Source organism: Photinus pyralis, unplaced genomic scaffold (assembly GCF_008802855.1).
Source record: "Photinus pyralis isolate 1611_PpyrPB1 unplaced genomic scaffold, Ppyr1.3 Ppyr1.4_LG6, whole genome shotgun sequence".
Taxonomy (NCBI): domain Eukaryota; kingdom Metazoa; phylum Arthropoda; class Insecta; order Coleoptera; family Lampyridae; genus Photinus; species Photinus pyralis.
This window is the reverse complement of record NW_022170663.1, coordinates 44,302,440-44,423,906: the sequence shown is the minus strand read 5'-3', so window position 1 is coordinate 44,423,906 and position 121,467 is coordinate 44,302,440. Positions and strand designations below refer to the sequence as shown.

Genomic DNA, 121,467 nt, shown 5'->3' with positions numbered 1-121,467 from the left:
AACACTTTTTCTTATTAATGTTGGTGCGTAGAATCCAAAACAATTCGTACTGTTTCGATCAAACCTCTCAATCAAAAGTTATAGACTAGAAACCAATTTCGAAAGAAAATTCAAAGGGCTGTAACTTTTGAACTAGTAGCCCAATCTTGGAACTGTTTCAAATTATGGATTCTACAGGCCTCATTCTATAAGAAAATTTTTTTTCCCAGTCAATCTGAGACAATTTTTTTTTTCGGGCAACAAAAAAAGGTAGTGTATAACCTTCCTTTTTTCCAAAAATCGACTGCACCAAAATTTCTCGGGAAAACACATTTTCTTATTAATTTGGGTGCGTAGAATCCAAAACAATTCGTACTTTTTCAATCAGACTTCTCAATCAAAACTCAAAAGTTATAGACTAGAAACCAATTTCGAAAGAAAATTCAAAGGGCTGTAACTTTTGAACTAGTAGCCCAATCTTGGAACTATATGAAATTTTGGATTCTACAGGCCTCATTCTATAAGAACATTTTTTTCCGGGTCGATCTGAGACAATTTTTTCTTTGGGCCTCAAAAAAAGGCAGTGTATAACCTTCTTTTTTTACCTAAAATCGACTACACCAAAATTCTTGGAACTGTTTGAAATTATGGATTCTACAGGCCACATTCTATAAGAAAAATTTTTTCCGGGGCGCTCTGAGACAATTTTTTTTCGGACCTCAAAAAAAGGCAGTGTATAACCTTCCTTTTTTACCAAAAATCGTCTACACCAAAATTTCTCGGGAAAACACTTTTTCTTATTGGTTTTGGGGCGTAGAATCCAAAACAATTCGTACTTTTTCGATCAGACTTCTCAATCAAAAGTTATAGACTAGAAACCAATTTCGAAAGAAAATTCAAAGGGCTGTAACTTTTGAACTAGTAGCCCAATCTTGGAACTGTTTGAAATTATGGATTCTACAGGCCACATTCTATAAGAAAATGTTTTCCCGGTCGATCACAGACAATTTTTTTTCCGGCCTCAAAGGTACTTTTCATTTTCTACTCTGCGATCAAAAGAACATGGTCACTATTAATGTTTGAGATACCAGTAGGGATCTAATGAGAGGGGTGATCTCCCGTTGCTTTCCCCATCTACATGCCGTGGGTCTTGATAGACTGCTCCACCTTTGGGGGCCATTTTACATGGCTTGCAAATCCCATTAATCGCATAGTATTATGAAAAACATTAGAAATCAACCAAAAGTTAACAAAAAAGCCACAAATTTCAATTAGTATTTTAACTTCAGAATGTCTCATTTTCACCTACTTTCATTTCAATAATTTTCCAGACATGCGCAATTAGAGGGAATAAAATAAGAGAAACTAAAATTTTATGCTCTAATATAAAATAATATAATATACAAATTTCTTCAGAAAAACGACAAAACAATTTTATTTTATGGGGAAGCTCTAAATTTTTTGTCATCTCACTTGAGTTAAGGTCCAAATTAAGTTGATAAAGCAAAATCTTCATTTATTTACACAATTTTTCGGGATAAACAGCTGAAGCGGGCATGTGTCTACCACAGCTACCTATAGTACATCCCCGTAATTAAAATGCGTCATCATACCCAAGTTCTTTTAAAAGATATAAACTAATAGTTCCTTTGTTTACAGTTCTTGGCCTTTATCCCAATACTCCGAGTAGGGACCAAACACTAAGCAAGTGTCCGTTTATATTTAAACATATATAGAAAGCAAACTCCTGGGTATGGCTATAGCATGTGCAAAACCAAATTTTAAACCTGACGTTAGTTTTGCTTTTATTTAAAGTGTATATGTATGAAATTTCATTTAATTGCTTCCATAAATAAGAAAATTGACACCGCACATCATGCACAAAACCAAATTTTGAAATTGGCGTTAACTTTGCTTTTATTCCAAGTAGCTATGTATCAAATTTTATTTAAATGTCTCCGTAAATAAGAAAATTGGCACTGCGCATGCGCAAAATCAAATTTTGAAACTGGCGTCAAATTTGCTTTTATTCCAAATGGCTATGTACCATATTTCATTTAAATGCTTTCATAAATAAGACAGTTTGCAATTCGGTTTGTAAATGGTCCAGATTGCGAAAAGGGCACTGTTGATCGATTAGGCTCAACTTTTGGAAGTCCGTTTCATATGGCTAAAGCTATACGCATATTGAATTTCAAGCAATTCGGTTAGTAACTCACGGAGATGTCAAAATGGCCTTCCTTATTTTTTTGGGCTATATTGCCAATTCCCGAACTTTGATCTACAAATTTGATAAAGAATTCGCCTACAAAATTTCATCGTAATCGGTCCATTCGTTATCGAAATACTTATCGTGCTAACAGACGGACAGACACCGCAAAATTATAATGAACCAATTTCAATTAGAATGATTTACTTTCCAATGGCGCTGGCGTCGTGTTACAACAAAATTCCTTTGACACAATCGTCGTGTGGGCGCCAAATAATTTTATTGGCAAGATTAAGGCTTGACAGCTATATCTTTTTACACCAGAATTAGTTTTTTAAGTCGTGATCTAGAGAATGCGTTGCTAACCATTGCCGTTTTATACTCCGGCGGATTATAATAAAACCGAAATGTCTAACCTCATAAAATATAACTTTTATCTTCAAATTTCAGGTTCACTTCCTTTTTTTTAACACATTGACTGTTGAAAGTGGTCCGATAGAACGTTTTTATATATCCTTTAAGCTTCTTTAACGAGTAGGTATAAAATATTAATAGAAAACGAGTGCACAATATATCGACGTCTTAAAAGTGCTAGTGTTAATTTTTTTTTCACACAAATTTCATGAATCGTTATAGCACAGATGTATATTATATACCTACGTATATATCTGTGATTATAGCAAAGATCATACTACACTATGATGTTTGATTATAGTAAACTGTTATGTAGATGTACCTAGTTTTAAATGAAAAGAGATCACTACAAGAGAGTGAATTATTAATTATTTCCATTTTAACAACATTTTCCCAAATGGGAACGTGACTTTTACTAGACACCTACTTGATATTTTGGCATATGCCTGGCGTAACCGCCTTTCCCAGACTTTAGTCAACTGTCGTGGGGATGTGTTCCTGGTAGGAAGTAACAGGAGGCATCTCCACCACTGTTGTTGCCATTGCGCTGGGTCGCGACATATAGGTACCAGACAATGTGGTGGATTGGAGTGGTTGTGTTGTGGGGGAGGGGGGTTTATGTCCCCCAAGTGTTTTCCCTGATGCTCCCTTGAGCGTTTCGGCGATCCTGACTAAGATGGTCTCTCTTCCCCTTTTTTGTTCCTGATCTCCTCCTGCTCCTTTTTATACTCCTCACTTACCTTCTTCCCTGTCAGAAGTTTCACATCCCACCATTCAGTTCTCCCGCTTTGCTCTCTGTCTTTTCCTTCTACTTCGCCCCCCCCCCTTCTGACCTATACTCCTACTGTCTTCGTAATGCTTATTTTCTTTAATTTGGTCCTCACTATGCGGTCGATCTGTGATTCAGAGTTTCCTCTCCTCTATGTTGTCAGCACCGTTGTGGATTTCCTGAATGTCTTTTCCACCCTCAGTGCATGTAGATGTACCATGTTCCTAAGCTCACTGCCATTCACGTCGTCTTGCTCGTGCTTGAGCATTTTGCTTATCCTTTGTTCCTCCCCTTCCCTTCCATTTAGTCTGCCTAGTTGCGTATTGAAGTCCCCTAATATGGATGCCCGGGTATCTTCCGCTCTTTTGCTCTATTATTTCTTCCTGAGTGGTTCTCTCCTCATATCCACCAGTCGTGGTTCCTTGTCGCGGCCATTCCACTCTTTATCCAAAGAGCCCGCTTCAACTAAAATATTCGCAGCATCAATGCACGAAATTTGGAATAAGTGATAACAGGACCTGATTCGCAATTTTTTTTTTTTTTTTTGAGATTCGCGTGAGTGAGATACATATTTCACCCCACATAAGACAACTTATATAGGGTGCTCAGAAAATTATGTAATCGTTTGTAATTTTGAAAATACCAAAACTTATATATAATTAAGCGAAAAATGTACCTCTATTGCAAACAATTTGCATTTTCAGTCGACTTTGATATTTTACGGTATCATCAAGAACCAAATTGTGTTATATCAATTAAATGGAGATATTGAAAAAAGAAAACAATAAAAAAATAGTGAAATTAAAAGAAAGAAACGAATGTAGAGGTCAAGCTGGATGAAGCGAGCCGAGAACAACTGAAGGAGGAAGAAATAAAATAATAGTCGCGAAATTAACTTAAAAAATGAAGAGGGAAGTTATGACGGGGAAGTGAAATTTGAAGGAGAGCAGGATATACATAGATGAAGATTTGATTTTCGAGGAATGAGGGGTATTGAGATAATTTAAGTGAAGAAGTGGAACGAGGCGAAAGTAATTTGTAGACATAGGAATTAATGGAATGACACGAGTATAGTGGTAACGAAGAGAAAGAATTAGTGAAAGAGGACAGAAGCGTTAGGGGTGGAATTTGAAGGGAGAATGTAAGAGAAGGAGAAACGAGAAAGGAAGGAGAACAGAGGAAACCTAAATGGAAAGAAAAAGAGGAAATGAAACCGAAGAGCACATGCAAATTATATTCTGGAATGTGACAGGAGTAGCAAAAAATAAACACTTCTGGGACTTTTAAGGGAATAAGAAAGTAGTGCAAATATAAATGGAAGAGAAAAACTAGGAAAAAATATAGGATATGGGATACTGAAAGTTCTCATACAAGAACCAGTTGACTAACGAGGGATAAAAAATGGAATAGGAATGGGCTGTTTAATAAATAAGAAAAATCGAAAGAGGAGAGGGGAGGGAAAAAGTATCAAAAAAGTTAAAAAGTAATCGTAAACGATTTACATAAAATCGTAAAAATCCGGCCACAAATATGAAAGATAGCGTTGCACATGTGCAATCCATGTTTGACGTGCTACTTCAATTTCAGTTTATAAGAAGAATTTCATTTCAATGCGTTTGCGTTTCTAAATAAGAAAGTTGGAACTGCGCATGCGCAAACCTAAATTTTGAAATTAACGTTAGATTTTCCTTTGTTCCAAGCGCCTATGTATAAAATGTCATCCATAAATAAAAAAGTTGGCACTGCGCATGCGCAAAACCAAATTTTGAAACTGGCTCTTAAGATAAAGAACTAGTGGCGTCTCAACGAACGAGCGGACGGACAGATGGCCATAATAGCGCATTTTTTTGTGGAAATACGCTAAAAATGGAGATTGCGCATGCGCAAATTGAATTTTTTTATTTTTGTACGAACTACTGAAATTTTAACAGAAGCAGTTCCCTATAAAAGAAAATTGATAATATATGTCACAAAATGAATTACGCGCGCAGAGCCAAGAGCTTAGCGCATTTCCGTCTGTCCATCTGTCCGTCCCTATAGCTGTTTCGCTTTCAGTTATTAAGCGCTTTTTTTTTTGCTGTTTGGTGCATTATGGTTGCGAGATTTGCACCAAGGATGGATTTTTTTCTGTGTCTCTTACAAAAACATTTATAGCAAACAATCTATTTTTTCGCTTCTCATAATTTTACACCTTTGCCGTTTATTGTTTATTGTATGCGTTTGTTGAATTTTGATTACTCTACTCTACTCTACTTTAGCGATCGTTTGGATCATAGAAACCCAAAATTTGATTGTGGAAACGGTTAAATAGGTCGCTATTTGTAACATTCCATTAAATCTAATGGTAAACGTTTCTATTCCAAACGTAAAAAGTGAAAATACTATAATTATAAATAAAAAAATTTTCGATTGTTTTAAATTCACACGTTTTAGTTATTACGCCAGAACATCATCTGATGAAATTTCGAATATACACCTTCTATTTCGTTAAATAATATAATTAACTTTAATATTTATCGCGTATAAATTATAACGTTTTCCGAAAGAGCTACCTTGCGTGAAAGTTATTTACCTATACGCATACGCGCTCGAATCGAAATTTCTAAGTCGTAAACAACAATTTTCACGATGTAATTGTTGGTAAGGAAGGTCCTTATGACTGTTCACGGTCACGGTACTCTACCTTTCTGTTAATGAAGCGTTCCTCATGGTCATAATAATTATTAAAAAGTAGTGCGTATTCTATGGTTTATATTAATGTGAAGGACATTATGTGAAAATTGACGCCAAAATTTTACGTTGAACATTAGACAGACATGAGTAGATGACCTGCATTTCCTTTTCATTCAAGGTTTGGACTTTGACTCAGGCAAGGACTGCTAATTTCTACTGAGTCACTGTACCGGGTGATCGAAAAGTAGTGGAGGCAGTTTGAATTTCCCGCAAAACTAAACATTTATGAAGTTGGTAATATACCATATGTCATTTATGAAACAGCAATGGATCCAATTTAATCACTAATGCATAAATAAACTACCTTCTAAACATGTTTGCCAATTCCTTTAGTAAAAAACATTAAAAACTTAAAGCGCCCAATTTAAACTGTCTGCAGTTCTTTTCGATCACCCTTTTCCTTCAGATATGTGCAACGCGTTACGTACATCTATACCCCTCAACTCAAACTCAAAGCAACAAAGTGTAGAAGAAACACCAACAAATTTCACAAGTTTGGTTTTGATAGTTGCAAAGTTAACCAAACTATTGTAAGTTCCACCATGTGTAAGTTGGATCCATCACAATTGTAGGTACGATCTAAAATGTTGAGTAAGCAAGGTCTGAAAAGTCTCATAAGTGCTTCGAAAACTATTTTCTTATATTATCTGTGTGAGTACATTTTGTATATCTTCTCCAGAATTTTCTAACCCGGTTCTAGAGTCTTCCAATAATAATCTTCAATTTTTACCACAACTTTTTTTGGTTTGTTTGAGCCTGATTCGCGTTTTCTGCAACACAGCACTAGTACATTCGTGTGTATTGACTTTTGCACAAACCTAATCTCTTGAAAATTAATAGGAGTCGCAAATGTTTCATTTTTTACATCAATCCCGCTTTCGATACATCATCCCATCCCCCAGAAAGCTGCCATTTTGAGTGGAAGAAAAATGGCAACACCGTACAGGTGAAGAGACGGTAAATGGGGAATAGAGAAAATATGAAAAGAAGGGAGGTAAAAGGGAAAGGGGGCATGAAGATTATGTCATGGAACGTTGTGGGCGGGATGCTGAAGGAATAGATGGAAGGAACGTGATTTAAAAAGGGAAGGCATGTAAAGAAAAAAGATGAAGAAACAAGAAGAATATGAAGAAAAAATGTTTCAAAACCCACTCGTGGGGTTGCCGCATAACACAACGGTAAACGATGAGTAACGGGCAAATATAGACCATAGCAACAGATAAAACCTAGAAAATCAAGGCAGAGAAAGATTTTTGACAGTTAGTAAATAAAGTGGACAAAACATATAAAGGTGAAGAGAAATAAAAATAAAACATGGGTTGTCAAGGTGCTACAAATAAGAAGAGAGAAAGGAAAGTGATAGAGGAACAAAGGAGAGATGAGGAGAAGGAAGAGATGGAAAGGGAAAAGATATCAAGGAATCAGATTAAGCGCAAATTAAAAGAGCTGTAGGAAATGCGAAAGCGGTAAGGAGGGATTACGTAAGTCTTGAATATATAACTTTGTAGGTACGCTACACGTAGATAGTCCAGGCTAAATAGCTCTAAAATCATTTATTTTTCAAAAAAAAATTAGTTACCGGGCGAAACCGGGTTTTTCAGGCAGGTGAAATGAATAGAAATTGGGAAAAAATAATTAAAACAGCTGAATTTTTCCGCGGGTGAAATCCCGGGGGTTGAAAGGGGTGGAAACTGGTGTTTTGCAAATTATGGCAAAACTATTAACTTTAGACGAAAATGTTAAATATAAAAGTTATAGAGATTAAAAAAATGAGCAACTTTTGTATCTACACTATTTTCACATAAAATCCAATTTTCCTAGAAAAACCGAAAAACTGTTTTTTTCGATTTTTATTCATATTTTTGCGAAAAAATGTCGTAGGGGTTTGAAATTTGGAGGAAACATAGCTTGTTTTATAATAAAAATGAAGATAATTTTTTGGGCTTGTAAAATTGAACCGTTTCCAAGATCTCACGATTTCTGAAAAAAAAACACCTATTTTTCAAGGCGATGAAAAATCTATTTTTTTTCATCGTACAGAGGTGCGCGGGTTAGCAAAATTTTCGTAACGACATACATTTTAATAATCAAAAATAAAAAATATTATTCCAATTGAAAAATTTTAAGAAAAGTAGCAAAAACTGAGGGAACAGTTTTAAGGTATACCGTTTTTGACAGTAGGTAAATAGCTTTTTTTGCAAATAAATTAACGTATTAGATCCGCGCTAATATAAAGTTTTTGAAATCTGTCTTCTCTCCCCTCTTTAATGTTGTTAAAATATGTTCTTTTATTTCCCAGTGCCCAACTGCCTTAATTAAAACATCTTTATTATTTCTTTTTTGTGCATTTTTTCCGCAATAAAAGCAATTCGAAGTAAAATCGAATTCTTTTGCTTCCTGAACAATTTGTTTTTGTTCAATAACTCTTCTTCCTGCCTATTTTACAGCTGATGGGATTAAGCTGGCCCTGTTGATCGTTTTACAGGAATTATGAATAACATCCTCATAAAGTTTATTCCAGGTTTTACATCTCAAATTTGCTTTGGTCAATGGCCGGTAAAACTAACGTTCTTATTTCAGATTTTGCAAGTTTTCAACAGGCCCAACGCAATTGCAGCAGCTATAAAACAGGCAGGAAGAAGAGTCAGTGAACAAAAAGAAATTGTTCAGGAATCAGGAAGCAAGATAATCCGATTTTATTTCGAATTGCTTTTATTGCGGAAAAAATGCAGAAAAAAGAAATAATAAAGATGTATAATGGTCAGTATAAAACATAAACATAAGCATAAGCATAAGCATAAGATAATAAAAGAGAATATTTAAGCAAACATTAAAGAAGCAAGAAAGACAGATTTCGAAAAAATCTTTTTTATTATACCTGAATCACAATCTCCGTTTTAAACACTCAAATGCGTGCGAAAAAAGGCCTTTAAAACACACGTGCTTTAAAGTTGCTAAGTAACGATACTTCAAGTATGACTTTTGAAACTGTCATCTGGGGCTGAAATAAAAGATCCTCTTAGGTCGCTGTCTGTAAATGCAGAACATTTCTTTGGCTTGTACCTATCCTTTGGTTGAAGGTTTCACAAACGCGCGTAATTTAGGGTATGCTTCCAAATCTGTTCCACTTTTTAATCGCAGCATTGTTTGAAGTTTTGAGTTAATGCACCAAAAGATAGGAGATTTAAATACCTTTGACATTTCCTTCATATATCCCAGCATTATCGATGCATTTAAGACTTTATTCGTAAGTAACTTCCTTTTCATCCATGGAAACAACTTTTCATATTCTTTATAATAGGCTTTACTAGATTTGGATTTTACACCTACCAACGTTTGTTTAGATTTTACAACAATCGATTTAATGGACGGTGTATTATCTTTTTCAACGGAAATCGTTTAATTCACAAAGACGATAATTTTTATAAGCAAACGTCAAGTGACATTTCCATGGCAATCGTGAAATTACGAACACCCAGCCCACTTAATTAAACATGTATTCGAGTTTAACGTCAATATGATTTCATTGTATTTCCTATTTTTAAATTATACTACATGTATAATAAAAAATACTATAAGATACACGTGTATAATTGGTCTTTAAAGCACTTGCAACGTTAAAGGCACTCCGCTTTGCGTCGTGCCCTTAAACTCGTTGCGCGTGCTTTAAAGACTTGATTATACACTTGTATCTTAATATACTATATTAACATCCAATATGTTGGTTTATCATGTCAAAAATCGTGTATATCTTAAAACTGTTTTTCCAGTTTTTGGCGATTTTCTCGAATTTTTGCTATAGGAATAATATTTTTTTATTTTTGTTTATTAAAATATAAGCCTTCCCGAAAATTTTGCTACCCCGCGCACCTCTGTACGATGAAAAAAAATAGATTTTTCATCCCCTTGAAAAAGAGGTGGTTTTTTCAGAAATCGTGAGATCTTGGAAATGGTTCAACTTTATGGGCCCAAACAATTATCTTCTGTTTTATCATAAAACAGGCTATGTTACCTCCAAATTTCAAACCCCTACGACATTTTTTTCGCAAAAATAAGAATAAAAAACGAAAAAAACAGTTTTTCCGGTTTTTCTAGGAAAATTGGAGGTTATGTGAAAATAGTGTAGATACAAAAGTTGCTCATTTTTTTAATCTCTATAACTTTTACATTTAACATTTTCGTCTAAAATTAATAGTTTTGCCACAATTTGCAAAACACCACTTTCCACCCCTTTCAACCCCCGTGATTTCACCCGCGGAAAAATTCAGCTGTTTTAATTATTTTTTCCCAATTTCTATTCATGTCACCTGTCTGAAAAACCCGGTTTCGCCCGGTAACTAATTTTTTTTGTCAAAAAATATTATATAGCCTGGACTAAGATGGATCTGTGCTTTCTTGATCTTATATGTCAATATTTGAACTTTGAACCTCATCTCCGGACATACTGTGTATTGCTTTATAAATGACTATTGGACCTGAACGAAAGAACGCTAAACTACGTATGAAACAAAGAGATAACCGTGAATTAAGATACTAGTAGAAGTGAGAAAGCGAACTGATGAAGGACTGCTTGTAGACAAGGATGAACACAAAAGAAGAATGGTATGAATAACAGAAAAATTATTACGAAAGAAACGGGTGTAGATAAAAGGAGGTAAAGAGAATCTGTAAGAAGAACTAACAAGAAAAGACACAAACATATCATTGCAACAACAGGGGGAATCTGGAATTTACGCTGGAGCAAAAGGTATAGGAGTGGATTCCAAAGGATTTAATAAAAAAAGTTGAGGAACATATTATATATAATATCGAAGTTTTGATGTGAAAATTAGAGAAAGACCGAAAGAAAACGGAGAAGAAGGAAATTCTGTGGTGAGAAAGTGGAGAATATCAATCATGTGATACGGAACGATAGAGAGATTGGAATGACTAAGAAAACCAGGAAGAAATATTACTGATGAAGAGGAAAGGGGAGAGAACTGGATGAAGAACATTGTTAAAAAAAAGGAGAGGAGAAATCTAACGGAGGGAGCTGAAGACAAAGAGAACGAGTAATAATTTATAGAACCAGGAAAGAGGGAAAAGAAGAGGGGTTGAGACGAGCAAAAGAAACATTTATGTTGAAGGATGGTATTTTTGTATTTTTATATACGTATGATACGCATGAACAATGGTGTTTGTTCTTGTTGAGATCTTTCATTGGAGTAGCATAAAAGATAGAAATATGGTTACCACCCCTTCCCTACACACCATCACACCTGTCGAAAAGGTTGGTCAAGATATTTAGTTAATAGATCAATGTTTTTGTGCAATGTGCATTAAAATAGATTGATAGGTAAGATTTTTATGGGTCATTTTTTGCAGTGAATTCAATAATTAGGCTTTTTCCATTCCATGAGACTTAGTTGGAGCCGATCCGGTATTTCCAAAGTTGGCCGACACAAAGGGTAGTTTTAGTTGCTGTTGTAACGGGAGTCCCGCTTTTCATCTTTAATTTGTTTAATTTTATTTTACATATGAAGAAAATTACATGCATACTCTTTTATACGCGTAGTAAGCGCAAAGTAAGTTTGTTAACGATAATAAACGGACGCATCTAAAGCGAACCTAAAATCTTAGCGCCTTTGGAAAGCGAAAATTGCTTTAAAATAGGACGCCAAACTCCAAAGTTTCGTTGGTTCCGTTTTAGTTTAATATAAATAGCTGAGCGTGCGGTTAAGTTAAAGTTAATACCCAGCGATCGAATTACTACAGTGGGTACAACAGCCGGTAAACAATTTAATTGTCAAAGTTGTAGGTTTCTTCCTTTCTCTCAGAGACCCCGGACAGCTACTTTGTGTGTGAGCCTCACCTGCTGTAGACGTACGAAGTACGAAGTTTTTAAACTTCGGGACCCTGTTGTTACCACAGATGGTTCTCCATGATCCTCGTTTGGACCTTCGAATGCAATGAGAACGGGGGCACATTTATTTCGGGCCTTTGTAGCTCCCTGATTCTTGTGCGGCGAATAACTTTGCAATATTGGAGACATTGAAAACAATTTTTACGTAAATATCTATTTATTGCGAATATTTAAATCCCCTTATTTACATTTCCAAGGTGTTTTGGCGATCCCTCAGCCAGTCTGATATTTGGTCAATGTAATCAATCTCGTACTGCTCCAAATACTCCTTGGTAAAGAAGTTCGCCGGTACCAGCTTGGCGTTTTCCGAGTTTTGATAAAGTTCCACCTGATCGGTAAGGCGACTTGGAACTATTTGTGTAATCGTGTCTGCAGAATTAGCTTCTTCCAAGCTGAAAGCGGACTATTAACGATTTTGTGTTCTACGTTCATAAACGAACCTTGAATTTTGAGGAAGGGTTTGGGTAGTTGCATAGGTGAGTACCACTTCGCGACCCACCACGTTGTTTTCTATCATGTTAACGAGCGCTTTCGTGCGGTGAGCCGTCGTTATTGCATTGGTGTAGTCATAGATTTGGCCCAAGAAGCTACGAGGAAGCAACAATATCACCTTAAGTGCAAACAAGAAGATCCCCTACCTGTGCAACATCAGTCTGTTACGTGTGCAGGCTAGCGCCATTATGTAGATAATTTGATCATTGGGATCGGCTTTGTAATACTGCTGAAATAAAAAGTCCCATTCGTGCTGATTGGCGTTTTGCATTGCCCCACAAAGGAAATGGAACTTTAGATCTGTGGGTATATCGAGGCGACCAGTTCGTTGCCACGTCTTTATCTTGTTCAACCCGAACTGTTGGCATCTCTCATCGCCGTAGAGGCACAACCTTCGCACCACAATCACGCGGGTTAACTTGCGAATGTGAGTGTCGCGTATCACCTCTTCGGGTCCGATGTGCTCGTACGCAAAGTTCAGCAACTGGATGACGTATTGCTACAAACGATCCTTTTCATCCCTCTCTTCTCCCTTACTTGCTCACCTGAAAGATGGGATACTCGGGAGTTACGGCGACCATAAAGTCGAAACTATCGATGCGTTTAAGGAACGGTTTTAGTACTATGTAGTCGGTTTCTTGTTTGATAAACTCGCTTAAATCTAACGCAATCTTCGCATTCAGTTTAGCGTCCTCCACCAATTGGAAGGCGTCATTTACCAATTGCGCTCTGTTTAAGGGATGTATCGACTTAAATGCGTATGTCCTTAAAAACTCGATGATCCGATACCAGTTGATGGTGTCGTAATTCACTCGGAAATAACCTGAAAGTAAAATCAAATATACGTTATTAAATAAACTACAAAGTTTTCTTTATGAGGTTTGTAGCAAATATTCCAGAAATTCCCATAGACGTCGAGGCGCCACGAAAAATAAGTCATCGGCGATAAAGAACCAAGGCCTTCCGGGAAAAATGACGTGTTTCTAAGAGCATTCTAGAACAATATTGCCGTTTGCTATATATAAGTTTCGAGTCAGTTCCAACTTCGATGCGCTTGTGTTATGTTATAAATTGTAAGTGATAAAGAATGTTATTATTAATCCATTTTAAGACTGGGCAAATAGTTAGAGGTAGGTCTATGTACATTCAAATTGGTTCTTCCTCCATACAACTGTATGGGAGAAATGTACGAGGTTAAGTCGTAAGAGCACTAAGACAGAATTTCCTTCGAAGCAGAACTTCGCCTTACAAATTTTATTCTATTGAATTTTTTGAGGTTGATTACAATAAAGTTAAGTTAAATAGGGGAAGGGGGACTGATGAGAGTTCTCAACATTTTTTTAGATTGTGATTCTGTAAATCTTGATCTAAAGGGGGCGTTGGATAAAAGGTCACCACGGAGCACGTATAAACGAGACGACTTCGACATAAATCGAACACCACTTACCAGCATGCTGTTTGTTGAGTATTAACCAGCTGTCAGAACGGAAGTCCTTCAACGTCATCGTCTTCTCAGTCATCCAAAAATCGGTCATGGTTTTTGCAAAGCTCGATCCTTTTGCACCGTGCAAAACGTACGTAATCGGAATGATCCACACACTACTGTCACCAGTGGAATTATCCGCGTTGTAAGTCTCCTACTCAACGTCGTTACCAATCCTAAATCGTCATGGAGGTCACTTACCTGCGTCAAAGTTAGACTTCCTGTCCTATAATCACGCGTGGCGGTAACTACAGGGTATCCGACGTTTGTGTCCCAGGTTCCCCAAATTTTTTTCATGGGCATGCCGTCCAGGAGGTACCCGGCGTTCGCGTGGTCAACAGCAGTTTGCCACGCTCTGTAGAGGTCGCTCGGTTGGCTTGTACTGAATTTTCTATAAGAAAATGAAGTTAAAATAGGTATTCATTAGCTAAACTTACTTTCTCTGAAGGTATATTCGCAGACCCTCCCTGAAAAGTGGCGGAGTCAAGAAATGCTCGGTCATTTTGATGATCGCCGACGCTGAAAACGGAACAAATTACTTCGAAAGGATGCGGTTAGTGTTAAAACCTTTGTAATAGTACATCCAAGGGGACGGAAATGAGTTAGCGTCTTCGAACACATAGTTTAACGGATGTGCCATGGGAATTAGATCGCCGGTGAATGCCTTGTGGACTTCCTCGATAACGAACTGCTCTCTCAGTCGCCACGATGGCTCCACCTGAAATGAATGTAGCAAATTGTGTGGTTTTGCTGCAATTGCGTTACCATATCTGTGGCATGGTACTGAAAATAGGCAGCGAATCCTTCGCTTAACCAGATATAGTGCCACGATTTGGGAGTCACCAGGTTTCCAAACCATTGGTGGGCGAGCTCATGGGCCGTGTAGGTTGTACATCTTTGCAAATCTTCAGTGGTCGAAGTTGACTTGTAGTACAGCAGATGATCGTCACTTAAACATACTTTGTTTAGAAATCATAATTTATCAGTCACCAAGGTCTATAGTAACATCAACGGCTTTCCAATAAAACTCTTGATTTACATGGGGCGTTATTCATTGGTTTAAAAAAACAAAAATTGCAAAAGAGGGAAGATTAATGCCCATTAACGTTTTTACAAACATGGGAATTTGAAACCTTTTTTTCGTGGGTATTAAACGAATTTCTTTGTGCGGGGTGAATTTTACCCTCTTTCTGAATCATATTGGGAGTACCATATTTCATTGCCTGTAACAATCGTTTGCAGAAAATCACTCCTTTTCTGAAATGGCCAGCTCTTAATTATTCTTGTTCAACCGTTAAACTGTATGGAACAAATTTTGCACAGCCTTTTGTTTTGTCCAAATACTCGTGAAGAATCGTCTCTTATAACGGAAGTCCGCCAACGTGTTTAAATTTCTTTTTTATGAGAAATACAGGGTGATCTAATTAGGGTTCGGTTTCTACACAATTTTATTATTTTCAAAGTGAATGAATTTGGCGATCTACATATATTTTGTGAGTAATTGGCTACCGGATGATTGTGATAGTTACCGGTTAATTGCCTGTTAAAAGTTATCGGCGCCAGTCTGACGGGCGATAACACAATCTTAATGTCTTGCACCTGTGACCTGACCAAAACAGCTGAACTACACACACACACAACCCACAGTGATGTCATGGAACAACCGTGAGAAGGCGAACTCAACGGTCTTGAAATCTAGCGGGTTTCCATTGATGGCCGATGTAGTCTATTAACGCCATTTCGTAGGTTGGTTTTGTAAAAATGAAAAAGTCGGGTTGAAGTAGAATGCAAGTATCGGTTTTTGGGGCATTATCCGGTAATATGTCAGTGGGAAATTTACGTTTTTGGCTCTCGCTCTCGTGTAACAAAAGTTACGGCCACGCTACGTCGTCAGTGTAATAAAGGAATATAATTATTAGTATTTTAGCGCATTTTCCAAAAGGAAAATGAACGGCATCCGTATTTTGCCCGTCTGCCTGTCCGTCTGTACCACTACAAGTCCTCCAGTTTAGGCTTTTTCGTTGTGGTTTCTTTCTTATAATATACAGTGTAGCACAGCCCCGAGACCAGAACGATACAAGATTTTTTGTATTAGCACTTCCTTCCCGAGTTATTACTGATTCTGTGCGGCTAAAATTCGCATTCGTCATCGCACCACTAAACTAACTGCATTCATTTTTGTACCTAACAGTACTAAATAGTACTGTTGGTTATTTATTTGTGTAACGGGAGCCCGCTTATTTAAATGTTGTCAATTTTTTACGAAACGTTTTTAAGTTATCGTGCAAATGTGTAAAATAGCACTGCATAATTGTATTTACCCGTTCACATGAATTGTATGTACGAGCAGGGATATCAGTGAACCGTCGAGTTTCGTTGATTCCGTCTGTATAAAGCCGAATAGATAAAAATGAGGGCCTGCGATTGGTGAAAAGTGTTAGTTAGTCGCGAAAGTTGCGGCGGTTCCGGTTCTAAGAGAAACAGAGATGCAACGACAGAGTGATAGTTATAGATCGTCCGACCTAAAATTGAAAATGGGAAATAAAGCGTCTACCCCTTGAATTCGCGCGCCTTGCAGAAGGTGGGTCATTTCGTCCCTAGGTAAAAAAGCAACATTCCGGCACGTAGGAGTTATGCGCGTTTATAAGATCTTTCCGACGACGCCAGTTGGAAATGGGCCCAAAACTGTAGAAGATCGGGAAAAAAACTGAAAATGATCACCACGCTCGGTAATGGCACCCAGAGGCCCCGTCCCTAAAGTTGTTAGTTACACGGCCGGGTGTACACTTCTCGTCTTTCTACAAGCGATCCTTCATGAGTCCTCATTTGCTGCCAGCCAGCCGGCCGGCCGGCCGAAGTGAGATTAAAACCTACTTTTTTACAAATATATTTATAAAAATGCGCTAAAAACGCAAACCGTCAGTGAGTCGAAGTTCGCGAATAGTGGTAATTAAGCGAATTTCAAAGAACTCCTAAGTTATTAGTACATAAATATTACGATAGAATGAAAGTTCGTGACGCATGTTCTTAAAATAAATCGACGGTAAAAGAAAACCAGATTTAGTGGCTGTAAAAATAGAAATTGCCAAAAGGAAAACTAACGCCATAGATCGCAAACCTTAAAGTTTCGTCGACAAGTAAATTAACCAGCGTACGTGCAACTTCGTATTGAAAATTCTCGCATAAATTTATACAATTACAAGCAGGCGTTTCTGGCGAAAAATCATAAGAGTATATTTTTTGATTAATAAAAGTCTAATTCAAAGCGAAAAAATAAGCAGTGTCGTTTCGGTGCATAGTCTTGAACTCGTTTGGCCTCGTATTGCGGAAAGCTAGTTTGAATGCAGTCGATATCAATAAAAAGTTTATTGTCCGATCGTTTTCCTACATCAAAAGGTAGCTACGAATATTAAATTTGATGGAATAAATGATGAGAAAGAAATAATTTCAAAAAAGTTAAGCTGGAAGCACGGTTTTCCGGACGGAATTGGTCCGGACCGGACGACAAAGATTCCCATAATGGTTTTAAACGTAACTGCGCACACTCGTCTGGATGGAACCGGTCCGGAACGGACGGCAGATCGATACTGATGAAAAGAGCATTCATCGGCAAACATCCGTTCCGGCCCGGTTCCGTCCTGATAAGTGGGCGCATAATGGAATCGGAATTTTTGCCGGTCGGGTTCGCCGATTCCGTCCGGAAAAAATGTGCTTCAACCTTAAGTGTTTATTGTAATGCTTTTTGCATTGTTAGTTTTGTTTTTTGGCGCGTAAATGAACGTTTTCCGACACGGGAACAGGCGACATGAAATTTGCCATGTGAAAATCATGGATTTTCCTGATTGATCCCACAAACACGGACGACTGCCTTTGTGATTATGCGTGATGGTAATCCAGGCATTTCCAGCGAACTTAAAAATTCCGTTGGATAGCTCTTGTCTTGGTTAGTAACGAAATCGACTGATTTGTACGATGTATCATCGATTCGCCGTTATTTTAAATGGTGTAATTGTGGGGAAGTAACTGCGACCCTTGTTTTGTTTTAGATTTTAAACGTTTCTCAAAAGAAGGAGCAACCTGGCAAACGCGCAAAGTTTAATTCTTCGTTAAGGTTTCTGCAATTTTCATTGCGTCATTGCGGTAGAAAATTAATTTTATTTTGTACTAACGAGGGTTTTCAATCCTTGTATTGTAACATATGCCACACATCCATATCCCCCGTACGGTGTAGCACCATTTAAACTGTACCCAGTACAGGTGTTCAATCTCGTTAGGAGATTTGGGGGCAAACCGTCACTCGTGCCGATTGTAAACTGTTCCTCACACCCTCGTAAAGTAATTGAGCAAAATGGCTTTCATTCAACGTCACAAGTTTATACAGGGTGGCCATTTGAAAACTAAACAGAGCCTATTTTGGGAACCTCAAAACATTTACGAAAAAATCCTCGGACCCGTCAATTTTTGATTCAAGGGGGAACCATTTTTTTGCTAGTTTCGCTCCCCTAAGAACAAAGCCCTAGCGGGGGTGACAAGTGCTCCCAAACTTTTAAATCGAATGGGGGGTCGAGTGATACCTTATTTTGAAGGTATTTTTATGTGGATTATAACCCTTAAGTTTTAAATCGCTACTAATTTGCCTAGCCGATACAGGGGCTAATAAAAGTTAAAAACGTGTCAACATTTTCTTATGAAAAAAATGCTTGTAAATGAATTAGTTAAATAACAAAAATTAATACAACAGTAAATACAAAAAATGTTGTTCTCCTACATTCTGAACCGTACTTTTTGTTGTTGTTTTTTTTCTTTTTAATACCTGTAGGTGGCTATGCCAATTCTGGAACAGAAATCTTGGTTATTGTTGAGAGCGTTACTATAGCAACATTTTGAAGTTTAATAGTGCTTGTCAATTGTTGTTGTCAAATAATAGTGGTGACAAATACACACCTGTCGCTATTGGGCTGATTCAAATCCCAGAATATTTCGTGAGGTGCATACACAACGTCCCGAAAAATTGAATGTTTGGGCTGGCATTTTTGGTAACCATATCGTAGGCCCCTTCTTTTTACCTGGCAATCTAACAGGAGAGATGTACTTGAAGTTATTAGAAAATACGATTCATCCAGCATTAGTGGAGATACTAGAAAATACCAACGAGTACTTGGAAAATCGTATAGTATTTCAACAAGATGGTGCGCCACCCCACTATGCTGCAAGGGTTCGTCAATATTTGGACCAAACGTTTCCAGAACAATGGATTGGAAGAAGAGGAGCTATTGAATGGCCTCCTCGTTTCCCGGACTTAAGTCTGCGACAAAGAATAATTGATGAATGTCGTCAAATCACCCCAGAAGTTTTGCAAAATGTACGGGAAAGGTTTGAACAAAACCTGTATTATTGTATGGAAGTCGAAGGCCTACATTTCCAACATTTACTTGATTGATTTTAGCTTTAAGCACTTAAAATAAAACTGATTTAAATCTTAAGAGTTATAATCTACATAAAAATACCTTCAAAATAAGGTATCACTCGGCCCCCCATTCGATTTAAAATTTTGGGGGCACTTGTCACCCCCGCTATGGCTTTGTCCCCGGGGGGGCGAAACTAGCAAAAAATGGTTCCCCCTTGGATCAAAAATTGACGGGTCTGAGGATTTTTTCGTAAATGTTTTGAGGTCCCCAAAATAGGCTCTGTTTCGTTTTCAAATGGCCACCCTGTATATACAATTCGTAATATCGCCCAAAACAATCGAATAAATCATACCAAATGAAAGATCTCACAGAGTTTAGAAAAGCAACTTCGCCTTACAATGATGAGAGACGCAATTCAGAAAACTTACCCATACATTATTAAACCCCAATTTTCCATTGCTCCGTCCAAAAAGTAACTGGACGGTACCGCCAATAAATCCACTTTGCTTAACGAGTAACGAAGTCCTGTGAAATCCTCCATTGCTCTCAGCAACCTTACAGCTTCATCTAAAACATACTCGCCACCGCCATTAGCTATGGCTTCCCTTCTCGCCAACACTCGCACTCGATCTATTTCCTTCGTGTAGACAAAATCGGAAATAACAAACGCCACCAAATACGTGGGCATCTCCACAGTCTCCCTGAAGGTGTCTTGGTACCGACCATGACCTAAATATCTAAGCCAACGCTTAACAACCCTATCGTCCAGACCACTTACATCGACTTTGCCAACTTCTCATTCGACGCCGAATTGTAATTTTCATCCCTAATTATACTCACGATGAACTTCGCCCTTAACCCTGGCTCGTCAAAGCACGGAAACGCGGTCCTAGCCCCATTCGGCTCAAAATGCGTAAGCGACAGATTCCTAAAGCATGGTAAGTTAGCGGAAAATTTCAGGGATAAATTGCTCACCGCTCTTTTCCATACTCATCGTTGTACTTCGCCAGGAAAAATCCAGATTTCTCATGTTGCAAATTACCCACGAACTTCTCAATAACCAGCTTGTACCTTTCGTGCTTGACTAGGTGTCCGCGCAAGAAGAGTATACACAGGTCCCGGTCTTCGTCGAAAATATGATTCACAATGTAAATCTCTCTTCCGATGGTGTCGTACAATCTGATCGGGCCCAAAGTTAGATCTTTCGAATGGAAGGTGATATTTTTGGTCACTGCCAAAACCTTGATGTCGATACTAACGCTTCCGCTGAACGATGTGTTTTTGTGGTGCTCGATCGTCAAGTTGTACCTGAACGGTCTCACATTCTTCGGCAGGTGATAGTACTGGTCCTGCGGAAAAACACCGCGGGCTAGAAAAGAAAGCGAAATCGAAATTGTCACTATTATCGGATGCATAACACTGGATGTTAATCAGCTGAAGTTATGCATGCTACTGATACAGAATCTTTTACGCGAGCTTTAAGGTTAGTACGTAGGTTCGATTATCGGACATGTCGAGATAGCAACACTTAAATTAGCACAGTATGTCAAAGAGAGGCATGGAAGACATCTTCACATGGCCGCCTTTTTTTAACTGTAAGATAATGGCCGCCGTTTCCGGGATGCTTTCGCGACCGATGTGTGGAAGAACTGCATATTGCAAAGATTTTGCATAAAAGTGCCGACAACAGGAATTAAACTGGTTTGCATTTATCTGAGCGCGATAACTAGTGTAAAATAAAATAAACAAATATTGCGAAACTGTGCTAAAAATAGCAATTGATATGCAGAATTTGAAGGCTCTTCCGTGCAAGTTGTCCTTCCAAATTTTATCTAAATTATTCATTGGAGATGGGGAAAAGATTTCGCACTGGAACTCGCATTCCCAAAATGAAAGTGGGAGGACATTTAGTGTGCATCTTCTGACATGTCAAACCTTGGGCTATGATAATTTTCATTTAGGAAATTGGTTTACCAAAATTGTCATGAAAAGGAAAACCCATTATGTTTGCTGCGAAAAGCAAGTTACCGAGTACGTGATGTATAACTTTATGCTTAGGAGATCGCATTTTGTATCTGTGCCGAAGGTAGGAGAGGAGTACAGGGTCAGCAAAAGCGTCCATTCTTCCGTTTTGTCTCAATAACTGTGCCTTCTGGCTCAAAAGTTTTCGTTCTCTTACAATTCCAAGATATACGTGGTCGAAGATGTGAAACGTTTAAAAAACATTGTTTTACTTTTCACTTACGTACCTACTTATTTCTTTTTTATTTATTATTTATTGTCCCTCTCTTGTTCTGGGCCTCAACAGGCTTGCGCCCATTTACAGAGTCATCCCCCTAACGCCTAATGCTTTTTAGAGGTGCCTCTGCATAAGGTCTTAAGTTTTATACTACTCCGGTATTTACCTTACAAATTTGGAAAACTGCAGGAAAACCTAATTCGGAGGTAATTTCCATCTCTGCCACAGATGAAAAATTCACCTCAACCCAGGTTCGAACACCCGACCTCCGGATTTATAGCCCAACACTCTACCATTGAGTCGCAAAACTTATATCTTAGATGTTTTCTTTTTAGCTTTTTGTGCTAAACATATTCTTGATAATCCAATTTACTCAAAAAGGACTATTCATTATTATGGATCTCCAATTCAAAATAAGTAACATTTAAGCCACGTTGAGTGACTTCCAACATGGTCAAAATTTTTTTTTGTCTATTGTTATTCCAACAAATTAATATTCAAAATATTAGTTTATATGATTTTTTTTTAATTTTCGAAATAGAGTCTGAAAAGGAATCATGCGATGTTGCCAACACCTAAAAATAAAAAAAACAAAGGCAATAAAATGTTTTATTGGGACTAATATTAATTAATTAATATTAAAAAAATGCCTGAAACCATTTCAAAAGTTTGTAACATAACGAATCCATTGTGCCGCACAAAATCTGTAGTAAGACATTTCGGTTGTTCTTTCACTTCGCAATATGAAAACCGTACAAAGAATAATTTCACCCCGAAATCCAAATTTTGTAGCTTGAAGGAATCATCAGAATCATTTTAAATCGCAGTTTTAAAAGGGAATTACAGTTTGAAACCCTTAATCCTAAAATGAAATTTCAAAAAAATTAAAACCATTAACAAATTTAAGTTTCATTTTGAAACTGAAGGTTGAAAGTTTTAAGTTTAAATCTTAACGTTATAATTTTTAAATATTGAAGATTCCACCAGCCTGAAGTTACATTCGCTTTTGAGATAGTACCAACCTAAATGGGGAAACAAAAAAATAACTAGGATCGGGCTGAAGTTACATTCGTTTTTTTTACCAACGGCCTTTAAAAGTGATGACACCGGGGCCAATTTTCATCCCCTTTTTGGAAAAGAACCCTAAACCTCGACAAATTCGTCCCCGAAGTTGACAAATTGCGCAAGTGTGTGCGTGAGTGAGTTTTGCACGCGGAGGCAAAGGGCTATGTGGTGGCCCAAGGGCTCACTTAAAAACCTCTACCTATCGTTTTTCCAAAAGTGGCCCACAGTTCGAAAAATTTCCTTTTGTTTGGTCAATGGCGCGGTATACGAATAATGCAAGTTGCAATTCAAAATTAATTTTTTTTAATTGAGCGAGTACGGGGAGGATAAGGGCGCCGTGGAAACCCAAGGGCTTACCTAAAACCCCCTGTCGTTTTTCGAAAAGTGACCCACAGTTCGAAAAACTCGCTTTTTTTGCAAATTGCGATATTAACACCATAGGTTTCCTCATCACCTTAGTGTGATATTTGTTGTCAACATTCAAATGTCACACAGGAGGTACTTGGTTCGATGCGTTACTCCTATATAGGGTGTGTGGGGAGTGGGGGCGTGAGTGTGCTGTATTAGCGTTGTTTGGTAACGGAAAAATAAATAAACAATTTTGAGTTTCCTAATTGTATTGAAATTTTACAATCTTCTCCCTAATATAAAAGAAAGAATCAAACAGGGTGTACTCTTTTTGTTGTGACGTAATCGACAGCAATAGAAAACATTCAATCGATTCAAAGAGACTAAAATAAAAAACAGTGTACACCCTGTATTTAAATTGGGGGAGTTCGCCGAATACTTCGGGAGATTGTGGCTGATTTGCCCTCCTCATATTATTAAAATGTTTGTTAATGTATGCGTTATATGTATTTGTTTAATAATCTGATATGTGACATATACCAGGTGACCCAATAAGACTGTTCCTCGGCCATATCTCGGGAGCCGTTGTTGTATGACTATTAGTAAAATTATCGAATCAATTAACAAACTATTTTCCTTTTTTTCTCTTAAATTTTATTTTATGTATTAATAAATATAAGAACGTTGGTATTGCGCAGTGTGCGCATGCGTAAATTAATCGTCAAGATTTTTCTTGCCTCGGGTGCCAGAACTGCCAAATTCAAAAAGAACGAATTAAATATATTGAAAACTGTAGAAGTAGTTAAGGCCTCGGACGGACGGACAGGCGGATGGACAGAGAAAGTGACTGCAATAGTGCAAAAAATATTCAAAATACGTATTGGTAACAAATTTATATAAATAAAAATAAATGACCGAAATGTATGTACGCGCATAACTTCAAAACGATTGCACCAAATTAGATCATTCTTTTTTGTTGTATTTGTTATTATCAGGGTAGGGTTTGTATAAAAGATATTTTTCAAAAAATTGTACGGAACGACGTAAACAACACTTTTTCCCTTTTTCGTTATTTTAAATCGCAATATAGCTAATAGATGGCGCCATTACTAATAAATAAAAATAAATGTTTGTATAGGTATATGTTGCAGCAAACCTCGTAACGGAAATTGACCACGGTTAGCCAGGGGAAACAAGTATTCTGGTGAAACAACCACCAAGGTTTTGACAAAGGTCACATAATTTTGAGCACCAGGCGTGTAGAAGTCACTCAAAAAAGTAAATAAAAATATAAAATAAGAATACAAGCTTTGTGATTCCTCGGGCATGGGTGGGTATAAGCTTTATCTTGGCAATGAACCATCCAGATACACAAATATCATTTAATTGCATAAACAGTACATAAATTAGCACTTTTGGTTGCATAAAACAGTAAATAAAATGGCAGCCTGTGCAAGGTTACACTTTAAATGCAAGTTTTCCCCTCAGCTGAGTACTTAGAAGCTATCTGCAACTGAATCTAATCTCTTTCACAGACAGACAGATAAATATATTAACTAAATGAATTGCCTTACGTTAACACTAACCACAAAGGCAAAAGATAAATTAAACTGCAATTTACAGTTGATTGGGCAGTAGCATTTTCTATATTTCTTGTAACGAATTGCAGAGCAGTTCGTCACGAAAGATAAACTAACGACAACGCTCGTAACGTACAAAGAAAAATATATATGTACAAAAACTACAATGCGAAACATCAGATCTAATTCCAATTAATTCGAACTTATGTACCCCATTAATAACTGGGTTTCAGATGACGAGGTAAATATAACAGAGGACTTAAATTAACATATATGGCATAACCTAAAACGAAACGTGTTAACAAAGAGGAATTCTATGAAAATGAAAATTCTAGGAAAATACCATTACCTAAAGACGATTACAGCCCCGCCCACACGCGTAAAGACGTTTAGATAATTAGTTTAAACAATTTTAGCGTGAGGCCTCTGGAATTTTCCAATTCAAATCGACATTCTTCGCAAAGATAGTTACCACGACAAAAGTGAAAGTGAAAGTCATGTCAATGCCAATGGTACCAACTACTCCTAGCACACTCAGTTACACACACCAGAGTACATTCAACGGAACATTACAATGTATATCTCCTATGCCTGGCTAAACCGTTCGGCCGATTGCGATGAAAATTTGGAGAATGATTGGACACACCCGCGAAGGTTTCTGATATAGAAAAAACAATTAGGGAAATTCCATCTGGAACGGGAAAAATGGGATTTTACCGCGAACAGGGTACAGGAACGAGAATTGCCGGGAACGAGATTTTATCAGGAACGGAGTGCAGAGACAGGAAAAAGTCTCGAAAAAGTACGAATTGAGTTGGATTCTACGCACCCAAATTAATAAGAAAAAGTGTTTTCCCGAGAAATTTTCGTGTAGTCGACTTTTGGTAAAAAAGGAAAGTTATACACTGTCTTTTTTTGAACCCCGACAAAAAAATTGTCTCAGATCGACCCGGGAAAAAATTTTCTTATAGAATGTGGCCTGTAGAATCCATAATTTCAAACAGTTCCAAGATTGGGCTACTAGTTCAAAAGTTACAGCCTTTTGAATTTTCTTTCGAAATTGGTTTCTAGTCCATAACTTTTGATTGAGAAGTCTGATCGAAAAAGTACGAATTGTTTTGGATTCTACGCCCCAAAACCAATAAGAAAAAGTGTTTTCCCGAGAAATTTTGGTGTAGACGATTTTTGGTAAAAAAGGAAGGTTATACACTGCCTTTTTTTGAGGTCCGAAAAAAAATTGTCTCAGAGCGCCCCGGAAAAAAATTTTTCTTATAGAATGTGACTTGTAGAATCCATAATTTCAAACAGTTCCAAGATTGGGCCACTAGTTCAAAAGTTACAGCCCTTTGAATTTTTTTTCGAAATTGGGTTCTAGTTCATAACTTTTGATTGAGAAGTGTGATCGAAAAAGTACGAATTGTTTTGGATTCTACGCCCCAAAACCAATAAGAAAAAGTGTTTTCCCGAGAAATTTTGGTGTAGTCGATTTTAGGTAAAAAAAGAAGGTTATACACTGCCTTTTTTTGAGGCCCAAAGAAAAAATTGTCTCAGATCGACCCGGAAAAAAATGTTCTTATAGAATGAGGCCTGTAGAATCCAAAATTTCATATAGTTCCAAGATTGGGCTACTAGTTCAAAAGTTACAGCCCTTTGAATTTTCTTTCGAAATTGGTTTCTAGTCTATAACTTTTGAGTTTTGATTGAGAAGTCTGATTGAAAAAGTACGAATTGTTTTGGATTCTACGCACCCAAATTAATAAGAAAATGTGTTTTCCCGAGAAATTTTGGTGCAGTCGATTTTTGGAAAAAAGGAAGGTTATACACTACCTTTTTTTGTTGCCCGAAAAAAAAAATTGTCTCAGATTGACTGGGAAAAAAAATTTTCTTATAGAATGAGGCCTGTAGAATCCATAATTTGAAACAGTTCCAAGATTGGGCTACTAGTTCAAAAGTTACAGCCCTTTGAATTTTCTTTCGAAATTGGTTTCTAGTTTATAACTTTTGATTGAGAAGTCTGATCGAAAAAGTACGAATTGTTTTGGATTCTACGCACCAAAATTAATGAGAAATAGTGTTTTCCCGGAAATTTTGGAGTAGTCGATTTTTGATAAAAAAAAGGAAGGTTAAGCATTCAAATGCTATGCGAAGTATTCGAATACTAAATATTTGTGAAAGTATTTGAGTTACAAATACAAATACTGCTTCCATAAAAGTATTTAATTACAAAGTATTTGAATAGGTACTTTAAAGGATTTGAATACTAAAAAGTATTTACAAAATCGAGTACTGCCCAGCTCTAGGTGTTGGGTAAGAAGATGAGGAGGATAATGGAGGGGGCAGTGAGGGAAGATCAATTTCAATTCCGATGTGGTTGGAAACCAGGATTGGAATATCTAGAACGACGAAGAACTCTGTGAAACACGAAAAACTGTTAGAAATTTTTGGGGCAAGGGTGTGGATTGGGGAGAGAGAAGATTGATCAGCAACTTGTACGCAACGCAGGAGAGGTATAGGACTGAAGGTGGGTGATAACATGACTGAATTGTTTGAAATGGGAAGATGAGTTAGGTATGGATGTTGTCTATCACTATAACTTTATTTAATATCTATATGGAGGATATGGTGAGGAAGTGCTGGGAAAGGAATAAGAGCAGGTGGCAGAAATGTAAGATCAGCTAGATTTCCTGATCATATATGCTGAAAACACACGGGCATTAAGTTTAATATTGAAACGACTGGAAGAAATGGAAAACACGTATATGGATTGAGAATTAACCGCAAAACGTCGTAGGGAATCAAAATTGGAGCGGAGGAAGTAATGGATGTCAGAGTAAGGGGAGAGAATGGACATTAAGTAAAAGAGAATTAGAAAGATTGGAACCATTCGAGATGTGGACTTGGAGGAGGCCAACATCACTATGCATCCCACTCAAATTGGCCGTGGAAAGTAATCGATACATAATCTCAACCATTTTAGACAATGAAAGGGTAGAAAGTGAGCTTAGAATTAAACTGGTACAAAGGATCATTAGATGATACTAAGGAATCCAATACCAAAGCGACAGTTTACTTAATCATCTGAATACGCTTGGGGGTCGTTTCCTTATTAACCGCCTCTAGGCTTGATTTAGTTATCCAAGGCGGCGCAGAACCCTCGTTTATTCCGTGCGTAACGAGAAGACCGGAATCGCATTTTGGAAGAGGTAGGTAATTGCGTTCGGTGCACCTCGAGGTGAACTTGAACTCGAAAATAATTATAACCTCGAGCGCGAAATTCCATCAATCTCCCGCTTGCATAACGAAATGGGTCGATGCTGTGGCCTAGATTTGACCTGACCTAGGCTATAACGAGAGAATCTCCACATTTGCGACTTTTTCACAAATGCGATTTGGACGAAATCCAAGACGTGCGAGATTTGCGTGCGGACCGACGGCATCGACGTCGTCTACAGCATCCGAGAAGAATTACCTACGATTAAATGCCGTATCCTAGTCCGGAGATCGATACGTAAAACTGTGCCAAGGAAAAGCGCAGAGTCCGTACTGACGTGACGACGCGGTATCAGGGATTTCATTCAGGTTGGTGTTTTGGCCAGTCGGCTGTTGTAGCTGATGTCGATAGTACACCGCGAGCGCGCTCTTCGTACTTTAAACGTCGTCGTAATGTAGCAAGGATCTTCAAGTACGTGGTGGGTTATCAAATGTGCGTGCGGTGATAATTTTTTCGATAATAAGTCAATTCATTTTGAGCTTCGGTGCGTCTAATGGATATTGTTCGAATTTTGGATATTCTATCATAAGAGGTAAGTCATTTGCAAAATTTTTATATAGGCGAAACGCCGAAATTAACATGGGGGTGCTAATTACTGAGTTTTTCACAGCTTAAGTTGGCGGCCAGTTGATCGATTTAAAACGAATTTTACCAAAGGCGCATTAGGAATCATCCCTTACTGTTTTGCCTTGAATTGAGCTGTAATTTGCATTTTTCATTTTTTTAATTTTGTTTGCTCTAAGCGGTTCATTAACAATTTAACACATCGTCAGCGTGAAAATATGCGCACCTTCGTTTTTCAAACATCGTGTTTACGTAAATTAAGTTTTACGTGTTGAAGTGGACTTGCTTTTGAAAAAAAAATGACCAGTATTACTCGAACCTTTGTCAGAGTAATTTATGGTATCGAATTTGACGTGTGGGTTTCACCAAATTTGTCTTTACAATAGGACGCGATAAGAACCCAATTATCTAACTGTACCTTAATGTACCAAAATAACAACAATTTGGTAGAAACACAAAATTTAATTTAACTAACCTCCCAACTAATGATTTATTTGAGAAGGAAAATTTTAATTTGAGGTCTTCTGTGTACTTACTTATCTTAATGAGAAAAATTAAAATAATTAGCCAATTATGCGCCCTTATATATGATTCACCCACCAACTTGAGGGAATCGCGAATTTTGCCATATTAATTGTTTGTGGGTCGTTCTGCGAAGTTGTAAAGAAACTTTTCCCTGTATGAGTTCTCGATAAACCATACAAAAGTTAGACAATTACGTAATAAAAAATCAATTATGATAATATGATAGGGTTAACATATTGACCGCGTAGAATTCCACTATTTTTTTATTGCTACTATATTTAATTTTTTTAAGCTCAACAATTTTTAACGCAACAAGATATTTTAATAAAAAAAAACAAAGAAGAAAATGTTAATATTGATCTAATTTAACAAAAGCATGTTTTTCCGGAACAAAAAGTAAAAGACCAACATATTGTTGTGTATGGGGGTGTTGTTTCTCTAGGTCGAAGATGAGAGCGGGCCACTTTATAGTGCTGTTAAAGTGGTAATTGTTTAATTCACTTAATTCTATTTGTTGTATTGAGTTTGTATGATAAATGGAGGATATTTAAAAAAATGTTGACATGAGTCAAAAGTTTTATCTGGTTAAGTGTTGATAAAAAGTGGTTATTGGACAAGAATTAAATTGGTTTTTCTGAGAAAGAATGTCACGCGCGAGATAAGCAATGCAAGTGTCTTTTAAGTTCGTAGGCTTAGAGAGTGTTTAAAATTTTGTGAAGAAGTTTTTACTCGTGGAATTTCGAGGAAAAGTCTTACTATCCAAGCAGTCACATAAAAATAAGTGTTTTTGTTTCTGAGCTGAATCGGTCAGATTCGTGTTTGACGTGTGTGATTCGCGGAACATCGCGTATTTTTTATCCTGACCAGTTTATTGGATTATTATTAACATAACTACTGTGAGTACTTTTTGAAATCTCTTAAATTGTTTTTAGATCGACGGTTTGCAAACGAGGTGTATTCTATTCAAAGGCCACTGTTAGTCTTAAATTTTTGTCTTACCCGATTTTCTTTTGTTTCATTTTCTTAATGATGTGCCTTAAAATAAAATCTTGTAATTTTTCATTATGTGTCAATTTGAAATCCAGATACTGTATTATTTTTCTGTCTCTAATTTCTTTTTATCCGAATGTTATTTTCGATTTTATTCAAAAAATTTGGGTAATGATTTCGTTGGAATTTACGGAATTTGTAGAATTATTGCCATACGAAATAAATTGTATACTTCGAGGCAAAAATGCAAGATTGATTCCCAAATGAAATACTAAGTGCTTAGTATATAACTGTTTTGTAATTTTTTCCTCTATCGAATGACATACAAATCCAATATGGCGTCCATAAGCAATAAGAAAGTTGATGTGATTTACTCGAAACTCACAAGTGATAAAAAATTTATTTTAGCACCATCAGAAAGTTGAGAAAAAATTACTAAGTGTTTGTTAATAGTTATTTGTACAACTAGAGAAGAAAGTGGGGGTTTTTCAACTCGAGTTGAATACATGAGCGTAGCGAGTGTGTTAATTGAAGGAGTGTTGAAAAATACTTTCTTCTCAAGCTTTACACATGTTTTTTTCTGAAACTACAATCAAAATTAAAAATTATCGTATGCATGCAATAATAAAGTTTGACACAGAGCAATCTAGATAGAGTATGTTTCAATTTTAAATGTCAAATTAACGCAGCAATTGTTTTTCACTTTCCTCGCTAGAGAGGAAAATCAAATTTTCTTCACCCTGTTTAGAAACGAAAGTAGTTGTTTCTTAGTTTCAGAAAAAAACTATTTTTTGATATTTTTGAAAATAAATAAACGCCGGCGCATTTTCGAAAATGACATTTTTCGGTTTCGTTATCTGTATCTACAGTTACAAGAAACTTAAGAGAAACTTAATCTATATAAAATTCTGCAATTCTTTGCCCATTTAAGCGATTTAGTAGAGGGGGGATACTAATGGCGTTCAAAAATGTAAGAACACCAGTAAGAATATTTGAGTATCCTAGCAAGTTTATAATTTTGCGGTGTCCGTCTGTCCGTTCTGCACGATATCTCGACAACGAATTGACCGATTACGATGAAATTTTTCGGGTACAGTCCTTATCAAATTTGTAGATCGGAGAATTGGCAATGTAGACCACGGTAGACCATTTCCCTATTTTCGTTAGTTATGAACCGAATTGCATAAAATTCAAAATGAGCATAGTTTTAGCCATATAATACGCAATTCCAAGCTATAGCCATACCCAGGAGTTCGTTTGCTATATTTGATTAATTTTTCATTATTATTTGGCTTTCGTTTAACATAACAATCTGCTGTCAAGGAGTTTACTTCCTTCTCAAATTTGTTTCGTGTCTCTTCCGGTTTTCATTTGTCTTAATCGATTGGGCGTGATCGTGATTTTTCTAAGGAAACACAATAGTTATTATTATATATTATTATTATAGTTTGATTGACTGAAACCAAACTTATCCTCTCTTTGTATATCGATCACGATATTTGTGGACAATTCATCGAGTAGTCGTACACATTTCCTTACACCAATTCAGACAGAGAGATAACGACAGATTTTGTGCGATGATTTTTAAACGCAATGGTTAGAACTAGCGTGTAAACGTATGTCATACGCCTGTTGAGCAGTCCGTTCTATTTTTATGTAATTATGTACACAACAAACAATACTTATTTACATAAAAGTCCGGAAAATGATACATTACTGGCGAGGAAATATTGAAGTGCGAGGCCCTTTGGGGCCGAGTACTTTAATTTCCGAGTCGGGTTTACTGACGAGTTTTTGTATTAAATTTTACCCGAAATCGTATTTTAATATAAAATTTCAATTTTTATATAAAACTTTTGATTAATGTCAGTCTGTCAGTGATGACAGGAGTCATTATATAGACATTTGGAAATGTCACAAATGTGGCCGGTAAAGAGACGGTGCGGCCGGTAAAGTAACAGGTGCGGCCCGAGGTGCGGCCAGTAAAGTGACAAGCGGCAGGAAACGTAGTAGGCATGAAAATGAAGGTTTCAGGACGATTTTGGGTAAAAGTTTATCATAAACGTCTGCCATTAATACATTTGACATTTCATATTGACAAACATTTGCCAATCTTTTTGAACATTACATAATGCTACCATGCGATTAGACAACGAAAAACGTCTGTCAATGTGCTAGATTATTATTTTTTCTCCAATATTATTTTTAAATTGATAGCACACGTTTATTAATAAACTTTTATTTGTAGTGTTGCCAAAGTGGAAACATTACATAAAATTAGAACGGACTACTCAACAGACGTATTATACGTTTACACACTAGTTCTAACTAAATCATCGCACAAAATCTGTCGTTATCTCTCGGTCTATTTTCAGAAAAATGTGTAGGTTGACAGGTTAGATCCATAAATGAGCAAAAAAGTGTCCAATCCAATATAGCTAGAAGGGCTTGAGATCTACTTAAGTGATAAAAAGCGTTGAATTATTATGAAAACTTTTAGAAAACAATTGAAAGCGTCATATGACTTTTTTTGTGCTCCTAACTTTTAAGGCTTAGGAGAACACTAGAAGCTACTCGGAGGCGATATAGAGAAGAATTTCAAAAAAATTCATCAGACCTCCAAAAGACTTCCAAAACTGAAACATACCATTGAATTCTAAAAAAATTCAATCAACTTCCAAAGAAATCCATTGAATTCCAGTGACTTCCAAAAAGAATTCCAACGAATTCCAGGGAGAATTTTAAGTCGATATTAATGAGATGTTAAAAAGAATCGATATTTTGTTTATGTACCTACATATTATGATTATTTATTTGCTTTTTATAACGTTTTAAGGGGGAAAAATTTACTTTCATGATTGTGAAGATCAGTGACGCGATAATTTAGTTAATTTTGACTCATGCTCATAGAACGTGTGGTTCCAGCATGTGAATACTGCTTCTATTACCTACTTCTTTCTCTCTTACACTTCTTCCCTCCATTCTTTTTGCCGCGATTTATTATAGAAATAAGTCGAATATATAATATATAATAAATATAATATATAATAAATAATAACATATAATAAGATAACGGAAACCCTCAGCGTACCAGAATGAAATCAATCGGTTCATGCAATAGCAGAGTGCGACATCAACGCATAATAATAATACTATATTATTTTGCAGAAAAATGTTTACAATATTATATTACAACAAAGAAAAGTTAAAAAAATTCTATAATCCAATCGAGCCCAAATTGTTAAATCAATAAAAAGTAAGCCACAATCTAAACGATAGCTTGTAAATAGACTTAGAATTCGAAATGAATTCCAAAAATTTGATGAATTCTATAAGAATTCCATGAATTGCAAGACGTTGTACACCAGAATTCCACAGAGGGTTGCCCCTCGGGTTTCCAAGACTTTCTGCGTTTGTTTAGAGACTCTCCCGTCACAGCCTTCGAGACCTATCGTGTCCGGAATAATTCTTTAGGTTTTCGCTGTGCTTTTGATAGCCTTTATAGAATTTTTATAGTTTGGAACGCCATAGAATGCCCTCGAAAGGTTTTTATCCGCATTTCTGAGGGAATTTCCTGAGCTTTGGCTGTATGCTCTGTACAAGACGATATTACAGTATCCGAGAGCATTTTAAGTAGTTTCCAAAGCCTTTTTCGTGCCATTTAGACCTTTACTAGAGTAATGTTGGCACTGTCCACGACTTTTTGAACGATGCCAAAGGTTCCTAGGCTTTTTCTGAGTTTCGCGAAGGGGAGTATCTTGTGTCAAAGAGAAGTTTTTAAGCTCTTTGCAAGGATGAATTTATTTGACCTGCCAGGAGTGAAGAAAATCACGTGGAAAGGATCAAATTTGAGTTACGCCAAGTGGTAAAATTCTCTGGGATTATTGTCAAATCTGAAAATCGACGGTTAAATCCGTTGTATAATAAAATAATTGCGGTGATTATATTTTTGTTATTACAACACGTGATTAAGATTCAAATTATGGGTACTCAAGGACAATGAGGATGTTTGCATTGATGCAAATGAGCGTGTGAACTTTCCGTGAGATTTTCCTGTTTTTTGGTAGGTAAAACTTGTTGCTACTCCATAACTCAAGTTCTATCGGTGATAGCATAGGTACCTGTTTAAGAACGTATACGCCTGTATGGAAATTTGCCAAATTGTTTTACATAACACCACCACCTGTAAGTTTAAAAAAAGGTTTTCTCGTGATCATGACTTTCTCTTCAATCTCAAGTGAAACTACACTAGATCCATAGTTCATAAACATTACAAAGTTTCAGTAAACAGTCTTGTCGATAACGTTATCTTGAACTAAATTCATTTATTAATTTCTCCAAGCAAAAAAACACTGCACGCCATGACTAATGTTCAATTAATTAATTTTAATAACACTCAGGCTGATTACACGCGTAGACATGGTAGGGGTTAAAAATGTGTCATTCACTTCGGCGGGCAATTCCGATGTTAAAAATAAAGAAAAAAAATTGTGCCGAAGCAAATTATACAATTAACCCACTTACACTAATTCTCTCGGTAAATCTATTGATTCAGTAATCAAATTAAATTTGATGAGCAAGTTACCTAATTACGTTTGCAATTTGGGAACGTGACTAGTCTTTATCTACAATTAGACTTACTTTTTATCGCACGTGCTTTCAAGTACATCTTATCACTTATCAGTTGAAGAATGTGTACGTTTCTTCGTTTTGCCGTTTCGAAGATATGATTCATTTGTGAGAAAAATGCAAAGCAACTTTTTGTAAGACAATGGTAGATTTATAAAAAAAACCCAAAAAGTAATGTACGGTACTCGTATCGCATGTTTGCGACTCTCGGCCTACGGCCTCAGCACATTGATTAGTGTTTAATAGTCAACCTTTGATAAGTTATATTGCCTAATAAATGATTTAGACGGTTGTCAATTCTTTTTTTAGTGATAAATTAGGCGTTCCTATTGACGCATTATGGTTTTCAATTTTTTTAGAGTTTCGCTATCATTTAATAATTAATTTATAGCTGCTTATGAAAGAGATTACATGTTATTGCTTAACTTAACATCGTCGCTTAATAATATTATCTTTATTTAATTATTTGTAAAGTAATGAAGCAAAAAATGTGGTAAAATAGATAATTGCGTGAGAACCCATTCTGGAGCTTGCTTTGATTCGATGTTTTTTAAATTTATGTTTGTATTTCGTAGTATGTTCTTCTGACCTTTACTCGTGTAGGGGAAGAAAAGGATAACCCAACCGTAGAGGATACTGCGTGTCGTAGGAGGCGGGTTTCCATTTCTACCGATTTTACCGATTGCAGCAATTCTGTGGATTTCTTAAGTATCTATAAAATTCACCCAGGGTGATTGATTTGTTATTTGTGCACAGTCGGCCACTTCAGAAGTGCGAAGAATTACAGCATTAAATTTTTGTGTGATATATAGCCATTCTAATGATGTTTTGTGGAGAAATTTCGTGTCACATAAACGCGTAAAATTGCGAATTAAAGTTTTTGGCGACCCTCATTTTCAAGTGATAATTTACTATTATTACGTTAAATACGAACAATAGTGGAAGTTTTAGCCCGCAAAGATTAAAGTTGTGTGATATTATTGCGAATAAGCACAATAACGCAAAATTAAACGCCCGAAAGTAAATTCTATCATCGTAATATTTCAAAACATGGACTTACACAAAAATTTAATGCTGTAATTCTTCGCACTTCTGAAGTGGCCGACTGTGCACAAATAACATTGTTATATGACATTGACATTTACTGTCTAATCACCTAGTTTTTCAGTCACCGTATTTGGACTTAAAAAATCAAAGGTACCATTCATTATACGAGACTTAGGAATTTGTATCAACTGAATTGGCCGTAGGTTTAACATTTATTTTTTGCTATTATTTCAGGGATGTAGATGAAGACGGACTTTGATTTTTTCTAAAATATATGTGAATATTTTGAAATTTAGAATTTCTCTATGTTTGCGATCAAGGGATTTGAAAGTAGACGTGCGACAATTTCAATTTTATTATAAAACCTTTGAAATTAATCTTTTTAGTACGAGCGAGCATTTCAGTCCTGGTTTTGTAACTACCCGTTACACCAAAAATGTTCTCATTTATAAATGAAAGTTGTGTTACCAAGGCTAACTTAACTATGGAGAAAACGGTACAAAGCTTCAAAAAATTTATGGAAGAATTTACGTGTTACAGAAAAGGGAACTTTATTTGCTTATTTTGTGATCAGTTTATCTCATGTTGTTCTCCTTTCGTGGATAAGAGTTGCTTATCGCTATGATGTTTTGTCGCAGGTGCGCGTTTAGCTAAAAGAATTGTGCGTATTTTAACAATATAATTAAGAAGTGCAATGAAAGAGAGGGCGGTTATTGCAATGCAATACGAGTTTTCAGCTCTGGCGTAAGGAGCCGGGGAAGCCATCTACAGACAATATTTTCACGCCAAAATCTTCGTGTATAATCTTGAATATTGTACTTTTGGATCCTTCAGCGTCTTTTGCAAGCACTGAGATTTGTATCCTTCCCGATCTTGGACTGTTCTGCGTCAAATCTCGAACCGATCGAACTACCTTAACATGTGGGCACCAAATGCTAATTGAGAATCAATTATTCCATCCTGGACTGACCCCGTGATAATGATAATAGGTCATTAGTTATTATGACGCAATTTTCTTATATTTTGGAATGATGGGATTCCTTATTTCGGTAAAACAATACACCATTCAAAGGTTCTCTTAGTCACCCCGCTGGAATAAAAATACACTTTAGAAAATGGGAACGAGGCAGATGAAATGGACAAAATGAAAATCAAAATACATTCATTCTTTGATCTATTATTTAAAATACGATGCTTTTTTTTATTAGTACGAAATGGGCAAAACTGAAAAAAATAATTCAATCAAAGCTACTATAAGATCCTCCGAACCTGAATAATACAAGGAACAACAATTTCAATAATATTCATCGGATATCTTCCTCTTCAAGTATATTTAACTTGAGTTTATATTTCTTTTCCATTATGCCGCTAGTAAAGAAAATGTAAATTCAAAATCAGAATTATATTCCTTCATAAATAGCGATATGGGAACGTGAGCATTTTAAATTTCCGACCCTCTTATTGAATAGATTGTAAGCTACCTTGTGGAAAATTTGCTTCCCTACATTACAATTCTGCGGATTATATCTTGCTTCATACTCGCAGCTAACTCCATATCGAGCAGCTACCATTTAAACGGCAATACCTTTATTACATGTTTTATGTTCAAAGCTACTTGCATAATAATGCGTACAGTTAGTATTGAAAACGTTTATTATTACACAAATTAACATGGGTCGTAAAAGGTGATGGAAATACCAAATCTGGTCTAAACGATGCAATGTCAATGTTCTTTTTACCATGTAAAATTATGTTTCATCAATTTTAAGTACCTCTCCTAGTCCTAATAAAGCCAATTTTATATGTCCTATTTGTTATGGCTATAAAAGTGAATGTTATGTCCGCACGCTTTATTTGATCTTGTTAGGATTTGGAATGCAGCTGCACTGGTAATTAACGAAGCACCACTATTTCAAAAATGAATTTTTAATTATGAATTATTGTGCCAAAAGTAGGTACGTTCCTTACCTTGCCTCATACCTGCTTTCTGTTGTTGAAATACTGTCTTTATGTATTAACTTTTTCTATGTTGAATTCCTGCCCCCCTCTCTGTGAAAGTCAAATTTTGAATCCTCTCGTGTTAATGCGTAGATCATATCATGTACTTGCCCTGACACTGCTTTTAGATCACTCGCAGCTCTGTACGATGAAAAAAAATAGATTTTTCATTCCCCTGAAAAAGAGGTGATTTTTTTCGAATGGGATATGTTAGTTTTGGATTCCAGAAGGCCTTCGTTACCTTTTTACATTAGCAGATGTTTCGCAATGAAGGTGAAAAGACGCTTTTTGCTTATGAAATTCGAAAGTTTCCTTGTACTTCGGTGAAAAAAGTTCGCCTTTAAAAATTAGCCTCCAAGAAAGTTCTCATCCACCTAGGTAACTTCTCCTCTGGAACATTCGCCCTAGGAGTTTTCGTCTCCGGAAGATTTGCCTCGGATATCTGCACCCATATAATCAGTTTGACTTCTTAGTAACAAAAGATCCTTAGCTTCATTTCCGAGATAAAAACTTTAGGGGTGAATACTGTGGATGCGTATCTTCCAGGAGCGAATTTTCATCAAATCAAATGATTCGACTACCTTTCTAAAGGTATAAATAAACTTGATTATTTAGCGGAGGATATTTGGTATATTTTCAAATGTTAGATTATTTTTACTTATCCTTATATCGTAACGGATGTTAAAAATATACTTCTTCTACTCCATCCACTAAATGACTAAACTATAATTATACGCGTATAGTTCAGTGGTTCATGGTAGCCTCCGCCCTTGTATTCCCAATCATACTGGAACAACCATGGCACAGGAAATAGAAAGCCGTCCTGGATTACGGAAGAGGCTGCGTGCGTTGGGGAACGAGGCAACGCCAAACCAAACACTGGCTCACACACAAGATCTAGTTACGTCTCACCAAAGGCAAAGATGATAATCACCGAGGAAGTAAACAATGCTGGCGACAGGAGTCATCGAGACGAGCACATCAGAATGAAGTTCACTTTTAAAAAAGACTGCAACCAAAGATGATAGCTTCAGTCTGCGACACATCCAGGAAACTCTCCGGGACCACAAAGGTGTTCTTGGTGATCAACTTCAAATCCGGCTACAGTCTTTTCAACTCCCCACGGCGCGCGGCGCCTCCTACCAGTTCAAGGTGATACCCTTGGAGCTAAAAAACGCCCCGGCCACCATCCAAACGTTAATGACAGAGGTCAGGAAGTTCACATTAGTGTACCTATAGCCGATATCGTTATTCCGACAATTGGGACGACCACATCCGCCACCTGCGTCTAACAATGGAGACACCAGTCTCGGGTATCTCTGGGAAATTCGGTGGAGAGAAGGAATCAGGAAATCAAGAAAGGCCTCCGAATTCACCTTCAGGGAAAGGACCCAAAAACGTGGGACACCGTGTTGCCGATCATCTTGTACACGAACACGCAGAAACGCTGCCACAGGATAGTTTGGGAAAATCCCTTACATTTTTAAAAACTCATAAAGACTTTATACAAGCACTCTCTAGATGATCAAGGGACGCCTCGTGAGACTCATGGAAAATCTAGAATCGTTTTTAAGTCTTGGAACGACTTGTATACACTCTTGGAAGTTTTTGGAAGTCTTTAAAAACTGTTGGTGGTGGCTGTTAAAGGCTTTTAGAGCCCTTTAAAATGTGTAAATTGCCTCTTTAAGATCCGTACATTCAGATTATTCAAAGCTCTTCTCTCAAAAAATCTTAAATGCATGTTAAAGGCTGTTAGAGCCACTAAAACGTCTTCAGAATATAATGTACCTACTTCCAATGTTAAAATGTAATTTGAATAACTGGTGTGAAGCAATAACCAACCAGCATGTATATGGTTTTGTATATTTCGTTTGAAGTTTGCAAATGAATGGATAAATATATTGCGATTTATATTAAATTTACACACATCATCCCTTAAATACCTAACTTTAATTGAAACTATACGCATAATGACTTTATTTCTTTGGAAATAGCTTTCAAACTTGATGCTCTATGAACGTATAGTAGGAACTCACAAATTCAAATTACGGGTAGTTAATAGACAAAATGGAAGATAGTCCAGGCTAAATAGCTCTAAAATAATTTATTTTCAAAAAAAATTAGTTACCGAGCGAAACCGGGTTTTTCAGGCAGGTGAAATGATTAGAAATTGGGAAAAAATAATTAAAACAGCTGAATTTGTCGGCTGGTGAAATCCCGGGGGTTGAAAGGGGTGAAAAGTGGTGTTTTGCAAATTGTGGCAAAACTATTAATTTCAATATGAATATATAATACATAATAATATAATATAATACTGTTTTTTTCGTTTTTTATTCTTATTTTTACGAAAAAAAAGTCGTAGGGGTTTGAAATATGGAGGAAACATAGCTTGTTTTAGGATAAAAAAGGAGATAATTTTTTGAGCCCGTAAAGTTGAACCTTTTCCAAGATCTCACGATTTCTAAAAAAAACCACCTCTTTTTCAAAGGGATGAAAAATCTATTTTTTTTCATTGTACAGAGGTGCGCGGGGTAGAAAAATTTTCGTAAAGACTTACATTTTAATAATCAAAAATAAAAAATATTATTCCAATAGAAAAATGTTAAGAAAAGCGGCAAAAACTGGGGGAACAGTTTTAAGGTATACCGTTTTTGACAAAATTAACGTATTTGATCTGCGCTAATAAAAAGTTTTTGAAATCTGTCTTCTCTCTCCTCTTTAATGTTGCTAAAATATTTTCTTTTGTTTCCTAGTGCCCAACTGCCTTTATTAAAACATCTTTTTTATTTCTTTTTCTGCATTTTTACCGCAATAAAAGCAATTCGAAGTAAAATCGAATTCTTTTGCTTCCTCAACAATTTGTTTTTGTTCACTAACTCTTCTTCATGCCTGTTTTACAGCTGATGGGATTAAGCTGGGCCTGTTGATCGTTAATTTACAGGAATTATGAATAAAATCCTCATAAAGTTTGTTCAGTCAGTGAACAAAAACAAATTGTTCAGGAATCAGGAAGCAAGATAATTCGATTTTATTTCGGATTGCTTTTATTGCGGTAAAAATCAGAAAAAAGAAATAATAAAGATGTTTTAACTAAAACAGTTGAACATAAGTTAACAAAAGAGAATATTTAAGCAAACATTAAAGAAAAGCAAGAAGACAGATTTCGAAAAAATCTTTATTAACATCCAACTGTTTTCCAGTTTTTGGCGATTTTCTCGAATTTTTGTTACCTATAGGAATAATATTTTTTTTATTTTTGTTTATTAAAATATGTCTTCCCGAAAATTTTGCTACTCCGCGCACCATTTTTGTACGATGAAAAAAAATAGATTTTTCACCCCCTTGAAAAAGAGGTGTTTTCAGAAATCGTGAGATCTCGGAAACGGTTCAACTTTACGGGCCAAAAAAAATTGTCTCCTTTTTTATCATAAAACAAGCTATCTTTACTCCAAATTTCAAACCCCTATGACTTTTTTTCGTAAAAATAAGAATAAAAATCGAAAAAAAAGGTTTTCCGGTTTTTCTAGGAAAATTGGAGGTTATGTGCAAATAGTGCTGATACAAAAGTTGTTCATTTTTATTTTCTATAACTTTTATATTGAACATTTTCGCCTAAAATTAATAGTTTTGCCACAAATTTCAAAATACCAGTTTCCACCCCTTTCAACCCCTGGGATTTCACCCGCGGAAAAATTCAGCTGTTTTAATTATTTTTCCCCAATTTCTAATCATTTCACCAGCATGAAAAACCCGGTTTGAACCGGTAACTAATTTTTTTTGTAAAAAAATATTATATAGCCTGGATGGACTAAGAGTGAAATTTCCGATTCAAAGTGTGAAATCATTTCGAAAATTAAGGAAATTAAAGCGGCAAAGATACCTACGTAATCGTTAATTATAACCCGTAAGATATAATTAAAGGCGGAAGTGTTCACTTTCCGCATAGGACGCAAATTGCAATTTAATTACCGAATTATAAAAGATCGAAGTTTAACAGGTTCTCTTTAGCTCTTAGATCAGATCTAACGATATGCAGGGACCAGTAGCATAATCAAAGAAATTACTTTTTGAATTGAAAATTTGGGATGATCTATTGATGACTCTACCCAAAGTTTATTTACCCACCTCCCATTCTTTGAAACAATGAAACTAGAACCGCAAATTACGGCAGGCATTCTTTGTGGTACCAACATCCTGGAGCAATCAAATCGGTATGACTACGATGATTAATATTGGTGAAAAAAAACCACCACGGCATGTTTATAAATATAAAATTCTAGGGAAAGATAAAGCACGATATCGGAAGACCGTTTAGTAATTAAGCGCAAATCTATCCAATTATGTGGGATTAAAATCTCATTACTGTCTGGGCGATTAATACTCGTTCCATTTTGACAGTAGGTTAACTCATCTTTAAAACTCGTGTAAAGTTAAATAGGAGGCCCGACCCGACCTCAAAGACCTGCGGCGATCTGGGCGTGAAGATAACCCGATGGTGCAAGTTAATTTTACATGTAAACGCGCTGTAGCTGCAATTTACTACTAATTCTTATATAATGCCAAGTTGCCTTTTACTTTTCACACGTTCGCGCGAAAAAGACGAGATTCGCCTTTTTTTATTTGACGAAACAGGTACGCGCGCGTGAGGATGACCTTAATTGGGAGCTCTCAATCAGTCGATGGGTGCGTTGTTTAGACAAGTGGGTAAACGTAATGGAAACATAGCGTGTCCATTATACCAATGTCCATTTGAACTATCACGCTTTTTCTGCGCCAATACGGTTTTTGCAATCGACATTTTCTCTATTACTTTGTTAATAAAGTATAATGATGTAGGTATAGTCCAAAATTATTCCAAACGGATAGATGGACTTTCTAAAGTAATTCAAAAAAGTTTACCACTGATGACAAATTGGCATTTGTTAGTTATATTTTAGCGTTTACGGTTTAAGTGTTCCTGATTGCCTAATTATTCGAAATTCACGGTTTACCTTACCACTGTTGAGATTCTTTACCACCGAAGTTCAATATTTCAAAACTCAAAATGTACACCCACGACCTCGACCATGTGAAACAAAATGAAGTGAAGCATTTTTAGGATTTTTAGGACAAGAGTTTTTGTAACCGAGGCTACAAACTACAAATTCTTTTGACTCATTTCAAATGAGACGCGGGGCACGATATAAAATAACGTTCAGAACATATGACTGCTGGCAGAATTTAAGCTTGCTATTTTGTACGTTTAAATTAAATGCAGAATTGTCAGAAGCTTTACAATGATTTATCTGGCTAAATCACGAGTGGCGCATCTTTCACTCAATGGTTAACATATCCCTTTATCATCTTATGTAATAATAGTATATAATACAAATCCGGGCGCACAAAATACTAATTGCGAAAAGAAACAACGCACTCAACCAAAACGTAGTGGACTAAACTTCAGGCAGGTTGCAGTAACGTTAACTGAACCCAAATCTGAATTAACTGGCTGAACGCAAATACAGGTCCGAAGAATCGAATGGCTGTCCGTTTAACGTGACCGACAACTTCTGGACGAAAAGGGGACTTTAGACGGACATCACCCCGGCCTCACAATTGACCAACGGCTCCTTCGCACGGACCGTAACTCGGTCTCGAAATTGGCGAAAAGCGACTTTAGATGGTCTCCAGTATTTAAACTTCCCTCCTTAAATTAATCGAAATCTCTTATCCAATTATCGACGCCTGGCAACTCGATAAGCCAATAAAAGCTTCGCTACAGGACGCTTTCTCCAGTGACGTACGCAGACTTTACGTAGAATTATCTAATCTAAAATACATTTTCTACGAAAACAATTCTTCTTATTAGAAGGTAACCTTATCTCTAGATAACATTAGATACACTAATCTTTTATAAAAATTAACGAAAAACCCAATAAATCAAATCTGAACTGTCACAAATGAATTAACAAAACAATTTGAAAACGAAAATTGAGATAAAAAAAATTTTATCCTTAATAATTCTAGGAATTCAATCCTTTACTGCATGGTTGGGATTGAAGCAATGGACGAACAGGGAAAGATTTTTCAAATGGCTAATGGCTAATTAATTGACATGTTCAAGAAATTACCACATTTATACATTGTATGTGCTCCCTTGGATGAATAGCACTTCGGAACCCGCTTGATACTTGCTTCGTAGAGCCTATTTTTGGAATTCCCATACTCTTACTGGATTCTTCCTTCTCCTTAATCGTAATGGTTTCCAGAAAAGTGGCGTGACGCCTAAAATCTTGATCTATGTATTAAAGGCGCTGGAACGAATAAACTTTTTCCAAATAAAACAAGTCCCAAACTTCTTCTTTGTGGTAACACAGCATTAAAAATCCGTTAATATCGGCTCGCAAAACGTCAGAAAGGCAGAATCGAGGACTTTTCAAAAATCAAGAAACAAAATTATCCGAAGAGACTTATTTTAATGGAATTTAGAATAAAACCAGTAACATAAATCAACAAACTGTAAACGTTTCCATATTAGCAAATAATGGCTTTACTTCCCGTTTAACGCAATTCCAAATGTAGAGGTTCATTTTCGGATAAATTACGATCACTTTCGGCGAATCCAGTTAGAGATACCAAACTCTCCCACGTAGATTGACTAATTTTGCTAAAAGTTATCATTAAATTAATCACGAGAGACTAATTAAGTTCCATCAACTCCAGAAGAAACCGTTGGCTTCTAAAAACGGACAAACTTTCACCGCTAAAGGTCCATAATATTGTTAAGAGCTTTAGGGCGTCCCTATCTGCATTCAACAATTTAATCACAAATTAAATAATTACCGTATAGAAATCATTGTTTATAACCTTACCGTGTTTAAGAAGCATTGAATGGTGTATTTATGACCGTTTGTTTCTACTTTACGACTTGCTTAGTGCAATAATTTAGTTGACATTATTTAAAAAACGATCGTTACGACACTTTTAATTTCGCAATAATCACCTTTTCCGCTTTTTTTCTGTACAATTTGCGAGATTGCGTCGCGAGTTGAATTGAGAAAATTAGCAATTTTGAATAGCCGACGTGACATCTATCCATAGCGGCGATGAAAAGGCTGACGGATTTTTAATTAAATGGCAGTTTGATTACTGTCACAAAAGAAAGTGATGTTTTTCTCGACTGAAGCTGGAAGAAGTGATGAAAGTTGAAAAATTACTTTCTCGTGCTTATAGCGGGTATAATCGTTTGTTAAAACCGTACAAAGATTAGGTACCTATTGCATACCATGCAATGTACATTGTGTCCGAGATAAAGAGGGCCATTATGGGCATTCTAGAAAGGGCACAAGACACAAATTGGGTTGATTGGAAGAAAAGTCTAACAAAATAGAATTTAGAAATCCTGAAATTTTTGTTTGTTTTTGAGATATTTAAAAAAAATCGGATTTGAGCTGTTGTACTCTACAACTAAGTGTCGACTTAATTTGAAACAGACTGTACAGCCTGGGGTAAACTACCCTTGGCCATGGGGACTTTATTTTTGGATTGTTTCTTACACTTCCGCTGAATAGGTACAGGTCGGTATTATGTACCCCAAGATAAAGCTATTTTTACCCGTCTAAGGAATATTAAACTACGTGACTTCGCTCTCTTCAAAGCGCAATCTATAAGCTATGGAGGGAGTGCAATAAAAAGTAAATGTCCATTGCGATAGTCTGCCATAAACAAATCAGGAATCTGATTAAGCATTCCGTGCGTAAAAGTACAACGTTACGCAATTCAATTGTCAACCAATAATTGACTAAACAAATTCCAAATCGAAGCAAGAAGCGAAAGAATTAAACACTGACAGGTGCAATATTTAAGTACTGCAATTACTCAACCGGGTAGATCCTTCGGTTTTCGTTTCCTAACTAACAAACACATAACAATACAAAAGCAATCCATCACGAGATGATTTGCACTTATTTTTCTAATCTTCCGAAATGGTTTGCTGAATAAAGCAATTAGGCAAACCATTAAATTTCGTTAACCCGTATTCCGTAAATACAAATACCAGACCGACATTTCAGCGCCGCGCGTTTCTACGTTTAGAGAATAGTTGCGCAATTAAAATTGACAAAAACGGCCATAAAAATACCGTTTCGATTTCATCAATTTAACATAAATAAGATATAGAAATTCTAAGATATTTTTTTTCTTAATGAAATCCGCATAAAGACCCGTTTTCTTTTACCAACATAAAATAGCTGCGCATCGTGTATTAAAAAAAAACAGCTATTGTGCGATGCCTTTTTTCTACCAAAAAGTACTTGGTTATACGAGTTTAACCTGACAATGTACATCTTCGTACTTGTTTTACAGGTCACGACAACTTCTTTTTGCGTTACACAGTAAAAACGGATTCGATTTTCGAGCTGACGCCGTGCTCGAAATTTAACCGAAATATCGTTTGGGAGGAATTGGGACAAACGTAATTGAAACTTACCAGCCGGTTAATTAATCCTTTGTTGCCGAATTATTCGCCGTTTTGAAGTTGCGTTTGGTATTTGAAAATAATTAATTGAAATGATAATCGCATTTTTAATGCCGGCGATTATAATTTATGTAAGGCTAATTGGAATTTTTTCTTAGTTTATAATGCCAATGAACAAACAACGCGTGTTCTACACTGCATTATCCTTTTTTGCAATTGATATATGCTGAGTATTAAAGAAATATGACTTAGGAGACTTTACGAGTAGGTGGTGCTACCTACTAAATGTCATTTTCTCAATCAGCATTGCCCATAAGCTATGAAACATTTTTGCATGCTATTTAAATTAATAACGATCGTCTTTGGCTACTCAAACAGACCCTCAGGACTAGGGATGGGCGATAACTGTTTTCACCTATCGATAAGTATCGGGTACTTACCTATCGATATATTTTACTTATCGATATGTCAATAATTATCGAAATATCGATGGTTATCGATATATCGATACCTATCGATATGTCGATAGTTATCAATATATCGATAGTTATCGATATGTCGATAGTTATCGACATATCGATAGTTATCGATATATCGATAGTTATCGATATTTCGATAGTTATCGAGATTTCGATAGTTATCGATATATCGATAGTTATCGATATATCGATAGTTATCGATATATCGATAGTTATTGATATATCGATAGTTATCGATATATCGATATGTCGATAGTTATCGATATATCGATATGTCGATAGTTATCGCTAGGGATGGGCGATAACTGTTTTCACCTATCGATATAAGTATCGGGTACTTACCTATCGATATATTTTACTTATCAATATGCCGATAATTATCGAAATATCGATGGTTATCGATACACCGATAACTATCGAAAGATCGATAACTGCCGCTATATCGATAAGTATCGATATATCGATAGTTATCGATATATCAATTTTTTTAGCTCTACCTATTGTTATTCGATATATCGATAACTATCGATACCTATCGATATATCGAAAAAAATTCCCATGCCTACTCAGGACAGTATGGGTATGACACCCCTTTAACTAATTAAAGGGTCATGGGCAGCGAAATTAAAACAAGTATAAATTGTGAGATAAAGCGCATTTTTTTTAACTGAAATAGCTTTCCACCATCACCAATGAATATATTTCTTGCAGATGTCTCAATCGCCCTTTGTGAGTACTCTATTCCGACAATCCGTTCTTGAGGTATAAGGGAATATACCCGATCACGATGAGGTCGAGGAGGAGGGATATGGGTGGTAGAAATTAATTCCTTTCGTTTAGATCTTTCATTAGAGTACCATGAAGGATAAAACTAGATCCCTCCAGGACAGAAAGAAGGGTAGTAGTTGGTAGAAAACGGTTCCTTTCGTTGAGACCTTTAATTAGAATACCATGAAGGGTAGAACGTGTGTTTACCCCCACCCCCCTCCCATTTTCTAAAGTTTAACTTGGCACCACTAAAAATGCAAAATCTGAGACCAATTAGTTGTATGTAACAGTTATGCATCTTTTACTTTCAAAAACAGCATCTCAGGAAATAATTCGTGGGGGGGGCCCCCTTTTAGACAGCGAAATTTGACGGCCGTCTGGCACACCTTCAAGGTATAGCCTACCTACTGCAAAAAGTTCCAGAGCTCTAGGACCATTCCCCTAGAAGTAGTTCGAAACGGCAGAAGTGGGTCCGGACGGACGGCCAAAAACGCAAACAATAGCACATTTTTTTAAAATAATTCTTAAAAAATGCGCCAATAATGTTTGTGTCAAAAACATCACAAAAAATTTTGTAATACTTTGTATAATGACCAAGGCTGTGGATAAGTTACCTTTTATATTCGTCATTCGTAAACTTTCAACGTGACTTAATCTGCTGTCTTTTTTTCTCTTAATTTCTGAAGACTTTCTCAAGTTCCTGTCGATCGCCTCTCAAGTTGCTCTTCTGAAATTCACCTCCATGTGTTTCTGGAGTTCTCAAATTCCCTTTCTGTATCTTTCTCCTATTCTTAATATCCTTTTGCGTACCTTTCAAGTTCGTCTTTCTAGAAATTCCCCATCAAATTAAATCACCTCAAGAAACTGTTATAAAATTCTTCCCAAGGTAACGGTAGCTCTACATTTGGGTTCATCTTTTCGAATTTTCTTCATAGAGATAAGTTGAAATTTTTGAAATTTTGGGGGTTGGAGCAGTTTAAGCATTACATATCAAAAAATTTACAGGGTGTCAAAATTTAGAAGGCCGATTTTCCAATAAATTATGTGGCTAGCTGAATTTCAATAATAAATCTGTTTGGTGGAATTGAGATTGTCCTTTCCGCGTCTTTCAATTTCCGTATATAGCATTTGCTTATGACAGATGTGGTTGTAACTAGAGGTAAAGTTGGTATCTTAATTGGCCTTATTAACTCCAAACCAATCGATAAGCATGATATCATTTCATTATCGTGGAGAATGCAGAATTGGCATATATGAAAAGTACGTGGAATTTCAATTTATTACTTCTGCTTTGATTTGAGTCGTATGTAGGAATTAAGCAAACGAATAATTAAAGATGTCCGATTTTGTTAATAAGAAGCCATTTTGTAGGTTTTTAATAAATCAAGGGAGATTTTTGAATTCGTTCATTGCTGAACTGCAGGGATATTAACCGTACAATATCGAGTAAGAATTTAGTTTAGAAATTACGGGTTCCAACTCCTTTTTTCTTTACATTTTTCGTGACTTCAAATATTGATGTATGTAATTCATGCTACAAATAAAATTTTAATTCCAGTCTAATGACCACGTTTCAAATCTAATTGTTTATCGAGATTTTTTAATATTTGTAATTTATCTTGAACGTCTGATACATTTTCCTACTCAAAAGATTGACACACCTCTCGTTGCAAAAGTTAACCCACACAAAAATATTAGTAGTATCAATGAACTTAAGATTCCACTATACAAGTAATGAGAGAAATCACCAAAACATTTTGTTTGGGTTAGCTTATCATCTAAATCATCAGAAAATAAATAAATCTGTTCACAGAATAAACTTCCGTGGATCGATCTCTTCAGGAAAGTTAAAATGACTTTGAGCATAAATAGCTACCCAAAATCCACAAAAAGATCGACTGTTTTTACACAATGCAAAAGTTTCAAATAACGACAATGAGTCGAAGTTTTCCCCAAATTAAAGTCGATTTTCTCCTTTCGAAAGGTAGCAGTAATTCGAAAAATTGAACGGTGAAACGCCTTGTGCATTACAATTGAACCTTTTGTATCGCCTAGTAAATTTGATTACTCGTTGAAAGTGAATTTTTAAAAACGGTCGACAATTTGAATCAGGAACAAATTTGACTTCAGGTTTCTCGAACTTCAATAGTTGAAATTCTGGAAATCCACTGGAATAATTTACCAATATTCCGCAGTATGGAAGTGTCAATCACCTTGAATACTTAGGGCTTTAACAGCTAACAAAAGCACGAATTAATAGACTTTAAACTTTATACCGGTTGTCGTATAAATTATTAGAATCCAGGTTTCGGCAAAGCACGAATAAATTAAAGGTATTAGTATATTTCATTAGGAGCTCAGAAAACAGGATTTGTTTGTGGTGCACACTATAAATATAAGAAGGATTAAATAGGTCTGGCTAAAGATTAGTAAAAAAAAACAATTATAATAGGGGTTTACAGTATATTTGAATTCTGTAGTTCTAACTTAATACCATAAAACAATTTTTTGGAAAGAAAAAGTTTGGTTATGTTAAGTTAATGGCTGAATAATGAACATGTGCGGTTTTAAGGGTTTATTCAAAACTATATGATTGTGGCGAGCTCTGTGACGAAATAAACCCAACCAATCAGCTGCTAGAACCATTCAGATGACATCACAACTTGGCAATATTGCAGGAGAATGTTACAGGCACTTGCCACTTGTTCACTTTCGCGTGGAAACATTGTTAACTATTTTGCTAAAGAATTATTGAGTTCACTTGAAAAGTCGACATCAGTCCAGCCCTTGCTGTGATTTTCTACCTTTTACTTTTCCCAATTCCAACGTTGGCAATCTCCCTGTATAATAAACTTACCTTGGCTGCCCTACCCTGTAGATTTATTTAGATTCTGAGGTTCGTTAATCAGTTTCGGTCTGTCTAGCTTTAATAATTTTAAAAAAAGGCGCGAAAGTGTGCTTACTTTAAGTGTAATCGACCTTTCCCACAAATCCATTTGAAATTCTTTCAGTTTGCAGCGGGTATAATGAAACATCAATTGGGCACGGTATAATGTAACTTTATTTCTGAACACACAAATCATCAACTATTCCATGGCAATACCACAGGTAATACGACCTTATTTTAAATCACCACTGTATAGTTTTTCTTAACTAAATGTAAAAACGAAACGACTGATTAATGCGGCTTCACATTTTCTTTTTTCTCTCACCTTACGCATTTGAATGGCCAGAAGGTCTTTTAATCAAACAATAAATTAAATACATGCAAATCTTTCGTGAGTTCGTATAAACACATCCGAAACGCGACCGAAAATATTAAGAAGCTGTTGGACATATGGCAATTTTATACAAACATCTAGTTAACTGGACTCATTTATAGAAATATCACTAACTGGCAATACAATTTCAAAAGAAAGAAACCAAAATTACGATACAAGTTTGCTCCATTCAACGAATTTACAGAAATCGAATCCGAGTTTTTCTGTTTACTTTCAATAAAATTGAATGTAATGTATTAAAGGGAGTCTGATCGTTATTTGAATGCAAATCAAAAGAGTTACGTTATATTAATTCCACGGTTTTTTAAAATGTATGGTTTCTCTTAAAAAAATTATTCGAGATGATGGTACCTTAAGGAGAACAATATAGAATGAAACCTGGATCTCCGGAAGGAATACATTTGAAGTTTTCTGGATTTTTTTACGATTAAAAATGTTTTAATTCATCGAAACGTCACTCTCAATCCTGATTTATGTGCCGGAGAAGTCGGCGCGTATATTTTTAATAATTTTTAGATAGTTCATACGAGTTTGCACGTACACTTATTTTACGAAGACAGTTTATGACATGGAATTTTTACGCTAATCGTTTCCGAACTAGGTCACACAACATCCGGCTAATTTGCAAAAGTATGCACGAGATTACTCACTCCGTTTTTTCTCCTGGATTTATTGCATAATACGAATTGGATTATTTTCAACCCTTCAAATTTGGCCTGACTGACGATTTGACGCTAATTTTAATTACTGTTTACCAAAGCTCAAAATGCGAATTGCACCGACCTGAGCTCTATGACGGCTCAAAATGAATGAATTAATGTTTTCGCTCTTGGAACCAACTTTGCAAATGGGCAGTTTCTTTCACGCTGCGTAGCTTTTTTTATCCAAGACCGGAGATGATTTACCTCTACCGCATTTCTCACGAACCTCAACTTACCTTAGCTCTACCCTATCGCGAACATCTTTAAAGTTTTTCTATTACTGTTTAAGATAGGTATATGACGTATGTACTTACTCTTTTGCAGTTGATAAACTGGGTTTCAAAACTGCGAACTTGGCGGTTTTTACGACCGGATTACGAGCAAAACTGAACCAGCCGTTTGTTCACGTAAAAGCAATTAATTTCGCGTTATCTCGCGCCAGACGGGCGCCAACTACTTTCCCATGCAATTAATTGGTCACAACCGTATTGCCTTAGAAAACAAACAAACAACATTTTGCCGTATTATAATTAAACCACCCCGTATACTTACTTTGTAATACTTAATTTGAAGAAACCACCCTTAAAATAGTTGTAACTACCGAAATCCTATTAAAAACTCGCCTACATCCATGGGCCCTAATTACTAATCCAAAACAAATTTTAAGAAAGGTGTAATTAAATACAAAACGCTAGAGAGCTCCCGTTACATTATGCCTAGCTGGTCGGCAAATATATCATAGAATGTGCCAATTATGCGCGTTTTTAGCGTATTTTTCTCAAAGTGAAAAATCGCTCTTGGCTGCACTTTGACGTCGGTCCGTCTGTCCGTCACACGTACTTCTTCTAAACCACTGAACCGATTTTGGCGATATAGGAGTCATTTGAAAGGGCTTGGTCCAAGGATTCCGCGCATACCCATACTTTTTGGTTTTGCGCATGCGTAGTGTCAAAAATTTGTTTTAACGAATGTGCGATGCTAACTTTTTTATTTATGAAGATATTTAAATGAAACTTTATATGTAAACACTACGAATACTTATAATAAAATTAACGACATTTTCGAAAGTTGTTTTGGGCATGCGCAATGCCAACTTTCTTATTTATGAAAGCAGTTAAACGAAATATCATATGTAGGCACCTTGAATGAAACTAAAACTAATACCGGTTTCAAAATTACTGTTAACGCATGCTGTATGTTTTATTTATGAAGGTATTCAATGAAATTTCTAATGTAGACAATGCGTAATGCTATTTACGAAAGCATTTAATAAAAAGTTCCATATGTAGACACTTCGAATAAAAGTAGAACTAATGCCCATTTCAAAATGTGTATGTATTTGTATATGCTCCGCTATTTTTCATTAAACTCTATACCCTTCGAAGATAGGCAGCTCATTTGAAAGAGAATAGGGTAAGGATCGTGTGCCTATCGGTATTTTTCCTGGTCCTAGCACTAATATTATTAGGAGGAAAATACGCTCTCGTCATTGATGTTTGCATAATGACTTTTTAAACTTGTTTCTATTGGAATAGTTGCTCATACTCGGCGATTGGAAAACTGTAAAATATTTGCCATCAAACGTACTTTGCGCCATTGGAGATAGGCCAAATTATTTATTCTCTGCTAGTTTTCTGAATTGGAAAGAGTCCCTGGAGAAAGCTAATGTCAGTATATTGGCGATTTTATCCGTCACTGTTCGATATTAAGTACGGGATTAATTATGAACTGGAAGTGGAATTCAATATTCACTTAAATTGATCAAATGCTTAATTAGTACCTACGTAATTCCCCAGGAGTCTAACAATTTTGAACGGATCCCTACGGTACGTAATCCCTATTGAATTTACGGGAAAAGTATACATTCCAGTTTGTTTTGTGTGAAAATGAATGTGGTTGTCCATGCCCAACGTCCCACATTAATACAATTTCGATGACACTTTCTTTGATAGTAGCCATCAAAGCGTCCAAAGAAATACTAAATTTATTTATTGGGTAGTTTCCTCTGAATATATTGTCAAAAATGATTACATCGTATCGATTTTCTTATAAACCAAATGAAATTTACATTGGAAATAATATTTGATATGCCCTGTCGAGTACCAACAAAAGCTTTTTTTTTATTCATTGAATTCTGACAAAGAAGCATGCTACTCAATAGAGCAAAAGTCGTTATAAAATTGATGTACTATACTTCCAACATTTTCGAATGGACGAGAAGAAAAAACTTGAAGAGATTTCGAGCGCAGGTATTTGAAATAAATCCATAATTGAAGAGAACTCCCGGTGGAAATATAAAAATGCGCCGCCACCATCAGATATCGCGTTACATTAAAAAATGTACGTGGAATTTTTATGTACCGACCTCTCCGTTCCATAAACGCAACGTACATGTTTACTAATTACTTTCGTCAATGCTAATATTTCATTGCTGTAGGAATTGTTGTACACGATCGGAATAAAATATCGCAGAGACGTTCTCGTACATGGCCATGTAATATATTCTGTCTGGATTTTTTTCTAGAATCACGTAACAAAATCCAAACTTTTCAATCTTCTTAATCTTCAATTCTTTGTAGAATACGGTCCGTACCTCCCCTATAAACCCAATTGCAGTGTCTTGTTCTATTATTAATTATGTGTGGCAAAGTGAAGAAAAATTTTCGTTCATCCCTTAATTAACCATGCACGGGCCTAAAGGTGTAACTGGAGCTCTTTAACGGAGTTGATTTAGCAACATTTTTATTACATTATCCGAAACACTTTTTTTTCAGTGTACAACCTAAAAAAAATTATGAAAAAAATGTCTAAACGGCAAAACGGTTATTTTGTTTTTGTTAAAATTTTAGCAGTGTACTTCAGTCATAAAGGATGTACACTGTCAAATACCTTTTTTTAAATATCTGGTTAGAGCGAGGGAGCTGTTCTGTCAAGAATTTGGCACCTGGTTTTTGTAACGAAAAATAACCCAGCGCGTTTAATTAAACTGTCCTTGACCGAACTCAACTTCAATTTATGCGATGAAAACGCGCGTATTTCACAATGAGGTTTTAACGCCCTCTGGTTACACAATTTCCCTTTATGATTAATCCCCTTCTAGATATTATTTGATTCGACTGTAAAAATCGCGTTCAATGTAATAGCTCGTACAAATACGGTTACGGTTATGGTGCTTAACCACAAATCATTAAAATTTCCCTCAAAACTAATCCCCTCTATTCCTGATTAAAGAACTCCTGCAAAATGGCTTCTTATTAACGCAGACGGCCATCTTTAATCGTTAATTTGTTTGTTTAATTCCCGCCCTCTCGTATTTTTTATGGTAACAAAATAGTATATTAAGATACAAGAGATCAAGTCTTTAAAGTACGCGCAACGAGTTTAAGGGCACGACGCAAAGCGGAGTGCCTTTAACGTTGCAAGTGCTTTAAAGACCAATTATACACGTGTATCTTATAGTATTTTTTATTATACCTGCAGTATAATTTAAAAATAGGAAATACAATGAAGTCATATTGACGTTATACTCGAATACATGTCTAATTAAGTGGGCTGGGTGTTCGTAATTTCACGATTGCCATGGAAATGTCACTTGACGTTTGCTTATAAAAATCATCGTCTTTGTGAATTAAACGATTTCCGTTGAAAAAGATAATACACCGTCCATTAAATCGATTGTTGTAAAATCTAAACAAACGTTGGTAGGTAAAATCCAACTCCAGTAAAGCCTATTATAAAGAATATGAAAAGTTGTTTCCATGGATGAATAGGAAGTTACTTACGAATACAGTCTTAAATGCATCCATAATGCTGGCATATATGAAGGAAATGTCAAAGGTATTTAAATCTTCTATATTTTGGTGCATTCATTCAAAACTTTAAAGCAATGCTGCGATTAAAAAGTGGAACAGATTTGGAAGCATACCCTAAATTACGCGCGTTTGTGAAAGCTTCAACCAAAGGATAGGTACAAAAGCCAAAGAAATGTTCTGCATTTACAGAAAGCGACCTAAGAGGATTTTTTATTTCATCCAGATGCCAGTTTCAAAAGTCATACTTGAAGTATCGTTACTTAGCAACTTTAAAGCACGTGTGTTTTAAAGGCCCTTTTTCGCACGCATTTGAGTGTTTAAAACGGATATTGTGATTCAGGTATAATAAAAACGTAATTCCTGTTTAAATTTGATCGCTATTGTAATTTGTTCAATTTGGATAAGGTGTTGGAAGTAAGAAACATCTTGACATCTTGTCGTTTGCGATAAGAAGTTTTACTGTTAGGCGTAATTTAATTAACGCACGTGCTTTATCGCTGTTAAGAGATAAGGCGTTTCGAATAATTGCGCGTTTCATATTGAAAAGGTAGGGATTATCGAGTTATTTGAAAATTTTAAAGAAGGAATCTATGCTGTAGTGGAAACGGTGTTTCCTTAAATACTGGAGACAACAAGAAGTTTTCGCGACGGTTTAAGAGCGTAGATCTTTTACGCTAAATTGCGACCAGTCAGCATTACTTGTTTTGTTGAAAATTTATCTTTTATAATAAATCTGTTTACGGAAAAGGTTTTGTCGTTTTGAAAGGGGGGCAGTGTAGTATAGCGAGGTGTTTTGTTCAGTCAGATTTTGTCCCCAAGTTCAGTGTTATCAAGAACAAGTGAAGTTCAGAATCTGTCAGCGTTTGTGTTTGAGTTAAGTGCACCTTATATCGCAATCCTTGTACGACCAGAATATTTGGATCATTAAAAAAAAAGTTTTTTATTTGTCGGCCGCCTGCGTGCGGAGAAATATGTCGAAAGAAGGCTATTCTTTCTTTCGGAGATTTTGTTTTAATTTAATTTAAATTATAATTGCTTTCACCTACTTCAAAAAAGTTACTGTAAATGTGTCAAGTAAATTATTACTTTATCGAATATCGAATAATTAGTGATATAGCTAATTATAATTATTCAATGTCTGAATGATTCGATTATTCTTTATTAATTTAAATTGCAACCCCCCAACTGACCTAAGTACGGAAGTCGACTCTTATATGTCATCCAACTTCGAAAAATTACACGGGACAAGCATAAATTTATACATAATTACTGATTAAAGATTACATGCTGCAATGAAATATAAATGTTAAAATTCCGCATTTATAATTTTTGATAGAAAAAGTCCGTTACACGCACCATTCCGCTAGTATGCCAAAAGTAAGCTTGACAAGTAAATAATGTATGATCATATAAATAAAAATATATTTATTACTCACAAAAATATTTTAATTAAAAAGCGTGTACGAATTTTTCCACTAATTGGCGCACACTAAAGGTAATTAAAGCTCGTAGAGTGGGGAAGGTTAAAGATCGAGTCCTTATAAGACGCCATTTTCCCTCATTTGGCAAGAGACGGGAAAATTTATTTCATTCTAGAAAATCTCGAGATAAACCGAAAGTGACCGTTTAAAAGAAATTGCGTTACTTTTACTCGCGGGCATTTCATTATTAATAAGCTGGAACGATTTTTCTATGAAATCTGAATAATTTAAATAAAAAGAGAATTAAATGAAAGGAAAGTAAAACTTTTTCAGGCGAATTATTTTGATTGTTCACGTGTCCGGAAAATTGACGAATTTATGGAGCGCGCATTACAAGGCCGCCAGGCATCCTCAGTGAAAATAATGAGGGTAGCCTTTACAAAGGCGAGGATAATCAAATCATCATTACAAATTGGTTGTATCACGTAATGCGAGTCGAATAAATCGAATTGTTTTCGAATCGCAATCTTTTTTTTCTTATTAACGAACGTAACGAAGAATAAATCCTTCGTAACAGGAAACCGCAAAAAAGTGTTTAATCAGTTAGCAATTACCGGCGTTAGCAAAAGTGTGATGTACTGTAATTTCTCTTTCTCGTAGAAATTGCACAGATGCGCGCCATTAGAAAATGCGTTGTTCGTCTATTTGGGGTGGATTTTTACTTGGTGGTGGCTATCATCGATTAAACATTTTTCCGTCTGCCAAGAGTTTGGAATGATTAATCTTAGTTACATTACCAGGTGGTCTTTCATGTTTTAACACCACATCCAATGCAAAATTAATTGATGACTTCCTGATGATGGAATTGTGTTTTTGCAAAAATAAGAATAATTAACCGCCAGGTACCTACGTATATCACAACGCAAGAATTACGTACAGAAGAACCCAGTTAAATTGTGGGTTAACAACATTTTTGCATTATCAACATTTGTAATAAGTTATGCATCAGCAAGAGCTTCATGTTAAGAAAGCAAGTGAAAGACGGTACACTTTTTTTTTACTTTTAACATGTAGTAATAGCAGGAATGCGCCACAAAAAATGAAGGTAATGAAGCGACCTCGTTTGTTGACACAGAGGCAAGTATCAAACAAAAAATCAATCTAAAACAAATATAATAAAGTGATCGATGAACTATTGTCTGAGAAACTTTCGTTTGTGAAAGGCCATTCACACGAAGAGAAAGAACACGTAGGGCGAACCATCGAAAACCTTTCAATCTTTCATAATTTAAATTGAACATCTGAAAAACGTCAATTTTTGATCTCCTAATGGGGAGAGCTTAACAAATAGTCTTCACCCATTCATTTCATTGTCTACAGTTTGTGAAGTTAGTAGGATACATTGTATACTTACCCACCCCTGGTCTTTGATGTGTGAAACTTACGTTTTGAAGTGTCAGAATTAACACTTGGGAAGATGAAAACCCCCAACGCTTTAACTTCGATCTTGGTATTTGAAGATTCGCTGATGTTTGACGAATTAATCTTTAATCTTTAAATTTAATGTATAGTGCTGTTACCTTAAAGTAGAAGATTGAAGATTTGGTTAAAGTCCGAATCTTCCAGAAAAAAGGCAATAGACGGGAGAAAAAATCATTCGTGTAAAACGTCTGTGGTGAAGTAACATCCCAGTGTAACTCTCAAGCTGCATATGGCATCACCCCCTTTATTGCCATGGCTCAAATGAAAGGTCTCATTGAGTTGTATTCATTTGTACATCGAACACCCTGTAATGACACTGAAAACGTTGACTTACCCTATATTTACCGTTGGCAACTCTGGGAAAAAACTACAAGCAGAGCCACCTACCTTTCACGTCGAAACGATGGATGTTTCGCGGCTCTTTTGAATTTGGATGGCAGTCGGCTCGATATGGGTGGTACGTATGAACTCCTACATTGTATAATCGGTTCTTGTATATGTTGGGACGTGAGACATAATAGGGAAGGGAATTAAATAAAAGACAGAACTTTTGTGCGTAAGAAATGACACGAACAAATAAATATACTCGCACCCAACAAGACCATACCAGGGAAACCTTCTACGGGACAAAAACCCCGGCATAGGCCACACAAATACATGAAATAAAAATCACCCACAGCAATAAAATGCAAGAGAAAATACACATAAATAAAACATCTCAAATTGTATGATAATCAAATCAAATGCAATTAAACAAGTTCATAAGAACAAAATGCACAAGACTAGAAATAATATAAAATCATTCGTGTAAAACGTCTGTGGAGTAGGAAGCGTCACCCAATGACTACACAAAAATATCCTTAGGGTCGAGATATCGGCCTCTCGCATTACAGATCTTTTTAATTGCAGACAGCTTTAGAACCGAAGGTCACATTAGGATCAATGTATGGCGCCCGCGGCATTTTGGTTAGTGTCGAGTTGTTAGCGGAAGCTCGCACCCTTGAATATTCTAACAATGGAACATGCACGATACTCATTCAATGGTGCCAAAGCGGTAACATTACATTTGATATGAGAGGTACTAGATATACCCAGTTTGAATTTCATGCAATTCGGTTCATAAATGGCATAAAATTATCGTGTGAGATCGAAGGATAGCTGCGCAACTCTCCCTTTTTTCTTCAAATTTCTCAACCTTAATGCCTCTATGTTACCTGTTACGATTGATGTGCTTCTCATTGGTCCCATCCTTTTCCCTATCCACCAGTCGTAGTTCCTTGTTGCGGCCATCCAACTTGTTAGTTTGGTTTCCTCCTACTTCAGGACATTTTTCCCTGTTTTCTTAATTCGTCGTCAATTAGCTTCTTTTTCTTGGGTCGCTTCCCCTTGTTTTTCCACGTGGTTAGCCTCATGCTGTTCCCTTCCTCTGCATTCTGGCTGTTATCCTGGTTATTTCAGCTCCTCCTCGGCATGGCACTCCTTCCGGATAGCACCCCGGACTTTTTCTTAAGGACGGTGGCTCTCTCCTTTTCGTATTCCTAAAGTGTTTTACCCCGGAGTTCCTAGATTACCTGTTCCCCTAAGTTGGTGCACAATCGCTCCAAACAGGCGCTGAGCGTTTTATTTATCCTTGACGCACCCTAGGATGTACTCGTTTGCGCGCCTTCTTCGATGTTCCCCTTTTTTCCCTTTTATCTCGCTCAGCTTCCTCCGCCGCTTGTCCTCTTTTGTCCGAGGGGATGTGGCATTCTATAACCGTTGGTCTTCCTATGCTCGTCTTGATTTAGGCCATAGCTGATATACTCTCCCTTTTTTCTTCAAATTTCTCAACCTTAATGCCTCTATGTTACCTGATTACGATTGATGTGCTTCTGCTGGTCCTCTCCTTTTCCCTATCCACCAGTCGTAGTTCCTTGTTGCGGCCATCCAACTTGTTAGTTTGGTTTCCTGTAAGCTCACTACATCTATTCCCTGTTTTCTTAATTCGTCGTCAATTAGCTTCTTTTTCTTTGGGTCGCTTGCCCCTTGTACGTTCCACGTGGTTAGCCTCATGCTGTTCCCTTCTTCTGCATTCTGGCTGTTATCCTGGTTATTTCAGCTCCTCCTCGGCATGGCACTCCTTCCGGATAGCACTCTCGGACTATATTCGTTAAGGACGGTGGCTCCTCTCGCTTCCTCGTATTCCCCCAGCATCCTTGTTCTCCGGAGTTCCTCCTCTTCTTCTACCTCCCCTAAGTTGGTGCACAATCGCTCCAAACAGGCACTCCCCGTCCTTATTTATCCTTGACGCACTCTAGGATGTACTCGTTTGCGCGCACTTCTTCGATCATCCTGTTTGGTCGCTGTTGCTAGTCGTTTAGGTGGTATTCTGTCGTCTTAATCTTGATTGGAGGGGATGGGTGCCGTTTAAATTGGGTTATAGTTTAGAACAGTGACGTGCCCATGCATACTAACTGGACCACCCTGTATAATCTGTGGTAAAAAGCTAGCCTTGCAAAGTAAGAACGTACTGCAATCTATTTCAAAATCGAGATTTCTTGCTTACAAAAATTGGGGGAGCCAAATTCACAAAGTGTAAACTGATTACTAGAAAAATCTTACCAACAATGAAAGCAAAAGTATCCCAATAACAACCTTACTTTTAAAGAAGTAAATCGCCAACGTAGGAACAGAGCCCTGTTCCCTCACCTGTTCCTAACGCATACAGTAATTCAACCAAACACCAAAAGAAAAAAACAAGAGACAAAAACCCTGAGGTAATTCACTCAGTAATGGAAAATAACGATGGTTTGAAGAACCCAAGGCATATACTTGTATCCGGCTGCATGATCGAATACGTTAACAAGGTACCGATGCCTCTTAAGGAGAGGGCACGCCCACAGTATTAACGCGTGCAAAATTGAATCGATCAGGTATCCATAGCACTCGTTACCGACGTTCAAAATTTTAAGAAATTAACGTTGGTATCAATCCTTGAAGAGAAAATTAACCGCTACTTAAACCTGGGTCAGTTGACTACTGAAAAATGAACCCTCGACCGATTCCGTAGGTCCGAACGCTGTCTGTGGGTTCGCTTAGATAAGGTGTTAAATTTGTGCTCACGAATGCATTCCCTGAATTGATATAGCTGGACAGGTGTCAAGGTTAATTAAAAATTAGGCTTGAAAATTAGGGCTTGTGACTACAATCTGAAAATTAAAACCATGTATAGAAATCACGTGTAACTTTTTGTCGAACACAAAAAATAACATACCTCCAATTAAAAAGAGAGTTATTAGAAAATAATATTATTACGGCCACGATTGGCTTAATTGTAACTCCATCTAAAGCGAAAAGAATACACGAGATAAGAATTGATTTAGCAAATTGTGGTCAGTTACGTATTTAATAAATCCAATTTAAAGCCTCCAAAATGTGGAAAAGTGTATCACGATCCAAATCAATTTGAAAATAACACAAACAATTTATTAATTCACTCCATTTAAAAGTTGGTATCTACCAACGTGCTGGCAAAATTATAGCGGAGCTTTAAAGACCTATTATACACGTATTTCTTCTAGTATTTTTTTTATTATACCTGCAATATAATTTAAAAAGAAGGGAAAGGTTCCGAAGTTTGATCGAGTTTAGTCCCGTTTTCAAAATCAATGGCAGCATTTTAGGGGTAAACTCGTACTCCTCTTAAGAGGTAATCCGAAAATCTTGATAAAAATGGAATTTATTTGTCATTGATACAAAGTCCCATAAAGCCAAAGAAGGCCAGTAACGATAATACCAGGACACGTAGAACTTGTCTGTAAAAATGAAAGTAGCAATTTTGAAACGCCATTACCGTATTACACACCGCAATATTGATGGACATCAAGCACCGAGCGTAGTAAACTAACAACGTCTACCTTTTTACACTTTCGTTAACGACTTTTTTTTATTTAATAATTACTTAGCCTTGATTAGCCACCCCATCTCAAATGGCCAACGCAATTTATTTTAATGAGTGCACTCGCGAATGGAAAGCTCTATTATTTACAACAAAGTAGGTACATACGTAATTAATTATTTTTACGGCGTCCCATCTGGGGCAGCATCGGTTCGAACGATGCAAAAAAAATTCAATAAATATATAGTGAAGATACACCACAGCCAGACATCTATAATTATTATTGTAAAATCATTTGCGTGCTAAGGAAAGTAAACCACCTATTTATAGACTCTCACGAGTACGCGATGGAAAAAAATTGGTTACAAATAAAATGTTACATGATGACGAAGATCGATACTGTTATGTCGAAGAATATTTGTGCGTATTTGTTGCACATAATTGGTGCGTCGAATATGGTGGAATAAGTACGCGAAATGGTTCCATTCGTCCCTTTTATGGTACCACTAATCACAAGTTTAAATTCCGCTCCATAAATTTGTTCACCATACAAATCTTTTGTATTTCTAGTACTCCTAACGGGCGATCAAAAATGAGTTGCTGTCGAGTCGCCTTTGGAAGTTCAAGTTAAATACGATTTCCCATGTAAACAAAAGTTCCAAAGGTGACTCGACAGCAACTCATTTTTGATCGCACAGTACTTGCTATAACTGGCTACGTACTCGCTCATTGAAAATGATCTAGAGAACAGCGCAAAGGGTCTAATAAGTATATGGAAACCATTTAAAAGACTTGCAAGTGTCGCATTTAAGCGCCTTCCAGTTTCCTGCAAAGCGTAATTGAGAGCATGAGCGAGAGAGCTCTGGAACGCACTTTGATAAGACCTTAAGGTTTCCAGAGTCTCTTTAACCTTTTTTAAACTGCCCTTCCAGAGTGCCTTTCCCTTTAAAGATGGTGTAAAAGCAGAAACGTTACAATATAAAATGAAATAATTGCGTTTTAACCCACCCACACTCTATTAATACCTATAATACATTCCAAAAGAAAATTCATTACCTTTACGGCCCATCGGTCTTGGTTCACCACGACGTTTCATGATAAGCGAATCTGAAAAATGCTATTCAATACGATCGTACTTTACGAAAGCATAGACCGTCCCACGCATCATATATTGGTTTTTGTGAAAAATGGCACAGCTACAACAAAGGCATGCGCTGCCCTTCAAGTTTTTTTTTACCATTCATAATGGTGAATTGTGTGCCTTTATCCATCTTTGTTTTCGTTATGATGTATAATATCGAAGCGATACAGAATGTCCACAAGCGGTTCTGAAGTTTATCGCGCGGCAACAATGATCATTGGAAATGGTCCAAACGCGATCAACAATAAATCAGTCTGAAAGGCTTCGCCCACGATGTGCAACGTGTGAAAATACAACATTTCTACAACTTGTTTTATTTTATCACTGAAAGTAAGTCCGCGGAATGCTCTTTTTTATGTAACCATCACGAAGTGGGTCATACAAACCGTGAATTACGACAAAGTGCTCCACCTGTTAAAGAATTTCATTTCGCATAGGTCACTGACTTGCACCTCCAATTTGAATTCGGCAAGGTCCTTAAAGGGTTCGGTTCTCATAACCCGATTATTGAGGAAGGAATTGATGCCAGCTCAGTAAAAAGTGTGACCAATTGACCTCAACTGATTCATTGAGTTTGACCTCACTCCGCTTTAATCTTGAATGGAATTTACGATGAGACAAGCGATTTTCCCGATAGAATATGCACGGAAGTATGTCTATTTTTAATAGAATAATGGAAACTTTCTAGGCTTACATTTTCTCGAGACTGACATGGCAGGATGTTGTTAGATTATAATTTAAAGGGGTTTGAAGCAATAATCCAATGCGTCATGTAATTGGCGGTAACACTTCAAACAAATGCGCTATCGGGTACCATCTTCGGAGTAATGCTATTGTAAACTGTTGCAGCTGATGTCTAGGTGTGATAACTTAATTAGACGTTGTTGGCAAAATTTTTCTTTAATTGCAATTAGCTTTGTTGGCGATCCTAATGTTGATCGTAATACATAAGAATTATCGCACCATCGCCGTGTCCGTGTTGTTGCTGCACATCATGACGAAATTCATATACATATAATACCCTGCTGGTGCCCTGAGAAAATTTTACCTCATTGTTCGTTTCTGAAACGAGATTAATTATCCTGCACATTTAAAAGTGCCATTGCATGCCATGTATTTGTGTATTTTTGCAAATTGATCACGATATCATTAGACCCAACATCCTTTTCTTATTTAATTTGTAGTTTTAAGGCCTTCAATTTAACAGTCGTTAACGCGTACAAGCTTGTTACCTTGAACTTCCATTTTTGTAGAATGTACTTCTATTATTTACTTTTTAAGTACACATCTATAGGTAATAAGTGCAAAAACTAAGGTATCATTAAAGTACTCTTGAGTGCAACTATGGTACTTGTGCATCGCCAAAATCATGAAAATCTGTGGCTAATCGCTTACACTTTCACTTTCTGCACTTTGGATGGCAGTCGGCTCGATATGGGTGGCACGGATGAACTCCTAGGTTGTGTAATCGGTTCTTTTATGTGTTGGGACGTGAGACATAATCGGGAAGGGAATTAAATAAAAGACAGAACTTTTGTGCGTAAGAAATGACAAAAACAAATAAATATATTACGCACACAACAAGACCATACCAGGGAAACCTTCTACGGGACAAAAACCCCGGCATAACCCACACAAATACATGAAATAAAAAGCACCCACAGCAGTAAAATATAAGAGAAAATACACATAAATAAAACATCTCAAATTGTATGGTAAAAATCAGATAATCAAATCAAATGCAATTGAACAAGTTCATAAAAACAAAATACACAAGACATCATAAATCCAGTGGAAAACATGATAAAGCAATGTAGTACAAAAAAACATCAAAATACATGTACAATCAATTGAGATAACACTCGTAAAATAATAAATTGCATGTACAGGGAGTCTCATTAATAATGGTCACATGCCATATCTCTGATACCGTTAATTGCACAGCTTCGGGAAAAAAATTTTGTTAACAAAAGGGGCCAAGAGAAATCGCTGGAAATTATTTTCAAGTTTCTAGCTTCGCCACCAGAGGGCGTACGATTCATGGGTAAGTAGAAAAATGACTTTTTTTTCTAAAATATTCCCAACAAACATGCATCAAAAATACATGCATAGCAATCTTGTATCAATTTTGCATAATTTTGACGCAGCACATATTGCTCTAGCTCATAAAATATGAGGAGTAGAGGAAGGAGAACATCTATTTAAAGAATCGAATGTAACTTCGGTTTAGGTTAACCGATTTTCACATAATAGGCCTTGTTGGAAAGAGCTGTCTTTGTGGAATCAGATCAATAGTCTTTTTAGTAAATGTGATGAGTGGTAGAGGGCGCCATGTGACATTAACATACACTGCAGGTTGTTTTGCAAATTTCAAATGGAACGATATGATATTATCAAATAAGATGAAAAAGTGAAAATATCAGTGAAAACCGCATTTTGATATCTGTTTCCTAAGCAGAGATATTGCAAAAATACGAAAATTTACAAATGTTAATTGCAATATTTATGCTAATCCAAGTTGACTTTGAAACAAATGAACACATAGCAACACATAACAACACAACACAAAATAAAATCTGATCCTACGAAGACAGCTCTTTCCAACAAGACGTCCTCTGGCGGCGAAGCTAGGAACTTGAAAATAATTTCCAGCGATTTCTCTTGGCCCCTTTTGTTACCAAAATTTTTTTCGCGAAGCTGTGCAATTAACGGTTCCAGAGATATGGCCTGTGACCATTATTAATGGAACATCCTGTACATAGGAAACACGTAAATGGCGTGGCTCTACTCCAGCCTTCAGTTAACATAAATTAATTTAACACGAAAAGTACATGTGAGAATGCCAATAGCAAGTATTCATGTGAAAATCGATTATCGCTCAAGCAGAACATATTTTAAATAGAGGAAATGTTAATGAGAGGGCCCCTAAATATCGCAAATTGCTAAGATGCTAAGAACTGCAATCCGCAGACGAGTAGGCAACAGATACAGCAAAAGATCGAACTGTATTATGTACCTACTCCACGGAGAGAGGTTGAACCACTCGCACACACAAACATTGAAACATCAAATAAGAGGACCCCCCTTCGTATAGCTAACTCACAAGCACTGCAGCGCCCCACGAATAAGATACAGCGAACAATCAAACTGTATTAGGTACTTCCCTCACGGAATAGTTACGGATCAATCGAACAGAGCAACATCGCACTGATAATCAACTCCTCGTAAATACAGAAATAAATACCTAATAAAACAAAATAGTGGCATAATCACCTGCACAGTAGAACAAACACGATTCATCTAACGGTACTCAAAATAAAGGCATGGAGTACGCCATGATTCAGATATCACAGTTTATGCAAAATCAGCAAGCTAAATGTAAATAATATCAGATATCAAAATATCGCATCAAATAAAATACCGTTTTAGTGCAATAGGGGAGAGGGGCGCTTAGGGGGTGACTCGCTCTCACTTCGTAACAAAAATATAGTGGTTCTAGTTCCCCCAACCCCTATAACAGATATTCCAAACCGCGTTTGCCAAATCTTTTATTTCGCGAGATATTCGCATTGAAACTGTTAAATTGACACAATTGCATTTGTACCGCTTCATACGGATAGTAGGCACGAGTCAGTTTATTAGCTATAAAAGTGCGTATTTAGAAGACGTGGGTTACTACCGTGATATCAGCGTTGACGATGCCTCGGTCACTTCCTTTTGCCGAATCGAAAACGCAGAGTACATGAGAATCAGGGCATTCGGATTCGCTGAGGACGTTGCTCGCAAGATTTGCGTTGGGTCCGTTTCGGTTTTTTCTAATCGGTAAAATAAATAGTGAAGTAAAAACAGAAAAGGGTTGAAACAGGCAACGGTCGCAATAACGTATCAGTCTTCCGCTCGACCTGCGGTTACCAAAAGTAGATCGCGCTGTTGGTAAGTAGCGGCATCGAGCATTACTCGCTTTAACATAACGACTTTGTGGTGACTGAACAAAACGAAGCAGGGAGTTTTAAATAACAAATTCTATTGAATTTAATCTTCCTCCTACTCTTAGTAGTCCCATTGCATCTAGGAAGAGATTGCGTGTCTTGAGGTTGAGGGTTTCTTTGGTTCCTGTTAGCAGCTTGGTCCCCAGTACTGCTCCACCCGCAGTTAATTGGGTCTGTTTCAAGTTCATCGGGACCACTTTAGATTTGGCCATTAATTTGGTCCATTTCCACACAAATCGTCTTGTTCTTGTGCCTACTGGCACAATTTTTTATGAATTAGTAATTGATGATGCATTTGTCGCAGAATGGCGTAATTGGCCGAAATAAAAAGGGAAAATGATCCTTAGTATGATTCGCTACTAACGCGATTTTAGAACTGACAGGCTTAGATCATACATATTAATATACCCATTTTAAAACTTGGTATTTTTCACTAAAGAAGTATTGAAAATCGCGAAAAACCGTTTCGGGGGTATCCAGAATTAACCCCCCTTAACCCCTCCAGCCCCGCTCTTAAATGGCAACCCCATACTTGTGACACATCGTTGGAAAGCTACTTCCATGCTTTCCAGTGGTACCAATAAAATCAATATTGATTAAAGACAATTTAACAAAAATTTAATAATTAACAAAAAAAACTAAATGTTGACATTGAGGGATTTATGGCAAATTGGCCAAGAACTTCAACCTGAGCTGCTTCATTAAGCAATCTTGGTTGCTTTCTTTTTTTATTGATAACAGATCCCGTTTCTTCGAATTTAGCGACCTAATCTTGAACATAGGTATGGCTTAATTTTTAATTTTTTTGTTATTAAATTTTTGTTAAATTGTCATAATAAATATTGACTTTATTGGTACCACTGGAAAGCATTTTTCAGTAGCTTTCCAACGATGTGTCACAAGTATGGGATTGCCATTTAGGATTTTTGAAGAGAGGCGTTGGGGGGTTAAGGGGGGTGGGGGTTGTCACTCATAACGTCATTCTGGTTCTCCCTCGATACCCCCGAAACGGTTTTTCGCGATTTTCTATATCTTCTTTAATTTGGAAAATACTCCACTGCAAGTTTTATTTTACACTGTATATGATCTAAGCTGACAGAGTATGCGAATAAGAATTATTCCCCTGATTCGGTAGGAAGCGATTTAGTAAGTTTCTTATGATTGCCTCAAATCTGACCCCTCTGTTCGAAAATGTTGGCGAGGCGAAAGAAAGCCTCGCAAGGAGCTTCAAATGGTTTTGATTGAGGTCCATAGGATTAACCCTTAAGAGATTGTTGTTCTTGTTTAGTTTGGAGCTCATGTTTATAATTCTATTTTAATTGTAAGTTTATTTGACTAGAAACTGTATAACGGTAGACAGAGTTTGCGCTGCTTAGGGTCAAATCTGCCGCATAAAGAGCCAACTACCTCAGGGTTAGACAATACAATACAAGCTCTTCTTCACTTCGCTAGCACTTACCGATGGGGTTGAGCGCCACTCAATTTATATCTTAACTCTCCCCGTATAAAATTGAGAAGATATGAAGGTACAAAAGAGATACTGGTCTATTCTAAATATCAATTTATTTACCTTGTAACTCTAAAACTGAATCACATTAATTACACAAAATATTCTCATATACGAATTTCGCCAAACGTATACGTTAACCTTCAAAGAAAACTCCCTATTAATTTCACCCAAAAGAATAAAGTATATAATTAGTTGATTAATGCCTGAAGGACCTCGCTATACTCGTAATCTGCTCCCACGGTACTTAATTGGCCAACCTCTTCAAGAAGACGTGGTGGTCTCCAACAACGCGTTTCAAACTCGATCATAATTTAACCGAGATGGCAAAGATATTGATGTTCACAAATTTCTTGAATGTAATCGCATATAACTCTGAAGGGGCAATATATTTATCAACTAAGACAAACAAAATACACAAGACATCATAAATCCAGTGGAAAACATGATAAAGCAATGTAGTACAAAAAAACATCAAAATACATGTACAATCAATTGAGATAACACTCGTAAAATAATAAATTGCATGTACAGGGAGTCTCATTAATAATGGTCACATGCCATATCTCTGATACCGTTAATTGCACAGCTTCGGGAAAAAAATTTTGTTAACAAAAGGGGCCAAGAGAAATCGCTGGAAATTATTTTCAAGTTTCTAGCTTCGCCACCAGAGGGCGTACGATTCATGGGTAAGTAGAAAAATGACTTTTTTTTCTAAAATATTCCCAACAAACATGCATCAAAAATACATGCATAGCAATCTTGTATCAATTTTGCATAATTTTGACGCAGCACATATTGCTCTAGCTCATAAAATATGAGGAGTAGAGGAAGGAGAACATCTATTTAAAGAATCGAATGTAACTTCGGTTTAGGTTAACCGATTTTCACATAATAGGCCTTGTTGGAAAGAGCTGTCTTTGTGGAATCAGATCAATAGTCTTTTTAGTAAATGTGATGAGTGGTAGAGGGCGCCATGTGACATTAACATACACTGCAGGTTGTTTTGCAAATTTCAAATGGAACGATATGATATTATCAAATAAGATGAAAAAGTGAAAATATCAGTGAAAACCGCATTTTGATATCTGTTTCCTAAGCAGAGATATTGCAAAAATACGAAAATTTACAAATGTTAATTGCAATATTTATGCTAATCCAAGTTGACTTTGAAACAAATGAACACATAGCAACACATAACAACACAACACAAAATAAAATCTGATCCTACGAAGACAGCTCTTTCCAACAAGACGTCCTCTGGCGGCGAAGCTAGGAACTTGAAAATAATTTCCAGCGATTTCTCTTGGCCCCTTTTGTTACCAAAATTTTTTTCGCGAAGCTGTGCAATTAACGGTTCCAGAGATATGGCCTGTGACCATTATTAATGGAACATCCTGTACATAGGAAACACGTAAATGGCGTGGCTCTACTCCAGCCTTCAGTTAACATAAATTAATTTAACACGAAAAGTACATGTGAGAATGCCAATAGCAAGTATTCATGTGAAAATCGATTATCGCTCAAGCAGAACATATTTTAAATAGAGGAAATGTTAATGAGAGGGTCCCTAAATATCGCAAATTGCTAAGATGCTAAGAACTGCAATCCGCAGACGAGTAGGCAACAGATACAGCAAAAGATCGAACTGTATTATGTACCTACTCCACGGAGAGAGGTTGAACCACTCGCACACACAAACATTGAAACATCAAATAAGAGGACCCCCCTTCGTATAGCTAACTCACAAGCACTGCAGCGCCCCACGAATAAGATACAGCGAACAATCAAACTGTATTAGGTACTTCCCTCACGGAATAGTTACGGATCAATCGAACAGAGCAACATCGCACTGATAATCAACTCCTCGTAAATACAGAAATAAATACCTAATAAAACAAAATAGTGGCATAATCACCTGCACAGTAGAACAAACACGATTCATCTAACGGTACTCAAAATAAAGGCATGGAGTACGCCATGATTCAGATATCACAGTTTATGCAAAATCAGCAAGCTAAATGTAAATAATATCAGATATCAAAATATCGCATCAAATAAAATACCGTTTTAGTGCAATAGGGGAGAGGGGCGCTTAGGGGGTGACTCGCTCTCACTTCGTAACAAAAATATAGTGGTTCTAGTTCCCCCAACCCCTATAACAGATATTCCAAACCGCGTTTGCCAAATCTTTTATTTCGCGAGATATTCGCATTGAAACTGTTAAATTGACACAATTGCATTTGTACCGCTTCATACGGATAGTAGGCACGAGTCAGTTTATTAGCTATAAAAGTGCGTATTTAGAAGACGTGGGTTACTACCGTGATATCAGCGTTGACGATGCCTCGGTCACTTCCTTTTGCCGAATCGAAAACGCAGAGTACATGAGAATCAGGGCATTCGGATTCGCTGAGGACGTTGCTCGCAAGATTTGCGTTGGGTCCGTTTCGGTTTTTTCTAATCGGTAAAATAAATAGTGAAGTAAAAACAGAAAAGGGTTGAAACAGGCAACGGTCGCAATAACGTATCGGTCTTCCGCTCGACCTGCGGTTACCAAAAGTAGATTGCGCTGTTAGTAAGTAGCGGCATCGAGCATTACTCGCTTTAACATAATGACTTCTCATTACGGAAGAAGAAAGTAAATACAGCTTTAAAAACGTAAAAAGTTATAGTAATCACGGTGACAGATTATGTGAAGGTTAATAGTAATCGCGTAGCTGGTATGAAATTTTGTGGTGACTGAACAAAACGAAGCACGGAGTTTTAAATAACAAATTCTATTGAATTTAATCTTCCTCCTACTCTTAGTAGTCCCATTGCATCTAGGAAGAGACTCATAACGTCATTCTGGTTCCCCCTCGATACCCCCGAAACGGTTTTTCGCGATTTTCAATATCTTCTTTAATTTGGAAAATATCGCCAACTGCAAGTTTTAAAATTGACACCCTGTATATGATCTAAACTGACAGAGTATGCGAATAAGAATTATTCCCCTGATTCGGTAGGAAGCGATTTAGTAAGTTTCTTATGATTGCCTCAAATCTGACCCCTCTGTTCGAAAATGTTGGCGAGGCGAAAGAAAGCCTCGCAAGGAGCTTCAAATGGTTTTGATTGAGGTCCATAGGATTAACCCTTAGAGATTGTTGTTCTTATTTAGTTTGGAGCTCATGTTTATAATTCTATTTTAATTGTAAGTTTATTTGACTAGAAATTGTATAACGGTAGGCAGAGTTTGCGCTGCTTAGGGTCAAATCTGCCGCATAAAGAGCCAACTACCTCAGGGTTAGACAATACAATACAAGCTCTTCTTCACTTCGCTAGCACTTACCGATGGGGTTGAGCGCCACTCAATTTATATCTTAACTCTCCCCGTATAAAATTGAGAAGATATGAAGGTACAAAAGAGATACTGGTCTATTCTAAATATCAATTTATTTACCTTGTAACTCTAAAACTGAATCACACTAATTACACAAAATATTCTCATATACGAATTTCGCCAAACGTATACGTTAACCTTCAAAGAAAACTCCCTATTAATTTCACCCAAAAGAATAAAGTATATAATTAGTTGATTAATGCCTGAAGGACCTCGCTATACTCGTAATCTGCTCCCACGGTACTTAATTGGCCAACCTCTTCAAGAAGACGTGGTGGTCTCCAACAACGCGTTTCAAACTCGATCATAATTTAACCGAGATGGCAAAGATATTGATGTTCACAAATTTCTTGAATGTAATCGCATATAACTCTGAAGGGGCAATATATTTATCAACTAAGACGCTACAGAGTTACGGAAGTTGTCCTTTATGAGCATCGATCCTCGATATTAAATCTCCTTCATGACCCGGTGACCAATTCCACGCAAAATGACCGTTTGTTATCAGCACATGTGGCAGAATTGTGTGGTTAAATTCCATCAATAGGTGGGGCCATCTATCGAATCGTTTCAAAAGTTACGGGGGCTCTTCAACACTGCGTAATGGAGAAACTATACAAAATGAGCGTATATTTTGAATTCCTTCATGATTAGTTATTAAATTATTTGCACCTTTCTATGGAACTCTGTCCTAGATCTGTCTTCGCCCGGTCACGATATTCACTTGATCTAAAATTGTAGTAAACGATACTTTAACGACAAAAGATTTGCGTCCATCCATCCCTGCGTCTGTTCACTTTTTTGGAAAGTGTGATTGATCGCTAAAAATAAAATTGTACCTTGGGAAATAGGAAAATCGGAAAACAATGTCATCTTTTAGAATTGCAGATATTTCTCGATTCTATTTCTGCGGATTGAAACTTACGCAGGGAAATACCAACGAATGCCACCCGAGGCTCCGCTACTCGCCAAATTGGATCCCATATTTTTTGTTGTACGATTTGCTTTTGCGAACGAGGCAATTGCAAATTTGAACAGGCCAATTTCCTTTGTGTACGTGTTTACTTTTTAAATTGCGCGTTAAAATTCCGCACAGTTTTCGATGGCGCGGATCTTAACATATTGAAAACTACTCGATCATTCTGATTTCAAGCAGGAAAAATGATTATTAGAATAAATTAGCATTTGTCGATACTTGATGTAACAAATCGCAATTTAAAATCGTGATTTGCAATGTAAAGCGCAAGCCACGGGGAATTTGGGGTCGCGAGCGCCTCGAGGGTGCAACTCTTTTATTCGATCCGCGGCTTTGAGTGAAAGCTAAAAAATGCAATCGAGACTTCCGCCGGGAACGATCCAGTTTTTTTTAAGAAAAAGTAGTTGCAAATTGATGTCGCCTCCAAATCCCGAAATGCCTATACAGAATTTGGTTTGGTTTTTAAAGTCAGACTAGCATTGAACATTGGTACTTGGCCTCGGGGGCAAAACTTCATTTTAATATCATAATTACAGTTAGCGACATTTAATACCACTTTTGTAATTATTGTAAATACAAACAAACAAGTTTCCCTTTTTCTCTCATTTACTGTTAAAAGAAGAAAAAACACATTCTCGATAGTGTTAAATAACAGGAAAGTGAAGGACTAAAGATGACGTTAATTAAAGCCATTTCACAGTATCTGGAACAAGTTAAGTACTGACATTTAATTATAAGTTATATACTATGTACAGATTATACTTTTGAGATATTACTCGCATTCGCGTTTTAACTATGTCGATAAAAAGAAGAAGAATATTGGCACGCATGGAACTAAATAACGATTACAAATCTCGGTTACATACCTGCCTTTTTGCAAAGTGATTTTTTTACATTTTTTGCATGATGAGTAGGTTTGTGGCTACAATTTCTTAGACCATTGGTCCCAGACGTTTTGCAATTAACGTGTAACTGTTTTGTGGCTTTTCGCAGACAATATAAATTCGTTTATGTCTGCGGTATTCGTAGATGGTAACGAAATTTTCGACATTTTTTTTAATCTACCCAAATATTATCAAGAAATTTTTTCTTTTGCTTTTTGGACGGATTATCCACTACTTGAATATACAGGGCGAGTCAACGATTGCGCACAGTAACTTAATGCCTTGAAGATAAGATTTTTCGATAGAATGCTTTTGTATTATGATATGGTTGAATATTCTCCACATTTTAAAAATATTTGGAATTATACAGGGTGTGTCCACAAAGTAGGGCGCCCAAATGGTAAATTTTTTTTAATAGAACCCCCTGTATTTGAATGCATTTTTGAATTCTACGTGTAATTGTACGTCTTTTTTATTATATGGTCAATATCCGAAAAGCTAGTAGTCAAAATTATTACTTAAATTTTGATTCCAGGTTTTATATCTTTCATCCTGGGTTAAGTAAAAGTCAAATAAATACATCTATTATGAAACATTAAAAAAAAAGCTTACAGGGTGTTTTTTTTGTAGATCCAAAATCAAACTTTTTTAAAATGTAATACCCTGTATATTTTTCTGTCATCTTTTAGCTCCTCCAAAAAACTTCAACTTTTGATTGTAATGTCCTACACGTATCTCTGATAGTTTTCGAAATATCTTGGTTTTCCTGGTTTTTATATTCTAATAGTCTATAGTCTAATAGTGAGGTGGCCATGCAAAAAAAGGCATATAATCGGAATAGATCTTGTCTTTTAAAAGTAGACAGGGAAAAGCAATACACGTAAATCTATATGTCTACTTCTTAATAGATATCGCTGATGCCATGAGTACCTTTCAACTTAAATCTCGAATTTCGCACGCTTATATACGTTAAAGGCCTAATTGCAAGATACTTAAGGGCAAAGAAAAGCCGATCACTCAAAAAGCACATTAGATGCTATCAATATTTAATATTTATACCTCTTATACCTACTGAGATTCGTTACAGTAACGAGAGAGGTGTAACCAAATATCGCACTAAAAGCAAACTAATTGTTTAAAATCCTGATTGCGTTTGAACTAATGGCCCAATAAAGCTAATTACGCCTTACTTAATTGATATTTATATATTGATAATGCAACTCCTTAACCAACTTATTATTGAGCATGTTGTAATACAACGGCGGTTAATTAAAGGCATTACGGCAATAATAATACGATTAATTTCATCTTTGACATATGTAAAATGGACGATTAAATTTTAATGTGTTGTTACGCTTGAGTAGATCGCATGGTGGCGTGGTTGTACCGATTTTAATTAAAATCACGTCGCCGGATTATATTTGAATTAGGTACGAGTAAAAATTGGCTTTTTTCACGAAGGTAGTAATCTTCTGCGAAGTGGATGAGGATGAAGTACATAAATTAAGATGTTTTTAAGAGTGCAAATCATGCACGACATATGAAAACAAGCCCTAATGAGCCTAGTCATTGAACGATTTGTACCGATTAGATCACCTTAGACAAACAAACTATTTAGATTTAGCATGGGTATTTTGGTATGTAATAAAATGGTAAATCATTTTTATAGAAACATTTCCCAAAATTGTATTGCACATTCGGTTACAGAATAAAATTTTGTAAGCAAAAACCCCTAGAAGTATGGACCTTATTTTCTTTATACCTGATATATGACAAAAAACTTATGATAGCGCTGAGTTGAGTATTTACCTATACCATTTATCGGTAGTGTTTATCGGGTGAAAATTTACACACGGATTGTATAAATATCGGTGTAATTAGTGGGAGAGTGCAGTTGTGTTCGATCATACGCGGCGAACACATCAACCGTAGCAGCACCACCAACGTTGTTTCTGAGCGAAGGCGAGCTTCACGCAAGGCCAGTAAAGGGGCCCCTGTCCCACACCACGCAGCCGGGTGAAGCGGGTGAGTGAGCCAGGTCACATGGGCCACCTGCTTAGGACTAGTTCAGCTTTTTAATCTATATTATTTCTAACCCTCCCTTTTTTTTTACTAACCCAACCTTGTGAGGGTCAGGACTCCACGCTTTCCTTGTGACCATGGTAAAAAAGGCGGTTCTAAACGTTAAGTCACCCTTCTATCCCCCCCAACAAACCCTCGCCCACCACTTCGACCTTGAACACAACCACCTCCGCGCCTTCGAGCCCTTCCTTCCCGCTATTGCCACCGCCGCTCCAAGAACCACTGCCGCACCAATCGCCTCTACTCCTGTCCCATGGAGGACAGTCACCACACCACCGCCTCCGGCTCCTCTGGTTCTAATGTAAGTTCCAGTGCCTCCACCTGTCGATATTGTATCCATACCCCCCACGATCACCACACAGAAACAGTTTTATTCAACAATCGCTCCACTTACAAACCTCGAACTCAATCACAAGCATACTACCTTGAAACAAGCACCAACATAGACACCCAAGACACAGAAACCAAACTCAATACACTATCGGCACCCCTACCATTAAATGCACCTGCACCTGCATCCAAACCCCCATCACTCTCTTGCGTTCTGAAGAAATCCGAGCCGCCATTATCCACCCAAAAGTCACACGCATAGTCTTCCCAACAGTCAACCGCACAACCTCCTTTATCCACATCTTTATACCCATTCCCAATCCGCAGTCAACTCCTTCCTTTCCAACGGCGTCTTCCTACGAACCTCCACGCATTGCACCTCGCGTCAAGACATACTGTTTTACATGCACGCAGGTGAAACACATCGCGCCTCCCGCTGCAAATCGCAAGCAGTCCCCAAATCCTCCTCATCCTACTTACTACTGAATGTAAAATCCGCCGAGAGACGTGGTCCGGCTATCGAGATCCCGGTTCTATTTGCTAAGATCGAGTCTCACATGGCAATAGCATTCATAGCCACCCCCGTTTTAATCTAATTAATAGCACAGGTTAACTCTTCCCCTTTCTCTTCGTAACCTCCTCACCCTACATACAATGCAGCTCGTCACAGGAACAATGAATTAACATCCGCGGTGTCAGCCGCAAACTTCCCCTGATCAAAAACCGGCTCCTTTCCGACAACATTCATATCCTTACAATATCCGAAACCAAACTTCCCCCTCGTGATTCCTTAGTCCTTGCCAATTAGTCCGAGGAACGGACCTAGTCCACCAACATTATGCTTCAACCCCCTTCTTGCTACCACCGCATCACCATGCGTGGCCTCCACTGTTCACTTTAGATCTGAAGTTACTGTTTTTGGTTATTACAACCCCTCTTCCGGTTCACCCATCACCGCCTAACTGCTGACTTTCGTATCCACTTCGTTTACTGATCCACCACCTGATCGTATTCTACGGAAAGATTTTAAAAATTCCAATTGGAACGTGTTCGCCGAACACGTCTCCACCCACCTACCCACCCCCGACTTAAACCGCGCATTACTATTGCCACGATGCTACCCCCAACAAAATCATCCTTATTTTTATCAACCGCAAACCTCTTCCACCTTACATCGCCAGTTTAATCCGCGAAAAGGCGTTTATTTCCAATTCCTTCAAACCGGTAAGCCGTAAGACGGAGTACAACCGACTCAACGCCGTATCTGCGTCTCTCGCCCTAACGACAATCCCCTACTATCTCCTATACTACCCACTTCCATACAGAGTGCCCTTAAAAAAAGCAAGAATAGTGTCCCTGGTTCTGATGGACTCAACAGACTGATTCCTCGATACCCACCCTCCCCTTCCGACGCTCTAACCCTCATCAACTATATAATAAATGCCTTTAAGAAAACCCTCTACCACCGTTATTATAATTATAAACCGGCTTTGTGGTTCACTGGTAGAGCGTTGGGCTATAAATCCAGAAGTAGGGTGTTCGAACCTGGGTAAATATTTGTGAATTTTTCATCTGTGGCTACTCCGAATTACGTTTTCCTGCAGTGTTCCTAATCATAAGGTAAATACGATCTGAGACAATTTTTTTTTCGGGGCTCAAAAAAAGGCAGTGTATAACCTTCCTTTTTTTACCAAAAATCGACTGCACCAAAGTTTCTCGGGAAAACACTTTTTCTTATTAATTTTGGTGCGTAGAATCCAAAACAATTCGTACTTTTTCGATCAGACTTCTCAATCAAAAGTTATAGACTAGAAACCATTTTCGAAAGAAAATTCAAAGGGCTGTAACTTTTGAACTAGTAGCCCAATCTTGGAACTGTTTGAAATTATGGATTCTACAGGCCACATTCTAAGAAGATTCATAAGAACATTTTTTTCCTGGTCGATCTGAGACAATTTTTTTTCGGGGCTCAAAAAAAGGCAGTGTTTTTTACCAAAAAACGACTACACCAAAATTTCTCGGGAAAACACTTTTTGTTATTAATTTTGGTGCGTAGAATCCACAATTCGTACTTTTTCGATTAGACCTCTCAATATATAAAGTTATGGACAAAAACAAATTTTGAAAAAAAATTCAAAGGGCTGTAACTTTTGAACTAGTAGCCCAATCTTCAAACTGTTTGAAATTATGGATTCTACGGGCCAAATTCTATAAGAAAATACTTTTACGTCCAGCACAAGCGAATACTAGATACTGTAACGTGATTTATAAATTCGGGTTCGATTTATATCAATATTTATTAAACAGAACTATAACACTATAAAATCCGTACAATTTATATCGATTATTTATATCACTCACACTTCGCAATTTATATTTCCGCGCTCGATGTTTACGTACTCGTTCGGTAGTAGACTGCTGCGATGTTCGGTCCGCAACCATTTATACACGCAAGCAATGTAAGTCCCGAACATTCTCGAATACGCGTAGAAAATTCCAGAGCGCCAAAGGCGACGTCATGTCTGGAGCATTTCCGTTACACTGCCCCCTTCTTAATTCTAGACGTCTCGTTCAGAAACTGCGTTAGTATTACTTTTTAATGCCTCGTGTCGGAATCTGCAGTCAGAGCCTGCTCGACAAACACCTTTCTTGAAAAAGTAACAGTCCACAGTTTTGCGGAGGGTCGTCCTCTGTGGGTTGAAGCAGCATACTGTAATTCGAACGCTAGTGTTTCTAAAAATCACTTCGATCATGGTTCGCACTATCTTCCAGTCCAACCCATCTAAACCACATCCAATCTTCGGGATCGCCAAGCTATTTATGTCATAGTATGACATGAGTTTCTTTAAGTTTTTTAAAGCAGACCAGAGGTTTTCATAGGTGGGTTTGCCTTCTGACGTTTTCTTTGAAACCAAGTAGAACAAAGAGCGTTGACTATCTCCCAAGCGCAGTACTTTACCCACTCGTGGTCTTTGCTTTAACAACTCGTCGATTCTTCCAAATCTTTTCCGGAATACGGAAGCTATACCTCTACTCATGCGAAGGTCTTCGGCGACACAATGGGCGATGGAAACGTTAACCGGAAGCTCAAAAATATTTTGACAAATTTCCTGAGTAACGCCAAATCGAGCTTTCTTCCGCTGGGCGTAATTTGACATAAAATCGTTAAAATTTGGCTCGATCCCAAAGCTGCGTTCCTCTTCTCGAATACCTCTAACTTCTTCGTTGTTGTTGGATCCGGCATATCGTGCGAGTCGATTAATGTGGACAACTTTCGGTTTCCGGTGGTTCATTCTGATACGATATATCACGTCATTTATTTTCTTGATCCCCTCATACGGACCTTCCCATTGTCTTTGTAGCTTGGGAGAAAGACCTCTTCGCCTCTGTGGATTGTGCAGCCATACCAGATCTCCAGCTTCAAAAGTTTCATTGGCCGAGCGGAGGTTGTATTGATTCTTCATGCGATCGCTGGCAATCTGAATATGACTTCTAGCCAAGTCGTGAATGTCATTCATCTTCGCCTTTAGTTGGTCAACATAATTTTCACCTGCGACATATTCTTCATGGGTTTACGCCCAAACTCGAGGTCACATGGAAGGCGTAGTTCACGACCCAACATAAGGCAGGCAGGAGTCTGACCCGTGGTCTCGTTGACGGCTGATCGATATGCCATAAGGAACAGGAGGAGGTACTGGTCCCAATTTTTCTGATGTTCTGCCACGACTTTTGAAAGATATTTACCCATCGTTCGATTCATTCTCTCAACCATTCCATCTGACTGAGGATGCAAAGGTGTTGTTCTTGTTTTATTGCTCCTACCAATCGACAAACATCTTGGAACAAAGCCGATTCAAAGTTCCTTCCTTGGTCTGAATGGATTTCTATAGGAACACCAAAACGTGTAAAGAACTCCTTTACCAACACTTCTGCAACTGTTGCTGCCTCTTGGTTTGGAATGGCGTAAGCTTCAGTCCACTTTGTGAAATAATCCATAGCGACTAGGATATATTTATTTCCGCCATCTGTCTCGGGAAACGGTCCTGCGATATCGATAGCAACTCGTTCCATCGGACTACCAACGTTATACTGCCTCATGGGTGCCTTCTTCTTGGAAACTGGTCCGTTTCCAGTAGCACATAACTCACATTTTTGACACCATCGCCGGACATCTTCTTTACGGTTGACCCAATAGAATCGCTCACGTACCCTTTGCAACGTTTTCGTAATACCAAAGTGTCCTCCGGAAGCGCCGTCATGCAATTTTCGCAATACTTCCGTCTACTTCCGACACTTTGCTTCTAGGTACTACTAATTGCAGCGTCGATTCGGTGCCATCTTCACTTTCAAGGGTCCTATACAACAGGTTGTCTTTCAGAGTCAGGCTATTCCATTGGCCCCAATAACCCTTTACTTCAGGACTTGTGGCACTAATGTCTTGCCAGTCTGGTCTTTGTCCGTGGCGCATCCAGTTCAGAACAGTTTTTAAACTTGGGTCGTTTTCTTGGGCCGTTTTGATTTCGCTTGGTTTCCATTCCTCACTCTCTACAGTTGTTCGCCGCAGATGGCCCATCTTGTCTTCTATTTTAGAACAATGTGTGCAGTTGTCCTTGCACGGTCTTCTTGACAAAGCGTCTGCATTATTGTGAACTTTTCCAGCCCTGTGTTCAATGTCGTAGTCATATTCCTGAAGACGTTCTAACCATCTTGCCACCTGTCCTTCTGGGTTTCGGAACTGCAAGAGCCACTGTAGCGCTGCATGATCTGTCCTTATCAGGAACTTGCGGCCGTAAAGGTACTTATGGAAATGTTCGCATGCCTTTACCACACCCAGGAGCTCTCGCCTAGTCACAAAATAATTCCTCTCGGGTTTCGACAGTACTTTGCTGAAATAGGCAATGACTCTTTCCTGTCCGTCTTGCAATTGAGAGAGAACAGCTCCAATGGCGGTGTTACTGGCATCGGTATCTAGCACAAACTTTCCTTCATTTCTGGGGTAGCCAAGGATAGGTGCGCTAGTAAGAGCTTGCCGGAGATGTTCGAAAGCTCTTTGACAGTCTTCAGTCCATTCGTACTCATTGCCCTCTTCTGTCAACTTTATTAATGGTTTGGCAATGTTGGCAAATCCTTTCACGAATCGTCTATAATAGGTGCACAAACCGAGGAAACTTCCAATCTCGTGCTTGTTCTCAGGAATCGGCCACTCTTGAATCGCTATAATCTTCTCTGGGTCAGCTGTAACACCATCACGAGATACGATGTGCCCCAAATATTTAACTTCTTTTTGGAACATAAAGCATTTCTTGGGACTTAGTTTTAAATTGGCCTCTCGTAATCGTCCAAACAACCTCTCTCAGGTTCTTTAGGTGTTCTTCAAAAGTTTTTCCTACGACAATTACATCATCCAAATATACCAGACATGTCTGCCACGTTAGTCCCCTTAGAACTGCTTCCATGAGTCAAACGTCGCGGGGGCATTACACAATCCGAAAGGCATTACTGTGAATTGCCAAAGTCCAGAGCCTATAGAAAACGCGGTCTTCTCTCGGTCTGTCGATTCCATCCCCACTTGCCAATAACCACTCTTTAGGTCGACTGTGGAAAACCATTGGGCTCCAGATAGAGTGTCCAAGGTGTCGTCTATTCTCGGCAGTGGATAGCTATCTTTCTTGGTGACCGAATTTAACAGACGGTAGTCAACGCAAAATCTTGTGGAGCCATCCTTCTTCTTTACAAGCACTATCGGTGATGACCAAGGACTATTCGATGGCTCGATGACACCTTGTTTTCTCATGTCTCTAATAATCTCCTCAGCTTCGTCTCGTTTAGCCAATGGGAGTCGCCTTGGCTGTTGTCTAATCGGTTGGGAATTGCCAGTATTTATTTTATGGGTGACTATGCTTGTCTTGCCCTTGTCCTGGTCGTTTACCGCGAACACATCTCGGAATTCCACAAGCATATTTTTCACCTTTTGTCGTTGTCTATTGTCCAAATCTGGGGTGTTTTTAATGACCATATCTATCAGCTCTCTTGGATACTTTCCTTTAGATAGATTTTCCGATCTCACAGAGCGAATAGCCGAGATGGGCACACACTGTCCAACTACAGTTCGTTTGCTTAGCTTAACAGGACTATCTTTCAAATTCATAATTCGAATCGGAACGCCATTTTGAACTTTTACCAGAGCCCTAGCCACTAGAAATTCCTTTTGGTTTAGTGCTTCGACTATCCGTAGGCTTCCCTGGCGACAATATCCATCTAAAGTGGTCATTATAATTTTTTCACTAAGTCCGGGTATAATGACGTCATGAGTGGTTAACAGGCGGATGACATCTTCTTTGTCTTCATGGAAAGGGAGTTCTTCATCGCCGACCTTTAACACGCCCTTTTTCACGTCCAACACAGCTCCGAGTTTCTTAAGAAGATCCATCCCCAAGATGAATTGATCAGAAATATCAGCAATTAGCACCTGGTGTCTTCCCGATGGTGACAGACATTTGTATTTCTCCGTGCGTTTTTATTCTTTCACCAGTTGCTGTTTTTAACTGCACGGTCGAAGATGAGATCCGAGAATGATTCTTCAATAACTCTGTTCTTGCAATAGTTCTTGTTGCACCTGTGTCTACTAGCAAGGATCTGTCTTCTCCATTAACTCGGCCGTCGATGTACAAACTCAGAACTTTTCCAGACGACGAAATGTTTACAGTGAAGATCGGGGCTTTGTTTCTGCAGGTCGACGATAGGCCCTTCCTGTCGACCTTTCTTAGTTTTCCGACTGCTGCAATGGTTTTTGGCAGTTGCGGCGAACGTGTCCAATCTCGCCGTGGTTCACGTTTCTTTGCCAGTGACTGTATTGCTTTATTGACCTTTTCTTCCATTACTTTACTGACCTTTTCTTCCACTACTTTACTGACCTTTTCTTCCACTACTTTACTGACCTTTTCTTCAAAACTTTCAGAGCCACCTTCCTCTTCGATGGTTCTTACCCGGCTCTCACTGCGAGGTTCCACCATACGTACTCGCGCATTTCCATGACTAGCTTTCTTGGCGGCTTCGAATTCTAATGCATAGGCCAAAGCTTTCTCAATTTTGTCGTGCCTAGCCAGTCTCAAAGCCTGCTGGGCATCTCCATCACGAACGGCATCGATAAATGTTTGTACAGCCAGTTGATCAAGAAAGCTCTCCGGTGCCGTAGGGTATGCCAATCGAATCAGTCTAGCGATGTCCGCTTCAAGTTCCTGCAAACTTTCTCCAGGTTTCTGCATTCGGTTCTTGACTTGGGCATAGTAAACTTGCTGAAGGTGTTTATCGCCATATCGCATTTCGAGTCGCGCTACTATTTGTTGGAAGTTCTGTTGATCCTCGGGGATAGTCCGCAACACATCCAGAGCATCTCCTCTCAGAGCAAGAATCAGGGCTGTAGTTTTGTCTTGAAGAGTCCATTTATTTGCCGCAGCCGCTGCTTCAAACTGTCGAACGTACGTGGTCCAAGGAATCTTACCATCAAAAGTAGGTGGCTTTACTCGGGCTTGCTGAACGTCGCCTTCTACTCTTGTATTTGTGTCTGGGTCGACCTTCTTGTAATGAGTAGACTGCGGCACCTCAAGAAGACGGTCCATCAGTAATTCATCTGGGGCACTACTAGTACGCTCTTCCGTAGTCAGTCGCAAGAATTGCTCGCGCAGCTCTTCATACTTGTGCTTAATCTCAACGAACGTTGCTTTAAATGTTTTGGAAACTTCCGTAATTCTATCTTCAACTTTTTCTTCAACTTCTTCGATAATCTTTCTAGAATTTTCCTCCATCTTTTCGAACTTCTCTTGAATATTTCTAAAATTTTCTTCATTAATCTTTCTAGAATTTTCTTCCATTTTCTCGAACTTCTCTTCAAAATTTCTAGAATTTTCTTCCAACTTCTCTTGAATATTTCTAGAATTTTCTTGGGTGCTTTTCATTTCTTGTTGCAACACCTGTTGGCCATTTTGGATTTGCTGGAGCAAATTGAGCATCGTTTCTTCCATTTTAGCGGCAGCAGATCTTGTTACAGGCATACACAAGCACAAGCACTTAATTTAATCTTACTTTTAATTAATTTAATTAATCCCACTTCTGTCACCAATGTAACGTTATTTATAAATTCGGGTTCGATTTATATCAATATTTATTAAACAGAACTATAACACTATAAAATCCGTACAATTTATATCGATTATTATATACCACTCACACTTCGCAATTTATATTTCCGCGCTCGATGTTTACGTACTCGTTCGGTAGTAGACTGCCGCGATGTTCGGTCCGCAACCATTTATACACGCAAGCAATGTAAGTCCCGAACATTCTCGAAAACGCGTAGAAAATTCCAGAGCGCCAAAGGCGACGTCATGTCTGGAGCATTTCGGTTACAATACAGATACCTACATTGAAAAGTATTCAAATACTTTAAAAAATAAGTATTCAAATACTTTAGAATGTATTCGAATACTTTGAAAAGTATTTCATTAACTTACTTTGAAAAGTATTCGAATACAGTAAAAAGTATTCAAATACTTGTCACTCAAATACATTAAGAATTTAAAATAGTATACTAGATAAAAGGCTTAATACTACTTAAAAAATCAAGTTATACTTTGTATGGGGTTAGCTTTTTTTATATTTCTATTGTTATATACAAACTTAAGGGGAGTAAAAGCATATTGTTATTATTATGTTTTTTTCCGGTCGATCTCAGACAATTTTTTTCCGGCCTCAAAAAAAAGGCCGATACAACTGAATACCGAACGATCCTGGAGTGGAACTTTTTGACTCGATAGTCTACGTAACTTAAAAACAATAGAGACCTTTCTTATATCCTTAAGACCAATTTTCGAAGCGATCGGACGTTTCTAAACAAACTATCATGCACACGGACAAACGGATGGTCAAAAATGGATCTGTTCCAAAATCGCTAGGATTAATTTCAGAAAGGCGTACGTATCATGTGCACGACGTACGATCGCTTTGAAAACTGGTACACGTATTCTTAAGGATATAACTGGTATAAGAAAGGTCCTGGTAGTGTACCTCCTATATAAGAATATTTATTTTTCATTTGCCTATTATATGTCAATTATATCTGTCATATGTGATATATGAAGCGGTCTATTACGCCCAAGGGCATAATGGATTGTCATCTCATTATGCCCTCAAACGGCCTGTCAAATTGATTGACGGAGTTATATTATGTCATAAAAAAGATGCAACTTGATTCGTATGGAGCACTTTAATGTTGGGCAAACAATAATCATGATATTTGTATATTGGAAATGCAGTCTTTGGAACGATGAAAAATAAAATGTTGTATGCACCTCAGGCATTACTCAATATTTAACCCTCGGGCGACTTACTATCCCTCGGGCCGGAGGCCCTCGGGCTCTGTCGCCCTCGGCATAAATATCGCCTTAATGCCCTTGATGCATAAATAACTCTATTAGTGTTCAAATACCTTTCATTTGTGTAAAGTATTTACTATTTAGTATTCAGATACTTTTTGAAAGTATTCTGCCCAGCTCTGCCTACCATGCATCATGCTCACGCGATCGATGGAAATAAGTTAGTTAAATAGTTTTAATCTCTTTAAAGTGATTATTTTGCTTTATTGTAATTACAAATGTAACAGTGGCTTTTTTTGTGAATCCCCGTTAACTTTATAGAAAAGCTTCTCATATGCGATAACTGCTTGATAAACATAACATTCGCACTACTTCTCCGGCGTTTTAGAAGACTGGAATTAAAACATTCATTTTTATAACGACGTATTAAAATCGGGTAGAACACATTTAAACTTTCTTCCGTAAGAACTTTACAACTATCAAGACTCACCGTCTTTTACAACAAAAACATTCAACTAATACGCCTATCTTTCCTTCTATCATTTTCCGATGCTGTTTCTTCATTTGCCCAACAATAGAAAAACAAGTCTACTAAAAGGGACGGTCGGCTTCGCCGCTCGTATCAAATTACTGCGCGTCTTCGATAAACTAAACACCTGCTTATCTTTAAATGAATTAGACTTAGACTTAGAACTAACTCCTTATCGCAAGACTGGAGATAAATGAGAAAAAATTTTAAAAAACGCTAGGCAATTATTTTCAGATGTCACTAATATTTTTTTAACGTAATTTCACTGAACTTAAAAAAATGATATTTATATACACATGGTGACCATCATTAGACACTATTAGGTACTGTAGGTGTTGATACCAATAAAACGTCCCCATGACGTAGATTACATAACAATATATGCAAAAAAAATCAAATTGCGAATTCATATACAGGCCTTTGTTAACAATTGCAAAAAATGTGAAGTTTAAGTCGCATTTTGGCTGGCTGGCTGGCTGTCTGGCTGAGATCTCAGCAATTACAATTGCTAAACGCTTTAAATGTTCACTAAAAGCTTTCTGTTATAGTGTACATGTGCAGGCTCTAGTGTATATTGAATTAGATTACTCGTGAGACCGATAACTTTAAACTTTGCTAATGAAATACTGATATGCATTACCAAAAATGCGCTTTCATCATGCATATGCTGATTTACAACTTTTTTCCAACTAAACCTAAAATTTCTTTTAATAAACTCATTGAAAAATCATAGATGGGTTCACATAAGCCAATCTCATAGAACTTTTTCTTAATTTTCAAGTTGGTTGATGTAAATTAACGAATCTTTCTCACAATTTAAAGGATCAAAAATAAAATTTACACCTTTAAAATAATCGGTTCCATACTGTTTCAAACACAATAATTTCTTTTACAGTACTTTAAACATACTAACTCAATGTTAACAGAAAATTCCTTACTCGTGCAACCTCAGTAAACTGATTTCCGTTTTACGCGAATTATCAGTGGAAGAAACCGAATTGCGTATATTTTTGTGCGTCAATGGACGTTTATTTGGTGATTTAGATTTGTTTGTTTAGAATTACTAGTCACATATATTGTTTGCTCAAATCTGACTAGTATCCTTATCTACTTTTGAGTTTAGTTAGAGAATATAATTTTGTCTGTAGTAACTGTAATAATTTGTTCCTTGACTTATACTACTGTATAATACTATGGAAAGACGTTGAACATCCTTGGTCCTTTTAAAAGAACAGAACTGCGGCCTTTTCCATGAGGGCAGTTTTTTTTAATGGCCGATGGGTATTCACTTACGTGAGAGAAAATTGCAATTCGTTTCGGAAATTGACCTCTATTTCCTATCCACTTAGGTCTTTGAGAGTCTGAATTAGATTTCGTTTGTCAATTGCTCCACGCATTTCATATTTTGTACAAAAGCTTTCAGGTCAAATGTTAGTATCGATTCTAGAATACCTACATATTATATAATTCATGGCGATTAATATAACTAGGGCACTAACTTTTATTGACCTCATAAGTTATTTTGTTTACGAATTCTATATCATTTTCGACCCGAACGTTTTCCATTTTACGATCGAGGAAGTTTGCCATCGAAGCGCTCTCGGGAGAATCGAAAATTAGCATTTAATTTTGATTAAAACGCTCGACCGAACCTTCCAAACTCATTTCATTTCAATTTGCGTTTCATAAACGAATAATAAATACAGCCGCTGAAAATTTCCAGCGTGGGATAAAGAAAACGGCAGCGTAATTTTTTATTAAAAGTTTTCGTGCCGTATACGTATTTTGGCATATTTAGTGCGTGCCCGAAATGTGTTTTTAGGCGCACGAATTTGGATCGAGAGAATGGAGATGTAATTGACTTTCCTAAATCAGATTTTCAATTTAGTTATTCTCAAGTGAGAAAGCGTAGAATAAATTGTCCACTCAAAAGGTTAGTGCCATAGTAATTTTTTCATTAGGCGTCGTTTTGGTTGTTGCTAATCTTAGCACTTCTGTTACATTCGCAGACTAGATAGACAAAGTATGGGAAATAAGTGAACGGAAGCTACAATTCCTCTGTTCCATATTTTTCGAGCAGATTCGGCGTGAGTTCGAAACCGAAACAAGAAGTTCAATAATTCATCCGTATACTTAATCGGGAAATCGATTTTACTGTCACAACTTTGAAACGTAGCTACTTATTGGATGTGATCACGCGATAAACTTAAAAATATGATAGTCGATAAGAAACTGTCGAATTTAGAGAAAACTCCGTGTGCCGAATCGTGTAAAGGTTAGTTGCATTATAGGGGTTGAAGACCCTTATTCGTGCCAAATAATAAAGATTTGTCTATCACAATTTTTACTCACGGCTAGCTCTGTAATGAAATTTAAAACACCCCTACTTTCCAGAAGTTTGTCAATTTATCTCCTTTTTAAATCTGAAAATTAAAACACCTTGGTTTGACTGCAGACAAATAAATAGCAATTGTAAAATAAACAATTGAATATATTGACAAACTAAAGTCGATCCAGTTTCATTCTCCTTTACAGTTTTTTTGATTTAAACATTTATTAAAATACAGAAAATATAACCCTTATCGCTGGAATCGGTGATTTTCTTTAGGTTACAAATACTACGGCCCTTCTTTTTAAAAGGCTCCCTCCTAGAAAAATGTAAAACTGGATCGCTTTTGGGTGATACAGTTGAACCCTTTTGTGACATGCTTTCGTACAGTTGTCTCTCGTTGTATGGATACGTTACGGATAATGAAGCTTGTATTTCGTTCTACCACATTTAACACCTGCGTCAAATTCTCGAAGACGGAAATCGAGTTGTTGTGCACAAGATTAAAAAGCCAAATTTATTATGCCACTTTAAACACCGTTCAAGAGCCTCTGATTCGCAATTTAAAAATTGTAGCTTTCTCTCTAGGAACCAAAAGTTGTTTTCTTTCCTCGCGGCCATCTTTGTTTTGTAGGGTTCACTTGAGGAGCGACGTTGTGAATATTCTTGACTCAACAGTGTCTAAAGTGTCGTCAATTCTCGATAACCGTTAGCTGTCTTTCTTATACACGTTGTTGAGATGACGATAATGCACACAAAATCTGGTGGAGCTGTCTTTCTCCTTTTAAGGACTACCGGAGAAGCCCATTTGATTCCCCAATCACATTTTCCTCCTTCACATCTTGGACAATCTTCTTCGCTTCCACCGTCTTAGCCAACGGCAGTCTTCTAGGTGGCCGTATGAATGTTTAGCATTTCAGCAACACTCCTTATACTCAAACGATGACCACCGCAACAACCTCTCGAATTTTTGCGACAGTTTCGTCTGTGCTATTGATGGCAAATTGAAATTATTATGGCACCCTTAAAATACATAATTCACGTAATTCACGGCGATTGAGAACCATTACAGTCGCTAAATATTCTTCTGGAGTCGCGTCGATCCCATAGTCTGGTCTGGATACTGGATTCCCCTGGATCAAGGTTCGCATTCGTGGTAATATAAAGTATGGAAGAATGGATAATGGTCTCAATATACAGATGAATTTGCCTTACGGGATCTATATGGTTTAGAATTCTCAAAATGTGGAAAGGGAATATTGGTTTTCCGGCCGGAGTAAAATTAAAACTTCATTAATTAATTTCTCAGTTTCCGGTCATCATAAAAATTCATGCTAATTAAGCGCGCTCCATTTGACATCAAACACAATCTAATCAGACGAGGTTTGCTGCAGGTTTTCAGTCCAGCTTCAACTGAACTGTGCCACATGGGCTGGCTGTGCCGAGTCAAAATACCAAAATTCGGTAGACTGACTGATACCTGGAATTTCGGGTTAACCGCAAAAGGGCTGCGATAAACCGAGTAAGCTGTACGACCTTGCAGTTTTAATGCTTGTTTTCGCTTAACATTGGGAAACAAAAGCAAAAAGGGAACTCAAATCATACAATATTACTTTTCTCTCGTCCTTCAAATGACGAGAGCTTTCGGAGGCTGACAGAATAATTAAAATATTTCTCATAAAACTGAATAATTAAATACAGCATGTCAGTTTCCTTATCGGCGGCCAAAATGATGCCACAAATTAAAGCAATTGCTTTTACCTTCTATTTGCAACTCCTAGAAATGAAATAAATAGGTCCGGAAGTTACCATTTTTTGTTTGTAAAGAAGCGCTCGTTTGAGTTCGTCCATGTACCGGGTGTTCACTAAAGCTGGTAGCCTTTCAGTCATGTACCAGGTGTTCATTAATTCTGATCGAGTTACATATGCGTTATTTGCAATGTACGCGTACGATTTTTATTTTGTGTGAAATTGACTTTTCTGTTTTTAGTTGCACAATTTTAACACCAACGTTAAGTCACCGTCGCTCAATTTTGCGAAAGAAAACCAGTGGTAAACCGCTGCCTCGAAAACGCACCGACTTTCCTTGAGGGTAAAATTGCACGTTAACGAATAACTTTATTAACACGTCGCCGTCAGTACACTAACTTTGGCTTCTTCCGCGATTAACAAAAATCCCAGCGAAAGCACCGTACCCTAAAGCTAGTAATGCTGGACTCCTTTCAATCCTTCTAGTAACTTTGCGATCGAATTTTCGTAACCGCAAAGTTAGCGGACAGCCTACACGCTATGGCGACTGGTCCCCTAATATCTCTCCCCTTTCTCTTTTTACTTCGCTATTTATGTGGCCGCTTAGAGAAAACATAAGGGACCCAACGCAAATCTCGTGACCAGCGTCCCTTCTCAGCCAATTGCCAACCCGCATTAACGGCTTTACTCAGACGGAACCAACGAAGCTGAACGTTCCACTGTTTTGTAAAAGACGTTTGCTATCGCTTTTAAATCTACGCGCGCCTACTATTCGTATAAAGCGGGACATTCATGCAATGTTACACATAGCTAGAAAATATAACCGGCTTAACGGGCTCCGCGATATCGTAATAGATCAACCGCTCGCTCAAAATTCTGGAGCGCGTTATACGGTTCCGGTCACAAAACCCAGCCTACCAATGCCGAGCGAACCGAAGGCGAGATCGGCATAAATCAACCGCTCGCCCGAAATTCTGGAACGTGTTATACGGTTCCGGTTCATAAATAAAATAATCACGGATTTAAATTTACGTTCCAATATATAATATAACGGATGTTACAAATTTTCCTTTTCTCCTACTTCTTCTGGTTCATAAAATTGGGGGTGATTCTTGTGATGTAGTTATATTAATATGCCTCGGCTGCTCGTCGGTTAATAACCCTCTTCTGGCCTCAAGGATAAGGGGAAAAGATGAAATAAATCTTTAAAAAATCTTTATTCAAGGTTAACGGTTCTTATTTTCCTTGAGATATCGTAAGATAACACGTTTTATTAAATGGGGTTGAGGCGAAACGATTGCTTGAAAGGTAAACACGTTTATAAATATCTTGATTGTTCTGCACTACGAGTTCTCGATGTGCTTTTGTGGATGCTTTGATGTAAAGCCCTCTGGATCCGCCCCCAGAGTTTGGATGTAGTTAAGCGTCCACGGACCGATGGCAACCTGTAAGCTTGCGTTATCTTTGATTCGCTGCGGGAATGAAATTTGCTCCCCAGCTGTACTTTGCACGGACCGGTCACGAAATGCTCTCACTGTCCTCTGTTGTGAAAAATTTCGAATCCCTCGTTCTCAAAATGCTCTCGTTCCGACACTGCTACGGCTCTATGGAGATGGAATTTGGTTCTCTGTATACTTTTCGTTCTTCTATATATCGCCATGAAGACAATTCACTTTGGATGCGCAGATTCCGCGTTTGAGCTGCCCTTCACTCCCGAACACGAATTCACTTGTATTTATACCCTCTCTCTTAGTATCTATTGTAATTAAGTTCCACCTATCCGACTACCACGAAACGTTTATAAGGTTTGCGCAGTTATTTTACAAGCTTTTGTTACTTTGGACTTTGGATTGAATAGACGCATTTGAACAGACTCTCCTTGCGTTCATTATAGTGACTCATGCAATGACCTTGTCCTGAATATACATACGTAAAGCAGATTTTATGATCCTATTTATTTACTACCATTGCATTGCTAATTCACTTTTAACTTTCTCACGGTTAAATGATATCCCAATTCGGGTCAAAGTAAATGAAACAAATATCAACTTCCTTCAAATGCTAAAATACAAATATGCGTACGTTCCAGGTTACATGCATATACAGTGAATTTTTTTTAATGCGAACATAGGAGTTTGCATGCAATGTAATTTTCCTATGTTCGATTTTAAAAAAATACACATCAATCTATTGAGTAGTTCAAATGAGTAGTAGATACAATTGACAGCTGTCACATTTTTAAAAATACCGTCGTCCAATTTAATTACGAAATCGGTTAGGTTATTGCTTAGAATGTCAAGGAGGACACTTCGAACATTCATTGTAATTGTTTGCGTTATTTATTTTCTTATTTTCTTCATTTATGTATTGAATAGATCAAATTAGTAAAATAACAGGTGCAGATGACCTAAAAATAATTTACGGTTGGTTCACAATGAGTTGTGGTGTCAGTGCGTGGCCTGTGAGGTCAAGAGTTATCGTAAGTTTAAGAAAAATGTATCCTAAAGTTGTTATGGCCTCATTTGGCTTCTTTAAAAAAACTCTTTCCGAGTGCTCTTCATCATAAAGACTATAGAGTTGCTGTTCATAGTCACACAAGTTGCGCGATTTGGGAATGTGAACCGCGCACACCTCATAAATTGATGTGTTTTTTTTTAAATCGAACATAGGGAAATTACATTGCATGCAAACTCCTATGTTCGCATTAAAAAAAAACTCACTGTATAAACATAGCTTACGCATTTTTAACAACTTTCTGTATAGGGAAATTCCGTTACACACCTGGCATAAACAACAGTTGTAAAAAAAATCTCTTTTTAAGTGGTATCAAAAATACAAAAAAAATATAGGGTGTTCCATTAAATAATACCATGTCGACTGGTTATCAGGGTCCTAGTCCATTTTCAATAGTTTGGACGCTATCGGACTTGTACAAAAGAAGATCAATTATGGACTATTTACCAACTTTTCCTGATCGACTCTACAGGGTGTGTTTTTTAATTCAATTTTGCACTCTAAAATTCACTTCGGTATTGATCAGTGCATCAGTTCTTTATCTTCACAGATTAGCCACCGATTAGTTCTATGAGTTGTAAATTCACAGCTGAGAATTTCTTCATGAATCACTTTTTGCACTTATGTAAGAATGAAATATCACTGGTGGAGTAATTCATTTTATGTTCTTGTGAAGAAATCTTTCGCTCTGTGAAAATAAGTGTAATGCAATTTCAAGTAAGTACAAATTTTGCAGTCGTATTTCCGGATTCCCTACCATTTATTTTGCACATAAGAAAGAAAGTATGTTAAGTTATTATTACTCACATGTCACATACATTTTAAGGGAGTAGAATTGAATGTCATATAAATTGGAGTAGATTCATTTTAAACTGCAAATTAGTGAATAATTTTCAAAAATGTTGTGGTTAATTGAAAAAATTACAGCTCTTTCGATCCTCGCCACGTAACAAAGCGTGTGAAAAATTGCGTAATGGTTTACAATGCAAAAGGAAAGGTAAAACACTTGTAAAAAGCGTGTAATGTAAGATTGGTTCTTCTGGGCAAAAAAAGGGAGTAACAACGTACACGATTAATAATTATCCGCAGTGAATTCAAAACACAGTTGGCTCGGCTTTGTTTCTAATCCTTCATTAAAACTAATGCCTCGGCATTATGTTAGGGAAAAACATCTTCAAAGGAAGCCAGCATGACTAATATTAAGGTATAATTACGGACATAGTTCAATTAACGTAAACTCTTCTTCATACAATTCCGCGCGCCTTACTATATAATTACGTGAATTTGGAAACGTGTATTTTATTATATTACGTCATTTGTTATAACTATAAAAAAATGTACTCTTCTCACACAATCGGAATGGAATGTAGTCACTTTGCTAATAAAGTTAATTATATAACTAACAACACGGGCAGGTGTAAGAAAGTGAAATGGAATTCCTCTTTGAAAATGGAGCGCTCGTTTATATGGGCACTTATCGCCGGCGCATGTTTATCTACTTGTTTCGCAATCGGTTAGTTTTACAATTGTCTTAAATAAACAATTTTTGTTTACAGGACGGAATGTGCCCGGGCTGCGGGCGGGTAATTACCATTGTGCAAGTACTATGGAGTTTGATCTATGTAACTTGTGGTGCCGTTCAACTGGTGGCAGGCATCTTTTTCATCATTTCCATTCCTGAATTTTACCTTCACAGTAACATATGGACTGGAGCTTGGGTGAGTTGCAAATTAATTATTAGTTAATCACTCATCTTCACACGTTTCGATATCACAAAAACCGGGAAGAAAAACTGTCGTGTAACGTCATCACTTTTTTAAACATAAGTACGTACCCTTCAGGGCCCTGGAATACGTAAACGGGAGAAGCTTCCAACACGGTCGGCTCAGACAGTCAAAACTACAGTGACTCTATACAAGACAGTGGCGACAATAGATGTCTCATTTTTGATTGGTTGTTGAATCACGTAATACGAGGCAGCCATTTTGTGGCAAACTTTTAAATTTCTTATATCACGTCATTTAATGGCATATACAGTAACAGTTACTGTAATGTCGTGTGTTTATTTATTAGTTTTGTAATACATATGTTTATTTATTGCTCCTCTCTTGTCCTGGGCCTTCAACAGAATTGCGCCCAATTACAGAGAGACCCCCATAATGCTCCTTACCTGTTGTTCATTTGTGTGCGCAAAACACAAATTACTACTACGACACTGATAATTATAGGTATAAATTATCTGGCAATGAGGCGATTTGCGAAGGACCCAGCAAGACGAAAAGAGTGAGTAACCAGAATGAAAAGAGAACATTTCGCACTAAATTGTGTCTTTTTTCATTGTAGTATAGGACCTAGAAACAACTCTATTTTTGTTTTACGCGCCATCCCCCGAGTAAGGCTTCACAGGTTGAAAGACAATGATCTAAATGATCAAGTTCGGTCGACTTTCCCACGCGTCCGTCGATGGTTGACTGACGGGCGCGGAGCGTCGTGTCAGTCCGAAGGACTCGCAAAATCGTTCGAATGGTAATAGCAACAAGGGAGAGAGGGGGCAGGGGTACAAAAGGCATGTACGATCGCGCCGACTACGCGTGAATCGTGCCGTCGAGCTTCCACCTCCGTGCGTTCTTTCGGCTATTAAGCAAGACAGGTTTCGTGGCCCGTTTCCCGAGCAAAAAGTACAGCAACGACCAGTAACTCCTGTGGCTCCACATTTGTAACAAATCAAAAGGTTCAGGGCAGTCCAGACGGTTATGTCCTAATCGTTGACAATTGAAACAGGGCGACTCTCGTGTTTCCATCGAATGAATGGGAAAACGTGAGGTGGTAGGTCTTTGACTGGTACAGCTAAATCCTGGTTCCAGTACATGCGCAAATTGGTTTCAAAAAGTCATTTAGGTAAACTGGTTATAACTAATATTGAAAAATGTCTTTAGGAGTTCGATTGTTACACTCGTACTACCATTCAAATTTAAAAAATCCATTCAACAAGAGTTTGTGAGAGTGCTGCAGACATCTCAAATTGCAGGATTGATTTATCAGTTTGCACAATTTATTCGAAACAAACAAGTCGACATAACTTAAATGTCTTGAATATATCTAGCCGTTCTTACAACGGTGACCAACCTTTGGACTTTGAACGGCGACCGACGTTTGGACTTTGAACGGAAACGAACCTTCGGACTTTATTTACATTGTTTTATTTAGTTTTAAAAGTCCTCGTTAGGAGAAGAGCGAGATAAATTTGACCCGAATTTCACCTTATGGAATTTTACATGTAGTTGAGCTAAGGTATCACCCTTATTCCTCACTTAACTTGCCTCTAAAATTTATGGAAGCCACAAAAAGCCTATTATAGCTCTTTCCATTGTACCTATGGTGGAAGGAAGAAATAAGAAGAAATTCTGAGAACGTCAACGGAAACTGTAGGGAAGTAATGAGGACTGTTAAATAAAGAGACTTATGTAAATTTAAGAAGAATTAAAGCAATGTGTTGTGACAAGCCACCAAAAACCTAATTTCCCAAATACCCAATAATTTATAACAAATATAAATTAGCTTCGAGATTTATTGATCGTCAAAACAACACTCTCTATGCTGTTAGATCTACTTTTCTACCACTAATTTGTTACTATCTAATTGTATAAATAAATAACGGTAATTACTGCATCACATAATTGTTATAAAAAATATTTAATGAACAATATTATCAACCAACGTAAGCGTTTACCGTGAAATTTAAATTGTTAACTGAATGGATTTAATATTCCCATCGCATCATCGTGATTAGCTTCTATGCATCCTTGAAGGTTCACAATCGAGCATAAAAATCCCAGTTTATATTTTTGACAGACAAAGTCTTTTTCTTGTGAGAAACTTCCGTTAGAAATGAAAGTATTATGCAACTTTCTTTCAATGATTATTAATAAGTGTACTTTAGGACTTATTTCCACATGCGCATTTTTAACGTTAAATCTCATTGCTAAACAGGGTAATTAAAAGGAAAGTGTATTAGTGAAGAAGCAATTACATCGACGACTTCTGGTTTTCAGCATTTTTTAGACCTTCAACTTCACGCTCAGATGGTTTGGTTATTTTACATTACATCACTTGGGAAGACGAATAGGAATAATAATGTTCAGTCTGTGTTTTTAATGTTTGTAACGGCTAGTTACAAAATCAAAACTGAAATGCCCCCTGGTACTAAATAATAATTCTGATTTTCAAATGATACAAACAAATGTTGCTTTTTTGCAAATTTGATCCGACGCGGACGGCTGGGTCAATATAAAGAAATTGTTTAAACGAATTTTTCCCGGAGACAGGACATTTTTTTTCTCTACTCTTGAAAAATCAAAATCGTCGCACTTCGTACCGCCTTTGGAACATCTCGTTTTCTTGGATACGCTTGGGTTCGAACGCTTCTCTTTTGACAAAATAATACACACCCTACGGCAATTTACAGGTGATTGACTTAACTTCGCTTACGGTTCAACGCTCAAAAAATTTTTTCCTGTAACCTGAGACAATCACGCCGTATCCCACTACTCGTAGGTGTCGAAGGCGTTTAAAAAGTCAGGGCCGTATTTAAGGACTACTTGCCCACGTAACACAACCAAAAAATCATTCATCATTTTTCAGCGAAGATTTCAGAATGCGAAACTACCTGGTAATTATTTACTGCTGGCAGTTGTATGGTACGTAGAACTGGTTTTTTTTCGTATCAGTATATATCATATATGAGGTGTAGGCTAGAGAACGCTACATACTCGTATTTAACAGGCAGGCTGCCTATCCACCCTTCATCATTGATGTTGTTCTAGGCACTTGATGAAATTCATTCTTTGGGAATGCTTTGACATTTGATCAATATAGAACTCAATTTTTTTCTAACGCCGCCCCTTTGTGATCTTCAACCATGTAATAGATCAAGGTCAAATCCTGGCCACGGTACTAAAAATTCTGTAATTATCACGGTTGCAGCCGGTAAACGACTGAAACCCATGGCACATCGTCAAGTAACAAACCTGTTTAGTGGTAGGATCTACGTTGTGTTGTGAAACGAGTAGCTCGAGGATATGTACAGTAGCGGCCAAAAGTTTATCACAATTTCATTTTTTTATTGTAACACTAGCATTTATTACGGTTGACAATAAAATATTATGTTCTTTAGAGTCATCAATTCAAGTCAGTCAGCCACTATTTGTTGTAGGGATGTAGGGATCATTTTTTTAAAATTATTTATCAACACCTGATAATTCTTATTTATTGTCGACAAAGTATATCGTGATACATTTTTGGCCGCTACTGTAATTATAAAGTCAATCAAATTCAAATCAGAGTTGTCCTCTCATAATTACACGAGAATAGCTCTAGGGACTTCAATGGTGACATTGATTACAAGGAAGGAAAACAGAACTTCCAGAGTATGTACTCACTTATTTTCTCACTTCTTTTCCAATGTGCATTTTACATCGCTACTTTCTCTTTTTGTAGTTTGAGAAAGAATACGTGACGCGCATTCACTTACGAACTCTCGTCATTGTGCAATTTGAATTGTTAATATTCGCGGTAAAACATTTCCAGTGGCGTAGTTTACGTTTTTCTTCTTAAATGGAATGCATAAAAGCGGGAACGATTCAAATTCAGATAACTTGCTGTTGTTCTTGTTCTAATTTTTCATTTATATTTTGCAGTGAATTTGATTCCTTTTGGGTATTTAAATACTGACGAGCGATTCTTCGTGGTTCGCTTTCTGCATCATTCTCTCTTGTAATATCTGAAGTTTCGAGTGCGACTCGCTTGTAATATGTTTCGAGTTTGGCTCCTGTGCTTTAAGAAAATCTTCTTGTGGTTAAACTAATGTTTCTTCTCTTCCTTTCCGTTGCAAATTACTTCGGTTTCTTCTAGTTTTCTACTTTCCCATCTTCTATTTCTGTATTTGCGTTTTTTTTTAATTCTTAATTTATTAGACGAGTTTGCTCCTGAGTCCGCTGTACTTGTTGCGAAACCAGTGGAGCTCCTGATCCCCGGTCCGGCAGTTTTCAGCCGGCGGATAGTCAGATTCTCTTTTTCCTTCATACCTTCTATTCTGTCCATTACTTCCTCTTTCCCTTTCGTAACTATTATAACTCCCTCTAATAAAACTTGTTTTTGGATTTCGGTTTTTTTTGGTTGTGTCTTGGCTCGTGTTGATTTGTGGTATATTGCTCTTCAATGTTTGCGTTTTGAATCGTCTCTAGGATGTTGATCCTATCCAGATGTTCTCCACCTTCCTGCGAAAATGTTAGGTTACCGCCTCTACCAGTTATGCTTCAGGTATTGGGGTTTGAATGGGCGGTTTTACTGACCCAATATCATACGTGATCCGTATACAAGATTATCAATTTAACTTTGAAGATCGGCACTTTTGTAATAGTCTGCTCAAGACTTTTACGGTATTTATTAAGAAGTAGGTATACATGTATTGTATTTCCCTATGTCTACTTTTAAATTTCAAAATCTCTTCCGAAGGACGCCTAATTTTATGCAACCAAAATAACTTCTTAAAGAAATGAAGATCTGACTGTCATAATTATTACTGTCAATTTGAATATTGTTGATTTGTTATTACAGAAAATAAATCTCTTAGGCTCCTTAAACTGTTACCGGCAATATACCAATTGGCAATACCAACTTTTTCTTCAGTTGAATATATCGTACACGAATGGAAATAAAAATACGGAAGCCAAAACAACAATCAAATGAATTAATATGCCAGTCAGATCTTTATTTGTTTTAAGAAGTTTTTCTGGTTGCATAAAATTAGGCACTCTTCAGAAGAGATTTTGTCATTTAAAAGTAGATATAGTGATTTTCTACTTCTTAATAAATATCACTGTATAGGTCTTGGGCATGGAGCAATCGAGTTTGGTCCTGTTCGCTACACAATTGATGTGTAAATAATCTAACATTGAGGAAGGTAAAATTAATTTTTGATAATAATTGAATAATACAGACGAACACACGAAAGGTGAGACCACCAGAGACTAATTTTAGTTTAAAATCTACCTTGAAATCTCAGGAAGCCTTCTTCATAAAATTGTAACAACTTTACAACCAACTAAAGTGGAATTTATTGATTGCAAGAGTATATAACGTTTATTAAAAAATTGTGTCCGATTTTATTGTACCAATTTACCGCAGGCACCATTTCCACGCTACTCCGATATGATCGCCAAGTATTACCTAATGGTATAATCGTTACATTGTTGTAGGTACTATTTTCTAACAATAGTTTATTAAAATCGTCTTATTGTTATTTAATTCAATTTGTACGTCACTCAAAGAATTCCCCATTAATTTCTCAATTCGAAAATAAAAACGCTATTGGAATTGAAACGTGGACACTTAATCGAATTTATTTTACGATCCTGTTTGCTATCCTTACGGGGAAATTTTTATTGCGACGGAAGGAATGTCACCGAAATAGACAAGAGTGCTCCCCGAGAGATTACAAACTAATAAATATTTCAGACTTTTCATGTTTTGTTTCTTTTTAATTTGACAGCTAAGGACGTCGTAGTGCTCCGATTAACACCTCTTAATCCTAGGACATCTTTGTCTATACCAAAATAATGAATCTTACGCTAGCAGGTCGATGTTTGCCCCTTTTCATCGACCTGTTTTAGTTTTCCTGTTGTTGCCTCCATTCAGCAAGTCTCCTATGAGCCTTTCGACATCGCTTCTGGAAATGCCCAGTTTCTCCGCAATTCCAACAACGGAACTGTTCCTGGTCACCATAGCCTTGACAGCTTGAAGTTCCATCAATGCCGCCAACAATTTCTTTTGAACGGTGTCCTCTTCCACAGCTCTAAGGTTACAGTTTTTCTTCATCGTATCTAGAGCTGCTTTTATTTCGAGAGCTCGGGCTAACGCCTCAGTCATAATTTAAAGTGCCGCTAAACAAATAGCTTCTATTTTCTAGAAATTTGTCCGAGATTTAGCACAAAAAGAAAACAGTATAATCAAAATCATAATCTAAGACGATCACACATGGTGCCAGCGGTGTATTTTTTTAGTGGAATGGTGTAAAAAACAACAAATCTTGTTGAAATCGCCTTCATAATGACCCAAAAAAAACCTTGTAAGGTTACACTTACATGCACGAAATTACGTGAAATAATTCTTCCATGCTAACGATGAAATTTGACTTTTGTATGTAAATGCGAGTACGTAATGAACTAAACCTTGTAGTCAATAGTCCAGCGTTTAATTATCCCTAATTACGTGATTAGATTAATTTATAGCCATCCTGCATGTCACTCTGTACTGCAATTAGTCAATAATGAGTGCATAGATTTTATTTTACAAAATAAGCCGATTCCCAACAGTTACCATTTTTGAAAATGCAACTGCATCAAATTCCCATAAACCATTACAGATTAGTGCTTTTAGTCATGCATGATCAAATTCCCAGGTGCGAAATGAGAGTGTATGAGTTATAAAGGAAGATAACGTCACTAATATCTTATAAAACAATTTACCTAGTCTTGGTGTAAGAATTGAATGAATAAAAATTAATAAAGAATTCAACCGTTATACCGTGATTCATTAGCGATAGCAATTTACCACGTTAATTACTTACACATTCGTTCTTCTCAGTTATGAAGTTTCGAAATTTATAGGAAACGTGTTGTTCGATTTCTGTGGACAATTTTTTTCGTCGTCCATTTCATAATTTACCTCTGATTTATTGCCTTCGAAGCTTTTAGATCGCTTTCTCTGCGAGAGATTTCCATTTAAACTTTAATCTCGTTGGGCGAACGTTAATTTTCTCGCTAATCACTCATGAAAAATTCGTAAATTTCATATTTTTTGCTACTAGCTAGTAGTACTTCTTCGGCTAATACGCCCTCCAGTTATTTGATGTTCTTTGTATAATAGGTGGTGACACGTCGATCTTGTGAAAATGTTCCCAAGATTCCTGTCCCCTAAGGGGGATGCGAAATAAAGCAAATCTTGACTAAATTTGGTATGGGGGTATATAGTTTGGTAGTTTGGTATACAGTGTGTCCCAGATCGGGTGGGATTGCATGGGTAACTTTCTTATTATTAAAGATAGAGAATTGGTTAAATGGACAATGTTTTGCAGTTTTAGATGCGCATTTAAAATTTCCTTGTGGAAATTCAAAATGTCGAATAGGTTCGACGTAAATTCAAAAAAACTAAAATTGGTCATTTCCTTTAATGTCTTATATCATCGAAAGTATAAGAGATATAAAAAAAGTTTTATATAAAAGTTACTGTGTTTAATACGCCAAATTTAGAATTGATGTAAAAAAATTCAAGATGGCTACCTTCGAGGAACATTTACCAACTTCCTAAAGTTAAATAGGCGCCATATTGGATTTTTAGATTAGGTATTTGATAGATTTTTTAATTCTCTTTTCAACGAGCTATCATAGCATAAGATTGAAAATAAGATACCAGTTATATCAACGGTTTTTATGTTTTATATTTTAATCAAGAGAAGAATAAGAAATCATGCAATTATTTAGCAGGTGGAGATATACCAACTCGAATAGGGTGGAAGGAAGTAGAGCATTTAAATAGTACAGTTCCAAGGAGAATATCTGAGTCTAAACGCCAGCACCATAATAAATTTGAAGGTGGTGGGATCTTTTGATTCCTCAAAAAAGTACTACTGTGCCCTTTTGCGGGGTTAGAAGATTCGTCAGAAACGAAGCAAACCGAAAAACCTTAAGAATCTGAACGATTTGATGGATTTGAAGTACCTATTCGAAGAAAAGAAACTCGAAAGTTTTGGGGAACTCGATAAATTTGAAACGAGAAGAATTGAAAGACGAAACGGAATAATTCAAAGAACCTTAAGAATTTCTAGAATTGGAAGATTTTGAATGACTTAAAGAATATGATTTGGAGAAGTAAAAGAATTTGAAAAAATCAAAGAATCTAAAGAATTTGAAATTAAAGTGTCTTAACAATTTGAATAATCTTATGGATCAGAAAAAGAGAATTCGAAGAAATAGAAAACTCTGAGGAATAATCGGAAACGAAAAATGTTTAATGTTAGGAATCCAAAAGATCTGATAGATTTTCAGAGTCTGAAGAGTGCCAAGATATCTCAAAAACGAAAGAATGCAAATGTGAAAAAAATTCGAAAAATTGGAAATATAAAATATTTTGAAGAATGCAAGGAATATGAAGTTGATGAATTGGAAGAATTTGCAGAACCGAAAGATCTCCCGTCGAATATGAAAGTTCGCACACGTTATAGAATGTAAGAAGCCGAAGAACCCTGCGAATCATTAGAATCATTTGAGGAACTTCTAAAACATCATATGGCATTGCGGAATCTGAACAATTGGAAAAACTTAAGTCAACTAAACAAACATTTTAGTAATCGGAAGAATCTCAAAAAACTGAAGAATTTTAAGCTGGGAATGAGTAAGGGTGAAGGATTTGGTTGGAGAATAATTTGAAGCCATGTTGCCTCCTGTTTTGCACAATAAATAATCCTAGAAATAATCCATTTATCAAATGTGGCACAAACAAGAAAGGGGTGTAATTATGTATTAGGTGGAGCAAAACAGGATTTCAGAACTTTTCTGGACGGTAGTTCGTAGAAAACGGTTCGTTGAGACCCTTAATTAGAAGACCATCAAAGATAAAATTCATTTCTAATCCCCCTCCCCCTCCTCCCAGGCCCCGTCATCCACTGATCTCGAAAAAGAGCCGCACGGGAAGTTGTAGTTTATACAAACCAATTTATTTCGATGAGACATTTGATTAGAATACCATGAAAGAACGTGTGTGTACCCCCCCCCCTGGCAAATTTAAAGGTGTTAGTTGGAACCATTAAAGGCATGCGTATGCCGTCTAGCAAATCTTCAAGGTATACGCTACCTATTGCCACAGATAAAATTGGGTATTTTATCTGTGCTATTGCGAAAACTTCCAGTCAGATTTTGCATACGCTTGCCTTTAGTTGGGGGGGGGGGGCACATCATGGTATTCTTTGCTGTGACTGGTGACTAGCACAAATACCACCCGCACACCTGCGCATGCGCAGTTCTGCCCTTTTATGTCTAACAGTATGTGTACCAAATTTGGTTCCAATCCGTTTAGCCGGAAATAAGAGTACAGACGAACCGACAGACCGACATCATCGAGATTTTGTTTGATTCGGATTCCTGGTGCTTCAAAACGTGTATTTCCGTCAAAAAAGTATGGGGTCATTTTATACCCCAATGCAGTACCTCCCTTACTAACGTGCGGGTGGTAAAAAAATGCACTTTATCTGCACAATTTATACTTGTTTTATTTGGTGAGGCGGAGCGCTACCGCACTCTATCATTTAAAAAGGATCATAGCAGGATTCTAAAAACTCGGAGAAAAATCCAGGGATTGTTGAAAATGATACAAAGATTCTAAGAACATTCTAACTATTCCAATCGGTTTCTAACTGAAAATTGTAAGGAGTTTCTCAGATGGCGCTAAAATATTCTCCGAAGTCTATGGAGAGATTCTAATATTTCTAAAGGTTTAGTGGCTCTAAGAAGATCCTCGAAAGGTTTGCGTTTATTTGCAATTGCGCTTATCTTGGCATACTTACACTCATAGAAACTAGGATACAGCATTTTTTATCTGGCTGAATATTAAACATCTAACGATGGCAAGTGTGCCAAGCAAAGTAGTTGAAATAATTAAGTTTGGTTTGGTTATTTTCATGTTCTAAGATACCCAGATACCAACTTTCGTAGAGATCAAATTTTTTCGCACCCATGATGGTTGGTCTACATATTCACCAAGATTCTAACCCCCTTATCAAGATTTGAGATGACATTAATAAAATAACATTTACTAGGAATCCTGAGCACTGTAGCGTAATAAAATGAGAAGATTCGCGAATACAATGGTAAACTTAAATGGGGACAGGTTCATAAACTGAAACTATAATATGACAATAAGTAATCCAATTAACTCAAAAACTAAAGAAGTTTCCCTAGTTAAATTACGTTAAATTGCACATAAAAGATTAGGATATTTAATTTTCTACTTGAAATTCTTTACACACTATACACTATACTATAAAAATTTATGGTTTTTTGAATGATACAAAATACACAAAAATCGCTTTTTATTCCGTATTATTTGGAAATGTCGTCGAGATCCCCAAATTCTTTGGTAGTGGAAAATTCCCCTAGGCCAAGGTCAGCGTTCTTTGGTATGTGCAGTTTCTCTACGGCAAATGGAAAAATCCCAATACAGGTTGACCATTGGATGCTTAGTTCGTCTTAGTTTAAACCCACTATTCAGTCATATCAGCATTCAGTCGGATCAAAGACATTAATGGACAAGTTTGCGCTTCAGATAGCCTTATTTTTTTAATTTTTACCATAACTGCGCGATTAAAAATTCTTGCAGATGATTAATGCTCGTCTCTCTTCCTGTATTGCCGTACTGCAATGCCAGAATAGAACCACCGCAACTGTCGCGACCAGAATCCCTTTTTCACCAATAGCAAGCCCTCATTCTCATCCAAACTGTTGCCGCAGCGCTATTCAAAGTGGAACCAACGAAACGGGACGGTTAACTACTATTTCTGCTCAAAGCCCACGCATTATTAACACGCCTATTATTCGTATGAAGCGGTACATGTTATACGCCATTGTTACTGATCTGGCGTGATCAAGCTGGAGAACAAACCACGCTAAGGCCAAGGTTAAGGTACCCTAGGATCTTTAGGGAGGCTGTAAGACCAATCGGCCACCTTTATCTGGGGATACTTGTTACATACAACAAGTGACCTGCTCTCGAGAAGGGGTAGAGGGCTTTCTCCTTCTAAAAAATGGCGCGGTTGGCAGCTCTCAAAAATGTGTGCATCATCGTAGGGTATACACAGGGTGGAAATTCTCAAACTTTAAAAAGGGGCCAGTGTAAGATAATTTCGGTACCATGGCGGATCCTGTCGGAAGCGATTATTGTTACAAGATTCTACCGGGACTTTCTAGAAGTTAAACACCACTAACAAAAATGGCTGTGGTTTAGACAATTGAAACAGGGGTGCATTACCAAATGAGTCAACAGTTTAAATGCTAAACCGATTATGCTCGTCTCATTATGACCATGCTAACCTTTTGGTTGCACGTAATTATTATAATTGTCCATGATTGACATTCACTTCTTCATTCCCTAATAATATAGGTATACATTTAATGGAAGTATCGATACTAACGCATTCCTTTTTTTTCCAATTTCAGAATGTGATAATTGGAATCGCTTCAGGGATGACAGCATGTTTCGGTCAATTATCGGCGCGTCGTCAGGAATTCCTGCTCTACATGGCAGTTTCAATTTTAGCCGTAAACGCGGTGAATGTCGTCCTAATCGAATGGTGTTTGTATTGGACGGATTTATTGTCAAAATTAATTGCGAATCGACCTTATCAAACGCTTATTTATTGCGGTAAGTCGTGGGTTGGTTAGCGTCCGTTACACTTTTGAGTATACCACTTGCAGCTTGTTTTGCGACGCGGATAGCAGGCGCTATGGTAATCATAGTTTCGTTCATCGACAGTCAGCTCGCATTTTGCACAATGGAAACTGCCAAGAAACAAACTGCGAGCAAATTACGACGTTCACACGAGCAGGTTACGGATATTGAATACATAATTCCCAGGGTAAGAAATGCACAAAGTATTTACATAACTTCATGTAAAGTGGTACAAATCTGTTGTCTTGCAGCAAAAGTCGTCCAAACCTTATAGCGCATACAACGCGTACGCTCAAAGTTGGGTTTTTGACGCCGATACCGGGAGTTGTTCGAATCACAGTGCCAATTCGCCCTACATCAAACTGTCGCAAAATGGTACACCAAAAAATCCATCTTTGCAACACAACGTAGAAACCACCCCTAAACCCACAAAAGTGACCCATGTAATCGGAAATCCCGTTGTGCAAATAGAAGAAGCCTCAGACGATAGTACAAGTAATAGTGATAGAAAATTAAATTATATGAAGAGTTTTTCTCCGTGCGCCTCCCCCGTTGTGCTTTCGGCGTGCTCCTCGCAGCTTAGCTTAAATACGAATAGCGTTAGCAATCCACCGATCTACGAGTGCTTGGAGAAGCTAACGGAGGCGTCAGTGTACCGTTCCAGGCTAAACTCGGCGTTGAGCAACAAGGAGGAGGAGAATCAATATCAATTCCCGCAGCAGGTGATGTTGCGGCGAGTCGAGGCAATCACTCCCCAAGGCGAAAAGGTTCAATACGCCTCGCTTATGAAAGAGCTGCAAAGCGCCATAGGTAACAAAAAGGAATCGGAAACCGTGTCACCTCAGAGCAGCACGAAAACCAATTCAAAAAGCAGCAGTAGGCAAGATTCCTCGCGCACAGACGGTAAGAATAGTGACGCGGAATTTTCCAAAGAACTGGAAGCAGCTCTGCAACTAATACAAGACTTAGAAAGCCCGAATACCATAGAGACGCCGTCGGAGACGAAATCGTCGCTCGACGGCAAAGAACCGCGCCCCCTCGCGGTTTGGCGAAACAGCGACGCGAGCGACAGCGAAAAAACACTGAGTGCCGTTGGTTCGCTAGCCGAATTGACGTCCCCAATTTCCGAGTGCCATCCGGAACTATGTACTTTCAAGCCGTCACCGCACGGTAAGAGTGCTCGTGTTGTAGTTCATTGTGATTCCCAAAGCACATCCGGATATAGCTCGCCAACTCACAAAAGTAGTTCACACACCCCGAATTGGTCAACTTCATCCTCAATTAACGGCAGCCATAATGACGTAGGGAAAACACTCTCATACTCCATCCATAACACGAAATCCACTGCCGTTATCTCACTTTACAATTCGGATAGTTTACAATCGGGCGTTAAATCCGTAACTCTAGTCAATATTTCCGGCAATAACGAACCGACTCATTCCACTTTCATGCATTCCCCTAATCTTTATGTCAAAGATTTACACACCAATACCAATTATACAGACGTCGAGTCTGTTAGTAAATCGGTCGACGATATCAATGACGAGGACCATAAACTGGTTCGGAGATCTTCTTCCGGAGCGGCGAACGTTTGGAACGTCATGTCCATACTTCGAAAAAAGAAGCAAGGTCTGCCGAAGCTATGTCCCGAATTGGAGGGCGCTATCGTTAAATCTGAAAGCTTAGCGTATTTGTCCGAGCTTGAGCTGCTTGCTCGGCACCAGCGCAACAAAGACATACAAAGGGTAAGATAAAGGGGCTGGTGCTGGTAAAACGCAATTAACGATGCGCTATTTTTTCTACTAACACACCCTCTCCGTCTTTCGGCTTCTTTCTAAACGCTTAATCAGAAGTAGGTACTTACATCGAAATCGCATAAAGAATGACAATTCGCATTGATTCTCATATCGTTTTTAGCAAATCGAGCAGAAGGTTCTGCAACAGTTAGGATCCCCAAGGACTGAGTCAAATTGCTGAAGCACTACCTGAGCGGCCACACCTACTACTACGTCCAATTATCTTATCCGCAATGAGTTAATTATTTATTAACATATATTTTTCTGTAATATTTCGGTATGTAAATATTGTTATAGTTTAATATAGTTTATAATACAATTCTATTGTAAAGAATAAATTGATTTATATTTACAATACTCTGTTACATTTTTCTATTTTGTATCACATATCTAGGTATGAACATTGGTACTAGGATCAAGGTAGGTACAACACATTGAAAAATAATCGGAATCAATATTAACGTAATCCCGCATAACACACCGACGTACATCAAACGTGCATTGTATGTACATATATGGTACCAAAATGGTACGTACGCGTATACACAGAATTTATACATTGGACTTCCACGGTAGGTCCAAATGTCAACGATATGGACAATTTATGTATGTACATGAATACTGTACGTCCTATGGACGTTTGTTACCAGTCGTTTTATTGCACTAGATTAGCAAATAAAACGGCTACTTTGAAAGTGACATCTATTCAAAAACTGTTAAATCAAGCGGAATGTAAAGTAATGTAAGTAGATAACAAAAAATTCACTTCCTTTCCTTTGCTCTTTTGCACCATTTAAAAATTGCTTTTTTGGAAACTGTCTTAGGAAATGTTTGCATTCCAGCTCCTAAAAACAAAAATGTATATGAATTCGAGTTTGTGCTCGCCATAATTGGAACAAATGTCCATTGGACGTACACTGTAATTATTTTATGGACTACCTGTTATATATTCCACAAGAGGAAATCATCGGACGTCCACTGAGTACGTACACCTTTTCTACATGGACGTCGTAACCTAAAATGGACGTCCACTATAAGGAACTGTGTCGTGGGGATATTAATTAAAAATCCAACCGCTACAATAAAACTGTTTCTAAGACCAAAAAAGTGCTTACCTTACCCCTATGCTTAGGCAACACACCTCACAACTGAAAGAATGGCACTTTGACAAAAAAGTACGAAACGCTCTGTGTGTATAAAAAACCTCTTTCCTTCTCTGTAAGATAAAAACCATGAAGTCTTCGACTTTGTCCGCTCGGCGCAGATGCGATGGAATACGGATTTTACGCAACGAAAGTTGGCAAGACGGGATTGCGATGGCGTCGACAGGGTGCATAACGCGTTCTCAAGTTTCCTCAATGTTTATTTTTGTTGTTTTGTTTGGAAAGTGTATGTAATAATCTTTTTTTTTCTTGAGGTAACCATTAACCATTGAATTGCATATGGCATGTCACATAATTAGTTATTATTTACATTTTGCGTGAAATACTGATACTGAAGCTTTTGTTTATGTACTGTTATTGTTGGTTATACTGTACAGGTGATTAAAAGCCTTTATATTGTTTTTTAAGTATTTATTTATGTATTCACGATACAAGTTTATCAGTTTGTTGTTGCCATGTGCGTTTCGATTTAACTAGCCCTGGGAGGAAGTTGTTTTTTCGCTATATTATGTTGCTTCCTTAATCTCGTACAGACCGCAGATCTTGCGTCTTAGCAGTGCGAGAAGGGGGAGTCCTCTAATCAACCTTTGCTCTATTACTTAATGTGGTTTTTCTTGTGCAACAATAGACTTTAACATGAATACTTACTACTGGCATTTTTGCATGTACTTTTCGTTAAATTATGATAGCCGAGGCTGGAGTATTTTAAATGGCAAAGCTTGTAATAGCGCGTTAAATTTTTATATAATCCTGCGTAGTAAGCTAAAGCGTTTATTGGGTCCAATTTTAGTACGGAACGAGTCATCGTTGCCTTTAAACCACCGTCACGGTGCGGACGAAGATTTTCGCAGGATTTCCGAGAAAGGCGTTGTCAAGTGTACCGTAACGCCGTGCCCCAGGAGTGCAAGGTAAACTGCGGGGTAAAATGGACCCCTGTTCCCGGTGGTACAGATTTGCGAACTGCGAATGTATTCGCGAGCTCGAATTTCCAACTAGGAGAAGTGATACGTTTGGGAGATGGCCCTAGCGGATTCTTCGATTCCGGGGTATCCGGCGATGGTGGTAAGCGTTAAGCACTTTCTCATGGCTCTCGCAACCGTGGGACTGGGTTTGCACAAGCCCAAGAAGCTGCGGTGCGGAGACATCCTACGTGTTCCGGTAGTGGCCGGTTGGAGTCTGCCATAATTAGGCGGTCCAGGTATATCATGGAGGTAACCCCAAAACGGCACTTGGTGGTGCTAGAGGTGCTCCATCACTATCCGTAGATTGTCGAGGGGTTCCTCCTATGAATTGGAGTCGCTGTCGTCGAGGTATAACATGGCGAATTTCCTCAAGAACCCCGGACGCACCTCTTGTGTCAACAACTTCTGAAAGGTGGTTGGGGTGTTCTAGAGTTCGAAAGGTCATTACGGGTGCAACCGTTCAACCTGCGGTAATCTACGAAGGAACGCGCGTTGCCGTCTTTCCTTTAGACAATGACGATGGAGGGACGAGTAGCTGCAGGTGCTTGGTTCAATAATGTGGTCGGCCAGCATCATTTCGATCCCCTGGGCAATGCTCACCTTCCTGGCCGGCGAGTAGCGGAAGGGCGGCAGGCGGAAACGCGTGGTATAGTGCAATCGTATTCGGTGCGTGGTCGAAGTGTTAGTTGACGGGACGGTCCTCTTCCGGAACCGGAGCAACAGTGGTGTCGCAAACCCATGGTGTACCTCTTCGTACTTTGGCTTGACAATCTCGGTTGACTTGACGGAGGGGGCCAGGGGATGGTTTTCCGGCATTCTCTACCCCAGGACTACTGTGGTGGAAGACAGCCTCGTTGCGGAGCACCCTGAACTAGCGCAATGGGCGTTGCGAGGTCATTGACCACCAGGAAGGTTCCTGTTGCTTGGCCTCCTGAATTAGGAATTGGAGTTGGGTTCTCCCAAGAATGTTGAGAATCTTGCCGACCGCGGTTAGGGGTGCTGTCGTTTGCTCTGCGATCGCGCTTGTAGCAGCGACAGATGTGGTGCTCCTGATGGTGGTGGTCGACGCACATGCGGTGGTAGTCGAAGGGGCGCTGGTGGAAGTGGGAGCAGCATGAAATCATACTCGCGTTGCTCCTCGTGTTCAGTACCATTTCTGAGTCGCCCAGTGAGTTCCGATGCGCTTTGCACTCGTAACAGACTGGGCCTCGACAAAACAAATATATTTACATTACCTATTATATACAAGGCATGATGTGGCGAGTGCAGATGCGCTGCTCGACGGCACTGCGTGGCAGCGCGACAGCTGATGGAACTTCTGCAGGTCGGCAGCGCAGGATGGATGAGCCACGATTTCCACTTTCAGTCAATAATCGCTTTAAGCGGTGTGGAAAGTTTCCCAATTCTACTGACTCTACTGGTGGTTTCGACGCTGCTTACACTTTGCTGCCTAATGCTCGCTATGGCGTTGGATTGGACGAACCGTGTTGACCAATTGCAAGCATGCTTCGTTGGCAGACTCGTCCGTAACAATCATGTTACCGGGCGGGGTAACGTAAGTGGCAAACGGAGGTTGAAAACGTATATTACACAATATTTACAAATAATACAGAGGATATATGTACATATATAAGATCGCTTCTGGCACGTGGGATGGCGCCGGACTTGACTACGGTCAAGCCGGGAAGTGATGGCGTGCGGAGACGGTACTTGAGCCCAAGCGACCAGCCTCAGTCGCTTGTGTAGGGTAAGGTAGGCTTGCCCAGGCACAAGTGAAGTTCCCCTGTCGGTGCGCTGCTTATAAACAATTTCCGGTAGAGCCGTCTGGCGACGCGGCCAATAGGGCGCTAGTGGATGGTGGGGTGGAAGTTGCAACCCCTCTCCTAGTCGTCGTAACAGTATCCCCCCCCTGTAAAGGGGTTGCGACGGCGGGGTGCAGGCGCTGTAGCAAACGGCGGTGACGGGGTTGTCGTTGGTTCCGTGGTGGCGTCGGTGAAATGATTCTTGGCGGAAGTTCCGGTACTGGTGCCGGGGTGGGTTGGTTGGGTGCAGGGCGTAGATCGTGTACGTGCACCTTTACCAGTTCGTTTCCTCGCCTTATCCAGTACGCGTTTGTGCCCGCCAGCGCTTCGATGGTGTAGGGACCTGTGTACTTCATGTGAAAGTTCCCGGAGTGTTGGTCCCTGGATCTTTCCATCACTCCGTCGCCTACTTGGTACTGGGTGCGGGCTGGCCCGTAGTTCGCGTACCGGCTGCGGGATCGTGCCTGGTTCCTGTGCACCGTCTGTACGACCTCCTCTCGGGCTTCTCCTGTCGGTGGAGGTGGTCGATCCCTGGCTTTCCACTCTCCTGGCCTGGGTAGGTCGTAGCCTAGCAGCGCGTGGCTCGGCGTGAGTCCAGTAGCGGCGTTTCTCCTCGTACGTAACGTGAACATGACAATGGGTAGTACGGCCGCCCAGGCGCTGGGGCTTTGTCCCACCAGATGAGTGCGGAGGCCCTTTTTGATTTCTTGGTTCCGGCGTTCGACGGGGTTCGCCTGCGGGTGCCATATGGGCGTCGTCCAGTGCATTGCTCCCCACTTCCGAAGTGCCGCGTCCCATGTCACTGATGTGAATTGCGGTCCGTTGTCTGAGATGATCGCTCTCGGGAAACCATAGCGTGCGAATACCTCGTGTTCCAGGATTCTGACCACTGTTGGAGCGACTGCTTCCTTTACTGGAAATGCCTCCACCCACATGCTGAAGAGGTCCGTGATCACGACTATCTGGCGGTAGCCTGTAGGTGTGGCGTCGTAGGGGCCCATCAAGTCTACGGAAACCGCTTCCCAGGGTCGTGTGGGTTTGCGTGGGCGTACGGTGGCGTCCTGGACCGGGCCTCTTTTGACTGCCGCGCAAATCCAACATGCTCGTACATAATTCCGCACCGTGTCTCCCAGTTTCGCCCAGTGGTAATGTGTCATTATGGCCCGTTCCGTTTCTTCGGCTCCTGGGTGTCCAGCTGTGGCTGCGTTGTGGTACGCTTCTAGTACCGCTGGTTGAAGGCTGCAGGGGACTACGAGTAGGTTCCCTTGGGGTGCTTTGCGGTAGAGGTAACCGTTGTCCACCGTGTAATCCCGGTTGAACCTTGCTTGTGCTGGTGTCGCTGGTCCTTCCTGCTGTATCCTGTGCCAGGTGCGTACCAGAACGATGGCGTTTTCGTTTGTCTTTTGGCACTCCTTCACATGGTCCGCCAAATTGGCCACTTCCACTGCCGCGATTACCGGGGTGCTGTTGGTTTGTTTGGACTCGTGTGTGGTCGTAGGTGGCAGCATGCGGTTTACGTCTTCTGCCGTGGCTTCTTCGGCTTCTTCTGCTGATGGGTGGCGGGACAGGTGGTCTGGAAGCTCGTTTTCTTTCCCCGGACAGTGGACCACATCAAATGTAAATTCTTGGAGCCGTAATGCCCAACGAGTTAGCTTGCTCTTTTCGTCTTTTGTGCGATCCAGCCACAGGAGAGCGCGGCTGTCTGTCTTCAACGTAAAACGTCTATCTTCCAGATATGGCCGGTATCGTTTAATGGCCCATACTACTGCCAAGCACTCCTGTTCGTTGATATGGTAGCGTCTCTGCGCGTGGTTAAGTTTGGCACTGGCGTAGCTGATAATTTTTTTCTCTCCGGGGTGGGGTTCTTGAAAGAGTACGGCCGCAATCCCGTTTTCGCTGGCGTCGGTTTGCAGCACGAATGGAGTGGCGAAGTCCGGACGGCTGAGTTGGAGTGGTTTGCTAAGTGCTGCTTTTAACTGGCTAAAGGCGACGTCGGCTGCCGCTGTCCATCGGAAAGGGGTGTTCTTTGTTAGTAAGTTATCCAACGGTGCTTGTAATTCGGCACACCGGGGCACGTACTCTCGTAGCCAGTTGGTCAATCCTAGAAAACTTCTTAGCTTCTTCCTCGAGGTGGGCCGGTCTGCGGTCCGGATTGCTTCGATGTGTTCCTGGCACGGGCGGTTCCCGTTCGCCGTGATGTTGTGGCCCAGGTATTGGATCGTTTGCACCCCGAAGCGACACTTTTCGAGGGACAAGCGGAGTTTGTGGCGTTGCAGTCGTTCCAGCACGAGGTGTAGATGTTTGAGGTGCTCGTCCCAGGAGTCTGAGTAGATTATTATGTCATCCAGGTATACCATGACGAATTTCCGTAAATACCCGGCGAGAACGTCCTGGGTCATTAGCTTCTGGAACGTAGCAGGTGCATTCTTGAGCCCGAACGGCATTACTTTGAATTGATAACTCGCTCCATCAGGGGTTGAAAACGCGGTGAGATGTCGGGATTCCGTCTCTAGCGGCACCTGCCAGTAGCCTGATTTGAGATCCAGGCTGGAAAAAACTTTGGCCGTCCCCAGGTCTCGGAGGGTCTCCTGTATGACTGGCAGGTTGGTGCTCTCGTCTTTTGTGATGGCGTTTAGACGACGGTAGTCGATGCAGAATCTCGGGCGGCCGTCTTTTTTCTGAATTATGACGATGGGCGAGCAATATTCGGACGTGCTGGGCTCGATCACCTGCGCTGCTAACATAGCTTCCACTTCATCCGCGATGACCTTCTTTTTGTTTGGCGAATGTCGATATGGCGGAAGTCGGAAGGGCGTTGTTTTGGTGACTCGGATGCGATGTGTGGTGGATGCTGTTGTTGTGGGCGTTGCAGGATCGGCCAGTGTGCTACCGAAAGTTTCCAGCAGTGTGGCCAGGCGTCGATCGAGTGGTGGTTGGAACCCGTGCTTGACTCCGGCGAAGTTTATGGAGTCGCTCGTTGTTGGGCCGCGGTTCGGAGCTTGGTCCCAGTGTGTTGTCTGCCTTGTATGGGTTCCCCAGTGGATGCACGCTCTCTCGTAATCCAGCACCGCTCGATGTTCTTGGAGCCACTTCTGTCCCAAGATCATGGGCACGACAAGGTTTGGTGTCACCAGGAAGTCGTCCGATTCTTGCTTGTCGTTGAGCGTGTACTCGACTCTGGATGTGCCGATGACTTCCAGCTGATGGCGGGGGTTCGCTAGGCCGGCTGTTTGGTGGTTGCTATGGTGGATTTTCCACGCGAGCTCCTTCTGGATGAAGTTATGGGATGATCCGGAGTCGAGGAGAGCTCTTACGCTTTTTCCGCGTACCTTGACTGCCAGCGTTGGTAGGTTGGGTCGGGTCGCAGTCTGGATTAGGTGGACGGCCGGGCATTGTTCCCGACCGCTGCCCCGTTTCCCTGGTCTCGGCGGCGGGTCAGTACTGGGCAGTCTCGGTGGAAGTGATATTCCGGGCAGTGGTGGCACTTTGGTGTGTTGGGAGGTCTGTCGGCGGGGGTTGGTGGCGATGGTCTGGGTTGGTTGTTTCGAGGTAGCGCTTTGTTGCAGTTTTCGATTTCCTCGGCGTGACGCACCAAGTCGAGGAGTGAAGTGGGTGTTGTGGTTAAAAAGGCTACTCTAATGCGTGGGTGCAGCAGGTCTCTCAGTAGCTCGAGGTGCTCGCCGATCGGGATCTTCAGCCGTTTTGCTAGCTGTGCCTTCCTCTGGAGGAATTGCTGCGGCGACTCTGCTCCTTGTTCTCGGCCGAAGAATTCTGATTGCATCTTCCCGCGGATCTTGCTGCTGTCGTATTTTTCGCGGGTGTAGTTCTTTAGGTCGTTGTATGTCGGTGAAAATGCCTCGTAACTGTTCCACCATTTCGCAGCCTCCCCTTTTAGTTGTGCTGCTGATGTTTTTAACTTTTCCGCCGGGTCGGTGGTTTGGATTGTCTGCTCGAGCGTGCTGAAGAAGACTGTTGGGTCCTCCAGGTGGTCGCCGCTGAAGGTCGGTAGGTCCGGTGATGCGGTTTTCTGCGCGTTCTGGAGGGCGTCGGTCAGCGCCTTTAGCATGTCGAGGGTGTGTTGAGAGTGTTGGGCGCCACTGGACGGGGTTGCCGGGTCCAGACCGGGGTTGATTGCCGGGGTCATCTCCGTTGTTTGAGTGTCGATACCTTCGTCGGCGCCGGAGTTGGACGTCGGGGTGTTCCTGCTCCTCGTATTCATGGTGTTGCGCGTCGGCTGTCGCGGGAGCGTGGGCGTAGATCCTCAGAGCGCGATGCTGCTGGTTGACTCACACTTATGGGCGCCAATTGTTACCGGGCGGGGTAACGTAAGTGGCAAACGGAGATTGAAAACGTATATTACACAATATTTACAAATAATACAGAGGATATATGTACATATATAAGATCGCTTCTGGCACGTGGGATGGCGCCGGACTTGACTACGGTCAAGCCGGGAAGTGATGGCGTGCGGAGACGGTACTTGAGCCCAAGCGACCAGCCTCAGTCGCTTGTGTAGGGTAAGGTAGGCTTGCCCAGGCACAAGTGAAGTTCCCCTGTCGGTGCGCTGCTTATAAACAATTTCCGGTAGAGCCGTCTGGCGACGCGGCCAATAGGGCGCTAGTGGATGGTGGGGTGGAAGTTGCAACCCCTCTCCTAGTCGTCGTAACAATCAGAGAATTCTGTGGCCGCTCCGTGCAGAGTACAGCTAAAGGCTAATTTCAATTTCACATCAAAGAGCCCTCGAGCAGTCTATAGTCGGTCCGTGCAGAAAGCAGCTAGAGGGTGAATTCCACTTGGATTGAAGGACGTGCCTGATGCATAAACATTAAAGGTATTTATGGACAATTTGATCTATCGCGTTGTAGTATTGGTGCTTTCCGTCGTATTACCATTTGTTGTTGTTTACCTCGTTGTATATTTGAACTAGCTTCGTTGCGCATTTGTTTAATTGCAAACTTATTGAAGAGAGTTTTATACTTAGGCGCAAATTAACTTTGTATATAGTACCTACCAATGTAAAGGCGATTTAACCACCTACTGGCGTTTTATATCAAGTTGCTGTTTCTGGACACCGAGTGCAGTAGAATCTGTCATTCTTATGACGCGAAGCACGATATAAAATGAAGTTCAGAACATATTGCAATGCTGTTCCTATGGAAATGATCGCGACGGCAGAAACCAAAAGCTTGCTATTTTTGACATCTAAATTGAATTCATAATTGTCAGAAGTGTTGCAATGATTTATATGACTTCTGCTATAAAATAGGTATACACGACAATAAAAAGAAACTCACCATCTCGTGAAAGTTAATTTGTTATTGTCATAACCATTTACTTTACAGGATTGTTTCGCCCCAAACACAATTTACAAATATGTGTTCCCTTACAGCAAAGGCGATATTTTAAGAAATTAAAAACCAATTCAAATTTTAATAAATACTATTCATTTATTATTTATGCCTTTATCTTTCGCTTAAGAGACCAGATAAGGATTATTAACCGACGAGCAGCCGAGACATATTAATTTAAAATTCTATGAGAAGAACTACACCAATATAATTGAGATTTAGGAAGTTTAACTAAAGGTAAGGATGGAGGAGAGGAATTAATTCGTTACAAATGCATGGTCATAATTTACCTAGTCGCCCAACCTTAAAAATTCTATCCGTTTTGGTGTTACCTGAAGAGCTGTCAGAAATGAGAAAAGTCAGCCAGTATACTTTGATTATATTAAAATAATAAATGTATCACAAAATATACAAACACTATAGGTATAGTTTTATTAGTTTTGCCTCTAAAATTCACAGAACATCAACTTGCTTTAGATCGACTGAAAAATGATAAATTCTGAAGGATTATAGCCTGAAGAGCTGTCACATGTGAGAAAAAAATACGCTACTTTATTATTAATTATATTAAAAGCTCCAGTTGACTACCAGAAAATATGGAAAAGACTATAATCTGCCCTCTAAAATTCAGAGAAAAAGTCTTTCTCCTGCGTTCCTTGTACGAGTATTACCTTTCCTCTAAATGTATTTCTCTTCCACTTGCTCGATTTTTCTCTTTTCCTCTGCTTATGACAATGTCTTTCTCTGTTTTTTCCCTAATTTGTTTTCCGTATTCTTTCTGTTTCTCCATCTTTTTTTCTTTTACATTTTCTTTTATACTTTTTTCTGTTCTCTCAACTCTTTCTCTTCTTCTTTCTTACTCTACTATTTTTCTAAACCTGTTCCTGTTTCTCTCTTCTGTACACTGTCTGTGCCACCACCATCTTTTCCCTCCCATTCGGTTACTTGATTCCACATAATTGCTTTTTTGATACTCTCCTTCATATTCCACTCCTCTTCTGTGCTCCTTCTACTTCTTCTTCTTGTTCCTCTAGTCTCCTTCTATACACCTTTACAGTATGCTTCTTCTTTCTTGCCTCTTTCCCTTTCTTTCTCATCTGATATTCCCTTTTAGTTGATGATCCAATTCTATCCTTGTTCCTATCTTAAATTTCGCCCTCTTTGTTGTCCTCTTTATGTCTCGATTTTCTCTTCCCATCTCTACCCATTCTCCTTTATTCTCTGTTCTAAAATTAAAATCTTCCCTCCTCCTCTCTTTCCTCTTTCATATTTTCTATTTCATTTTATTTCTTTTCCGTTATATAATCACTTTCATTTTCTTCGCATCTACTTCCACTTTTCTTTCTGGTATTTTATCCTCTCTCTATTCCCTCGCTCCATCTTTCCTCTTGCCGTATCTTCCCATTGCGCTCCGCCCATCACCCTCTTCTTTTGTTCTTCTTTTAGCACCTCCAATTCATTCCAATAGAAAAGTACGGCTGGTTGCCTAACAGTTATAATTTATTGTTATATTCATTTTAATAATAATAATAATAAATTTATTGCCCAACAGCAAAAGCCAATTATAGGACAACTTAACAATATATATATATATAATAATAACATTTAAATACACTATTAATTAACATCGAGACTAACATTTAAGCACACGCAACAGTAATAATATAATCGAGATTAACATTTAAACACACACAACAGTAATAATACAACAAAGTAAGTAGATATAAAGATATATAAATAAATAAATAAGTATAAGTAGGTCTGTTACAAAACACGGATATAGTTATTAATTAAGGATTTTAACGAACAATTGAAGATATCACAATCAATGTTGATATTATTATAGGCAGCACTCATCACTGCAGTCGGAGACCTTAGCATTAAGTTAGTTCTCGCAAATGGAAGTTGAAACGTGAAGTTATGTCTTCCTTCTATTCGAGGTACAGTCTCTTGTAAAAGTAATGTCCCTCGGATACCTACCACTGTAGCATAGGCAACCAACATCCCAGCCGCCTAGTCCAAGTTGGATTTGCGGGTGTGCGAGGTAGCTATCTAATGCGGTTCATTTTCAGCAGATATTCCCATTTAGCCAAACTAAATACTAGTTAGTAGAATAAAAGTGAATGCCATTGATTTATTAGCTCAAAGGATCTGCGCTGCATATCCTTGGCTTGGTGCAGTAAACATTTTTACATTTCTTACAATTGGTTTGGTGCGTTTTAAATTTGCAAATAGTTTAGCTAGAGACTATTAAGACAAAATAATGGCCTTTCACTTTTTAATTTTTTGAGTAGGTTCTCTTCTAACGAAATAAAGGTGATATTCTTGTCCTTTAATGACATTGAAATTCCAGTGTCATTAATAATTACTTGCGAGTAGGTCTCCTCATGGAATGCGATTAATTGCCCTACAAGTGCACTGTGGAACAATACCTTTCTTTTGTAACTAGCATCAGAAATTAAATGATATGCATTTGTGATACTTGGTCGTGGTTGATTTAATATCGAATTTAGTTTAGGAGAGCTTTTACGTTGCATATTTTTGAGTAGGTAGGCATATTATAAGGATATTTAGTCCAGGTTATAGGTATAATATTTTTTGATAAAAAAATTAGTTACCAGTTAAACCGGCTTTTTCATGCAGGTGAAATGATTAGAAATTAGGGAAAAATAATTAAAACAGCTGAATTTTTCCGCGGGTGCCATCCCGGAGTTTGAAAGGAGTGGGAGGTGGTAGTTACAAAAGGAACGGCATTGTTGCGCTTCCAGTGCAGATAATCGCATTCCATTAGGAGGCCCGAGTAATTAATAATGAGACTTCAATTTCAATGTCGGTATAAAACGACAAAATCATCACATTTATTTTGTTAGAAGAAAATCTACTCGAAAAAATTAAAAGTAAAAGGTCATTATTTTAGCTAAACTATTTCCAAATTTAAAACGCACCAAACCAATTGAAAGAAATGTAAAAATTTCTATTGTATTAAACCAAGGATAGGTTAAAGCAGCGCGGATCTTTTGAGCTAATAAATCGATGCCATTCATTTTCATTCTACTAACTTATTTTTAGTTTGGCAAAGTGGGAATACCTTCTGAAAACGAACCGCATTAGATACCTACCTACCTCCCACACCCGCAAATCCAACTTGGACTAGTCGGCTGGGATGTTGGTTGCCTATGCTACAGTGGTAGGGATCCGAGGGACATTACTTTTACAAGAGACTGTACATTCCTTATAAATGGAAATGTGAACAAACATAACTGCCGGTATTGGGACGATAAAAATCCTCATCTTTTTCGCGAGGGGCATACTCAACGGCCCCAAAAAATTAACGTCTGGGTAGGTATCTTAGGTGATAGCATTATTGGTCCTCTGTTTATCGAAGGAAATTTAACTGGAGATACTTACCTAAACATGCTACAAAATACCGTCGAGCCTCTCATCACTCATGAAATAGAGAATCAAATAAATCCAATTGACGGAAACATGAATTTGATTGAAGATTTCATACATTTTCAACAAGATGGGGCTCCTCCTCATTACTCTATGGCTGTTCGTGAATTTTTAGATGAGAAATTTCCGGGACAGTGGATAGGACGAAGAGGTCCTATAGAATGGCCAGCACGATCTCCAGATCTGACACCATTGGATTTCTTTCTTTGGGGTCATTTAAAATCGGTTGTGTACAAAACTGAACCAGCTTCCATAAATGATCTTCGCTACCGGATAGTCAGGGAGTGCCGTTCACTTTCCAGGGAAGTGTTTAAAAATGTTAGAAATGAATTTGAAAACCGTTTGTGGTATTGTTTAGAACAAAACGGTGAACATTTTAAACATTTTATTAAATAAAAGTTGTTTATTTGCGGAGTTCAAATTTTAGTGTAATAAATTGTGAATGGGCAGTTTAAATGTACCAGTGTATGGTATTTCTGAAAAGCATTTTTTAAGAGCTTTCCAATGATGTATCACAAGTGATACGTCACAATTCAAAATTTAGGCATGGGGGTGGCGGGGGGTACGAGGTTGAAGTTGGTTCCTTCTTTATACGACCATTTTGCTTCCCCCTCGATTCTACCGAAACGGTTTTGGCCATTTTGTGATACCTCTAATATAAAAAACGATATCGCCCATTGAAAGTTTTAAAAGTGTCACCCTGTATAATCACTTTCGAATAGAATATTGTTATTTGCAATAA

General features: G+C 38.1%; 2 protein-coding genes across 3 annotated transcripts; one reads left to right on the top strand and one right to left on the bottom strand.

Annotated features, from left to right (window-relative positions):
- Window positions 1-12,151: 12,151 nt before the first annotated feature.
- On the bottom strand, window positions 12,152-21,052 carry LOC116174227 (aminopeptidase N-like). Its single transcript, XM_031492120.1, has 12 exons — window positions 20,365-21,052; window positions 20,168-20,317; window positions 19,818-20,126; window positions 14,747-14,930; window positions 14,549-14,699; window positions 14,419-14,500; window positions 14,183-14,372; window positions 13,946-14,135; window positions 13,044-13,321; window positions 12,645-12,997; window positions 12,447-12,593; window positions 12,152-12,398 (listed from the first exon to the last, which is right to left on the bottom strand). The coding sequence occupies exons 1-12, from the start codon at window positions 20,802-20,804 to the stop codon at window positions 12,191-12,193; spliced, it is 2,682 nt and encodes an 893-aa protein (XP_031347980.1). The 5' UTR covers window positions 20,805-21,052; the 3' UTR covers window positions 12,152-12,190.
- A 7,106-nt stretch (window positions 21,053-28,158) lies between these two features.
- Window positions 28,159-108,354, top strand: LOC116173155. 2 transcript variants are annotated; one of them, XM_031490455.1, is made up of 7 exons: window positions 28,160-28,424; window positions 94,261-94,422; window positions 105,970-106,174; window positions 106,228-106,388; window positions 106,453-107,371; window positions 107,705-107,946; window positions 108,119-108,354. In XM_031490455.1, the coding sequence occupies exons 2-7, from the start codon at window positions 94,267-94,269 to the stop codon at window positions 108,176-108,178; spliced, it is 1,743 nt and encodes a 580-aa protein (XP_031346315.1). In that variant the 5' UTR covers window positions 28,160-28,424; window positions 94,261-94,266; the 3' UTR covers window positions 108,179-108,354. The 2 variants fall into 2 exon arrangements, with proteins under 2 accessions (XP_031346314.1, XP_031346315.1); XM_031490454.1 differs by having other exon boundaries at window positions 28,159-28,424; window positions 106,453-107,946.
- Window positions 108,355-121,467: the final 13,113 nt, after the last annotated feature.

Coding starts and splice junctions, on each gene's coding strand:
- LOC116174227 (XM_031492120.1), bottom strand. CDS start 20,804: ATGCATCCGATAATAGTGACAATTTCGATTTCGCTTTCTTTTCTAGCC. Junction 12,998..13,043: donor CCGAGTATCCCATCTTTCAG/GTGAGCAAGTAA, acceptor GATCGTTTGTAG/CAATACGTCATCCAGTTGCT. Junction 12,399..12,446: donor ACCCTTCCTCAAAATTCAAG/GTTCGTTTATGA, acceptor GTCCGCTTTCAG/CTTGGAAGAAGCTAATTCTG.
- LOC116173155 (XM_031490454.1), top strand. CDS start 94,267: ATGTGCCCGGGCTGCGGGCGGGTAATTACCATTGTGCAAGTACTATGG. Junction 94,423..105,969: donor ACATATGGACTGGAGCTTGG/GTGAGTTGCAAA, acceptor TTCCAATTTCAG/AATGTGATAATTGGAATCGC. Junction 106,389..106,452: donor TTGAATACATAATTCCCAGG/GTAAGAAATGCA, acceptor GTTGTCTTGCAG/CAAAAGTCGTCCAAACCTTA.